At 44.4% G+C, this 126,090-nt stretch overlaps 3 protein-coding genes and 1 long non-coding RNA gene across 4 annotated transcripts; 2 read left to right on the top strand and 2 right to left on the bottom strand.

Annotated features, from left to right (window-relative positions):
- The first annotated feature begins 6,178 nt into the window (after positions 1-6,178).
- Positions 6,179-10,748, top strand: LOC142563349 (uncharacterized). The gene is made up of 4 exons (XM_075673911.1): positions 6,179-6,233; positions 6,972-7,138; positions 8,082-8,174; positions 10,617-10,748. The coding sequence occupies exons 1-4, from the start codon at positions 6,185-6,187 to the stop codon at positions 10,746-10,748; spliced, it is 441 nt and encodes a 146-aa protein (XP_075530026.1). The 5' UTR covers positions 6,179-6,184.
- Positions 10,749-16,635: 5,887 nt separating this feature from the next.
- Positions 16,636-21,563, top strand: LOC142564467 (uncharacterized). The gene is made up of 3 exons (XR_012824576.1): positions 16,636-16,700; positions 16,912-16,961; positions 21,479-21,563. It is a non-coding gene; the product is annotated as an uncharacterized LOC142564467 (long non-coding RNA).
- Positions 21,564-34,599: 13,036 nt separating this feature from the next.
- Positions 34,600-50,368, bottom strand: LOC142564593 (uncharacterized). Its single transcript, XM_075675650.1, has 3 exons — positions 50,186-50,368; positions 40,039-40,186; positions 34,600-34,975 (listed from the first exon to the last, which is right to left on the bottom strand). Exons 1-3 carry the CDS (start codon positions 50,301-50,303, stop codon positions 34,603-34,605), a joined length of 639 nt encoding a protein of 212 aa, XP_075531765.1. The 5' UTR covers positions 50,304-50,368; the 3' UTR covers positions 34,600-34,602.
- A 9,878-nt stretch (positions 50,369-60,246) lies between these two features.
- Positions 60,247-103,881, bottom strand: LOC142563348 (venom metalloproteinase antarease-like TserMP_B). The gene is made up of 10 exons (XM_075673910.1): positions 103,764-103,881; positions 101,063-101,214; positions 99,608-99,679; positions 85,369-85,496; positions 85,160-85,209; positions 66,279-66,387; positions 66,071-66,202; positions 65,771-65,921; positions 61,292-61,405; positions 60,247-60,309 (listed from the first exon to the last, which is right to left on the bottom strand). The coding sequence occupies exons 1-10, from the start codon at positions 103,816-103,818 to the stop codon at positions 60,247-60,249; spliced, it is 1,026 nt and encodes a 341-aa protein (XP_075530025.1). The 5' UTR covers positions 103,819-103,881.
- Between the last annotated feature and the right edge of the window lie 22,209 nt (positions 103,882-126,090).

Below are 126,090 nucleotides of genomic sequence, written 5' to 3'. Positions count from 1 at the left end.
ACCAATGTGGATTTGGGAGTCGAACGCACTAACCACTAAGGTATTGCGCAACTGCTCGTTTCTTTTATTTCATGAGTTTCTTTTATTTCATGGTTCGACTCCCAAATTCGAACAGCTTCGCTGATATGAGCTCAAATTCAACTAATGGCAATTGTTGATATGCTTCTAATACACAAATTAAAGGCTACTGAAACATCATCAGAACTTACGGAATCACGTGCAAGCGCCGAATAAACACACCCAACGTACACATTACGAGTGTAAGCAGCAGATACTAGGAAAAAGGAATCCAATGCAGCTTCAGCATGCCCGTCGTACATTCTACAATGCCAAAGATGCTGTGTTCTACAGTGTTAAAGAACGCAATGTAACATAAGCATGAAACAGGGAGGCTGGCAGGGATATTTAAAGAAAGTATGAAATGACTTGAATATGGAGGGATATTTCAACCTTTTTTGTCTTATTGGGAAAATGTCGCCAAATACTAATAATATTTCGGGTTTTACGTGCCAAAACCTCTTTCTGATTATGAGGCACGCCGTAGTGGAGGACTCCGGAAATTTTGACCACCTGGGGTTCTTTAACGTGCACCTAAATCTAAGCACACGGGTGTTTTCGCATTTCGCCCCCATCGAAATGCGGCCGCCGTGGCCGGGATTCGATCCCGCGACCTCGTGCTCAGCAGCCCAACACCATAGCCACTGAGAAACCTCGGCGGGTATGTCGCCAAATAACATGGTATCTTTCGAGTCTACAGAATAGTGATAATTTATCTCAATGTTTGAAGACAAACACCAATGTGTCCACCGCGGTACAAAGCAGCCTCCAATCTCGAACCACGTTTTGACAGGAAAGGTTTCCGAATGCCACCTAATGTAAATGTATTAGTTCCTGGAGGAAGGATCGGTTATGTCTCTGGTATCGCACAGCAACCGCACTAGAAAATTATTGCGATACATCGCTCTCCGCACAACAATATGCGAGCAGTAGCCTCTGTGCGTGTATCTGCGATACCAGCCCAAGCACTACTATGCAAAACGAGGCTACATTTGCATATCCTGCCGAAATTACGCTGGACATAATGGTTCTGCGTGTGCATGCTATTGTGCCTTGCCAGGCTCCTGTAAGCAGCGTCGGCGCCACAGAAGAGGCTTACGCGACAGCTATGACGGTATTCTCCGAACATGGCGCATGCTCAGGATATAGGATGCGCCAACAGTAAGGTAGTCGGCGATGAACAGCTTTGAAATCATCTACGATGTCAACGCGAAATTCAGTGACACAACGGCAACGCCAAATTGTTAAGAGAGTCGCCCACAGGGTTCCCCACCGCAATGTGTCCCATATAGTAGCCGTGCAGCTGTATACATAATGCGAAATCTCAGAAATCTCGCAGGTGGCACTGTGCCGTTTCATTCGTGACATCTGTTGTAGAGATGTTGTCCTGCGAGTGGATTATTCCCCACAGAGGTCTGTTAAAACGAGTCAATGAGCTTGAAAACCACGAATATTTTATCACGGCCACTGCCTTCTTATCTACCGCCATAAGCTTCGATAACGAAACATCGAGGTAAACCGAACAGGCTCATATGAGGTGACGTGGGCAGGTAGGTGATTGTACGTTGTCCTAATGGGCAATGAAATCAAAGAAATGTGTCTGCTTTATATAGGGAACCTATGCTAAAGATGCTGCACCAAGGTTATCGGACAGAAATCTATTTAAATGGAAAAATGTATAACCACCTCAACCAAAAACAAAAACACATAGCACAAGCCCTTGACATATCAAATGCAAATACAAGGATTCATAAAGCTGTGTATTATAACTAAATAAATCTAGCTCACATAAACAGGGGTAGTCTGAGACTAGTAAAGTATGTGCATGTCCGTAGTTCGAATTCCACAAGAAAGAAAAATTGAAAACTTACTTCTGAAGCTACTCTCATCTTCAACCAAGAGTTCCAATAACAAACAGAATTTGCGCATTATATTCTTTTGCGCTCGGATGACATGCAAACTCACGCTTTGAAGTATTTTATTAGCTAGTTTTGGATAGGAACATTCAAAACTGTTATTCATTCCTAACTGTCCATCTAGAGTACTGAAGCTTGATGGCTTCTTCCCGAACAAGGAAGCATTCCAGACGGCTTGTTGTCTGCGCAGTTGGCGTTGGTTATGCAATTCTACTCACTTGCGGTATGGTTTTATTGGTGAATGTTGCAGTAATACCAAGGCAAATAGGCCCGCACTTTCTATCAATAACAACATTTCTGCGCATTTTCCTATGAACTCTTGTTCATTCATCTGTACGCCACGTGTTTTTAAAATCCACAGCGTGTCAGTTAATTGCAGCAAATTATATCGGAATGAAGCTAAACATGTTTTTGTCAAGATTAAAACATTGAATAAGCAAGATAGTCTTACTAGTGGCACATCTGTGACTCTGTGCAGCAATAAACATAAGTGCGCCAGCATATTCATGTCTTAGAAATCTTTTTATTGTAATCGGGCCTGATTTCGGCACGAATATAAGTTCGGTAATGCGAGCACCTTTAAAAAATGTGTCAGTCGTACCGTGTTGAAAGGCGTGTGTTGCGCGCAGTCATGCCGAAGGCACACACTCTGATTCGAGTGCCCTATAGGATAATTCAGGAGATTTAATGTTGTTCGATGCCTATGTTAGACATGTACCTATAACAAGAAAGCTGTTGCACCGACAGCTGCAAGAAATCTGCACTGAGAGCTCTCGCGTCTGCCTGCCGTAATCGCCAACAATGCACATTGTCATATCGAAATGATCGAGCCTGCAGTTTCCACCAAAATTATTCATCCCATGAACGCGATCAGTACCTGTCGCAGTGCTGATATACAGGGCTATAAGGCTTCACTAACATTTGCGTCACGAACATTTGCAAAGCGTCACGAACATTTGAACGGGCGTCACGAACGTTTCCAAAGGCACGCATCTCCTGAGGTCATCTTTAACCGTGGCTGCATTATGAAAGCTCTAAAACCTGCATAAATGTCTGTTTAGAAGACATGCATTGCGGAGTGTGTGCCTGTAGGTACTGCAGTACAAGCCATGTAGCTCACTGTGCAGAATAACATACCATGCAGCAAATGCGCTAGTAATGTTTAAGAGAGACGACCCACAATTTGTACACATTGTTGGTAGTGTGCATCATAGCGGGGTTTTGTTCCTTTCTTTTTTTGAATAGATGAAACATTCTGGGTTCGCGAGAAAACGACATGTATTCAAAATATCTAAACGGAATGCAGTCTGTGCGGCAAAGCCAGGAGATGAGGTATTGTCACAATGACAAGATGTTCACCTGGCAGGGGACGTGCTCTAACAGTGTTATTTGCTGATGTCTAACTAAATTAGGGCTAAGCGGTATGCCATAATAAGTAAATAGGTAATGTACAGGCGCGGCGACTGCTAGGGGGCATACCGGAGTCGTGACAACGATCCGCGGAGAGCCCCACCACAGCTACCTCATGAACTCTTGAGGCGCAGTCCGGATAAAAGCAATTGGTGGAAAGCCCAGCGAGTCGTCGCCTATGGCGAGTCACCTGCCGAGACATCTCAACGCACCTGTCGGTGGCGCTCCGCATAGTGATGCAACGAGCTCCCGAGTTCCCGCTAGCCGTGGCCGCGCCTGTACTTCAGTTTTCGTTACGTTGACATGGCGTGTATGGGCATGTTAAATGTTCATTTTCTTTCGACTCTATGCCTGCGAAATCAATATTTAGGCATCACTCCTTTACTGCCTTCTCTGAGGCCCGTAATCTATTGTTAAAGAGAAAATAAATTCGTACAGAGTCTTCTGTGTAAATATTGTCACGTTGCAGTGACGGTCGACAGCGCAGTAACGCCGACTGAAGCAAGTGACACTCGAAGCACAACGATAGCGGTCAGCCCAGTGAGCGGTCGTCTAAATATTATCTTTGCGTTTATCTTATCGTCGGCGTTTATACGTGACTCGCAGAAGGTTCCAGCATAATCGCCAGAAAATACCATACAATTCGTGCCGTGCACACAATGCGATTACAAAGAGTTCGGCGACAACATACACTACAAATAGAATAAGCTATAACAGCGCACGTTCCCAATCAAGCAGGCGCGTCTTTGCGCTGAGGGCGTAACGTGAAGTTAGTTGTTAACGGGTGCAATGCAGTCCACGGAAAAGGGACAAATAAGTACACCTGTCAATACCAAACAGTGCGTTCAGTTTTAGTTTTAGGTGTTGTACTATCATGCTTGTAATATGCGTCAATGATCCATTAGGAATCAATTCATATTTCTTGCTAAGCTTATCCATCAGTAATGAAGCACTGCGTGAAGTAGGTTTTAGTTTTTGTGGCTGTGGGTGAAGCCCAGGCAGTTTCATATTACGTTGTTGTCCTGGTTGTAGTCAGCCACTTATTTGATTAAATTAGCAGATGAAAATCAACATTGATTGCAACCTACATCCTAATGAAGGGAGTCAATACTGGCTCCCCTTATTTAATATGTGAGCGCTGACTTTGTTTTGTGAATACCGTTGAAAAAAAACACTCAGTCGTTAGAAAAGAAAAAAGTCAAGGCTGTCTTGATTCGCTTTTGAGTATTTTTTTTTTGCAAGTGGAGATGGCGAGCGGTATGCAAATGTTTCTGATACGCAGATAATGCTGTCCTGAGTGGGCCAGGTGAAAAATTTCCTGCTACTGGCAGCAACGAAGGAATACTTTTTGTTCCTTCAATTATTGGTCAGCGATGACATTAGAGCAAGTCCGATGATCCGAGCACGCTGCTTTTGGTCAATTCGTCACAACAATGCATTACTCTCTGACCATAGTCAGCGCACACATGCTTACCCTTCCAGATTTCTGAGAAGCAGGGAAGTGGCGGTTACTGTGCGCGTCTTGCTCGGAGCATCACCGCTGCTTTGTTTTCGATGTGAAGCTTTGTAATACAACCACAAGTCCACGTCGTTCATAGACGCACCAAGAGCCACGCTTTAGCGCAACGCTAAGTGCAACTCCTATAAAACTTCCCGTCTTCTGCGCTGTGTTTTTTAACGACGTGAACACGCGCTAACGAGGCTAATGGACAAGATGCGGAAACCTCAACAGAAGGATTGGATGGTGTCAGAGATCGGCCGACTTTCAATGCGATTAGAATTACTTGGGAATTTAACCCACAACTCGTTGTATTTTACTCTATGTAGCGTCTTATACCCCGTGGCTCAAATTCTCCACTATATAATAGGTATGTGCTCGCTCCTATGTGGCGCAGCAGACAACATGGGCCGAATAGACAACTAGGCTTCTGTCTGGTCTAGTAAACAACTTGTGGCTTTGGTCGGTTCGCACTGGGCATGCACCACTTGGTATCTGCCCCAATAGACAACTACAGCATTGCGTATACATATTTGTATGTTCCTAAATTCGGCAACTGTCCCAAGATGAATGTGCCAAACTGAATCAAGCGCTATGTAACCATTTATGTAATAGCGCGATTAAAATTTTTTGGCTACTTCACGCAGTTTTCAGGAGCTGCATATCTTTTTCTCTAGCAGACGCAATGTGTTTAGCGAAATATTGTATCGTTCTTTTGACAAAGCAAGCTGAGGCGGATTATCTGGCACCAAAATATTCGTCATTTTTTATATTGCGTCAGCATGCCGTGTTCTTTGTGGAACAAACTATGCAGTTTGATGCGGCTATTCATCATAATCAGATATTATAGCAAGGTTCTGGTATGTTTTTCTTGAACACACGTGGTCTGCTTTACGAAGTGTGCGTGAAAGAGAAGGTTGTCCGTCCCTTTCTAGAGAAGGACCGAACTTCAGTGTCTTCCTTGTTGCTGACTTTTCACACAACGAGTTGTTTGAAGAATCACGCTTTGTGTTACAGCAAAATTTTCAACGATGACCACAAAAGCAGAATGTCGAAACATTCTTTGGTGCCCTTTAGCGTACTATGATTACTTGAATAAAAAAAATAATAGCAGTCAAAGTAAGCACGACGTTTTCGCCCAATGGTGGGATCGTGAACTTTTGACACCAATGACCTTATAGATGGAGGAGGCCAAAATCTTTTTCTACTGCGATCTCTTCCATACAACAGAGACGGGGATTCGCGTTTAAGCAAAAGGCGCAGTAGCAGACTGGCTTTGTTGACGGAGGCTGGCAGGTTGGAAATGCTCGCTATCATTGTATTGGCAAGACTGGCCGTCTTCTCTTCCGCAGGTAACTTTGAGAACGCATTGTTAGATTCATGTAGCATAATAATAATAATATTTGGGGTTTTACGTGCCAAAACCACTTCCTGATTATGAGGCACGCCGTAGTGGAGGACTCCGGAAATTTTGACCACCTGGGGTTCTTTAACGTGCACCTAAATCTAAGCACACGGGTGTTTTCGCATTTCGCCCCCATCGAAATGCGGCCGCCGTGGCCGGGATTCGATCCCGCGACCTCGTGCTCAGCAGCCCAACACCATAGCCACTGAGCAACCACGGCGGGTTTTCATGTAGCAAGCGCTTTAAAAAAAATACACTGATCACATTGACGGAACCAAATCTTTCAATACCTTTCAGTGTGCAAAATTGATCAGGTAATCTTTTTTATTCAATTTTTGCGCGTATTGGAGTTTTAGGTAGACTATATCTACCTGACTCCAAGAACATATCCATTGGCCACGTGACTGTACCAACAGTCGTAATCCTATTTCAGCGCAAGCTCTTGTTTACGTAAAGAATACATATTTCATGCTGTAAATTTCTCCAAACAATGTTTGTTCATTGCATTGCATTGTTATTTTAAGTTTTCAGCAGATTTTTTTGCCTAGCTTTATGGACTTTGTAGAATCATTCGCATTACATTTGCAAAGAAGTCAGTTCTAATGACCACTACTATGTATCCATGCCCTAAAGCAATGATGTTATAACGACTTCCTCTGCTTCACTAATCTATTCACTTCTGTAGAGAAAAGATTTCTTGTATACCCAACCATTCTGCAAGAGCGGACGACCGCTTCCAACTTCATTCTCCAACTCACTGACGATATTATCCTTAATTTGAAGAAAAGTGATGTATTGGCAGCCAAACTGTTGATGGCTACGAGCCGTCAAGAAGACAGCCAAATTGAAGAGGTAAGTCCGTGACATGTAAAGAAAATATTTCTCCCAGGTTACGTTGCTGTAGCAACTTTGTCGGGAATATTCTGCTTATAATTTTCAATAATTTTCTTCTTACAAACGGGCGTCTCATGGAATGAGCACTTTCAAGCTTATGCGGAACTTGTCTTCCGTATTTTTTTTAATTGCTAGTGAACATTCTTGTGTAAAGTCGAAAAAAAAGGCCAGTTAGCTTCAATATCAAAATACCCAGGCTAGATAGATGTATCTACGGACACCAAGGATATTGATGCTATTTCTGCTGTCATAGAGATAGCACTAAAATTCGACATAAAACATATTTGGAGAAAACAAATGCCGACGACTAATTAATTTTGTTTGGGGGGGGAGAGCAAGCTGTTATGTAAAAGGTGAATTTTTTATTCTCCAATGAACTGTTTCTCCGGCAAATAAAATTTGCAATGAAACTTACACGTACAGACACGAATATTTTTTTAGATCATAAAACATTTTTGAAAGATAGCACAGTTGAGTTACTGAGCTGGATTACTTAAAGAGGTGTACATCAATTGCACGAGAAAGCAAATTACGTCACGTACTAACCAATCAAAATGTTCTATGAGCATTTTATTAAATTACTTTACACCATACAGAAATTTACGGATGGTAGTCCGTGAGTTCGGATGGCATAATACTTTAATGCAATTTTCAGATAAATATGCGGCAAAATGCACGGGCGTTCCAGTTTGTGCTTCTTTGCATAAAACTGTTGTTTATAGAAGAATAGCAGCAACAATAGCACATTTTTACCGCTAATTTTGTGGCGCATATCTGGAAACTCGCGTAATCTTCCTATTTCATTACAAGTGAATGTGTCTTGAACGTTCACCGGTTACAATTTGTAAATTACATCAACCAACATAGTTGCAGTTGCCAACAGTGATATTTTTGCGTGCAGATCGACACTTCTGCTCTTCAAGAACATTTGTACCACGACGAACATCACCAGTCTTCTGTGATCGTGAACATAAGAAATCGCACAGCGCAAGTCGTAAGCTTTCTTTAGTTGAATAAGAGCTCGATTTTTTGTTGTACACATTGGATTGCATTATATGTGTATATATATTCAGCGAGAACACCGTTACGCCGCAGGTTCGTTTCTATTATTATTGCGGCCACTATTACGGCCGCTATTAAGGCCCCAAGTGTTCTGCAGATGATGAAAAAGAAATGCACTATCAGGCGCTCGCACTCATTTCGCCCGTGGACTAAAGCGGGCAGCCCGGTCGCAACTTTGGTTGGAAAGAACGACTAAACTAATGGTACGAGACGCGAAACGTGAACGATCTCAAAACCAAGGCAACGACGGTTGGAAGGAACTTCAATGAGAGTGAGACGGGCGCTCACAGGGGAGGTTTGTTCTGTAACAATGCAAGGGCCTACAAAACGCGACAGCCAGGGTAACGAAAGTGATTTCAGAGCAACACGTCACCTCCAGGGCGAAAGGAAACGTCGCGGCTAGGCCGGTCGCCCCGCTGCTTGTTGCATTTTTCTCTGGCTTCTGTATTGGACTAAGCACGTTGTCGACGTTCGTAGAGTTTTGAGACGAACTCTTCGGACACAAACGCTGGCGAGCTGGTAGGGACATTGAAGAAAGAAGCATCGAGCCTAACTGTGATCGCACGGCCGTAAACACGGCGGAAAGGGGAGTAGCCAGTAGTTCGTCGTCCAGTGGCGTTATATCAAACGTCACATGTGGAACTGTGTGCAAGTTCTTGTGATCCGTCCATTGTACATAGATATCATATCAGCCCATGTGCGATGAAATCAATCTGTCAAGACATTTGTTTGTGGGTGGTCAGCTGACGTCGACTGACGACGAGGTGGACGAGAAGTTCAGCATAGACTTTGTATAATTCGATGGCAGCACGGGTCAGCTTCTTAATAAGAGGCGAACATAGTGTATCGATTCCAAAGCAGCGTGTCGATTCTCTCTAGTGCTCAAATCATCATTGAAGATGTAGCCTTGTGCACCTTGAAGTGTTATGCAGATATATAATCGTAGCAAGGCTTCAATAGGCGCACCATCAACACACGCCGACAGTATATTAGACGGGCGCTCTGGAAGGGTTAAATGTAGTCCGAAATATGCAGCTTTCCCACCTGAATCTTTTCTGTCTGGTTTTCCGGGCGATTGTGAGGACACGAAGTGGCCAGATGAAGAGAACGGGAGGATCGTTGGAGTGGCGAAGGAGAAGGACGACGCAGGTGATAGAAATTTCTTGCTTTTTCGGAAATTTCCGGAGGTGTGGAGCCACGTTGCGGAGCGTTATTAAAAGCGGTGATGTTGTGGTTTGGTAGCAGCAAGCACATTTCACTCAAAAGCTTCATAACCACGTCCTTCGTCTCGCTGACGGTCCCGGTAGAACCTTGAATAGTGTACCGGTAGGGGTGAATTGCACTCGCTGTCACAAGGCTGAGCCGGTACTTGTCTGGGGGAGAAGTGGCGCAGAGAGAAACAGAGAGAGAGAGGGTGCATGCGCAGATGGCGGTGGTTGCTGCAAGGGTGATGCCACGTAAAGGAGCAATCTGGGCGTAAGTGGCCGTTCATAGGGGCACATGGCTTGGGCCTTTCGCGCGCGGCAGTGATGCTAATTCCTCCCTCATGGTGCTACGTAGGCCCCCACCAGACGATCCTATAGGGACGTCGAAACCGCACGTGAAATTTCTGCATGCAAGTCCTCGCGAATGCTGGTACGGATTAGTGCACGCAGCTCGCTGTCATTGGTTGCCTTTGGATCAGGCGCGTCATGCTGCAAGCGAATCTAATGAAGTTCATGGAGTTGCTCGCACGTAGCGATGATGTCATCTCAATTATTGGGGTTTATCACGACATGCGCATTAAACACAGTGTTCCCAATGCCTTTTAGTAAATGGCACACACGGTCGTCCTCCGCCATGGAGCTGTTGACACGGCCGCAAATGGTGAGGACGTCTGCTATATATGAAGTGTACGACTCACCGGAGTGCAAGACGCTCGGCAAGGTTCTTGTTGGCAACCTCTGAGCCAACAGTGAGGACGGCATAGTTCTGTCGCGGCTACTGCTTACAACAAGTAGCCTAGAGAGAAGGCTACACATGTGCTTCTCGGAATCACCTTAATGGGCGAGTGCACTCATGCGGTAGTAATCTTCCAACCAGTCCTTAATGTCGTCGACGTGGAGACCAGGGAACATCTGGGGTTGCTTCTGATGGCTAGTAATGTTCTAAGAAAATGTCCCTGCAGGAACACGCATATTTCAAGCTGCCGTGTTCCGCTGCTGCTCTTGCGACATGGCGCAGGGCAGCTAATACAAGCAGCGAAACAAGTGGATGTTCAGGGATGCGCTCGATGTAGCTTCCCCTTGCTAGCGAGTTTCATAGTGAGCTCGATAGCGAGTTCGGAGCCGACCCAGGCATTGAGTAATTTAATGGACTGTATTTTTTTTCACAGGAAGGTATAATAAACAGCAAGCTAAGGATAATGCCACTTCCGAAGGGCAATCTTTCACTTCGAGGTGAAATGCTCCATTTGCTTTACGAAGCTGAAGAAAAGAGAGAGTGCTTCATAAACTTTGGTAAATAATTTCATCACATTTATCCATTGATGTTATCGATTTATTTCACGATATAGAGATGTACGGAGTTTTTTTAAGCATTTCATCTTTGGTAACCGTATCAGTACGACTCTTTTTACTGTAAGGCTCTTGTGTGCGAACCTACTTTTTTATAAGGAACATCGTGTGCCGAATGCAGGTAATGCGAAAAAGATATTAAAAATATGAACTTTTAGTAGGGATACCTTATCGAGACATCCGTTAACTGTTGTACCATTGAAAGGCATTTAATTAAAGAACTTGTTGTTTCGATGAGAACATTGGCTGTATTCCCGTAATCGTATTAGGTTACACGCGATAAAGTCTAGAGAATAAGGGTACTACGTACCTTTATAGCTATTAAAACCCATGCAGCAACAGTAACTTTGCACATTCAAACACGTACCTGCAAATTTACTAATAGGTAGGCCGATACTATTAGTGTTATAAAGCACAGTGCATTTGGTCTGAGCATAACATTGCTTTCTAAACTTATTATGTGGCTTCTGATCTCCACTGTAATACTAGATGTACCAATTTATCCCAGCTCTACTCCACTATCATTCACACTGAACTTGTCAGTTTTAACTGTTATTGCTAATTGCGTGTGCCTTCGCTTTTGCTTATGCTACTTTGGTATACCTAAAATTCCCTACACTACGTTAGTATTGCCATATTGCAATGATCCTATTCTTTTGTATTCGAGGATAAAATCAATCGGAAGTTCCTAATGATAAAGGATCTACCACATGCCCTCCAGCATACTAAACACAACCTCCATCCAAAATACATGTGTTCTAATCTAAGCTATCGATTCATGTGTCTCTATGTCTAAATGGGTTCTGCGCCTGACGATTTGTCTAAATAAAAGTTAACCAACAATCATGAGCGATTTGTTTGTCTCGTAACATGTATTAACCAATGTATTTGTGTTATGCATAAAGTAATATGGCATGTGACAGCTAATTTTAGGCTTTAACACTGAAAAGATTCGGTCATTTCTTGTAAGCCTACAGTATTATTAAACAGGGCAGTACAATGTGGAGACCGCGCATTTTAAAGATTTTCCCTCAAGAGGAGCCCAACTAATATTTCACAGGTTAATGGTTGCAGAAGTTCCTTAAACAACGATAGCAAATGGTGTTTGGGAAATTTTGAGTGTCTCCTGAAACTACCGGTAATGTGTGGTTTTTGCAGTGTAAGCTGTTATGTGCTCATTCCATTGGCCGTTTCTCTCGGCCATATTGTCCCTCGCTGCCTTCGCCGCCGGTGCTATAGTCAAGCTTCTACCCATTAAGGGGGATTGACCAAGAAATGCTTGGGTTGTTTTGATGAGAAAAAGATGTAAGAAATGCGAAAAAACAGTATGAAAAACACGTATGACATACTTGATTAACTCAACATGGCTGGGTGATTAGTTGTCACCACCCCATTCAAAAAGGACTGCCTATAAATAATAATCATCGTCATCGCAATCATTTTTAGCATCGTCTCGTGCCACTTCTCAGGGGATGTGAGGTGCGCGTCGCCTAGCGTCAATGCGTGCGCACTTCACATTGCAGTTACATGTTATTACACAAGGATATTCACAGGTCTTGCGGCAGTTGCATACGTAGCGGTAAAACCTAGTTTGCGTTTCCTATCAAGAATGTGACTTTTACCCGATATGGGCGATTGGCCAAGAAAGGATTGGATTGTCTTGAGGAAGAGAAATAATATTAGGCAGATGTATGCAAGAGAGCTAGAACGAAAAACATCTGCATGTCATACTTGATTAGGTCATGTATGCTAGGTGAGTGTTTGTCAGCGTCCCGTTTCAAAGAGGATGTCACCAAATAATAACATCATCAGTAGCATCATCAGCAATGAATCACTACACTTGTCACTTGTGAAGAAATTTAGGAAATAGACAGAATGGCTTGGGTAGGTTGTGGGGTAGGGTTCTCTCAGAAAGAGGTCTGTATTCGGGTAGCAATTCTTCTAACCAAGGGCTATCTTGCTAGTTAATGGCGACCTACTCGCGGCTTATACTTGCAGGGAGTGTCCGGTACAGAACGACGTAGCACCTCCTCCACAGGTCGCGTTGTAGTGAGGGTGAAGAACGATACAGTGTCAATACTTCCAGTTTTCACACTGTAGGATATTTGCATTCGATAACACAGACAACAAATACGAGACAACAAGACAACAAATACAAGAATCTAGAAAATTCTGATACATGCACGGGTGTCTTTGGCCAAGCAATAACATTCAACATTTGTTAGGTGATAAATAATCATAAATGGTAAGACAACCAAGTACCCGTGTCAATATCATTGCACTTTCTCCTCTCTGTCTATTTCTCTCTCTATCTCTCTCTCATGAGGCCCGATATTGCCGAATAAAGGCTTCCATCCCGTGTCATGGACAAGTTTGTATGATAATTTGGAGAACGAAGATTGCTTAACAGGATTCACTTTTTTTTTAATTCTGCTGAAGCCTAACCGAACATTTTTGCTATAATCACCAGCAGTCACATATCTAACTCGCACAAATGTACACCTTACTTTAGTTCTTGGACAAAAGAAAGTGGTGGTCCAACAAAATAACGATATTTTGGATCATATTGCTCCACATTTTAGGTAGCGGGCGAATTCGGAGACAAATTTTTAGGGAAGAAGCCGACGTCGATATCTTCGTCGTAGAGCTTCACGTCGTCTCCGATAGAGAGCACCAAAAACATTTTAAAACGCACGAGGATCTTATTTTATACATGGCTGTCATGACGAATGCAGTGAGTATGTTTACCCACATCCACAAAATATATTTGAGCTGCTTTTCAATCTGATTGAGCTGCATAAAGCTATTCACTTTTTAATGTGTTAGCTCTTCGTTTATGCAATCTTTCGACTCACACACGAGACCTTAAACATTTCCCATCTATCCTTCTCCGAATCCGGTGTATTGTACCCAAAAACAAGCATCTTCGCCGCGGAAGCATAGGCAATACTCTCCGCCGGTAAAGAAATCAATAAAGCAAAGAATTACAAAGCCCTTACAACCAGAAACTCTCTAAGCGTCGCAAAAGTCCCAAGGTCACTGTTTAAACACCCAAACCCGGTGCTTACTGAGCTTTATTTGGTTATATGCACATGGTACATTTCTCAGCAACAAGTCATTATATGCTGGGTACCTGGACATTCAGGGTATTGAGGGTAATATGCTGGCTAACCAAACTGCCACATAAATAGCATCGCAAGTTATCGTTTATACCGGTGCTTTCCCTGCCTTATGTCTAAAGCTTTTTCTCCGAAAGAAACTAAGAAGTCACTGGCAGCGCATTGGCGTCAATGCTGTCGTTAGTGTTGCAATACGAATGTAACCGGCCTCTTTAGAACCTTCATCATGATCTTATTAGGATATTCATGTTGTATCCGCGGTTGTTATTGGAGCTGCAGAAGGAGATCCACGTGGGGTGCTTACGCAGTAGGACGGCAAAATACAACAATGCACGTCCTGTCGAACGTAGATCTCTGTTATCTGAGATTTTATTTCATACGCCTTGTAATTATTACCATGGCGTTTTCAGCACGCAATAAGAGATTATATTTTAAAGAAATTGTTCCTGCAATCTTATAATTTTTTTGAACTTTAGACGATTATGTATAGATATAGTAATGTGTTGTGGTAACAGTTGCTTTTCACAGGTAATGAATATCATCCGTATCTTTGGCTATGCTGGTAAACTCACCGTATACTTTAGGTGAACTTGAGGTATCTGGACATGACGAGACCAAGGATAAAATTCATTCTAGTTGGAGTAACAAGGAGTTTAGTAAGTACATTTCTCTATGGCACAATTTTTTTCCTTCAGTTGAATATCGTTACCTTAACCGGTACTATCATAAGTGTTTTTGCAAATGAAGTTGTAAAAAATTATTCATATATTTAAATCGAAGAGCTCACTGTGCAGCACCTGTAATCGCACGAATATCCAGGCACCGCCCCAGAGAGTGATTTCGTCTTAACGAGTGTCCAAAAAATTTTGGATATGTCGTAGCGCGAACGTTATTTAATTATGTAGCAAAATTCACTTCTCTAAAGGAAGAACTGCCTTCCAGTGTACCTAAATAAAGGCCAGCGATATTAACAGAAATTCGAAATTCTAAATCAAGATCGCCAAACGATCTCCAGTAATATTTGTATCTGCTATAGCACATAATCAACCACCTGCGCAAACGAAATTTATGTATATTTTGTGAGTGGTTCGCTGAAAATTTTCGTAGCTGAAATCTTAGGTACCTGGTTACAACGTGTTCGACATAGACGGCAGCAGCTTATCTATCCGTGTGCTTAGGAAAGCGCACATAGGCTGGATGCCAACTATTCAAAATCCGAATAAGTGAAAGCCGAATTTTACGCGCACTGCCCTGTGTCTATAGCGCAAGGTAATGCAGCACAAACGAACGAATACCAAAGTTTCTAACAGCGCAGAGCTCTTAACAAATGTGATGTTGCTGTAGGTGGTGCATAGCGAATAATTTGCAACGGTGAAGTGTGGCCACATAGCCCCACTGGTGGACAATCTTCAGGTGTCTTAGCACCGATACAGTCTAAAATTCTGCAGACCAACCATATATCCTGAGCTAGTTTAGCTGTTAATGTCCATCCAGTTGTGTTTTCATAAGGTGAAATGTGTACTTTATGAGGTTTTCATCTTTCGGCTGCAAAGGAAAAAGTGGCATGCACCTGTTACTTGGGCACAAAAAGCAGCTCACTCTTCCTACTCGATATGATCACGTTAATTTACTGCCATTTTCTTGATTTCGCACAGGCCCGGCGCACATTGACGTTCTATTAGAGAATAGAGAGAGCGAGGACAGGAAAGGTAGGGAAGTCAACCATTCCAGCACCCGGTTGGCTACCCTACACTGGGGTGATGGATAGCGGAATAGAAAGAGGAAAATGGGAGAGAGTAAGCACTGAGTGCGTGTGGTATGAAGATTAACGAATAGACATCGTTAGACATCAACACCATGTTTATCTTGGTTTGCCGTGCCTGTGCGCTTTTCGCACTACTCGTATAACACAAAATTGATCGCCAAGTTGTGAGATTTAAAACTGCGTTTGATGCAAAAGTCGATGCTCCCTCATCATGCCTCAAAATATGTCACGGTGTGTATTGATGCTGCCACTAATGCACATCAGCAGTTCACTTGATGATGATGATGATGATGATGATGATGATGATGATGATGACCTTGATGAGTTTGGCGCATACCCATTCATGGGGATTGGCCAAGAGTCGGGCAGACTTCACTTATGTGTTCAGGTGATGAATTTTCGACAGCGAAGCTAAATCGTAAAGTGATGATCGGTGATTTCCTCCTGAAATATGGGCATAATTTATCTAAGCTGCACCTGAGGAGCACGATTTTTGTGAAATGAGTATGGATTAGGTATCGTTACATTTCACTTGAGCATTTCCGAGACGTCTTCCAAACGTTATAGCCCAAACGTTAACGTGTAAGATTTGCAACATGGTTAAAGTGGACACAGTCATTTGTCGTTTGCTCCTTTTGGTAACCAACATCATCTGACGTAATGCCACTATCTCGAACAGACAATCATTATTTAGTACGTTCGCATTAAAAGAAATGCCACCTGGTAGACTTGTATAAATGTGGTAAGAACATTGGTGTGGCCCAAAGGCGTATGTGAATTGTGATTACTTGTGTGTGCTCAATGTTTGACGCAAAATATTCTAAGGGTAAACAATGCTGCTTCTATTTATTGAAGCCGTGAAAAACAGTGTTCAATTTTGGCTTTTTGTTGCAGGAAGATGAATTCGCTAAAATTATAGATGGCGCTATTATTGGTGCAGAAACACTGGAAGGCTTGATAAAATATTACACAGAGGGAAAAATCTCCGGTGCTCCTGACGTGGTGCACCTGATAACTGGGTGAGCTAGCATTGTCACGTATTTCTAAAGTGCTCGTACTAAAAAATGAGTTTCGAGTGCTCGAGTTACAAAAGTCCTGGTACCCTCTGACCGAGTGTCGTAAATTGAGCTCTACACTTCGAAAAAATATATAACCTCTGTTTAGAATTTTGTCCGCTAACATGCATTGTCTCTCGACTAAATAAACTGAAAATTTTCTACTTGCTGGTAGCCGAGACATGGCCCGGTATGAAAATGATATTCTGGATAGAAGCTACGAAGGTGAGTTCACATGTTTTATAAAGAATGTGCACGGCTGCGTTGCCATAGAACAAGGCTCTAATTTGAATGTTGGTACAATAATTCACGAATGGAAATAGGCAATCGCGTGAGCCGGAACACGTCTGAGAAAGTATCATGTGATTGGACTCGCAGACGCTGTTAAACCGCAGATCTGAGCCACATACAGCTTCACTGTAAAATCGAAAGTTTACTGGCCGCAAGGAACATGGTCACGGAGCCAAACCATTTGTGACAATATCAGAAAAGGATGGCCCCGGTCAGGTCGGCCTTACAGTCTTCCCTTTTCTGCGTCAGTTGCGCTTTCAAAGAGTTTATTTTCTATATGTTTAAGCGAAGCTTGTATTGGCTCTCGAGTGGCGTTGTAGTGATCCCGCTGAAAAACTCATTTGCTCCCACAGCAGAGCAACTGCGGGAAAAGCCGGTTTGATGATTGACAGCTATGCCGGCGCGAGAGCGTGAATCATTAGCAAGGATTCCGTAATCAATAAGAGCCGTTTCTCTTCCGCCGGGGAGAGAAATGACAGGAGAGGTTATCGCGTGCTCTGAGCCGGCTTCCTGACCATTCACTTCATTCTTGAAAAACGGATGGGACGGCCATGCATTGTGCATGGCCGTTTATGCACAGACTATGCACAGTGTTCGACAAGCGGCGGTGAGAACGCACCCGTGAAAGGGTTCGCCTTCAGCACATCGACCAGTGAGTTAAGGCCTCTAAAAACTGTATGAGCACTTTGCTCAGCTAAACTGCGGTAGGCGAAAGCCTTTCTACGACTGCCTCTGTTGCTGTTGTCTGAATTTCTGTTTTTGATTGAAATGCACTGTGATGTTGATTAAAACATTTATGCCAACCATTGTTGTCGCTTGCGTTCTGCCTCTTTAGAACTCTTTCCGGGAGACGTGTTGAGTTGCTTTAGACGCTTTCTCTCGTTGATGTTCAATACTCTGGTGTTCGGAGAATCTGGAGTAGGCATGCCCCACTTGAAGTGCTTTCTTGTTGTTGCTGCTTTTGCTGGGGCTCGTTCCGAAGGCGTCGTTCTCGCTTGCGTTCTGCCTCTTTAGCCTTCATTCCAGGAGACCGGTTGAGTTGCTTCAGTCGCATCCATTCATTGGCTTTCAACTTTCTTGTGTCAGGACACCCTGCAAGGCGCTGTTCCTTTCCACTCGAATGTCGTCGCTGAGCCTCCTGCGACTTGCGCTTTCGTCTGGCGGCGCGAGCACGATTGGCTGTTGGAGAAACGGGAGCGCGCTTCGGAGACACCCGACTGACTCGGCTAGCGAAGAGCGTCCGCCGATGCCGTTTTGGAGCGCGAGGGTGGCGTCATCTACTGGGCGCATGCGCAGTACGCGCCACTCCGATGACGCCACGAGCGCCCCCTAGCGGAGTGTGACATGTTCTGCGAACGGACGCCGCCGTGGCTGCGAGCATCAGCCATTAAAGGCTTTCTTCTTAATATAGTGCGACGTAGTGTGAACGCGCGCACACGTTACGTCACGTTTGCGAGAATAACAGCGTTTATAGTTCGACCGATGGTTCGACGCACTGACGCTGCCAACGTAACCAGACGCGGCCAACACTCCGCGCTGCTCCCGCGTCTTACGACGCTCGCCTGCGCGCCGATAATGTCAGACCACGGTGTAAGAATCATAAACCGTGCGTCATACTTTAAACACGCCTTTAGAACCGCCCGAGCCCAGCCAATCCGCCAGCCACAAGAAGAAGATACCGAGCGGAGGGAGCAGGCGGCCGAAGCCATCCTGTACTGTTTCCTGTGGGCCACTTAACCGTGACGGAGGTCGGGTGCGTGCAGGACAAGCTTCACTTACCCCCACTTCCCTGTAGGGGCAGGGTTCAAATTGGTTTCTTCGCGTAGTTGGAGAAGCATGTTTAATAAAAAGTTCGACAGCATGTTAGACTCCTCTTACGCATGAAAGCGAAAGTCTGCGGACACATGGTACCCTAGTTATACGATCGGAGACGTGAAACTTCTCGCAAGACATAATGAGTCGCAATGTGAAGTAAACGCATTCCACTGTAGGTAGACCTGCTCAACTACGCATGCGAGCGCCTAATGTACTACGTAAAGGTTCTTTCGTTCTTTCTTCATTTTTTTGTTCCTTCCTTCTTTTTTCGTTCGTTCTTCTTTTCGTTTCTTGACTCAAATACATCGATTGCACCTTCGCTTGCTTACGGCGATATGAGCGACTCCTAATGATGATTTTTTTTTTTGCTTTCTATAGTAGAAGCCACTTTTTTTCGGGTATTAGCCATTACAACGAGCCATTTAATTCTTTCGCCTTAAAGTTTCTACACAGAGGTAGATAAGCTCGAGGACTGTCTCTAAGCTCGTAAGGTTCTTTAGCCACGTGCGTGCGATTAATTATAGAAAAGTTAATTGCTGTAGCTTCGTTTATTACAGAAACAACTGCTGATCCTACCCCGCATCTAGAGGTAATCAATTCGAACACTCGAATAATAAAATGATGTCACCAAGTTTTATATGAGTTTAATATATTTTACGATATTTATTTGGTGCAGTCAAAACAGCAGACATGTTAATGAGGCTGTTGAATTGTGATATAGCAAGTCTGAATATTTGGACAGTTTATCTTGGCTCAAATCAAGTTCATGAGTTTCAACGCATGTGCCCAATCATACACTTCTGCCTTTACATTCGATTCTCCTGCATTATACAAGGAGCACCTCAGCGCTACGGTACATCACACATGGTGTGCGAGAATATTGTGCGTTCTCCTGATTAGATTTCTGACCGTTGGCGGTATCAAGCTCGGTTTCCTGGCTTCATCTTTCATGAAGAATGATGCCTGGGGAAAACATTAGATAAATATCTCAGGGCATTGCAACAGATCGGGCGACACACACATATGGGTTAGAACGAAAAGTACCGAAGTATTGTGGTGAGTTTGCAGTGGTATACCTCAAGCCCGAAGGAATGAGACTGCTGATTCGAATCAACGCAGGAATAGGACTGCGAGCTGTGGCTTCGCGTGCCCCGGCCAAACGCCGTCTTTTATTTTCCTTTCATGTAGACACGCGCTATCCGAATTTTAGGCGCCACCCAAGGAAGCGCGCTACAAGTACTTAGCGGCATATATTTTGACTGCCTAGTTTCAAGACATAAAGAAGAAAATGCAGGGATATGGGGGCACAACAGACATGAGTACAGTTCCGTTAAATACGGGTCGCGACTCGGTCTCTGTGGATGACGGCTACATTGACACACATAAGATTGTTTTATAAAGCATGAGTATCTAGGCAGTGTTCAGCCCTTCAGTTTTTGGGAAGTCAGTGCTGCAGCACACTTTGGGGACCTCCTCGACCATGTTCCAGCCAGTATTTAAGGTTACTGTGCTATAATCGTTTTCAGCCTTCTCCCTGTGACCTTTCTTCAAGTGCGGTTACAAAGTTATCGTTTCGCACTAAATGCCAATGCATTTTGTAAGAGGCGAGATAGACACAGCACTCATTAATTGGGCAAGCTGTTCTATTTTCTGCCTCATCGTCTTCTCGTCGCACTCGCTGTGCAAGTTCCCCTGGCCAAGTGCACTTCGTCTTCACACTCAGCCACTGTGCAAATTCTCGGCGCGGCTTTCAGCCACACAACTTAGCACTCTGGCTGCATGTCCAGGGACTGAAGTCGTCATTGGCGAGCCGTCCAGCAATCAACGAGCTCCTCTGCTGGGCAGTATTGACTGTTGCGGCTTGTGTAAGGTCTCGCCGACGATTGTACCGCCGCAATTTGGCACGCATGACAGCAGATTTCACCCAATGAGCAGGCGCTCTGCCGAGCCGCAGCGTGCTTCCTGGTAGCGAGCCCGGCACCACTGGAGTGTGCTGCGTGGATGCACTGCCTGCGGGGACCTATGGTCGGGGACTTGCAGAGGCGAGTCAACAATTCTGCGCTTGATCCTTGGCAAGACCCAAGGTCACAGAGCCGCCGAGTGACAATATGAAGGACATGGACACATGTTTTTTTTTTGTTTTTCTCGTCGACTTCGCATCAGCAAATTGAATAAACGAAGTCATTCAAGCAGTAACCGATCATCATAGGCAACGCCACTGCGATTTCGTTGAATTGGGTGTTAGCACCAAGCTCTCTACATGTCCGTCCTATAAAACTCACTGGCGTGATTGCTCCAGAGTAAAAGGTGACTAGGCGGCCGAACATTGAACATTAAGACACACCAAACGTGTATTCAGAAAAGTCAGATAGTCGGATACATTGCTAATCGTTATCAATATCCTAATGAATGCATTGTACATCAGTCTAAAAGCGATCCGTTTTGAAAATAATCATCAATACACAGAAGATTAATTTTCTCGAGAATTTCCTTTATTTTAAATACTGCGCTATGTGTATTTTATTTGATGTGGTTTCATTGACATTGTCCTGTACTATTTTGAGGCATGAACAGTTACTTTTTCACCCAGAATAAAGATCGAGATACTCAAGCCCCGTTCTTAATTTCCTATTCAGGGATTTCAAATCTAGGCTCTGTCTGCACCAAGAACGCAGTCGGCTTAAGCGAAGATGCTGCACCCTCATTTCTGGGAGCGGCTGTCATGGCTCATGAACTTGCGCATGTGTAAGTAAATCTGCTTTCAATCAAAAGTAACAAACACCAATTGTTAAATATTGAGTCGTATTTCCACATGGCAGGTTGGGAGCACGACACGATCATCCTCCGATGTGCCCGTGGTCAGGAGGATATCTGATGAGTTACGTGGATGGAGGAGCAAAAAAATATCGGCTTTCTTCGTGCACTGTAGAGGACATACGCAATACTGTGAAGTAAGAAGCGTCATTCCTTTTCTAGTTTTTTTTTATTCACGAATGGCTTTCCCGATAAATTCCTTAGAACGACAAACTTTAATTAATTGATGTTTTGCAGCGGTTGACAGGGCTCTTGAAAGTTGAAAATTCTCTTTTTTGCAGGAAACTGCCATGGCAGTGCATAAGAATAGTTTCGCCCACAAACTACATGTCCCGACACAAGGCACTTCCAGGCCAAATTGTTAATGAGGAGCATTACTGCAGGACATTTCTGAAGGTTGATGACAAGCGAGAGAATGTCTACTCTGTAAAGGTGAGCGCGCCATGTAGGTGTCAACCGGAGCACCGTTTGCTGAAACTTTGGCACCATTCATAGCATAAAGCATGGACTATTTAGCGCAAGACGCAAGCTTGCAAGATCCAGCTATCGGCAAGATTGATCAACTGAGGGACTGAGGGCCTCATAACTGAAGATACCAGCGTGTGCAAAATGAGTGCAGGAAATGATAAAACCAGTTCACCGTTTTCCAGTTCACCGTTCACCGTTCATCAGAAGTCACTCGTATTTTTTCGCACAATTTGGTGAGAAGCGCGAGCATCTGCAGCTTTTCTTCTCACTGAAGAACGATCGGCACGGTTGTAGTTGTTTCTTCTCACTAAAGAACGATCGACACCCTTGTGGTTCAGCAGGCTACATTATGATGTTGCGCACATTGCTTGGCGCACTCGTTTCGTTCTAGTAGAAACCATTGCTAGGCTTAGAAACAAAAGTTGCGCTTCATATGTTATTTCGACCAGCCGTTCAGTGACGCGTATACGTATACTGAAGTGGCGCGGATGGCTAGACGTATTTCCTTTAATTGCACTCCGCTGACGAACTCGAGACTAAAACGGCGGTTCTCATCGTTTTAAACCCCACTGTTCATGCGACTCGCGGTGCAGGTTAAGCTTTTATGTAGTGCGCATTGGTGCATATATTTGTATTGGCGGGGTTGGAAAATTTGGCAGTTACTGTGCCTAGGCACAGTAATGGCGGCTACATCTCGTGTGCGCCATATCTGCTTCCATAATAATTCAGAATGCAGACATCCACTAAACACAGCCGTAATTGTATTGGGTACAGAAATGTCGTGCATATCTCAGCTGGTTGAAACATTTTTAACGCGGGTGGCTTGGGTAAAAGAAACCTCTAACGAAGGGTCACAATGACCCAGACCATTTTGAACGTTCGACGTTGATAAAATTGTTATGGTCACGCACACGCCTAGCTGACATATCAAAAGTTCTTATTTGCGAAATTATTTCTGAAATGTTACGGCTTATATTTTCTTCTGTGCCGTGTATCAATTCTCAAAAGTTATTCCATACCAAATCTTAGCTTATTAATCTTAGGATCACTTCACCGACGGCCAATTTGAAAGCCAAATACTTCAAAATTACGGCATGCAGAAACGAATGCCCGATGCATCATCAAGCCTTTTTGTACTACGAGGAAACGTTCCTTTGAAAGTTTAGACAAGTAGTACACCGCCATCAATTCTTATAAATCCTAGACCCCATGTGTGTGTTTTAAAAATACTAAAAGGGGAATAACCACATACGAAGCGTATGTTTCTCCAATTTCTCTTGGCGGCGTTGAAGTTAAAATGAAGCTGATCAAAAGGCGCCGTTCGAGGAAAAAACACTCCGTTAGCTCGCTTGAGCACAGCACCTCCCCTGTTGACACCGCAATCGAAGTGATCGCAGTTCAAGGAGCTTCGATAAAGCAGTGCAACGTGCATACCGGCAGCTAATGGAATAACTCATTTATGAAACTCTCTTGTCATACACGCATCAACCAAATCCTTCAGGCACGCAGTGCGCTGCAAGCCAAAGGAGCGAACGTTGGGAGGGTCTAGTGCACTGTTAGGCAAAGTTACACCCTTTGGCTTGCCCCTTCTGCCACGCAACAATAATCGTTATCTGCCTCGATGCGCTTCCTTTCTTTAACGCTGCGAGCCTGCTACTTTCCAGTAACGAACGGCACGCGCGTTATCAGAAGGGGCACTCTCAAGGGTGTAAACTGTTCTATGCTGATAACGCGCGTCCCGTTCATTACTGGAAAGTAGCGGGATCGCAGCGTTAAAGAAAGGAAGCGCATCAAGGCAGATAACGATTATCGTTGTGTGGCAGAAGGGGCAAGCCAAAGGGTGTAACTTTGCCTAAGAGTGTGGCTTCACCCGACATAGATGCCGCCACTGTCGGCACCCGGGAGAAGCCGAGAGAAGGAGCGCCGGCATAGGAGGAGGAGAGAGAAGATGTAGTCACTTATCACGCATATCATATAGGGGTTTTACGGAAGCGCAGCGCGCGCTGCTTCCTGGTGCCGCACTTTGCGACTACAGAGAACAGAACAGAATCGGTCTCGTTTTCGCATTTGTGCTCTAGTTGCTGGAACAGCAAAATAATTGCTTGAGAAATAATTGTATTCTGAAAGAGGAGAACGTTTTCTTTCCGACGAAGTAGTGCATTTTATACAAAGAGATAAAGAATGCAAGAAGAAGAAAGGCCGGGAGGTCAACCAGGCGGTTTGCTACTGGGGATAGCATACCCCAGTGTTGCAATGCAGTGTAAAGCAGTGCACTGCGATACGCCAATAAGGTTTAGTGATAGTGCTAATTTGGGTTGAATGGTGCATGTAATGAACCGGTAAATAATGAGTAATGTCATCACATTTATTTATGGATAAAGCACATGGAAGAAATGGTGTTGCACGCTGGGTCAAAAAGAAATAAAGCACGAATAATTACGCCAACTCGGCACTGCGCGTTTTCCTCTCCTTTCTTTTTATTTCTTTTTGACAAAACCAATAGTACTAGCATGGCACTAGGTCCTTCATCTTCAGCCATCTTCCCGTAGTTTACACACATGTTGGTGCACGTCCGCGGTATTTATTCTGCCGTACAATAACGTGCGCGCTAACCGATCTTGTTTCAAGATAAAGCGCGAAATTCTTTTATTGCATCTTACCCCAAGAATTGACAACGCATGAACAGTGAAGTTTATGCGTAATCGTGTGTTTCAATTAATGGACAGTTATTGACACGGACAAGGTAGCCTGGAATTATAATGGGAATGAGTTACATCGATTACATCAAAGTTCAGCAGAGTCCTTTCACTGTTGGGTTAATTGCCGCCCGCATTCTAAGATTGATTTCATGCAGCCTTTGTACTTGGATCTATATGCCGCCAGTTTCCTTCGAGGCAATGTGATGCTAAATGTAAAGGCAGTTACGGTCATTATACCATTCCCTGCGTTTCGGTACTTACTTATAGTGAACTCAATTTATGACGTAGAGCACCAATGTCATTCCCAGTACACCATAATCTGAGTGCCGGAAGTTTGTTCGCATTGACACGAATGCGCACCGCTCTTCGTTCACCTAAACACGTATGCTGTATTATTGCCTACAAAGCGCTTATTTATAGAACATTGGAAACACAGGCATATATTTGCGCATATGATCAGAGGTTCAAGGCGCGTATGTGCGGCAAATTGTGACTGCACTATAGAGGATGCATACATATATTTATACGATCTGTTATTGCAGCTTTCGGCCGAAGCTTAGCGCTCACATTTTACATTTCGTACATATCTTCGTAGCGCATACAGTTAGCGTATTCAATAAAATTTTTTTTTAAATGAAACTTTGTGAGCAGAAATGCTTACACCCCCGCCCCACCCCCCCACCCCCAGACAGCGTGTATAGTTTCCCTCGCAAAAATACGGATTTCACATAACAAAGGTATGGAAGTCTGCCTGTTTCGTGCATAACACTGTAGTCACTGTATTATTACAGTGAAATGTCCGGTAGAAACTAAAACTGGGAGCATTTCCGCAAATTAACGGCAGCTTTTGTCGTATTTTGAAATACGACATACGTTCCATATATTTACCTGCAATTCCTCCGTAAGATTACGGAAATTTTTTACTGTGCGCGCGAGGTGCAACCGAGAAAGATGGCTGCCTCATGCACGCCTTCCCACTTGGCACATGCTGAAAGTAGGGTCAAACATGAGCTAGGGAAGAGGGGAGGCGAGCCCAAGAGCACGTGATAAGGGGCTTGCTAAAGTAGGGGAGGGAGTGCCTGTGTGCACTCGCCTCCTCGCCTATTGAGGCCATAGCTGCGCATGGCTGGCATTGCAGCTTAGCACATAAGCAGACCCTGCAACTTAGCTTGCTGACAATCTGCAGCGGGTGCAGAAGCTGCGCGAGCAGACGTGGGTGGTCACTTTCTGTGCGCTATCTTCCCGCACGCCTTGTGTCGGGAGGAGCCTGAAGTATCCGACACGCATTGACGTGACACGCTGCCCAAAGTGTTCGGTCCCCGAGGCAAGCGCTCTTCAGCACGCCTGCGTTCTGACAGCTATTTTTTGAGTAAATAGAGTGAGAAATGTTCTTGCTTGCCTCCGTGTGCGTGACATCACGATTGTAAATAATTAGTAAGTGACTGCTAACTACAAATTATACTTCCAATAAAACTGCTCAGCTTGCTTCTAGTAGTAGTCTGAATCTTTGCTATTGCTACCAATGCTTCTCCTTTCTGTCGCATTTGCCACTTGTGACCAGAACGATAGGATTATACCACAGACAACTGAGCGTTTGGCCGACGCCATCAGTGGCGAGAATCTAGTTTAGCTGTGACGGAAGAGCCTCTCGTTCCTTCACGGAAACGCGTTAAAACTTTTATCGATTTGGAAACACTTCTTGATTGGTGATAATTCGGTGCTTAGGGAGTGGTGTTTAGCTGGCGTTAGATAAAAGGGACAAGCCCGATTGAAAGTCCAGGAAAATCTCATGAATAATGGGGTCGTGGGTATCCGAAAGCTTGAAATCCACGCCGTTCTTTTTAACTAGTGCTTTCTGTAATATCCAAGGACCTGGGCGATCAATATTATTCAGCGCGTGTGAATTATATGTTTAAGGACGAGTTGAGTACAAATAAAAGTGTTCAATGCTAATTGAATCGAATGCCTATGGAATGGTGTCCAAAGACAATAGAGCCGAATAACATCTTTTTATTGATATTTCTCGAATAACTAAATCTCTTCACCATTAGCACTAAACAATTTTCACGTCATTATATTCAGATTACACAGTACTTATGATTGCACAGCATAAGTTAAACGCAGCTTTATCCCGAACAAACAGTAAGCATCAAGAAAAACTAAGAGAATTCTTGAAAACTTGGAACTCTTCCTATTATACGTGGTCATGGGGCAGCATAACGTAAAACCATTCCAATATGTTTTTATTCCAATCTTCTGACCTCAAATTTGCGTAACCGCCGACGCAAGCATCGGGTGCTCACCCGCAGGATTGTCTGAACGCACCAATCAAACGCTCTTCTCGTTCATAGCAGGTCACTTCTGCTTGCTTGAAAAACAAATAACATTGCCTACACTGAGCGGCTCGTTTTATCTGATTGGCTGACAAGAGGCGAGGAGCACGCTCAAGTGGAGAGGAATTCGATGGGGCCGAGCCACTGCACTGCAAATCGATAACCGGATGAAGAGGGTGGTGCCGGCGTGTGCGATTGGTCCGCTTTCCATTACTTAGCTTGCGGTGGCTGGTCGAAAATCGCGGCGGCGTGCAACGGAAGCTTAGCAATTACGATAAAACAGATCCTCAGCAAAGAAGAGTTGGCAGAACGAGGTCGTAAACGCGCCGAAAGTGCTCGAAATCGTTACACGGCCATAAAAAAGTTTGATTATACTCAGGCAAGTGCGAGTAGCCAGTGCACACGCGATCGGCGGCGGCCGTCTTTTATTCCTTTCGGAACGGGGCAGCCTGCGGCTATTCAGAAGGAAATTCTTTTTTTTTTCTGGCATATTAATTCATATTTAACGCGTACACATCAATTGGAGGCGGTGAGGATTCGCGGTTTTGTGACGTCGCCTGACAGGCAGGTCAAGTGAGTGCAGCCCGAAAACTTGACCAAGCGCGGAGGGATAATGGCGAAAAGGCGTCGAATAAGAAATAAATGTTTTCTTTTCTTTTGTTCGGTCTAATTATGCATAATCAGTCTGTACAGGTCATATGAAATGGGAAGCTATCGCGGTTTTCGTGACGTCACGTGACAGAAAGGGGAAGTGGGGGTGGTCCAAAGAAGTTTTTGACCAATAGCGGAGGACCGATTGCAGCATTGAAATAGAAAAGTTTGGAATAGCTTGGTTTTATATATAATATTATACTTTGTTTATGAAGACATCATTGTTGGCCTAAGTTATATCTGTGTATACCTTCGCGACCATATCTGTAAATGCGTGCCATCTACTGCATGTATAAGCAGTTAGAAACACTAGTGACTGTCGAACGCTATTTCTAAACAACGCGTCGTTGAGGTTGAATGTGTTAGGTTGAAAAGTCTGGCTGCGTAAGTGAAGCGACAACATCTAACAGGCCATGCGCTTTCTATAAAGCTCTGATCGTCCGCAGGACTAAAAAAAATTGATTCCCAAGTTTTATGCGCCAGAACCACACTAGAATCTTGAGGCATGCGTTGCGGGAAACTTGAGAATAATTTTCACAACACGGCCTTCATTGTCCTGCCTCCAATGCACGACAAGTGGGTGTCTTTGCATTCCACCTCCATGGTAATGTGGCTACCATGGCCGCAATTTGATACCCGCGACGTCATACTTAGCAGCGACGTCAAATGCACTAAGCAGCAATGGCGAGTCTATCGTAAATGAACTTTTCCAGCTCGCCCAAATCACCACTATAGCTAGCTAAGGTACGCAGTATGGTCGGAAACGAGAGTGTATTACTATTGCTGTGACAGCATATATCTAGCTTTGGACATCCCCTGACTCTGGCCATACCTGATAATTTTTCATATGTTCTGGAATTATGCTGTGCGATAGATATTATGGTTTGTTGTTATGTTGTTTTCTCCTGCTCGATTGCGCGGGAAGGTTTGCCAATTTATTATGTTCACAATTGGAAAGCTTCGCTAAGCTATCTTTTGTGCATGTCCTTGGCGCCTCTACTCGTATACCCATCCGTTTTCGAACAGTCAATATGTTCTAATTGAAACCTAGTGATGTAAGAGGTATACCACAAATTCTCCAGTACAGAGCATATGTTGCGCGCCATTTTCAATCCGACCGCGAAGAAAATTGCAAAGAACCTATAATGGTATTCCCTTTATGTGCGTGTGATAACTAAACAAGCCCGCATATGGAACAAAACGCAAATGCCAGGCTGCCGAGCAAAACATTTCAAGAATGAACTTTGCTAATTATTCGTATTATGATATATGTTGCGTGATGAAATAGTTACGATAAAGTAGAGGAGCGGTAAAGATATGCATGCTTAGCACAAATCCTCGGGATAGTCATAGTTAGGAGATATCTCGTCTTCCTTAGGAGCATTGTGTGACATTTCATATGGATGTCTATTAGCTACATTTCATATCCGTCTTTAAGAATGTTTTCAAACGGTGTTCAGCGTGCAGTTTTTGGGTTCCCATAAGGCTCTATTGCTCACTTCAGGGCGATAAAAACTGCCGCGTGAATGAATTTCGGCAGCAGATGGTGGAGACGGATACCTCAGAACTGCTACTAGCGGTTGGCTTTATACAAATCATACTTTACAAGCCCAAGAAACAACGCATACTGAAGAGAAGTCAGCAGTATAAAAACATCACAAGAACTGTGCTTTTCTTTTCAGACTGAAGATATTGCCAAGAAGTGCAAAATGGATTGCTGCCGTTCACCAAACTATCGAATAAATTTGTGCCAGGAAGCTGACATACCGGATGGAATGGAGTGTGTTAAGGGGAAGGTTCGTATGGTGTAAACACTCTTTATTTTCAGGAAAAACAACATGAAAGAAAGTAGAAATAGCGATAGCAAAAGCGAATGCTTACGATGATCAACGGATTTTCTTAGGTGGTAGATGTTGGAAACCTTACATTAACTTTACGTTTATGATATGCGCATATTATTCACAGCCTAAAATATAGCGCACCTAAGATTTCAAGTGAGCGTCGTATTGGAGAAACGAAGTTAATTTGAGCATAATTTGGCATAACTACCCGCTTCATTACAATCTCGAAATTCAAGGTATTTCTATCTTAAACTCAACAGAAATCGAATAAATATCATAAGAGTAGCATGGAGGCTTTTGCTCTGCGTACTAAAACAGATAGCATATATCACAGCGTGGCCAATGGTATAAGTTTAGTGGAACCTTCACATTTATGTAAAACGTACTTTATTGCAATATTATCGTAAATCGGCTAGGATATGCTCCAATAAATGTTAGCACGCTACGGCTGCAAGAAGCACATAGTGTTGTTTTCCTGTGTGAGTTAATAAATATATTCATTTTTGTTATCAATATACATAGGAACTAGTTACAAAAGATTGGCATAAATATGTTATGTCCTAAAGAACATCGCACCTTACCATAAGAAAATAATTTCTGAGCTGACATATTTTACCTAATTGCCAAAGGAGTGTGCAGCTCTACAGGATATGATGCTCTATTTCTTGTACTCCGATCTATTTCAACAGAGTGTAGGAAAAAAGTTTTCTGTCACTGCATCAATTTCTATTATATCTCTTGCTTGAAGTATGATTTGTTATTCTAGTGACATTATCAACTGGTCCTCCAAATGGTGCCATAATTTTTTTCAGTAACCTTATTTAAGGTTACTAAATCTTACGAAACTCAATTATCAAGCTACCAACTCTGCAGCTTAGCATTAAACAACGACATAGTAATTCTGGAAATGGTACCTCTTATTACGCCTAAACCGCAACGAATTCATGTATAATACACCTCTCTGATATATAATACTACTTTGTGAGTGCAAATTATGCACTATTCTCATAAAACTGCTTAAAATCACGTACAATGGAAATCCACATATGCATTGGCAAGAGCATCCATTTGCAAAGATGCTCTCATAGATGCCGTTTACCGAATATAGGTTTTCCGCGCAGAGTCTAGAGTTGATTCACTTTTTCTACCTACGCATCTTCTCCAAATATTGTAACAGCCTCGACATATTAAATAAGAACTCAGATCAATGCAGTTGATAGAACTTATCTCAAAACCAACAATTTTCTGTCAAATAAGCCCGCCGTTTTTGTTAAATACTTTTCCGTGTTTTACATCCATTTGAATGGGAAGATATAAGTTCTTAGAGTGGAAGCTTGGGTTCATTGGTGATTCATTGGAAAAAGGACACAGCACAAGAAAGACAAGGACGCGAGAGAGCGACACGCACACATCGATGACTTATAAGTTTGTTCAGGAGATACCTGCAAATAACTGTTTAAGCGTTTTGGACATCAGGCTGTGCATGTGCAGTAGACATTTGTACTGGTCCTTCAAACCAAGTAGCGGTAAACCGCTTCTCTCTTTTCAGTCAGCGCAATAAAAATTAGTCAAAAGAGGAATCGCTAATGTGTGTCTCGTCAGTACCATAAGAAGCCCGTCCACATTCTATGCAAAGAAGTTTGGTGCTCAGGTTGACCGCTTGTTGTCAGCCGCATACACGAAGGCTTTTCTATCAGTTATCGCGGAAGAGCTCCTTAAGCAAATCAAGCATGGCGAAACTGATCGAACACTACTTCCGCCAGTGGAAAAGAAAAAAGACTTGCGGTACTTCCGTATATGCATGATTCGTCCCACAAACTTAAGAGGGTAGAGCAACGTGCCGGTGTTGCGGTGGCTTTTTTCCGCTCCGGAAGAACTAGCAAATCTTTGCAAATTTGCTTCAGAAGCCAGGCGTGGCCATTGTACTGTGACACACAGGACGGGTTTAGGGCCCTGCATCGCTGGCGTGGTGTATGCGATTCCTCTCGCTTGTGGAGGAAAGTACGCGGGATAGACAAGAAGGTCCTTAAATGATCGTCTCAGGGAGCACCATAACAATGTGTACAACACCGTACAGGGTCATCTGGGTATTTATTGCGGAGGCCGCGGGCGCAAGTCCTAGTTGGAGATAAGCGAATTGCTGGCTAAACATAGTTCACAGCTGACACGTGAAATCATTTAAGGATATTTATTAGGAAGTTTACAGCTCGTGTGTCGGTTCTTCTTCTATTGCACTTTCATCTCGGAGAATAGCGTATCTTGATAGGGTTTGAATGGCGAGCCCTTCGTGTGCTCTGTAGGTAAGTGACTATCATTACCAGCATTGGAAATGATGTTCAAGGTTTTTTTTTTTGCGAATATGGTGCATGGCAGCGCCCTTTATATTCATTCCGACATGGCTTCATGAATAAACTGTTGTAAGTCAGTCCAATGTGCATGTCGCTCTGTCGTGTCTTTGTCTTTCTTGTGCTGTGTTCTTTTTCACAATATGAGTTGGCCTCCAACTAAAGCTTTCTCCTAATGTTCTCCCAAAATCAATCGTATAAAATATTTATAACTGTATCAAGCTTGGCACGAATTTTGTCTATTGATTGACCTTGCCCTAATACTTTATTTCCTTTTCCTTACAGACATGCAAAAGAGGAGTCTGCAAAAAGCACACATATCTTCAGGTTTGAAGGACATGCTCCTCGGCTGATGTCGAGATCCCCAAAGAAACCAACAATATCTATTTTACCTTGTTTTCTGAGTGCATAGTGTGGGTAGCAAAACCAATTGATCATCTGTGTACTTCTGGTCGTATAAGCATTATTTGGTATCTAGTTACCCTAAAGCTATTTTCGAATCCGTTACTCGATGACTGCAACAGTGATTCTTCATTACCTATACCAGCAATAATCTAGTCCTCTTATTGGTGGGGTAGTCAAGGTTCGACGATGCTCCGTATCCTGCGCGGAACCACACCTAGCGATAGGAAGTTGCTTGCACACACAGTTGCGAAGCAACGCTTCAAAAAACAATTGCCCAAAACATCTGGCAAACAATCCAAAACTCTCGATGGCCCAAACAATGTTGGTAACAACATTCAGTTTTGTGCAACTTGATAGCGGTATGGAATATATTTATTCCAAACCAAACAATCTCCTTCTTTCAAGAGAGATATGAGCAATCCTGATTAAGTGCCAGAAGTTGCAATATACTAAAATATAGAGGCTCTTTTCTGATCCCGGCAACAAAACGACTGCGAAATCAAGAAAGATGCCTTTCATGCTGCATCCATTGGGTGGAGTCCTAAAGATTGTGGATGTAGTTCGCCTTCCCCGTCGCGGCACCCACGCGCATTGTGGAAAAGAAACCTGGAAGAACTATGTAGCAGTATTAAACATTTTTCCGAAGTCACCGGCGGTTTTTCTCGGTGTATGCGAAAGTTTAAACGCTTTTAAAAATATATTTCTCCATTTGAATAAAAATATCTGCGCTTTATAGTGGTTCATGTCGATGACAGCAGTAGTGCCGGAAATTGGATTTGCTTTGTCTGTCCGCCCATTCTGCGACGCTGACGATAACCATTGTTGTGTTCGATGACCTCCTAACGATGTTTTTGGTCGTTGTCGAGACGTCTTGTTACCGACAGCATCTCTATTGACGCATCCTGAAACAGAATAAAATTTAACAACTGGTGGCCATTCTTGCTAGCTTGACGAAGTGCTAATACACAAATTTAAGGCTACGGAAAGAATCATATATCACGAGCTAACGTGCAAGTGCCCAATAAGGACATCTAGCGTACACATTACGAGTGTAAGCAGCAGATACTCGAACATGCAATTCAATGCACCAGGAAGGTTCAGCATGCGAGTCAGTATTGTACAGTGCGAAAGATGCCGTGTCCTAGAGCGCAAAAAAAGAAAACACAATGTATCATAAGCATCTAATAAGAAGGGTCACAGGGATTTCTAAAAGAAATTATGAAATGAATTGCGTATGGTGAGATATTTAAACTTTTTTGTGCTATTTGGAGAATGTTCCCAAATAACACGGTATCCTTCCAGTCTACAAAACAATGACCAATTGTCTCCTCATTTGAACACAAACGGCAGTTTGTCAACCATGGCACAAAGCAGCCTCCTTTCTTGAACAACTTTGGTCCCTGGAGGAATGATTGGTCGTGTCTAGGGTATCGCACAGCATCCGCACTGGGAAAAAATAGGAATAAATCACGCTCCGCCCCAGTTACGCGATCAGTAGCATCTGTGCGTGTATTCCTAAACGAAGTTTCTTGAAAAAAGGGCTGAACAAACCTGCGGCGTCTCACGCAAGATTGTGATCTTCGTGATATATCAACTCGGCAATAGTGAAATATAAGCTAAGTGTATGTGTATACCGTGAGAACAGGCCGGAATGGCTAATAGGATGCACTACATTTCACTTCAGTGTATTTCTGATTTCTGTCGGGGCATCTATTTGTAAAAGATCGGAGAAAGCAACACACATCTATAATATTTAGACATGTGGCGTCATCTGACCGCTCCCTTGCTCGCTAGTCTATTGAAATTAGAATAACGCTATTATAGTGTTACTTACTTGCTTTCTAGTGCTTCAAAAGTAGCCTGATTGTGAGATTAGAATAACCAAAATTCCCATAAACCTAGTCATTCCAGTGTCCGTAACCACCGCTTCCTAGCTAAACCATTCACTACGTTAGGTACACTAACTCATAGGTACAGTGGGTAGCCTCGTCCTAAACGTAATTTCACGTCGAGTCTCTATTTGATTTCGTTCTCCTATCTATATTTAACTTGCAGCATCATAGACTAAGACCAGTGCAATAAGTTTTATCTCTTGATACAGATCGTTGCCGGTGGTCTGACTCCGCCGTGAGCTGGCAGTCCTTTTTGTGGTCGCGTGTATTCACTGCAGTTTGCCGACCCGCCGAAGCCACGGTGTGGGCGGGTCACTCCACACCGTGGGAGTTCTTCTCGTGCCTCCTGGCGCTCACGCGCTGAGTGAACATGTCGCCGCAGACTCGGCACGCGTACGGCCTCTCTCCGGTGTGCGAGAGCATGTGCCGCTGCATCACGTCCTTCCTGGCGAAGCCCGCCCAGCACTCCGGACACAGGAAGTTCTCCGTCTCTCCCAAGTGCGTCCTCCGGTGGCGGGACAGGTGGGACGAGTTCGAGAAGCGGCGGCCGCAGTCTGGACACTCGTACCCCGTCCTGGCGTGGATCCTCACGTGGGAGGTGCGGGCGTTTCGCCGCGCGAAGCTCCTCTTGCAGATGTCGCACACGAAGGGTGCCTTCTCCTTGGTCTCGTCTTGGGAGGCCATCCTGCGAACGGACAAACTGATCCTCAGGAGAGACTCCAGGAGCAGGCCCCGACAAGGCATACGATATCGGAAATCATCGTGCCAGCAGAAGGAGGTTATTTGTCTTGGAAACGGGGACGAAACTTCCGAAAATTTGAACCTCACATACATATGCCGATTGGGGTGTGTTCAGCTGGAGGCAGTCGCAGGGGGCTGCGCAAAGCACGGTTTAACGCAAACCATCCTCATCTGCCTCTTCCAGCACTCTTACGTGTAAATTGGCGTGTTAGTGAGCCGACCCTGCAGTAGAACATACAGTACAGTAGAAGGTACTCAGTGAAGAATTTAGCGACGTTTACCGCACTCCCTAATAGAACTGGCTGCATAAATGATATATATATATATATATATATATATATATATATATATATATATATATAGAGAGAGAGAGAGAGAGAGAGAGAGAGAGAGAGCAGAAGCACGCAATGCACAATATCGCAAGATCAGAACACTTTTGGTGCATAACACTCATATGACGCACAAAATCCACCCACTTCCAAACTAAGCATGGTTTGCATTATGCAGATGTCAACTGCAGTACAGTCAGCTTTTCGTATATTAAGAAAGTTTATATAAGATGTAGCAAAAACTTGCTATTGATTGGAACCAAGCCCATTTCTTCCGATGTGTGGGGCGGCGGTATCGACATGTTTTGTGACAACTTCAGCTACACATATTCACTAACTAGGAACCTGAAGCAGCGCAGAACAGAAGGAGGACTGGTGTATAAAACATAGTTATTACTGTATCTAATATTCGCTTCCAAATGTTGGCTCTACATCTATGAAGAGCAGTGAAACCCAGACAGATGAGGTCCGTAAAGGTCATCACATCACCGAATCTGGTGCTAGATATAAACAAAAGACATCAGAGTAGGTTTTCTTTATTTATGTAGTGTTGTGGTGGAAAAAAAATACCAAAAATGCATACATCCCAACTTATCTTCCAGCATCAACAGAACTGACGTGGAACGAGGCCCTATGATGTTTCTCATGAGTTAGTACATGCTAGCTTGGTAATAGTAACTATAAAGTATATATTAGAACATTTCGATTTACGGGAAGACAACTTTTGTCAGTGATGGCGTTTATAGTATTTCGGCTCCACACATGCCGTTGAGCAGAGCAGCGTAATAATACCGTTCAGGCACTGCCTGCGAAGTAATTGGTCTTAGTGTGGCCCGAAGAACTTGTGAGGCGTATAAAATGCTAACTAATGGCCACGTAATCTGCTGCACAGCTCTTCCAGATAAGCACGAACACAGGGTGCGATTTACAATTGATATGGACAGAGCGGGCAACATTGATGAATTCTATCTACATCAATAATGAGAGGTTAGCAGTCGTTGTAATCTAGCTAAGTAGGAGATATAGAGAAATCGTAGGACAATCCCGCGCTCCAACTGTTAGTCATAACGATGAAGAAATAGAACAGCTTTACGAAGATGTTGAATTAGCAATCAGGAGTATGCGAAACTCAGTATGATGTAGTCAACGACGACTTCTATGGAAGAGTGGCTAAAAAGCAGAATGGGGTACAACTAAATTGCAACAAAGGCGCCGATTCTAGGAACAGTAGCAGAGATATTTTGGTCGAATTAGTGAAAAAGGATGACTGCGGATAATAATACTTTCTTCAGGAAGCTTGCTAAGAGGAAGTTCACCTGGAAAAGCCCTAATGTAAAAACGATCCTTGCAATATGCAAGATGTAGAAGCATTAGGTAGGGTATAGGGAAGGAACCATACGTTAGCTAGGTCTAGGATGTCTTTCAATTTGATAGATAAGGCATAAACTTATTCACGAAGAAACAGGCCAACCTAAACGCAGTAAGGGCGAAAGCAGACGAATTGAGGCTTGTACTTGGAAACAAATATGAAGCTTTAGAACAGGAAGATGAAGATAACATGGATGTAATGAAACCGTAACCAGGATTAATTTAGGAACAGTAATTGAAGTGGGAAGTAGGGCACCCAGGAAACAAGTAGATAAGCTCTTCCAAGTAACAAATGACCTAGCAAGGAAACAGCAATACATTGAAGTATTTCCCTCGAGGCATAAGATGGAATTCAGAGAAGGGTCCGAATTGATCAACAAGAATAAAGTAAGCGATGTTCGAAATTATAAGGTGTGGGAAATTTGAGCAGGCTGTATATAAATGCTGCAGCATGAACTCCCTCAGAAGATAACTTCTAATAGGACAAGGAAAAATGTATGCAGTGAAAGATAAGCAATATCGATGGTATAGTAAAACCAGGCGAAAACTTGTATACTGACCTGAATGCACACAGAGTTGCCACGATACCTTCATTCGAAGTAGGGATAAACAGGATACAGAGGCTCATGATACCGGGTGTTTCGGCAAACAATTTCAATTTTTTTAAAGCTTGCCTGCCGTAGATATCACAATTCTAGTTCATGAGCTAGTCTACTCCAAGAGGCGGGCATAACTTGCAAAAAAAGAACTGTATAATTGATTATTTAGGGAAAATACACTATTTATGCTTCTAACTAATTGCTGTGAAGCCCGTATTGCAATTTGCAAATTCTAGCCGTGAAATTCGCAAGGCGCATCAGCTTGGGACAAATTCTCAGGATGGCACCAGTTTCGAGATGTTATTTGCCACATTTTACGGATGGATACGTTGGGCGTTCCAGTTATTTTCTTAACAAAACGTCGATTCGTGCATTCAAGCTGAAAAGCAACTGGAACGCCAACCTATTTCTCTGCAAAGTTCGGGAATATCTCGAAACTGGGGGCATCCCCAGACTTTGTTCCAACTGAATCCCCCTTGCGAACTCCACCGATATTATTCGTGAATTGCAATATGGACCATAATGTAACTATTAAAAGTTAATTAGCAATATTTTTGTAGTGAAACAATTATGCTCTACAATGTTTTGTGCAAGTAGTCTCCGCGGCTTCGAGTAGACCACCTAATGAGCAGGAATTACGCTACCTGCCACAGACAACGCGTAAACATTTTTTGAAATAGTTCGCTGAAACATTTTGTATACGTAGCGAAGAAGTTGGAATGGTTTGAAAGATGACCCGGGAAATGGAGCAGGAGAAGATGGCTTAACAGTTTATTTGGTGAAGGAAGGAGGTTATATTATGTTTCAAAAGCTCGCGGCCTTTTGTACGCCATTCCCTATGAATTTCAATGTACCAGAGAGCTGGAAGAATGCCGAACTTGTAATAATGCATAACAAAGGCGACGTTAAAGAAGTGAAGCCCATTAGTTTCAGTATTGTGTAAAATGTTCATCAAGATAACTTTTTAATAGAATCATGCAAACGCTTCCCATCAATCAACCAACTGGCTCAACTGACTTCCAAAAGGGCTTATCGGCAATGAATAAAATCTGTCGTCACTCAGATAATTCAGAAATGTGCGGACTACAATCTACCTCTCTATATCGCTTTCATAGATTATAAAAAATGCCTTCGATTCAGTTGAGATAACAGTAGTCATGGCGGCATCGCGTAATGAACGAGTACGTGAGGCATACATCAATATCTTCGGAAACATATACAAAGATTTCACAGCTACCTTGGTCCACAGCAAGAAAAGCATAAAATTGCCTATCAATACATGGGCCAGGTAAAGACACGAAAATCCCTGTAATGCTAGTTACTTTATGCTTGAATAAATCATTAATGCTATGGACAGGAAAGGTTTTAGAATGAGGATCAGCGGTGAATATTACCATATTGGGTGCTCGATTTGCATAATTCTAGGTGATATTATCCTGTTATGCTGTCCTGGAGATCAATTGCAACAAATGATTGTGGTCCTTAAACAAAGAACCTATAAGAGTGGAGTTACGCAGAAAACAAAGGTAATGCTAAATATCCTGGCGATGGAACAAGAATTCATGATCGCTAGACAGCCTCTAGATTCTTTCCAGGACTGCGTTGATCTAGGTTGATTACTCACAGGAGGCCCTGATCATGCGAAGGGAATTTGGCGAAGAATAAAGCCGGGTTAGAGTGCATATGGCAGGAGTACCTAATCCTGATTGGACTGTTACCACTGTTGTTGAATATGAAACTGTACTGTCATTGGGTTCAACCGGCGCTAAAATATGCGGTAGACAGTTTGAAGCTAACAAAGAAGCTCGAGAACAAATAAGGACAACGCAAAGAGCGATGGAACGATAAATGTTATGCTTAACGTTAGAAGACAAAAGGGAGCGATGCGGATCAAAGCGTAATGTAGACAGTCGATATTCTACTAGACAAAAGAGAAAAAATGAATCTGAGCACGCCATGTAAGGCGAAGGGTAGTTTAAGTGTAATCAATAAGAGTTACAGAACGGGTGCCTAAGGAAGAAACACAGCTGATCACGGCAGAAAATGAGGTGGGTTTGAAATGAGGAAATTTGCAGGCAGAAGTTGAAATGGGCTAGCGCAAGAGAGGATTAATTCAATATCGCCGGGAGAGGCCTTGGTCCTGCAGTGGACATGAAAATAAGCTGATGATAATTATTATGATGGATGGCAGTCCGTATGCGTAAAGGCTGCATGAGATTACACGCTGCAAAACGAGAAAACTGTACACATCGCGTCTGGCTATGTAAACGCGTCACGAAAACTTTTCATCACATAGGTTTCCACATAAGTGGGTGATTTCCATAATTCTATGTACAGCTTCTTCCTTCTTGGCATATTCCCGTGTCGAACAGGTGTTGGAACAAGCACATCTGTACGTTTACTACACAGGCTACCCCTTAAGCTGATTCGTTCAACGCGTGTCATCTTGTGTGTTATCATTTCGGCTACACTGTAGCAGAGTCATAAGCTGCAGCGATGGTCAGCGAAAACCAGGTAGGTTCGAAAAGAGTCTCCGACGTCTAGACGCGTGAAATGTTTGGGTATTTTTCGACGGAATGAAGTTTGCTACACGATACCATTACTCCCACGAGTTGTTAGTGCCCACTTTCTAAGCAGAACAGTAGTATTGTAGGTGTGAATGCTCACGCTTTCCTACCGAACGATGTTGGTCCGATTGCACAACAGCTTACCCACTTTGCGATGACTGCTGCCCCTTTGGATTCCTTCGTGCATGTCCGTAGCGTCGGTGCCTGTTCAGGAAGTCTCTCGTCGAGAAAGAAGCGGGGCACATGTCGCAGTTGAAAACCGAGCTGGAAGTGCTAGGCACGATTTCTTCACCTGCAAAAGTGATGTAATTGAGGCCTGTCAGAAGGTTGCCTGTCAATCTATGCGAACAGGGTTCCTAAGGCTGCCAGTAAGAATGGCTGCTATCTTTTCAGCCAGACTTACCACGCTCCACGGATATTTCCACGGTAAACAAGAAGTAAGGCTTCATTAAGTTACGTAGGCGAACGCTACAGAGAAGATAGGCTTGTGAAATAATTTTAATGAGTGCCACTAGCCGAGTAAGCGAACGCACACCGTCATACGACTCCTGCGATTAGCGGCAGACAGCTGGATGCGCACCGTAATGGTGCAGCGAGCGTACTCCAGATGAGAGTTCAACTGATGTTGGCTGGCCACGACTAATGTACTGAGGCTTTATCACACTCAATTTGTTCGATAAGCCTGCATAAAGGTAAGGCCACTGTCCCCATTCCAGCAGATACAGCGGTTGGTTGGTTCTAATCCGGCCGCTTGGTGAAGATGATAGATGAAGTTCAATGGAAATTCGTAGGTGTGTCGGTGAGCAGAACCAAAGGCCAACTGTTGAGCAAAAGGAGCGAGTGTGGATGTTCTTGTTCTAGTATTCAGTGATAATAAGAGGAGGTAGGTTGGGGTGCAGTTCATGTCGCGATGATTATCAGGGAGCTGATACACACACTGCCCTGAGTTCATGTGAAAGACAGGCATTACACGCAGGGAACTTTGACACATATGAGGCACAGGAGCTGTGTGGTCAATATCCGTTGCTTCGCAATATTCGCTCGGTGTTTCTTTTAGCACTGCCTGACTGTATTTGCTGGGTTTATTTGTTTTTTTATAATTTTGAATTTTGTGACAAAGCATACATTAGCATACAGTTCCGAAAGATTTTGGTGCTCACTATGATTGATGGTTGATTCCCCGCTGACGCTCGAAATAGGCTCTCTTTTGGCAGAAGTATCTAAATACGATTAATGGGCCTTTGCCGGCGTCTTGCAAACTGCGTTCCTTGATAGGCACGTCGAAATTTCTTTCTTCTAACGTTCCCTGCACGGTTAGTGTAGCAAATTACTAGAAGAGGTTTGGTCTTTTTGTTGATATAAACTAAAACAATGCTCTGTGGTCTTTACAAACTGGTACTAGGATATGCGTGTGGCGCCATCATAAACTCCTCGTCATCCCATTGTCCTCGTCGTCACGCTTTCCCGTTTATGCCATCGTCCTCATTTCAGTATCGTCATCTCATTGCCGTGAGGCATGATATTATACCAGCTTCGTCATTACATCGTCGTAATTTATTCTGCATCATTCCACTGTCATACGTCAGCGTCATGCTGTCGCCATCAAGCAGCCTTGCTCAAGGGCGACTTTAGGGGACGAGTGCCACAGGTAAAGTGGGGCGATACGAGAGTAGGGCTTAAATAGCAGAAACAACTGAAGTCTCGAAATTGCCACTAGAAACTGTATATAAACGCGAATTCAGAAATATGGTGCGTCGCTGCGTTCTGCCGTATTTTTTTTCCAATGACTAGAAGTTTAGTCTCCATCGAAAATACTGTACCTGGTTCACTCAGTCTCTGTAGTGATTAAAAAAAACAAGCAGCGTATTTCATTGTTTGCTGCAAGCATTTCTATTCTCGAAGCGACTTGCTTTAGTTTGTAGCACATTCACTACTTTTTTGTCGTTTAGCTAGGCTTTCTGCGAGCACCATAGGATCAGTTGTAGCTGCAGCCAGTCTCGTGATCGCTTTGATACGCCGCTACTTTGAATCGCTATTTTGGGTGTTATATATATATATATATATATATATATATATATATATATATATATATATATATATATATATATATATATATATATATATATATATATATATATATATATATATATATACAGAAGTGGTAAAACTAATCAGAATGAAAGTGGGTGAAAAACAACTTGCCGTAGGTGGGGAACGATCTCCCGTCTTACGCATGCGAGCATCGTACGCGTAATGCGAAAACGCGGGATTTTTCCCCACATGCCACAAGTTGTTTTTTCATCCACATTCATTGCCATTAATTTATAATTTCTTTGCTTTTCTTAGTAAGTGCAAGTAATTTCCCCTATGCTGTCTACTCACGATTTATTGAAAAGTGTGTCAAATATTAACTTTACGCGCCCACGCTGAGTGCATACTTAACTGCCCTGATAGTACCTAAGGGACTTCTCGTTACACATAAATCAGCTACCCCTCAAATGTCAAACTGCAACATTGCAAAACGGAATGGCACATTAAGACGGTCATTCATGCGCATTCTTATCGATCATTATGAATTATCTGCCAAAAGGTTATTGAATAGTCGCTGAAAGTTGCACAAAGCTTATGCCTTAAGCCTTTTCGAATGCGCCTCGCTCATTGAGTACGAAAACAAAAAGAATAAAATATACAAAAGAGGTCCTGGAAGCAGCTACGTGATAATGCTAGCCTTCCACTGCTCTCGTCGCGCGAAGTTTCTGTTGATGCCGAGCCCTCTTGTAGTTAACATTTCGAATGTGCTCCAATTTGATTAGTAAAGGAAAAACTAAACTCCCACCTTTCGGGTGGATGTCTGATATTCCCTTTATTAATTACTTCTCTCCACCTTGCGAGTTTCCGCAGAACTCATACCTCAAACTCATGCCTTTGCTTCGAGTGGTCGACAAATTTGACTTCGCCCTGCCATCTGCTAGCCACCTGGTTAACTCAGATGGTAGAGCGGCGGCCCGGAAACGCAGTGGTCCCGCGTTCGAGTCCCGGACGAGGTCAAATTTTTCTTCAACTGCGAGGCTTTCCTTTCGAAGAACCCGTATGGGTTTCCTTTGTAGCAATTGCTACGAACGGGTGGATGTCTTATGTTTCACTTATTACTTCTTTCCACCTTGCTGGTTCCCGCTTAACTATTACCTCTAACTGGCCCAATTTGAGATGGACATGGCTGTGGTTTTTCAAGGTTTAACTTATTGCTCGACTGCAGGCGGTTATGAAGAATTGCAGTCAGCTAAATACTTTGATTACTTCGCGCGATAAATGAGGCTGAGGAAGTGGATCCGCGTAAAATAATACTTCGTCCAACCAGCACTGGATCCCGTCCACTCAACAGGACCAATTTCTTGATTTGCATATTTCAGCTATGCAGTGTGACACTCTGCAGGCCTATAGAACACGCATATTTTTCAAAAAAAGGCATGTCTCTTCACGAACGAAATGCAATCGAAGGATTGTAGAAACGCTGGGATATTGTTATAAAGGCCGCAAATAAACGAGGAGCTATAATAATTATGAACATGACTCAATACGCCAAGGAGAGGCAGTTACCTAATTACAGATTCCACAAGTGGTTTAACGACAATCCAGCTAACATTTTTAAAACAATTGTTTCTTACTCCATCGCTTGTCTCATAGAGATGACAAACTCACCAACAAAGCAATACACTCGCTAGTCCTTCTCAGTGCGATCCCAGGAAGGTTTTATTTACCAGCCAAAACACAAAAAAAACCTCGGTCACCCTATTGTGCGCGGCGTTCGAACTGTCACCGAGCCACTTTCAAGCTATGTAGGCACGCTTATTAATAGGATCCACCCGCTGTGGTTCCTTAGTGGCTATGGTCTTGGGGTGCTAAGCATGGGGTAGCGGTATCCAATCCCAGCCACGGAGGCCGCATTTCAATGTGGACGAACTGCGAAAACGCCCGTGTACTTCGATGTAACTGCACGTTAAAGAACCCCAGGTGGTCGAAATTTCCGGGGTTCCCCCCTACGAGGTGCCCCATAATCAAATCGTGGTTTTGGAACGTAAAAGCCTATCGTATAATTTTAATGTTTGGGATCCCTTCTACTTTTCTTAAGGGCATCTCCTATACTTAGCCGATATTAGTAACACTGACGTCCGCTTTGGCTCATTCCTTGTTACGCTAGATGTTGCCTCCCTTTATACTAACATTTATCACAGCGACGGCATACGATAACTCATTAACACGTATAATAACTCATCTTTCAGAAATCTGTTAATAGCTCGATCTACATTAGCCATGCCGTTCAAACTCAAGCTGCACCTCAAAAATTTTAAATTTGACGACGTACACTTTGTACAGGTGAGTCAGATGAGTGGTCCTTCAATAGGGACAACAACAAGTACCAGTTATGCTAATATATTTATACAACTAGAAAGTGAATTTATTTCAACGCGCGAACTAAGCCGTACTGCTACAAAAGCTATCTCATCAGCTATCTATATGAAGCTACAAAAGTTTTCTCACCTGGCACAGCTGGCAGGCGAAAATCATGGCTTTCATTGCGCATTTCACTGCGTTTCAACCATCCATTTCCTTATTGCAATCTATTTGTTTTCAGCTCATCACCGTGTCCTTGTGCGGCAAGAAACTAAGCGTTACAGTTTATAAAAAACCTGCTGATATTCACCTTGCATAGGCGCCAACAACGAGGGGGATCGGGGGCGGGGAGGCTCCTGGGCCCGAGCCCCCTCCGGAGTGTTTTGGAGGAGAGGGCCCTCAGGCCCCCCCTCCCCCCACCATGCGACGCCAAAGCCCCTCCCCCTCCCCACACACGTAAAGTGTCATTACCAGAGCTTGGTCACCCACATCATTTGAGGATTCTTTTCATTTCCTCGACCTTTTCACTTTCAATGATACTGCGACGAATAGCTTACTGCACATTGTTGGCGCGGACGTACACGGATTTCAATCCATATTGTCTCTTTATTTCTGCAAATCCTGACTATAGGCGGGAAGGCGCATGGGAAGCACTAGCGCGGGCTCCCTCATTCGTATTTTCTTACACCATCATTGTTTAAGTTTACACTGTAAATACACACCATATATTTAAATATCACAAAGGCCAAATTTTAGTATATTTGTGAAAGAGATGAAGGTGGCCAGGTAAAAATTATTTCTAAAGGTATGGATAGCCTATGCCTAGAGAAAGAATATGTTTCGGTATGTCCACCACGCTTCAAATTCTTTCCGCGCTTTCTTGACCATGAGAAACCTACAGAGTTCAGTGACCCCTTCAGCAGTCTTTTATGAATATTTTACGCCACGTCGCCAGATGAGTTGTTCGCACACGCGACACAGGTGCGCACGTTTCACCCCAAGCGGTTTTCTGGTTGCTGATGTGTCATTGTATTTAATCTAAGACGAGTGATGTTCACGAATTAATGCTGTCGCATTGCTGGTGAAACACATGTGAATAGCTTTATTATTGCGCGTTCTTGTAAACCCTGATTTGTAGTATATTTTTGCTCTGTTACATTTGTTGTTCTGCGAACCTTTTGTTACAAACATCCCAGGGTGCACTTATGCATATTTTGCCGCGTTTTATCGTTTTATCGCTAACCTGCTCAATAACGCTGGAAGTTACTTCACCCCACGCTTCTATCATGTAAGCAACGATGGAAGTTGAATGAAAAAGTGGATAACGCATTTTTTCGTTAGACAAAAGTCTTCATGGTGGCCCTTTTCGTGAACTCACTTTTAACCTGCATCGCGTCAACATAGTACCGATTGGCATGACCTTTCATGCGTGCCCCATCACGAAGCCTTGCTTCCAACGCCGTGAAATGTAATGACTTGCACTTGCGCAAGCAAGTGTGAGACTTTGCCTGGTTTTTAAAGTTCTGCCCCTAGCACACTTTTCTTCTTATGGTGCATAATGGAGCCATTCTCGATGAAGCAGATATGTACATTGTTGTACGCCAGTGCAGCTAATTTCACTGTAACACTTAGATCCAAATCCTTAATCTGTTAGCAAGACGAGCGTTGCTACCTCGTTAGGAGCGATGCAATGGCTTCGTTTCTTGCGTACGTAATTTATCTTAAAGCGATCACCTTCGCGACTGAGGAAGAAGAGAACGCTCATTTTAATACACATACATGAAACTAGAAAAAGGTTTCGTCCCATTTGAATAATTAAAATAACGACCACAAATTTATCTATCTTGGTTCTACGAGTGCTTCGCTATGGATCCTTCAAATAAAAAGCGCATGCACGCATACCAGATTGCTTATACCTAAATCTATAATGTCTCTACACAACGAAAACGCAAAAGAGGGAAATAACGTGGTTCAGTAAATAGTTACAACACTCCTAACTACTCAGGGAAATATAAAGCCGTTCCATACGTTGTAGTTAACATGGCCTCCTTTTCCACCAAAACACAAGCATACTGGAATGCATAGTCACCTCGAGTCATAGGGAAGCATAGATGGTAACGGCTGTGTCACACGCTTAAACTCATCAAGAATTATTTCGTGGATGCTCTATTTAATGCACATGCACTTCCCTTTCCATAGAAATTTCTAACAGCGTTTTCCGTATCGTGGCTAATCTAAGATCGGTGGTAATTGTAGTTGTGCCCGGCCAGCGAGCTTAAATTCTTTGCAGCGCTCGTAAAACAGTTATAACTCTTAGGAGCACTTGTAAACGAAATTTATTTTACAGGCTTCAATTACCAGAATTCTCGTCAGTGCATGACGACGATGCAATGACGACAATGGCATAACTGCAATGTGAGGGCAGCGGCGTGCGACAATTGTATCACAAAATCAGTATGACAGTAGTGCGATGTCGGCGATGGCGTAACAACGACGCATGACGAAAGTCGGGGGATGAAGCTGGAGTGACGTTCACACAAACACGACAGCATGGCGACGGCGGCATGGCAACGGGTTCACGATCGCGACTGTCTGTCGACGAACAAGAGCAACGGTGGCATGACAACGACGCCATAATTACGGGTGAATGACGACAGACAGCGCAATTACGATAGAATTTTGACGACAACGTAGTCGCCTCGATAAAATTATGAAGGAATTACCCTTTGCCTACGCATCAAGAACAACGTGTCAGTTATTTTTCGCTTTATATAAGTTTTCTCTGACGCAGACCTCCTCATGAAATTAAATTAGAAAGAATATTTGTAAACTCGCGAAAAAGGCAGTTCACTGCCATTTGAGGCTCCAACGGGTTGCCTAAGGACAAGAAAGTTACACCAGAATTCCACTCACGATGAGTGTCGATCGCAATGCCATTAGCATACGATCAACGTATCGAAACACCCTATTTCCGAAGTCACATTTATGTGCCACGTGCAGTGGGAATTCTGAGACATCCGTTGCTTCGACTGTATGGGACACTCGAGTATCTTCCCGCTTTGCCTATGACACTCGATTGCCAAGATCGCCCATGAGCATGGCGGCATGGTGGCGAGTGGATAAATCACGTCGATGTAAGGGTGAAGCGGTATGACGACGATTGCCTAACGACAATCAGACGATGATTCCGAAATGATCACGATGGCATAACCACCCCAGCGTGACGACGAGCACGTAAGAACAATGCGAAGACAGCAAGTTCTGGAAAAGGAAGAGGGTATGAAGATAACGAGTAAAAAAGCTGGAATGAAGACGATGGCACGACTATGCGGCATGGCAAGGATGCTATGACAACAGATGCGAGATAGCGGCTGTCTGGCGACTAGGCAACTAGGACGATGACATGACAAAGACAGCATAATCAGCATTGAATGATGACAGCCTGAATCCAATAGAATTCCGCAACGACGACAATGAGATGACTTACATAGGCGGTGACGGTGCTAAAGCGAGAGCGCCTTCACGGTATGTCGACAATGATACGACGACGACTGTGTGATAACGGCGATGTGGCGACGACAGTATGATGTTTGTTTAATACAGAAGTTAGAATGACGACAATGTGAGGAGCATCGAACTCTGGTATCGCCATTAGTGCATGACGACGATGCAATGACGACAATGGCATAACTGCAATGTGAGGGCAGCGGCGTGCGACAATTGTATCACAAAATCAGTATGACAGTAGTGCGATGTCGGCGATGGCGTAACAACGACGCATGACGAAAGTCGGGGGATGAAGCTGGAGTGACGTTCACACAAACACGACAGCATGGCGACGGCGGCATGGCAACGGGTTCACGATCGCGACTGTCTGTCGACGAACAAGAGCAACGGTGGCATGACAACGACGCCATAATTACGGGTGAATGACGACAGACAGCGCAATTACGATAGAATTTTGACGACAACGTAGTCGCCTCGATAAAATTATGAAGGAGGTATGGATATTACGGCATGATGACCATGAGATGAAGATACAGAAGTGATGACTACAGACAAACGACATGTCATGATGGCGGCATGACAATAGCAATACGATGATTGTGTGAGGACTATGGCGTGATGAGACTCGAATGAGGAAGTTAGGACGACGACGATGGGATTACCGCGACAGCAAAACGAACAATGGTAAGACAACGAATCCATGACGACGACTCTATAACGATGACATAATGACGACGATGACATGACAATGGTATAAGGACCAAGGCATGGCGACGGCTGTACTACCGCAATGACTTGAGGACTGTAGCAAGAAACCTGTACGACCACGATGGCACGACGAGAGTCGGATGACGAAGCTTGAGTGACGACCATGAAAAGATCACGACGGCATCACGACCGTCGTGTGACAACAAATGCAAAATGGCTGTACGACGACGATCGCGTGGCAACGACGGCTTCAAAGGAGTTGGATGGCAAAGCCGGAGTGATGATGATGAAATTATCAACGTTATCACGGTCGCGAGCACATACCTAGCGGCCTAAGCTATTATACACCTTGGTCCGCTAATTCGGTTTATAAGGCGTGCCGACAATGGCATGAGCATAGTGAAATGCAGAAGCTGGAATTACGATTATTCTTTAACCGCTGTTGTTTAACGTTTTCTGTACACTTGCCCTCGCACCATTTTCTACTATTGTGGACAGTTAAAACGCAAGCACGGGCACGGGAACGCTTTGCCGACCGTGCACCCGCTGGGCACAGCGAGATCGAGCAATGCAGCCACGTGTTGCACAGCAATCTGCTGATCTGCAAGCTTTTGTAAACTTGTACGCCGACACTACTACTGGCACGCCACGTGCCTCGGTGCCTTTTCAGTTGTGGCTGTGAAGGCAGCCATACGACTTGTCACGACTTTATGCTACGGTCGCCTTGCCATTCCTGCTCACATAATGTAGTCGCCTGAACCATGCAGACTAACCGCGAACCCTAAGAGCGCGTTATTCGCTTGCTTAGCATGAGGAAAATATAGAAGAAAAAGAAGTAGTGCACGCAAGTAGTCGTGCAAATTATTCACGCAAATTTCACAATGGTTGGCTTTATTGTGTACAACCAATGTGGTTTTCGAACATGTGTCGCGGTAGAAAAATTTATGGAGGGAGGAGTCGGTATATTCGGTAGTTTCAAAAGATAACGCGATACACATTTTTGGAAATAAGAGTGCTACAAAAGCCAGTGGAAGGCATCGCTGGAAAGTCGGGACTCTAGTGTTCTTGCACGTGGGCACCGGCGACACCGTAAGACAGCGCTTCAGAATGTATTTAACACTACGGATCTTGAATGTGCACACATCTTTAAGAATACGCTAATCAAGATTGAATAATGTATGGTAGCAAAGTGCATACTTATGTAATTATTCGTGGACATTGTTTGCTTGATAAAGTGTAGTCTTTCTATATTTGATTACTTCAGATTATGTGCTTTTTCCGGTTCTACGTAAATATTACTGCTTTTCTTCAATATCTTATTTTATTCCCTGCACTGCAAATTCCAAGAAATATTCCCGTGTTTTTTTACGCTTGCAATGTGTTCTCTCCCCTACCCTCTGCAATGTAGAGCTGTGTGCGTTGAGAGTCTCACAAATAAAAATAAAAAGAACGACAATAAGCGCGCACAACCACGTACTTCTTTCCCCTTTCTTTGCGTCTTGGCTGACGCGCAGTGACACCGCCGCAGCCAAGACAAGAAATGTTATCTACTCGCGCTCATCGTTACATTATCCACAGGGTTGTCGCTATGCAGACGGTATTGGTGATATGCGAAAACATAAGAGACGCGTCCATGAAACGCTTCCGGTAGGGGCTAAGGCGAAAAAAACCAGCACACACTTACTTGTTTCGATGGTCACGCTGCATGTGTCCGTCACAGCGATGCAAGAGATGTCGGAGTGGCTGGTCTCCTTGTCCGATAGACGTCGGCGCAGCTCGTGCGAACCTTGAACGGATGACATGCTGACATGCGTGAGATTGCGGATCTGCTGCCTCCTCCTGTTCCAGCGCCCAGCTGATGGATATCTTCTTCTTCCTCACCGATCGTGGAATCCGGCCTCGGTAAGGCATCTCTCATAGCTGTGCTTTTTCTTCTTTTGCGTACATTTTCCTGGTTCTTTTGCATGTTCCCATTTGTTGGTACGTGTCACCATTGAGGGGCATTATCATCATTATCATGGATGCTGTGCAATATAATCAATGTGCTGCTGCCTGTATTGCCCGCGGGAAAATTACTCTTGGGTGCAATGTAGAGTCGCGACCGGTCTGATCAGGGTTTGTGTTGCCTAATTAAAATATTCTAAATTGTACAGTTTTGTGTAATCGTCCTTTTGGACCAGTACTAACATTTGTGCTTTTGCTACGTCTAACGCAGCTGAAATCAGAAAAATTTATGCGGTATTATTTATAATTCGAACGTAAGTTGCCATAATTTCCAACTTTTACAGTCCTTCATCGTTATTGCAATTAAAATGGGACAGGCTAAACTTCAACTATCTTAAAAGGCAATAACTACTATTGCGGAAATATTATACTAACTACAGTGACCCACGTACCTTTTTCTGAGCAGCAATATTGTATGGATTACTTGCGATTTATTCTTTGTCATTTTTATCAACTGCTGTTCACAATCGGCTCATCTTATCGATAACGGAAGCTGGGGTCAGTCTGATCACTGAAGAAGCTCAAGAAGCGTAAATTGCAGCGGGAACACTCACGCTACAAGATGGTGGCCCTGGCGCATTTTGAGGTTTTCTTAAATACTCGAGCCTCTAAAGCGTATCTATCCTTCAAAGAGAAGCTTTTTATGTCGCACTGATTTGTTCGTCAGAGCCGAAGACGCACTGCAGGAAAACAAAATTACACCATCTGCGTAGAACACTACAGTTAACATTCGCAGTACTGCGCCAGCCTTGACTGGTCGGCCGCTCAGTACCTCATAACGGCGCGAAGCGACGAGCTTAGCAGGAGTAGAGCACGCGTACAAACTTCTCTGGAACCGCAAGTTACGCCGGCTAGGCATGACACCACCCCTGACCCAATTACCTGAACTTCCCTGCTTATCGGAGACCGGAAGTGATGGTTAACACGGGTTCGTCTTAGGATCTGAAAAAAAAATCAATGCGGCTTTCTTCAAGAGAGATGGTTGAACGCCACGCTACCCAGATGAACTGTACACATGTGCACTGCATTACGCGCGTCAGACAATGCATTCCCGGCCGTGGGTAGGCCGAGGGTGCAGTGCACGGCAGAAGAGACTGCCATACGCGAACGCAAGCGCGAGCGCCAGGGTTCACGTAAGGTTGATCCAGTGTATTGGCAACGGCTTGTGCAGTCGAGATGCAATCCGGTCTTGTGATTGTCAGTGTGTACATCAGACCGAGCACGTCTCCTTATGCCGCGGAAGCGATCCTGGTTGAAACGATGAAGACCTCAAAGCCACATAGTACGCAGATTTTGGTAGTCGGTGACTGCAACACTGACGTGGCGAAAGAGCATGGCGGATGGATCGAAAGTTTCATGCTAGACCGCTACTCATTAGAATCGAACACGCTACTGAGACCCAGGACGCAACACCGTTCCTGCATTGATCTCACGTTTGCAAGCATGCTTGTGTCACGTTAGGTTGGCAGAGCCTCTGACCGTCTACCATAGCGATCACATGGCAATACTGTGCAAGTGTAGAGTCGTCCGGGAAAGTTTGAGCGCGTGCGTGCAATCAACGGCTACATGATCTAAAATAAAGGCTATGCAACTTAACGAAATGTATTCAGCGTTGCATTCAAATTCAAATTGATGATTCAAATTCAAATTGATATTCAATGCATTCAAATTCGGCGTTGATGAAATACAATCCTAATCAAGCAAATTAAATCACATATGCAAAGCATCGGGTCGCTGAGCATATCTTGGGTTCGTTGCCTGGTCGCTGTTTTTGAACTTTGATTGAGTTTGCATTGGGGGCAAGCTTCACGTTGAAGCTTGTTTCTTTAACAAAGGAGCTTTTCAATTTTTTTTTTTGTTCGCGCCGACGTGATATACATTGGAACTGTTTGCATTAGAGAAAATTGAGGTTGCGCAGTCAGCCAGCTGACCGCATTATACAGAATCAGATGCTCCAGAAAAAAAAACTGATTTTCCAAGATATACGGCAAAGCGCTCAGGGTCATATATATCGTCTTTCTATTGCACTGCGTGAAGATTTTCCCACGCTATTGTACTCCATTTCAACGTTTCTACGAGCACATAGTGTGTGCCCCTTCGGGACGCCATCACTGCAGAGATCCCCACCTGCCTTGCTACGTAGTCTAAAAATTTTCTGACGCACAACGTAATTTTAGTCCACGTATCAATATGCCACTCGCTCAGGGACCGCGGTCACACATATTTTTTTCTCCAGTCAACAAAGCCACCTTGAGTTCTTTAACGGAACACAAAATGACCACCTGATGTCACCCTCGAAAAACAAAATCAGTGTCATTCAGCGGCTAAACTGCATCTCCACAGACATGTCCTCGTTGTCTACCTGCTACTACTCTCCGTAGATGGCGATGTAGACAGGCTGGTGGACAGCACTCATCCTAAGCATCAGTCCACTTCTGACGAAGGCGTCAAGAAAATCACCTTCATCATGACACGAAGTTAGGAACGATGCAATCTACGCTGCTGTCGAAATGAATTGGTGGCTGTGGAGGAAGCTTGGTAACTCAAAAAGGTATTAATTCCTATGTGCCTAACGTAAGTAAATTTTCTTTTTTTTCATAAGCTTGCAGGCTGAAAAGAAGTCAAAATTGCTAAATTAATGTGCTTTTCTAAGGGTTTGCTCGTAACCGTGAGGTGAGAAAGGTCGCAGAGCCACCTTTCCATCATTCTTTTTCTAAAGAAATAAAGAACGACTGATTTTGTTCTGTATATTTACAAAAATGATGAAGACAGCAATAGGTATCGAGGCCTGACAAATGCTCCTGCTTCATTAAAAAAATTTACGAGAATAGCTCACAATAGTACGAAAATCAATACAAATACGTTTACAAATACAAATACAAATACAAGTAGATATTTTACAAAGGAAACAGCAATGTCAATTAGCAGCTTACAATGAAAAATAAATACTAGAATTGAAATTAGAAATTATTGATTGTTTTCTGACAAGTGAAGTACAGTTACTATAGCACACACACTATATAGAAACATAAAAATGAATTGCAAATTGTCAAAATGCTATCCCTGGCCAAATCAATACCAAGTGGGATTGCACCGATTTCTGGTCCTTAAACAGCGTAAAGAATATATATAAAACACTATAAGTAGCAACCAACACAAATCAACAACGTATGTTTTACAACACACTTTTAATTTATAATGGGAAATGAAATCAGTCGGTTGTATTAGATTTCACTTTCAATTACGAAGATTTAAAAAATATTTTAGTAAGCCTATTGTACTCTAGTTTTGTAGGTGATTCAGCAAGGCCGATATTCTTTTGGCTCCCAGAATTGGTTCTAGTGCGAATAACTCGGCTAGCGCTCCTGGGTAGCGAATGCTGATTTTGCCATTGTTACCCGTGCACAGCAAAAAGTTTATTAGTTTCTATATGTTGTAATAACTTTTAATCATACATCTGTAAGTCTTTTGGTACTTCACGGTTCACAAAGATTCTGTACTCTACTGTTGCGGAGTTCCTCGATTATTTGCGAAAAATTTCAACCCCCTCTTTCGTAATATAACGAGTTTCTTGCAATTCTGGTAGGCCGAACTTAACCGCCGCCTTGTGGGCTCTCTGGACAGCCCAGGTTTGCCGTGAAAGTTTAGAGCTATGAATGGCACAGCTCCATTCTTGTTCCGTGATGCGATTGGGTCCCTGCAACGAGGGGTATCGTCAGAGCATGTGTTCGAGATTGCTAACAGCCCTGCAGTCGGGGTAAGTAGAGCTAAGAGCCTCTGCAGTGATCCCATGGCAAAGGGCGAGGTTTGGATAGCACTTAGTCAGAAGCATGCGTAAAGCGCACGGCAGAGATCTAGCCGGTTCGCTATGAGGGGGAGGATAAGTCCTCCGGCCCAGGCGATAGTGCTTAGTGATTTCGCTGAAGTTAGTGAGAGTGTCCCGAAACTCGGGAACCCCGGAGTCTGAGCTCGACCCTACTCCCGCGCAGTGGGTTAGTGCACGCGCTTGGGAGTGGGCGATGTCATTGAGATTGGGAAAGGAGTCAAGCTTGGGGTCAGAGTCGCCACGTGGGAGCGGCCCGCAGCTCTGCCCTAGGGCAAAGCTTCTGAGGACCTCGGAAGAAAAGTTCTTCGTCTGTCTGTCTGTCTGTCTGTCTGTCTGTCCGTCCGTCCGTCCGTCCGTCCGTCCGTCCGTCCGTCAGTCCGGCCGTCCGTCCGTCCGTCCGTCCGTCCATCCGTCCGTATGTTTGTCTGTAATTCTCCGTGATGTGATGCCCCATACTAATATACAATACGAAAGCCAAGAGTAAAATAACGAATTATATAGCACAATTTTCGGCACAACAGGTTTCATGTCTTTCAATTTAAAGAAACAACGCGTAATTTCGCTAAGCTCAGCTGCAAAGTTAATAACATGTGTTATCCATGATATGTCCTCTCTAAAACACATAAAGAAGCTTGTGAGCTTGTACCCGTTCTAATTCATCTCCACTCAACTGCACTCTAATTTTATAATGATGTGGTTCCTTAATTGTCGCGAATAATATGTACTTATATTTGTTAACATTTAACTATAGCTTATTGTTACGTAACAGAGTTGATTGTCGATCTAAATATGTATTATGGGAACATTGCAACTCTCCCATCGATCGAACTGCGATAGACATTACTATTATTGGTGCACATTATTATTCCTTTGTAAATAAAAATTGGAGCAAAATTATTACTGTAAACCCTAAGCAATTGTGGACCTAATTGAAACCTTGGGAAGCATCATTCTGATTAGGTTTTTAATTTGGGCGACTTTACATTATTGCGTGAAGCATATTGGTTTCTATTTCTAAGCCAGTTTTGCAATAATTTTAGCGCAGCACCGCAGATTCCGTAATCATTTGGCATGTCATCAGTCATCAAAAACCGAAAAGCTTTCCTTAAATGTATGAATAACTGAGTTCCTTTCTGAAATCCGTACTTCGTGTCACACATGATATTGTATTTTACCATGAAGCCTTCGATGCGGCTATTTATGGCTGTAAAATGAATATTTATGACCTTAATAATGTAGAATTTTCAGTTTCCCTTTCAAATAAATATACAAGGCGATAAACGTTCGTCGTACTCTTTGCGCCCTAATTGACGTACGAGGGTAAATAAAACTATTTCAACGTACTCTTTCCGCTTTTTCGCAGCACTAATAACTGAATCGTGTTTTTAAAGGTAGCTAGAAATCTACCAAAAATTTTGTGTCCATGCGAAAAGCATCCACATAGAAAGGGATATGAAAAGCCACAAGCCGTCAGAAGCATCCATTTTGGCGTAACATAGCCAACAAAGGCAACCCTGCCTGCCGGGCCAGCCGAGAAATGGCGGCTTCCTTCTGCGCACATAATTAAACTGCGCAATGTCAATTTAGGCGGCGCTGCGACGCAAACAGCAGCGTGGAGCGTTCGCTGCGCGCTGCCGGAAATTCAGATGGCGCCAGCGTTGTTTAAGAGATTGTTCATTGTCACCGAGTAAGACCTGCTGATATTTATTGGTGCACACGGGACTCCTTGACTGCCCAGTTAGGAAGCGACTGGTGACTACAGGATTATGGCTAGTTAAACTACGAGCCTTTCTTCTACATGTACGCTATGATTTCGTATTGCTATAGATGTTTAGCTTTCCCGACGGTGCTGTCACCTTTCCTTCGCTTGTGCATCCCGTGAAAGTTTTTCATGGACCAGTTGTCGTGAGGAAAGGGTGAGATATCTCTGAGTCATACTTTGCACATTTCACAGCCCCATTAGCAAAATGTCAAGACCATTCGTTTAGCAGGTTCGAGAACTTAAACTTCAGTGGCTTGTCTTTCTATTTGGGCCATTCACCTTCAAGTTAGCGTCGTCGGCTCGTATAGCCGGTCGCAAGCAGTCGTTTGTTTTTCCATATCCCAAAGCATTTTAGCCTGTTCCCGTTTTTGTCGAGTTCAACTGAATGGATATTGCGTGGAACTTTCGAGCCTGCGTTTGTTGGTAGTGTTCGCATGGTTTTCTGAGTGATCTCAGAATTTGAAACAAGGGACAAGCACAACAAAAAAACAATATGCAAACGAAATAAAGGCGGTCCTCTCTATTCTACAGATCATGTATGCATCCCTTTATTTCTAAACTCAATTAGAAAAATTTTCGTCTATATTTTAATCTCAGCAATTCTATGTCTCTAGAGCTTAATATATTTTGTCAGCCATTCTCTGATTATGCGCCTTAGCATGGAGAGCAACGACCGCAAACAGCTCCTGAGTAGCATGATAGAAGTAAAAATCGAAGAATTGCCCATAATGTTTTTAGCACGAAGCAATGTAGGTGATGCGCAGTGCATATACGATCCTGCATTGGAGTTCCATGCGGTTCTTGAACCCCTGAATAAACTTTTGAGGCCAGGTTATTAGCAGCATCTAAGCCACACAATACAAGCATCCTTGATTGTCTTTACGTAGCCAGCGAATGTAAATGATGTTCAGGTTTACCGGCAAATTCTCTGGAGCAAGTATACCGTTATGGTTGCCGACGAGGCGGTAATAAACATTGACTTCTATAGGAGAAGCGCACAGCAACAAGACATTGCTTTGCCAGAGCGACAGAAAGAAACACCTTTAATTGTCAATTCTTAACCATGGCCGCACACCTCGGCACGCGCTAATTCCAGATGGCCCTGGTACTTGACGTCTCATTCCTCAACGTGACTGGGGCTGTAATATGTTACAGCATTCTGCTAAAGATACATTAAAGATTATCAGGTAAATGCATCGCCTTCGAATTTGCTGATCCATTTCGGCAACCGGCATACCTGTACTCCTGGTATAATTCTGTGTTTGTGTAAGCCAGTTGTACCTCGTTATTACTCGTTTTTATTTCCCGTGATTCAAAACTGTGAATAAGAAAAAAAATTGGTTCAATAGAAGCTCGGGTGATGTGGAAAGGAAAGGATATATTTATTTGCAACCGAGAAAAACGTTTTCGTGGAAGTCATAAGAAAGAGGTGAACCAAGTATAGCGCCACATCAAGGAAAGAAGACAAAAGCACTATAATGCTTTCTTTGAAAAACCTCACATAAGCTGTACAGCTATATGGGCTTTCAGAGCTGAGGCCACTTGTGCTGTCCACACACGCCTCTTCTACACGTCTGAAATAAAAGGTAAAATAAAAAGCTCTTGCAATTCACAGCGTACATTACCAATTGGGAACGTATGAGAAAGTATGAGTACATCAGCTGCAGCTACATAACAATATATGCAGTTTAACGCAGCTGTAAAGAATACGACACTTTCTTCTAGGTATTTTTTTCTGTAAACCACATTCAAAGTACTGCTTATGAAAATGGCAGCAAAGAACAATCACATAGGTTACATTTAACAACCTAACACTGGTAAGCGCAATTCGAAGACGATACAGAAGTTGGACGCAGAAGCACAGGACGAGCGTAACTTCGCAATTAAATTTTATTCTGAGGCTTCGCCGACTTAAGTACACAGCGGATCAGGATCGCGCAAGTGCACTGCACAACATGCCAAGCACTGAATAATGTCCAGAAGCGTATAGATTACGGCATCACTTCTAAAGAATAATTTCTTTTTTACGCAAAACAACCAAAGGGTCGCTAATACAGGCATTTTTTTCTTTCTAGTATGACATGCTTCCATGGTTTCTCTGGCCAAAGTATTGCCACTCCCGCCTAGAATTCGAATAGAGAAAAGAATTGGCTCGCAGGGACAGGACCTACAATGCGTACGCAATGAAAAGAGGCTTTGTTAGCTACAAAGAGCTCATGTTCCTGCGCCCAATCGTTGACGCATCTCGTGGTTTCTCCGATATAAACCTCTCCGCACGAAAGCGGGACCTCGCACACAACGTCAAGGGTGCATGTGACGTATGTCATGGTACGCTTTGTTCAACGGGCAGGTTTTCTCATAGGTCCCGAAATGCGTGGCCACAGCTCAGCATGTTTTCGTGCCGTGATAACACAATAGGCACGTTGTACCTTTTTACTACATTCTTCAGATTATTGCGCAACCCTGTGAGGGTCGTTCACCACTTCCGGCTTTCTTGTTCTCATAACCTGCCGAGGCATTTTTCTAACCTCCAGTTTCTGAAGGAGGGTAGCGCAAACAACTCTCAAAATCGAATGAGAGAAGCCAGCCACCAGTAGGTGCTGAATCTGGCAGTTGAAGCTATCATGTCCCAAGTGAACACAAGACTTCGCCACCACCGACTCAAGGCATCTTATTGCGATCGCTCGTTTTATCACCTTACTATGTGCTGAATCAAACGGCAACACTTCTTTACGAGCTTACGGAGAGCATTTCCAACAAATGTGCACCACGTTAAAAACATAATAATATCTCCGAACTGCAAAGCGTCTAGGCCGGAGTGGCAATATTTTGGCTAGAGGAATCATGGAGGCATATCATATTAGAAAGAAAAAAAATGCCTGTATTAGAGATACGATGGTTTGATTCTTGACAACTTTAAATGCGGTTCAATTTGGTTTGTCCACCTCCAGGGCAAAATTTTGTCTTGTCGCACCAACAAACGAAGGATTGTGATGGAGAAAGTGTAGCATGTAAATGTTACCGTCACCTGTTGTTTAGATGAATAAACCTGCACAGAAAGATAACAAGATGCAGGAAATGCCGACAAGAAGAAGTGGATGCAATTTCGTCGCAGCACCAGATGCAGAAGACCTAGATGAAATACACAGGAGAAGCGGTGTTTAGGAGGTTCAGATTCGTGGAAAGAAAGAGGTCGGAGAGAGAAATGAGGAACACGTTGTGTTTGGCTGCAAAACAACACAGCCAAATGGACGCATCCTCACAGTCATATGGACCAGCTGCCCTAGGGTTTCTTCTGCACAGCTACGCGCGTTCTGTGGTCAGAGCGCAAGACCCAGTCGACTTCCCTCCGAGGAGTTTCAGCGCTATGGTAAACCGCGATATTGGTTTCGATTCTGAAGTGCCTTTACAGCGACACTGTCGAGAATCCTGCCAGGGACATTTTCTTGTGGTGGTGATGGCTAGCATGCGATGACCTAGGCTGCGTCAAATGGTAATCTAGTAACAGCCAAAGTCGCCAATTATTGATTTGAAACGTGTTTGTCAATGAAATGAGTATAAAATAACTTGTGTTTGCGTATATAAACGACTTATAGGCGGGGAATCATTTAAAGGGACACTAAAGCGAAACAATAAATCAGTTTAGACTAATGAAGCATTGTTTCAGAACCCTCAAGGCAGTCATTTCAAAAAAATGGTTTGATGATTAGTTGAGAAAATTAAGGTCCAATTATCGGTGTTTGAATTTCGCGCCCGAAACCCCAGCGCCGGTACGTCAGCGTGACGTCAGGGATTCCAAAATAAGTTTTCGCATTTGGGCCGCGTTGGCTGAGTAAAGGTTCCCGAAACTGGCCATGTTTATTATTTGGTTCCTTTTGAACACAATGTAGTCAATCTGTACCACTATATATAATTAGTAGACCCTTGAAGATGCCATTAAAATCCATGAGGTCGCAGCCACCAGGTGAGGGAACTTAAGTAGGCGTCGCCACCCGTATTTCGTTCTTGCGCTTTTTCTGGCTTACCAAACGTCTTATCGTTGTAAGAGTGGTGTTTTTGGTGTTGTAGAAAGGTAATTTACTGATGCAGAAGAAATCATTTTTCACTTCAGTGTCCCTTTAAGCCTCTAATCTGAAATTTATGTTTCCTCATGTCACCTTTCACCGCTGCCCGGTTGAAGGTCAACCAGGGCGGTGTAGCGCTCTGGCGGCGAAACCTGAAACGCAGCGTCTATGCTGCATTCGTGGCTGCTTATCACTGAAAATTCCCACGCAGGCTGCCTTACATGCTGCTGCTGCCTCCGAGCACTGCCATGGCACGCTGTTTATGATTTCCTCAAACGCAAACTAAAAGCTAATGCCGTGATCGTGCAATGGAGCCTTCGGTAATTGTGAATTCCACTGCTTGAACAGAAGCGGAGGCAAGGAACAGCGAAGATCAGAGCAATACAGCAGCGAGATGGCGATGGCGTGCTCCTCCGGTGAAACGTTTCGTGTACTCCAAGAGCAAGTGTGAGGGGAAAGTGCATCAACTGACCAGATTGCTTAGCTTCCCAAGTCTGAACTTCACTGCTCAGCCGCATTGCTGCCGCTAACAGAAATCAACCAACCGAAACATAAGCAACCTTAAAGGATAAGTAGCGTTTGCGTCACGCAACTTCACAGTCTGTTCAACTTCAACTTCACAGTCCTGTTCTCGCGCGGGAGCACATTGAACTGCTCTCGACTGCTCTCAGCTTAGCGAAATTGCTCCTCTACTGTCACTTGATCACAACGCTCTTAATCCTGTTCAACAATTGTGGCGCAGCTACTCTTAAGAGAACACTTTGGTAGCGCTTTTGTCTAGTATTTTCGGAGAGCTTGAGAATTCGTATGGTAGATCAATTGTTAGTTCGACGTACACCTGGAAAGGATTTGCTTATAATGATGAGAGCACTGCGTGCAACTAAGTGGGCGTCTTCCCAAGTTTTGTTTTGTTTTTCTTTCGTTAATGACATCATTTAAAGAAAAAGCTCCAATTACACATTGAACAATGTTTCTGCTGGACTTGTCCTGGGGTGCATATATTAAACACGTTTTGTTCTGGTAATCCTTCACAATACTAAAAGACAATACACCGCTGAACTTTCTAAGCAATGGTTTCAGATCCAACTTTCTCCAGCCTTCAAAGGAAGCCTCCAGAAAAAATAAGATACAAACCTTTCCTTTTCCACAAGCCATTCCATCCAATATGAGAGCAACCAGGCAATCTTCTATGTTAGGTTCTGTTAAAAAGCAGCACTTCATTTTGCACTTGTTCTTGAGGTCTTCAGGCTTAAAAAAGAAGGATAGCTTATACACCATAAAATGTTCGTGGCCGCACGCAGAAAAGCAATAATCATCAATAGATCGCGTAAGCACTAATACACGCGTAAGAACTACTAATACCCCCGCAAGCAAGGAAAAGATGCAATGGTATATATTCCCGTAAGGCAGATGATACAGGCTCTTAGCAAAGTGAAAGGAACAGTGCTCACATTCTTTGAAATCGCGCGTAAAACATACAGAACAGCATGTCGAAAACTGTCATCGGCTACCTCAGAGAAACCTTGTTCGGTGGTGCTGAGCATGAGTTGCGATGGGGAGGCTACGCGTGGTTAGGAGTCCCGAACAGCCGCTCGCTTACGAAGAGCAATGGCGCCAGCTTAGACGCGAGTACGACAGCGGTGCGCGGCCAACACCACCGGAGGTCACGGCCGAGAGGCCAACCGGGACGACGCGGGTCGAGAATCACTGAATGGGGCAGAGAGACACCAAAGTGTCTTCGATGAGAAAAGGTCCACGGCTGCTCATTACGCGTGGATTAGTTGCGATGACACTACCCGTGGTCGTGAAACATTGTCGCGGTCTCCCTTCACGTCCAAAGGAGCGCCACTGGCGATCGCTTCCGAGATTTTTCCCTGATCTAGCGATGATACGGGATCAATGGCGTTGTCGATCGATGAACGGCCTCATCAAAATCTCGTAAAGGAATCAGGGTATATTATATTGTTCAAGGTGCCATTTGGGATGCACGAGGATCATTAGTTTTACGAGCTTCAAGACGTACCTGGCGAGGGCTACAGGCCGATATGATGCCAGTTCCAACGGTGACTTTCCTGATTTTAGCAGTGTGTACCACACCACAGCTGGTCTGGGGCAAAGGTAGAACACAGCAGATCTAGTATGAAGGTCGTGATTTCGAATCTTCCGCCTGAGCAATAGGTTTTCAGGTTTGGAATAGCGCCTATTACGGGAAATAACTTACCGAGAGCCAACGGGGCTAGAATAATCAAGACGCCGGCAAATTGGGAAGGCCCACTAAACATAAACAAAGACACGGGAATTGGCATCCCTTGTGCAGTATTCGGCCTCTACCTTCCTCATGACTCCTGCAATTAACCAATGGCATTCGTCCCCAGTGGCTGCGCAGCATCTGCCCAAGGTGGCTGTCAGACCAGGGACGCGACAGACGGTGCTAAGATTGTCTGGATACTGAGAGGCTGCCTGAGAAACTGAACCTGGCCAAGTTTTTTTGAGGCATGTTTAGGTAGTGCCTGGAATATGTTGTGTGGCTTATTGGGGTTTGAAGAACGGCTGAGACTCATACAGTGTTGTCTAATGGCCACGTATTCTGCTACAGAGAGAATATGGAGTATGATTCTAATCCATAATGACAGGGCGTGCAATAGCGATGAATTTTACAGCATTGATGAGACGGTACCAGTCATAACAACACTGAATAGAAAGTATAAAGGTAGTGCAAGTCAACGCGCGAACCTCGTGTTACGATGTTGAAGAAACAGAACAGTTATATGAAGATTTTGATGTAGCGATGATGAAGGAGCAAACTCAATATACTGTTGTCCTGGGGACTACAATGGAAAGTTGGGGAAAGGTAGGTTGGGGAACAATAATTGTCATCTATACCATCGATTCTGGGAACACAAGATGACAGATGTTGGTCGAATTCGCGCAATGGAATAAGCTCCGAATAATGAATACCTTCTTCAGGAAGCACAGTAAAAGGAAGTGGACCTGCAAAGCTCTAATGATGAAGCAAAAATGAAATAGATTTTGTACTCTCTGCGGATCGCATCATAGTGACGAGTTGTGGAAGTGTTAGGAGTTTGAAGTGCAGAAACCATAGGTTAAGGAAATCTGGGGTTCCTTCCAACTTGGAGAGGAAGAGTAAAATTAGTCACGAAGAAAGATGCACACCTAGACGCAGTAAGGGTTTCGTGAATCACTTCCACGAATATCAATATTAGTTAACTACTTTACGCCCGAAGTCGGACATTGTGACATCAGTGTAAAGCGAAGACAGCCGCTGTTCTTTGCTATCGTAGCAATCTCTGGCTTCCATCATTTAGGAGACCCAACTTGTGGTCTGATATGAAGAATATGTGAGCAATCTTGCCCTTTAATTTATCGTCGAGCTTCTCCATATCTTGTGGTGAGCGTTGATGTCCGCTATTTTTCTTCAAAGATCTGGTGCCGCATGCAAAATACAGTTTAGTGTTTTGCAATCGAACTCACTTGTTGAGGAAAGGAAGATACCAATAAGAATAAAAAACAGCCGAGGAAACCGGGTCGATCAGTTGCCCCTCTTCTCGCTTTACAGTGACAGCTGCATGTAACTAACCTGCAGTAGTGTTTTTTGGCGTCCGGCAACAGAACCGGATTCAACGAATTCTAACAAACCCATACGGGTGCAGTGCGGTGGCGCATATGTCAAAATGTGGAACACATTAGAAAACAAGCCATGAACAAAGCGTGACATCAAGGTTATCGCCATATATAAGTAGGATATGTATCGGCGCTAAAAACAGCTGCGTTATCGATGGTGCGGACAAGGCCAGTTCTTACACCCGAAGAACAACATGTATACAAGGAGTGCCGAAAAGAACAGCAGAGAGAATGTAAACGCCGCTGGCGCGAAACGACCAACGACGAAGAACGTTCTCGCGATGCTAGACAAAAATGACAATCAGGAGCTCGGGCACATATGAAAGAGACACGACGGCAGACTCGCAACGCAAAAAATGACAACCATTGCACTCGGTGAAGATTTTGAGGCAGCAAAAGCACTTTGCTTTTCGTTTTAGAGTTTTGACTGTCCTCAGATTTCGCGGCCATTCCATTGTCACAGCGGGGAGTGGCTGTCATTTTTTTTTCACAGTAAACATACATATTGGTTATGTTCGTGGGGCCGTATGGGCTGAACAAAATTAGTAAGGTTCTTGCGAATATAAACCGAAACCTCGCCACTCCAGTGACATATGTCCAAGGTAAAAGGTCCGCGCACTGACTGTTTTATGCTAGGCGATAAGTTCGGTTGACCTTTGAAGGCATCCGAGAACGGTAATTATGGCATGTAACTCTAGCAAAGCTCTCCAAGCTGTTGGTATCTGCAGCTTGTCCAGAAGAACACGAATAACACTGACCAGTGAGCTGAGCATGACAATTGGTTGATGTCGATCCCTCAAAATGTCGGGAGCACACTAAATGTGCTTTGATATCGAAGTCACAAGTCGCTCAGTGGCGGCATGTAGCCTCGACAGTTCGGGCGAAGCGTCAGCTGTCGTCCTTTTCAAAACCGTGTTCTCCTTAAAGCCGCCTGCGTGGGATCTGGACGGCAGACTGGCCAATTATTCAGTCTATGCACCGGCTGGCTACATGTTGCTTGAGTAATACGTAAACTAAATGGCATGGAGGAGACATTTCACATAACAAAACAAAGCAAAACCTGAATAAACCGCGTGGACGTGAGTGCGAATGGGGTCAAGAATCGTGTACAGTGGTTAGTGTTCACTAGCACGAAGCCTACTCCCAATAACGTAATCGTACTGGGTGACTCAGCTAAAACTTCTGAATGGAAGTCAGCGCAAGTAAACAGTGAATAACATGACTGTTATTGGAAATAAACTTCGTTTCCAAGATGCAGAGCGGCCGTGAGGTGAAATGTAAAATAAAGATTACATTTTTAAATCCGTTCATTATGCACAAAATGACTCTATGCATTGTCATGTTCGTGTAAAAATATCTGATTATTGTTGACATGCCCCGCTTTTCTCTCAATTATAAATTATGGCATAATATTATAGTCGTGGAGTTTTTTTAGTTCTTTTGGCACGCCCAACCGTTAAAAAAGTTCACCTTTGAGAGGCAAGTATTTTCTATCCTTAATTTTTTTCTGGTCTCGCTTCCTTATGACGTTTCCTTTTCAAATTGTTTTTTTCTTTTCAGCCCTCTGATATGATCGGCGAAATTGTTGGTAAGTGCTGCCATCCTCGGCATAGACAAACCATTGGACATCTTTAGAAATAGAAAGTGTGATAAAGTTCGCATCATGTTACGTTAACCTTGGTTCCTTAGTTTGTTCTTTGGCTTCGTTACTCTCATATAATAAATGTATAATAAATAAAGGAATAAATAAATAATGAATAAATTTCTGAAGAATAAATCAGCCCACTTGTATTTTCCCCCTGACATCACTTGGAGATTGCCTCATATGTTCATTGGAACTGATTCCTCTGTTTATATCAGGTACCCTTTGAGTTATCGGAATAATTTGCTTTGTGATGCTAATTCTGGTCAAAAAGTGCGTTGTAAATTTTTTGTGAGATTGGATGCACGCAAATTAAAGCTTACGCTTACCTTTGTGTAGAAAATGTCGGTTCGTGATGTATGTTTCTTCAATAGTTTCCTGCAGTAGTCTAGCTCACTCACTTTTTGGCCAGGAACATACTTATACCGGGACATGTAGTCTGTGTGGGCCAATATTTTTGGGCATCGATGTGGCATGTACCTACAAGAAAATGAATCGCTCGTTATTCCACGCCAGAACTTCAGTTGATGACAAAAAAAATGGTATTGCTTTCTCAAGACTCCTGCAGCCCCTACATCCAGTCACTGGACATTTCGAGAGAAAAAGTTAACTGCAGAGCCATGTCTCACTTTAGAGATGCTCGTATCTTTTCTTCACTACATTCGGAAAGCCGAAACTTTTTAGTTCCTCCATCCTCGTAACTCATGAGAAATCCTTCTGACCAGGGGCATCTCGATGTTTTGTCGTGTGGGGACCCAAGCCTGCAAGATGTAAATGCGATTTAGTATTCAGTTAGCAGCTTTTGCCTTCTTTGATGTTTCAGAGCTGTGTACGTACACATGTCCGAGTTCGTGAGCCATCATATTAACTCCCCGGTAAGCTGTGGGAACATCTTCGCTTAATGCGACTGCCTTTTTAGTGCAGGGAGGGCCAGTCATGGCAAGTCCTAAACGGGATTTAAAAAGTGGGTTCTGGAAATTCGCTCTCAAATTTAGCATAGACAAAAACAGATCGCGTCTAAAAAATGTGAATTATCACAAAAGAACAGGCAGACGAGAATGCAAGTGCTTAAACGTTTTATCAAAAAGAAATGTACCAAGCGAACAATTATTTTTCGCAGAATTTTCTAAATGCTCACCTTCAAATCTCTTACATTATGCTTACATTAGAATTCTTGCGTTGATAATAATGAGTTATTTTTCCGAGTATCGGTTGAACTAAAAATATTTCTGTCATAACAGATCAGCACTCTAGCTCTCGACGCCCACTGATTGTTGCCTCGTTTGCAGAGGAATGGAGAGACCAGAAAAGCATCTTGGATTTTACCTTCTTTAGCCCAGAGTTGCCTTCTGTCTGAAGTCGCTAAAGAAATAAAGTTAGCTAAACCGAACCTGCCGTTACTAAAAAATGAAATGTTAACAGCGGCCCTCGTGCCATTTGGTACATGGCTCACTATTTAACCATGGCCACGATAAACTCTCAACAAGAACAGATAACTCGTGGCGTTCGCGACTTCGGTAAGAACTGTCTACTTAGGACATCAGATGCTCTGAGTACATGTTCCATGGAGCATTTTTCGGCTTTCTGTGCGTTTAGCTGTCATTTATGGGGCTGTGCATATCAGTTAGGTTACGACTTGCATACGAAGTCATTTAGGCAAGAATTATTTGGTTAGCCGCGAAAACGTGATCAAAGATGTATCGAAATACTCGGTGGAGCACTTGTAGACGTTATGTATTTGGAGAGTTATACCGCTGATCATCATATTTCTGACGCACTTGCCAGGTTAATGGCATCTAAATGTAATTGCTTTACAGCTAAATGGTATGAAAGAATGCTTGAGATGGTAATTGGCTCGCATGATCTTACCCCTGCGCTGATGTACTACATTCCTCTCACGAGGCTATTTTTCTTCATTGAATCGGTATATATATATATATATATATATATATATATATATATATATATATATATATTTGTGTGTGTGTGTGTGTGTGTGTATATATATATATATATATATATATATATATATATAAACTAGAAGTAAGGGGAACATGGAAAGGAGAACAAACACTGACACCAAGGACAACGTAGGCGAAATTACTTGGGCTTAATAATGAACTAAAGAACATAACATAATATCAACATAATTGAACATGCTCTCAGGAACTGAGGAAGCCTAAAAGCAACAAAGAAGAAACTAGGAATAGGCAAGAATCAGATGTATGCGTTAAGAGACAAAGCTGGCAACATCATTACTATTACAGAAAAAATAGTTCAAGTAGCTGAGGAGTTCTATGAAGATTTGTACTGTCACAGGGGCACCCACGACAATAATGGAAAAGGGAATAGTCTAGAGGAATATTTGTGTGTGTGTGTGTGTGTGTGTGTGTGTGTGTGTATATATATATATAAACTAGAAGTAAGGGGAACATGGAAAGGAGAACAAACACTGACACCAAGGACAACGTAGGGGAAATTACTTGGGCTTAATAATGAACTAAAGAAACGATAAGTTAACGGGAATGAAAGTGGATGAAAAAAAAATTTGCCGCAGGTGGGTGGGCATGGCACCAAGGCAACCAATAGGCAAGCTCTTCGAAGTAACAAAGGACCTAATACAGAAACGACAAAAAATGAGCTATCACGCACTCACTACCGTTCTGTTGTTGGGCGAGAACAGTACGAATGCGATGGCCGCTTGCATCAGTGGGGACTTCGGTCGGTGCAGATGGATCAAAGTGGGCAAGCATGGGAGGGGTAGTCAGAAACCTGACGAGAGCGGCGAACACCTGAGTCTGCTCCGGGACCCATGAGAATGGCGTGTCCTTCTTTAGAAGATCTGTCAAAGGCCGAACAATGTCAGCGATGTTTTTGACAAAACGGCGAAAGTAAAAACACCGACCGACGCAGCGCACGTCAGAAGCAGGACATGGCACCGGGAAGCTGCGTACGGCACGAACATTCATCCGAATTGACACTTGGTGGAGTTCAGTTGAAGGCCGGCTTTCCGGAAGACCACAAGAATTTCATCGAGCAGGGCAAGGTGGCTGCCGAACGTGGGAGAAAAAAAATAATTTCGTCAAGGTAACAACGACACGTGGTCCATTCGTAGCCTCACAGAACAGAGTCCATCATACGTTCGAATGTCGCAGGGGCATTACATAGGCCAAAGGCCATGACTTTGAACTGATATAAGCCATCCGGTGTGATGAAGACCGTCTTCTCGCGATCTATTTCATCAACTGAAGCATGCCAGCAGCCGGAGCGGAGATCACAGCAGTCCAAGGAGTCATAGACGCGTGGTAGTGGGTAGATGTCGTTTGGCGGGATCTTGTTTATGTGGTGATATTCGACGCAAAAACGCCAGGTACCATCTTTCTTTTTTACAAGGACGACAGGGGAAGCCCAAGGGCTGGTTAATGGCTCGATGAGCCCTTTGAGGAGCATATTGTCCACTTCTAATTGAATGAGAGATGGCAGAACTTCCCAAGTTAATAAACAAGCGAAAGACAGCGTGACTTAAAAAAGTATATTATCGAAATAAGTGAACTTGCTCTCAGGAACTGAGGAAGCCTAAAAGGAACAAAGAAGAAACTAGGAATAGGCAAGAATCAGATGTATGCGTTAAGAGACAAAGCTGGCAACATCATTACTAATGCAGAAAAAATAGTTCAAGTAGCTGAGGAGTTCTATGAAGATTTGTACTGTCACAGGGGCACCCACGACAATAATGGAAAAGGGAATAGTCCAGAGGAATTAGACATCCCAGGAGTAACGCCAGAAGTAGAAAAGAAGGCCTTGGGAGTTATGCAAAGGGGGAAGGCAGCTGGGGAGGATGAGGTAACAGCATATTTGTTGAAAAATGGTGAGCAGATTGTTCTAGAAAACTGGACACCCTGTATACGCAATACCTCATGACCTCGAGCGCACGGGAATCTTAGAAGAGCGCCAACATAGTCTTAATTCATAAGAAAGGGGACGCCAAAGACATGAAAAGTTATAGACCGATCAGCTTACTGTCCCTTGCCTATAAAGTATTTGCTAAGGTAATCGCAAACAGAATCAGGAACACCATACACTTCTTTAAATCAAAGGACCAGGCAAAATTTCCCAAAGGCTACTCAACATTAGACCATATTCACACTATCAGGTGATATAAAAATGTGCGGCATATAAATAACCCTCCTATATAGCTTTCATTGATTACGAGAAAGCGTTTGATTTAGTCGACACCTCAGCAGTCATGCAGGCATTACGCAATCGGGATGTACGCGAGCCGTATGTAAAACTACTGAAAGATATCTATAGCAGCTCCACAGCCACCGTAGTCCTCCATAAAGTAAGCAACAAAATCTTACAAAAAGAAGGGAGTCAGACAGGGAGATAAGATCTCTCTAATGATATTCACAGCGTGTTTACAGGAGGTATTCAGAGACTTGGGTTGGGAAGAATTGTGGATAAAAAATGAAGGAGAATACTTTAGTAACTTGCGATTTGTTGATAATAGTGCCTGGCTTAGTAACTCAGGGACCAATTGCAATGCATGCTCACTGATCTGGAGAGGCAAATCAGAAGGGTGGGTCTAAAAATTATTCTGCAGAAAACTAAAGTTTAACAGTCTCGAAAGAGAACAGCAGTTTGCAATTGGTAGTGAGGCACTGGAAGTGGTAAAAGAATACATGTACCTACGGCGGGTAGTCACCGCGAATCCGGATCATGATACTGAAGTATTCAAAAGAATTAGAATGGGCTGGAGTGCATTTGGTAGGCATTCTCAGATAATGAACAGCAGGTTGCCATTATCCCTAAAAGAAAAGTGTATAACAGCTCTGTCTTATTTTTACTCACCTACGGGGCAAAAACCTGGAGGCTTACAAAAAGGGTTCTACTTAAATTGAGGACGATGCAACCAGCTATGGAAAGAAGAATGTTGGGTGTAACGTTAAACGATAAGAAAAGAGGAGATTGGGTGAGAGAACAAACACGAGAAAATGGCAACTTAGTTGAAATCAAGAAACAGAAATAGGCACGGGCAGGGCATGTAAAGAGGAGGGAAGATAACAGATGGTCATTTAGGGTTATGGACTGAATTCCAAGAGATGGGAAGCGTAGCAGGGGGCGGCAGAAGATTAGGTGGGTGGATGAGATTAAGAAGTCTGCAGGGACAACATGGCCACAATTAGCACATGAATGGGGTAGTTGGAGACGTATGGAAAATGCCTTTGGCCTGTCGGGGGCGTAACCAGGCTGATGGGGCTGATTATGTTTAGAACTCAACGTTCAGCATGCGATATCCGATAGGGACGCCGACAAACAGGATTCGTGTCTCCAGTGTTCATAAGGTGGTGAACAACAGATGTTTGGCCTAAAGGCCTGTCGCCGAAATACAAGAAGTCACTGTACGATTCAAGCAGGATACGTATGTCCTTGGTCTGGGCAGAGGTGAGGTCAGGTGCAATCATTTTCGAAGTCATTCATTAAGGAATCAGAGCTGTGAGCTGCAATTGGAAATAATATTCTACTCTCAGCATTTGGACTCTGAATTTCAAATTTGGAACCACTAGGAACACTGGCCAAGAACGGGCCGGCCGAAATCACTTGAGGGCACAGGCTGAAATTCAGAAGCGTGAGAACGGCGTCGTAATAAGTAATCGCTACGAAAGTATGCGGAACAGCAACGTTCCGGTTCAAAAGCACATCGATAATGGGGTGATGCACATATTCACCGTCAGGAACATGTGGCTGGGCAGTCAGAGCGACGTAAGTAGCTGCCTGCTGTGGCAGACGCACATCGTGAGTCAAGCAAAAGTGCGGTGGGGCGGTGTTCGGAGCATCGGCGAGTTGAGGCAGTTGCAACTGAAGAACGCCGGTCCCGCAGTCGATGACAGCACAATGAGTGGATAAAATGTCCAATCCAAGGATAACGTCGTGAGGCCAGTTGTCAATCACAGCAAAGAGAACATAAGTAGGCCGGCTGGCAATAATTAAACGCGCAGTACACGTTCCAAGAACAACCAGCACGCTGCCGTTCGCTACACGAATCACTCGGCCACATGTTGCGGTGAGGACCTTCTTTAAACATCTACGTAGGCTAGCACTCATCAAATATACGTGGGCTGCAGTGTCGACGAGTGCTTGGACAGGTACGCCGTCTATTTTAACGTCTGTTACGCTTCTCCTTGTGGGCACAGACAGAGGATTCGCTGTGGCAGTAGGCAATTTAGCACCACCTTCGAGGGCTGTATTTTTCAGTTTTCTGAAATGGTGCGGCGAAACGCCACAAGGGACAAAAGGAGCCGGCGCTGTGGCAAACGGGAAGATGGACGACGTGTTTGTGGTGAACGAAACTGGTGTCGGCGCGGCGATGGTGAGCGAGTGTACCATGTTGCCTTAGTAGAGTTGTCAGCGCTATTAGTCTCGGCGGTGGGCGAAAGACTGAGGGCATTTGCATCAAAATGGCTCAGGTCGATCGGCGTGCCAGATGTTAAGAGTCACTAGCTGCGACTGTATCTGACGACATGACCAGTGCGGTGAAAGGTGAAACATATCGGCTGGTCATCCGCAGTTCTCCACTCAGTCTGGTTGCGATAACGCCGAGAGAAGCTCCGGGGTGAAGCGAAAATAGTAGAAGGGCGTTCATTAGCTCTGGTATTGGCTGTTTTCCATGTTTTCAAGTTTAGGGCGAACGATGGCTCATACGAGGGGAACTGAAAGTGTGGTAGCATCAGAGCTACCCGAACAGAAAGCTGCGGGCGCCATCGCATCCAGTTCCCGTCTAACGATCCGCACCACGTCCTCTGATGGCGATGCATGCTGCTGTGCGGGTTGAGCTTCACAGGTGGACGCTGCGGCAGTAATGGGAAGTCTGCCGAATGAGTGCAAGATGCGTCGGCTTTCAGCCTTCTCGAATTGTCGGCACTCCTTATTGATAGCGTCAACTGTAGAGCAGCTTTTGCAGATGAGCAGGCTAATGGCGTCATCAGCAATGCCATTAAGCACGTGCCCGACCTTCTCAGCTTTTGCCATGTCATGATCGGCTTTACGACAATGTGCCAGCAGGTACTGGATGTACGAGACATAGGACAACGTGGCGCATTGGGCACGGGAGGCCAGTTCCTACTATGCGGCCATTTTACGGCCGCCTGGTTTGCAAACGACCGTGTCAGCTTCTCTTTGCATTTTTCCCAGCCGGTTAGCTCCTCTTCTTGCCATGGTTTTCTTACCACCCCTTTGCCGTGCCTCATAGGTAAAACAACCGGTGAGCTAGCATACGGTTGGGTTCCGTCTGTTGATTCCACTCACGCGCTTGTGCAAAGCCACCTACGCTTCGACATCGGCACGTTCGGTCCCGCAGAAAGTTGCAGGATCCTTGGGTTGCACAACCACAACCGAAGGTTAAAGCAATGTAGTTGGCGACGGTGACGTTGGAGACGGCAACTACGTGGATCCCACATGATGACCATCATTTATGGTGCGAACGGTGATGCGACATCTACTGTGGACCTCCGTTACCAGACATGGTACCCCTGGCCTGCCACCAATATGTTACGGGGATGTTGCGGCTATAGAAAGACTATATTTACTCTATATATACAGGATGAGTCAGAGTAGTTAATATGGCTGTTCACCAACAACACACAGCAGCCAGCATTTCCGATCTTCTCCTTGCTCTCTTTTCTTCCATGCTTCCATAACAATATCATCAGCAATCGCGAATATATAGTAAAAGTACCGGAACAATTCTGTACTGACCTGTAAAATGCCCAGAGGAGTCAGGTTACCTTCATTAGAAGCAGTAATGAAGAGTATACCGAAATTCCTCCTACAACTAGCGATGAGGTCAGAAGGGCCTTGCAAGACATGAAACGAGAAAGGACGGCAGGATAAGATGGAATAACAGTGAATTTAACCCATTATGGAGGAGAAATAATGCTTGGAAAAATGGCGACCCTTTATACGAAGTGTCTATCGACTGCAAGGGTGCCTGAAAACTGGAAGAATGCAAACGATACACCAATCCAAACAAGAGAGATGTTAAAAAATAGAAAATAACCTGCCCACTAGCTTACTCCCACTATTATATGAAACATTTACTAAAATATTCTCCAATAGAATAAGCGCAACACTGGACTTTTGTCAACCAAGTGAACAGCCTGGCTTCAGGAAGGGGTACTCTGCAGTGTATCACGTCTATATCATTTATCAGGTTATCGAGAAGTCCCCAGATTACAATAAGCCTGCCTATATGGCTTTTATAGATTACGAAAAGGCATTTGATTCAGTAGAGATACCAGAATTCATGGAGGCATTACGTAATCAAGGAGTACAGAACGCTTACGTAAACACCTTGGAAAATATCTACGCAGGTTCCACAGCTAGCTTAATACTACTCAAGAAAAGCAGGAATACACCTATAAAAAAGGGGCCAGACAGGGTGACACAATCTTTCCAATGCTATTCAATGCGTTCTTGAAAGACGTATTCAATCTATTATACTGGGAAGGCTTAGGAGTAAGGATCGACGCGAATGTCTCAGCAACCTTCGGTTTGTCGAGGACATTATTTTATTCAGCAACACTGAAGACGAGTTCCAGCAAATGATTAAATAACTTAACACAGAGAGCGTTAGAGGGGGCTAGAACACTAATATGCGGAAGACAAAGATGATGAGTAGCGGGGCAAAGTCACAAGAGTTCGGGATCACCAGTCAGCCTCTAGAGTCTGTGAAAGAGTACGTTTACCTAGGTTAACTAACCACAGGGAACCCTGATCATGAGAAGGAAATTCATACAAGGAGAAAAATTGGTTGGATCGCATACGGCCTACATTGTCAGCTCCGGACTGGAAGCTTACCATTAACATTTAAAAGGAAGGTGTAGTATAGTGCATCCTACCAATGCTCACATATGGGGCAGAGACTTGGAGACTTGGAAGAAGCTTGAGAAGAAAGTTAAGGACCGCGCAAAGAGCGATGGACCGAAGATTGCTGGGCATAACGTTAAGAGACAGAAACAGAGCGGTTTGGATCAGAGAGAAAGCTGGGTATAGAAGATATTCTGACATCACGTGAAAAAAATGGAGCTGGGCAGGACATGTAACTCGCCGCTTAGATAAACGTTCGAACATGAGGGTTAGAGAATGGGTACTGAGATAAGAAAAACGCAGTGAAGGACGGCAAAAGACGAAGACCGCCGCCGCCGGTGGTGGTGGTAGTGGTGTATATGCATTCACTTCCCGGTCGCTGTACCAACTTTATGCCCATTTAAACATCAATGAGATTGCCAGTGAAACAAGTCGGTTCTGGGTGATACTTCCAATCTTATATGTCTTCAGTCCGTTCTACACCATCTTCGCTCTATGAATATGGCAGGTGTTTAACCAAAGTGGTTAAGTAATATGTTCATATAGTGTTCTTTTCGAAGTACGGTTTCTTAGGCGTCGCGGTATAATTTGTAGCCAAGGTTCGACGCATACTTCATGTGGTAATTATTAAGCAAATTAAGCAAAGTTTTGTTTTTCAATTCTAACCAATATATTTAGCGGCATATTGCACAGGAGAAATCGAAGCACTGGGGTGGCGTGAGGCGTGTTGAACTGAAACTCATAGACTAATGAGCCCGCGTAGCCGCACCTTCCAGCAACCATCACTCAGAGATGTCACCTAGCCGGGGAATGCCTTGTCGCCATGACAAGCGTCTGCATCGCACAGGTCTACTGAGTAATCTTCAGGCCATACACCTTGGCTGGATTAAACAAACGGTTTCCCATGGCTCAAAGGGTGCGGCACGTCTTCTAATAAACCTACTTCCACTCAAAAACCTTCTCCTGTAATTTTACTGGTAAGATTCATTTAAACACTGGCAAAATTTGTGAGGAAAAAAGTAATTGTCTTTGAACGGGAGACATGATACATGTGCGAAGGCATCACTGAGAATCCTAACGCGGTAACACTCGGTAAATGAATGTGCAGTGCGGAGAACCATCGCTTAATCCACGGCATGAATATTTAGCACTAGGCATTGTGGTCACGACGCTGATGTGAAGAACAGTCATGGAGCTCATGCGCGCGTACTGTATAAAATAATAAAATAAGTTGAAAGGTGATTCAAACTCTAGTCTGAGCAGATAAAAGACAGTCTTCATCGGCTAGCTGGGGTTGGAATGGCGTCCATAAAACACGTAATAATGTCTTGTGAGAATCGCACTCGATTGACTATTTACGCTGGATGTAAACCTGAGGTAAACTTGATTTTCACATTTTAAACCGAATACCTTTCTCTAGCCCTTTAACCTGCCTTCTCTATTGGCTGTTGCTTCATAATCGTTGGTGGGTGTTCGCACTTCGCAAGAAAAACATTCGTCCGTTCGTTCGTTCCTTCGTTTTTTCAGGCTATGTATTACATTGATAATCATCGTAGATTGTTGGTGGACATTTTTGTCGTCAGTTATTGTCATCATCGTCATCCTTATTACATCATCACCAATTATGATTATTGGCGCCATCATTATCATTCTAAAGTCATTATTGCGTCTTTAGGAAAAAAGTATATGGTCCGTCATTATCACCATCAGACACAATCAATGCTTTTGCGAAATTTTGCATTTTACTAACTCCTGCATTGACGATCAAGGAAAGGTAAGAAACCGAGGTTAGAAACATAAATGACCGGTATCGAAAGATGGCGGTAACTTACCTTATCTTAAAGACCTTATCTTCGAAATTTATCAGAGGATTAGCTGTCGCTACGTGAATCTTGACTGTTCGTGCTGGTTTGGTGTAAGAAATATATTTCCTTGTACCGGCAGTGTGTATGATGAAGACGCGATTTATGTACCACTGGCCTGTAGCTGCACGTTCCCGTACGCAATTACCTTAGTTCATAAGTACTGAATGATAAAAAGTAAGCATTGTCTTCTTTATGGAAGCCTAGGTGGTGTTGTACAAAAGAGGGTAAATTATATTTTAAATGCAGGAAGTGAGGGCAAACGATGACTAGTATTTCTGTCCTACTGACACATGCGGTTTGATGAAGCCCCCTTTGAGTTCGCAGCCATGCAAACAATGACCATATAACCGTTTTCAGCACTGGCACACTTGCCTTTGGTTAACCTCAGTATATTTCCCTTATCATTTCTGTCCCTCTCTCTAGTACATATATATATATATATATATATATATATATATATATATATATATATATATATATATATATATATAAACAACGCTATTATTTAACTACTTATTGTGGACATCCGGAGTATTTCTTAAACCTTTTCTTGTGCCTAGCGCTCCCCGTCACTTTAGTCTCCAGGAAACTCAATTATGAATAGACTAAATGACCCTCGCATTCTGAAAAGTTTCTCCATTCCGCACTGCACCTCTGCTCAAAAGAGCAGGTATTAGCGACTGCCTTCGACAGAAGGTTGTAGTAAGCTTCATCACTAAGCACGGCGACTCTTTGAGATGCGTAGCGTCTTCATTAGTCGAGTGGCGGCTGTGTACTAACACGGTGGAGTGGAGGTAGAGCTTGGAGTAGAGCATTTCATGAAAATATGGGCTCAGATTGACGTTAGTGTCTGAGTGTGTCAGGCGGGCAGAGTAGAATTTCAACTGAGCCACCAGAAAAATATATGTGAAGGAAGTAAACAGGCAGTAGAATCGTCCGAGGTGGGCGGTGTGCCTAGTCCAGGACGCAATGGGCCAGAGCCCAAACCTTAGACCTGTTCAGCAGGCAATGGCGGCCCTCAGTTCTTGGGCTTGTTAGCTAGTCCTTCCGCTGCTCGACGTTGGACCTGTGATCGGTGGTATCGATGGGCTGCGCTGACACTCCCATACCAAGCGGTAGAGGGTATTGGGCACGGAGCAGAAGGTGCAGTTGTAATTGTAGCTCGTAAAATACAGGGCGTGCCACAGCGTGTCGTGCAGAAATGTGCTGGTCTGGATTTTCCGGAATGTCACCGCATCTTCGCTGGCCAGCTTCGATGGACAGACTGGGTAGGTTATCCTACCCTGTAGTGGCTCAAGATGTCTGCATATCTTTTCGGGACGCCCTCATGTATGTCCACAGGGCATCATGAACCAAGCGGAATAACCTGGTAAATGTGACCTCGAGCAGCGGCGGGAGCCACTAAGTTACCTACCAGAGACTCGTGCCTCCATAATCAGAAAATGCACATTTCATGGAAATTCTATGAGTTTTTTTTTTCAGGATTGTCAGGGCTTGTGTAGAAATCCGACTTCTCTGCGAGTTCCTGCATGCCGTATGCGAGTCTCTGCTCACTGTGGTATGTTTCCTTTCCTCGCCTCTGTGACCGCGAGGGTTGTCACTGTTTCATCCGCGGAGTGGATGACACCAGTGTACAACGAGGCCACAGCTACCTCATCTCCCTGGCCGTTGATTACGCTGAAAGCGTGTGCCACCCTGTTGAAATTTTCTGCGTCGGGACGTACGACTTGGTCCTTCGTAGGACTTGCGTGGAGGCTGTACCCTCTGTTGCCTTTTAATGCGTTAGCATTCTTAGGGTACTTCTGGCGCTTTCTGGGGCTGTCTGTTGGTCTATGTTTGAATGCTTGTCTCTGTTTCTGCATGTAATTATACTCGTATACCAAAGTTCTTCTGCTTACTCGGGTCACTCGGTAGTCCGTGGTAGAATGGTACGGAGCATCGGGCTACCCTGTTGAGATAACAGGGTTGGAGACCAACAGCTGGACTTACTTGGACACTACGTACACGCCAATGTGTACATACGTGCATTCAGCGTACCTCTTTCCGTGAACGTGGGTTACTGTTCGTGCGGAACTGGTTTGCACCACGCTTCAGAAAAAATGTTTAACACACACATGCAGCACTGGGTATGTGCCACTTGGCTGTGCTGATCTTCAAAGATCCCTTTGATGCCGTTGGTAGTTTTGCGCCTGCCCGTCGCACATGTTCTTGTTTTCCTCTTCGCCTTTTCAGCACTGTTTTTCTTCAAGCTCTTTGATGCCAACTTTGGTCACGTGCTGTGTGGCAGTGGGTGCGTACCGCTCTTCCATAAGTGCCGACTTCGCGGGGTTTCCTGGGCCCGAGCACCTCCCCGATGATGATGATGATGATGATCATGATGATGATTATGGGGATGATCCTCCCACCCTGTCAAAAGGAACGTACAGCAAAGCATTTGTCGACGTTAGACTACGTTATACCAGAAACACCACACAAGCTGCGTACGTCACGCAAACACGCTCGTGTGCGGGAGAGTAGCATTCCGCCTCATGCTTCAGGGCCCTCCGCCAAGCGTAACTGAATCACTGAACAAAATGAAAGGTTAAAACTAAATTGCATCAGAAAAATACGTAAGGTACGACTTAAACGCAAGCTCCAGAGATGATTCCTTGGGATCCTCATTCAAATATATGAGACAACATAAACATGATGCGCGGAAACACAAAGACAAAGCTTGTTTTAGCTGTAGTTTGAGCTGCCGTTTCCGGTCTGTCTCAGTAGGCGCGGCCACTAGATAGCGGTACCGTTAGCACAGCATGCCTTCTCATTCCTGTAGGCCCTGCGCCTAGCGCAATTGCATGTTGGAACTAACTGAACTTTAAAAAGAAGAAATTCCCGCATAAAATTTGTAAAGTATTACTTACACTCAACCTGCAGACATGATATGTTCGGATTGCAGTTCGAACATACATAATTATGTTACGCGGAGACTCGAACACGAAGCTTTACGGCTACAATTTGTTTAAGTAATGGGACCACGCATTAGGACGCAGTAAACCCGGCGAATAAGAGGCTAACAGCTTCGCTATAATATTGCGCTAAGTAACCTAAATTAGGCATGCCGGATTAACTCGAAATCAGTATCAAAAGCTGTGATGCGCACTAGCACTTATACTCGCACTCACACCAAAAAAAAAGAAAGAGAAAGAGAGAGAGAGACTGCCGTTTTTCCGCAAAGGTGACGACGCAATATATGTCTAAGACAACTACACGAAGGATGACTACAACAGCGAGAGAGTCGAAATTCTCGCAGGGGAGAGTTGGCTCAGGCTGTGAAACGGAACTGTCGCGCACTATCAGGTTTTATAAAGACTAATATAAGGCATCACTTCATTAACACTCCTCCGAGGTCACATAATGTTATAAAGTTTCAAGTGCATCTGATATTATATATATATATATATATATATATATATATATATATATATATGTGTGTGTGTGTGTGTGTGTGTGTGTGTGTATATATATATGTAGATACACACACAAAGACGCACACACAAACACAAATATATATATATATATATATATATATATATATATATATATATATATATATATATATATATATATATATATATATATATATATATATGTATATCACGTGGCAATGATTACATACATGCCGCTCTTGAACCTTAGACCGACAGAAAGCTGAGCTAGTTGGTAATGATTCATTATGCAAAAAAGGCGAGGCGTGCGGACAGGACACAAGAGAAGTGGACAACATGAACGCAGTGTTGAACGCTTCTTGAACCTCTTTGACGTGGACATGGGTAACAGTAAAAACGGGACTAGGTGGGTTTCATTGTTCGAAGGTGCTGTTTCAGGCAGGCATGGAGTACTCAATATGTGCCACTCAGTCTGTGCTATCGCCCAATGAACCTCTTAGATGCGAATTTAGGTCACTGGGTTTGTGTCATATAGTGTGTGCCGCTCTTCAATAAACGCGTTCGCCGTCCACTAGGGATAACTAGGTATGTGCCACTGGCAGTTTGCCGCTCTACAATGATGAAAAAGCGCCCTTAAGCTTCTCCGGTACAAAGCGCGGTTAAAACCACGTCAGAAGCGTTACTCAAGGACAGCAACCCGACGCTTTAGCCGGCGACCCCCCGAATACGCACGGTGTTGCTGAGTTTGAATGAGCGCGCTTCATGCCAACGCTCTAACGAGCTACGCCATGACCACGCAGAGTATGTGCCCGTGTGAATGATTCTATCGCCAGCACGGAACCCTTAATTTGTACCACTGAGTGTGCCGCAAGCGAGGGATCAATTCCCGGCGTTCGCAGGCCCCGCTGCACCAGGCGTCTGCTTTCAATGCCAGGTGCGGAATTTTACGTTGTGCCACTAGACGCCGCAGCGAGTCCGAGAAGGAGCACTATACAGATGAGGATGGTTGCGGCACGACGCGTTTCTCATCCTTCGCTCGCACCGGGGCACCATGCATTCCGGACGCCACGCGCACTCCTCACGTTGGCGGCGACGCTTCAGGGCACCGAGTAGAGTTACTGTACATGGATACAGTAACTCTAGCCCCGAGTGTTCCTAGGGAAGCACGAAATAGGAATTGCGTTTCAATAAACGCTACATCGATTCAACGCAAACGCATCGTCATCTGCACTCATCGGAAGATCGGATCTATCTCAATCCTTTCTTCGGTGTATTGAGGGTGCATGTATCTGTGGACATTCACCACCGTGATGCTATTTCTCACGGCTAGAGGGATCCGCTGTTTCGTGCTGGATTGGTCTGCGACTGCATGGCCCAGACTCTTTAGCATGTCTGTGCCCTTCCGGGTCAAACTGGCTCACTCCATCTGATTCGTGTTCTCGGCCACGGCTAGGCACTATCAAGTAATGTGAAGGCCTAGACTGAGTAGCTTGTTGCCGATGTTGTCTGGGGAATCCCCAATGTCAGCTTGTAGGTCTTTCTTATGAGAATGTTAAGTTCTTCCCTAGCGCTGTTGTTGAGACTTTGGTAGGGGGCGCCAAATTACAATCGGCCTGTGGTCAGGGCTTCTATTAGATTTAGTGTGTCCTGTTGCTGCCGGCCGTGTTTTCTCTTTGTCACCTTTCGCACCAGGCGCGCGACTTGGGTAACTGCCTCTCGGAGCATTTGAGCAGTGGTGATACCGGCACAGCCCTTGCGGAAAGCGAGGTCAAGGACAAGATGTACGTCCATATTGAATGTGGTAATTCCGCGCAGGGTCAATGTTGGGTGTGGTTTCTCCTGGGGAGGCCGCCCTCTTGTCCTCTTTTCCAAGAATATAATCTCCTACTCTTCCGAAGCACATGAGAGGCCGCAACGGTGAAGGTAACACTCGGTACTGTCGATGGCACCTTCTAGGGTGTAGTGTTTGGTGGCCTATCCCATGGTTGTCTACACATACTCTCTCTTCGCGCAGGTCGCCCGCGCATAATGTATGGCAAATACTCGTGAAATTCTGCGAGACGTTCGGCACTCCCGTCAAAGTTATACTAAACCGTAGCGGCGATATGACTGAAACATAGGGTTTCTTTTTGTGGTATTTGAGTCTTTTGAGGGCTGAGGTTTCCGAGGCCTATCGTCGGCGTTCGCCTTGGAGAAGTAATAAAATACACAACTGGCAGTCACGCAGGTTCTATATAACTTAGTAAAGAAAGACTATAAGCGATGTAGAATGCCATGTTTCACTTTTTCAAAATCACATAGAAGTAACCTTCAAGATGCCGCATATTCCAAACACTTATGCAACTGTAATTTCTGCCTATAAGCTACTCAAGGCTCTTCCATAGAATTCGGACCTAAGGTACTGGCAGATGGGTGTTCTCTACCTATCCCTATATGCTCAAAACCATGCTAAAGGATATGACGTGAACTTCAGAAGCTACGCCCAGACCTGTAGAAACAATTTCGTTCTTAATTAGCCCCTTTAACTCCACAGCCAAAGTTGGAAACTTTCTAGGGGGCTTTGGTGAGTAGGGTATGCAGAAAGAGCCATTTAAAGCCCAGCCTTAATATTGAAGTTCCAGAAACAACAATTTATAAACTATTTTTCCAGGTTATACTGTTTCCTGGGAGCACTTTCAAGAAGGCAATGCTTCAGAACTCAACACGAGGATCTGCAGCAGCCCAGCTAATTACCTCCTACCACAACAAAAGCAAAACCTCGACAGTTAAGTCATTTTTAGGGGGGAACTGGAACGTGCGCTTAAATTTTGTTTTAACAAGGCTGCCGCAGCGCCTGAATACCTAACCTAGGGCGCTTTTATTATTCATGGTCCCGCAGAAGCGTGTATTATATTGGAAGTGGTTATTGGCATTTGGATTTCAGAACGCCTCACGGCTTCCTGGAAAACTAGAAGAGTAGTTCTAACCTTGAAGCCTTTTCAAGACACCTTTGTCTACGAATTCGTTTCATCGAGCGCGCCTTACAAGATGCATCTAGAGAGCAACAGAGAAAATGATTCAGGCCAGGCTTCCGTTGTGGGTCGAAAGTAGCCAGACCTTGTCTAGTAACATAAGGGGGTTCCACAGACCACCTTGCATTATGGACGCGTTTGGGTATCTGGTCACACATATAAAGCAAATAGGGCAACGTGAAAAATTACTGTTGCTGAGTTTCTTGATACTAAGTCGTCTTTTCATGCAGCAAGGCGCATTCATATTTTGCACGGCAAGTGAAATACATAGGGCGGAACAGTAAAACGGCAAGCCTCACAGGCATGTACAATTACTTGGCCTCGCTTTCCAGAAGGGCTGTGCCGGTATCACCACCGCTGAAAAGCTCCGAGAGACACTTACTGAAGTCTTCTGCCTAGGAAACGGTTGTCTGAAACGTAATGAAGTAATTTAACTCGGCATCGCTGGAGTTCCTGCGGCCTCCAGGCGAATGCAGCACCCACCGCGCGATGTGTGCGCGAGTATTTGAGCATTTGAGTTCTTCCGCCTAGAACCAGCGTTGGTGATCAGTTACGTATTTCTGAAAATTCGCTTGACTAATGTGACCTTACTTCGGCATTCTCACTGCTCTTTTAAGGCGTTCTTTAGTAGCAATGAATATTTGCAACACACAGGACGATACTAACAGTATGGTTAGTGTTCTGCTACAGAATAACTTGTGTTCACACGGACAAGCGATCCAAATGTTAGCTTTCGACACCTTTCACGGCTACATAGTTTGTTGGACGATGTTTCCGCCCCTCAATGAAATAGTTTTATTAGCAATGAAGGAAACCGTGTCGTGTGAATCACGCCTGTCGAGGGATCGACCCAGCGTATGCGGACTGTGCGAGTATCCGAAACATTGGCAGATCCTGGGTTATACGTGTATTTCTTCTCCGTAGCGCCTATCTTATTTTTCTGCTTTCTTTCATTACTCTCAATTGGTGTGAGAGAATATTGTTTTTTCGCATTGTTCGTGCGATTCCATGCGGGACTCACTCACTCGCCTTGCGGCAATATAGCCTTCGCAAAAAGCCGGCTGATCATTTTAATGCAATCCAGTTCTGATATAATTGCTTCACAGAGAGAAAAAAAGGCAATGCTGAAGTACGAGGCTCACATGTATCTTGCTGTCTTGGCTACCGCATTCATGGCTGTGTTGAACAACGTCGCGGGCCTCAAACAAGTCGCTAACGTGGAAATACTATAGTGAGTTCAAGTATATTAGGCTTGGAATGCATGTGAACGATGTCGGTGGCGAACGCAAATGCTGTATAACGACTGGCGCTCAGATATTTCGGGGTTGCGTTGGGTTGACCTTATGGGAGCACCCTTAGGTTTTAACTCCCATGCGAAGCGTTCAGACAGCGAGAAGATATTCCAATTCACGTTGGCAATTCACAGACAGCAGTTCTCCTCGTTGGTTTAAAAATGGTGCAGGCAAAGTAGTCCAGAATACGGGCACACACCATGGCTGTCGACGCACGTCACATGTTTCAGACACCCGCCGTGGTTGCTCAGTGGGTATGGTGTTAGGCTGCTGAGCACGAGGTCGCGGGATCGAATCCTGGCCACGGCGGCCGCATTTCGATGGGGGCGAAATGCGAAAACACCCGTGTACTTAGATTTAGGTGCACGTTAAAGAACCCCAGGTGGTCAAAATTTCCGGAGTCCCCCACTACGGCGTGCCTCATAATCAGAAAGTGGTTTTGGCACGTAAAACCCCATATATTATATATTATTATTATATTACATGTTTCAGACAGCGAAGAAAAACTACGGGATACTGTAGCTATGACTGCATCGACTGGATACGCAATGGCTCTTCGACGACCTTCTATGAACTGACATCTTTTCTGCTTTCTTTTTCTGCTTTCTTTCATTACTCTGTATAAGTGAACGAGAATATGTTTTTTGTTTCGCTTGTTCGTCCGATTCCCTGCAGGACTCACTCACTCGCGTTGGGGTAATATAGTCTTCGCAAAAAGCCGGCTGATCCTTTTAATGCAATCCAGTTCTGATTTAACTGCGTCACAGAGAGAGAAAAAGGCAATGCTGAAGCACGAGGCTTACAGATATCTTGCTGGCTCGGGCACCTGCATTCATGGCTGTGTTGAATAACGCCGCGGGCATCAAACAAGAGAATTGACGTTGCGTAATTTTCCGGGATAAAGTATTTAGGCATATGCAAATCGTTTCGCAGCACGCAATGGCTACAGATTGAAGCTAACTCCACGGTAGTTCGCACAAGCCAGAGTGGAGGAAACACTGGCTATGCGCTTCTTCTTCCTCTCCCAATGAAAACGATAGTAAAACAATATTTCCTTTGTTCGCCCTGCCAAGTGGCAGGTTGTTCTGTGGCCATCACTTTAAAATTCCTTTTCCCTGCGAAGTAATTAGCTGTGTCTTTAGTGCTATAAATAGGTTGCCCGATTTTAGCTGTCAATGATCCTATTTATATGTTAAATAAAGCATCGTATGGTAGGAACGTAAAAGTACCTTACATTCAAGAAGAAAATGCACACACCTGCGAAGTCCTTATCCACAGTACCCTTGTCATAGAGGGCGAGGTCTTGGCTGTAAGTAAATGTATTTTTAACTGCTCAATTCAAAGTAGTGACAATTGCAATGCTGTGTGCTTTGACATAAGCAAAGCTTAAAGAAGGCTCAATGTCGCACGCACTTCTCGACAGAGCTCACGTAGCAGTGTAGTAGTAGGATCTTTTGTAAGCTCACCCTGTTATGAGGTGCACTATGTCAGGCTTCCCGGGAACTCTTCCTTGCACGTAATATTTGTACAGCCCATCCAATGTTTTCTGCATTTCAAGGACAGCTGGTTCCATATGTACAGAAAATACGTCGTCCTGCGAAAAGAACTTCCAGTTTTAGCAGGAAAGCGCTTATGCCGAGCTCCGCCAGGAAGTCTTTTCCATGTGCGTACGTTCCACTATCATCATACTAGTCCAACATCACGCCAGATGGTTACAATTTACCATTTTGTACCTACCTTATGGCGATCAACGTAACCATAGAAAGGCTTGTTTTCATAAATAAAGTGTGCTCATAATGGACATGTACTTGTTGCAATGACAACATTCATCGAGGCATCATTTGTTTTACATCTGAGTAATTTTGTAGACAACGTGGCCATAGCGTGCACTTAAATAAGGGCAGTGCAGATGGTAGTGCTTAGATATCTGTTTTCGGGTGAACACCTACGGGCGGCGGCGTTCTTAGCACATTCTTCGCGCTTTGCAAAGGTGATCGCTGAAAATTGTCAGCGCCCAATGGCACCATGCCGCTTACCATTTAACATGTGTATATGGAATAGCGCGCTATCTGGTCGGTGCTCCAATGACCTAATTTCGCCTCATACGTATTCACCATTGCCTCCGACACACCCGTTGCGCCCGCTAGCCTACAGAGTGTTGTGTGCGATACTTAGAAGAGCAAGCGTCGCGTACTTTCTCTCGTTCTTATTACGTAGCGCTTTAAGTGACACTGCACTTCTTAAAGGTGGACACGTAATTATGACCTTGTATTAGTGAATGTGTAACCAAGTTGTCACTTCTTCTTAGCATACTCCTATCACGTTGGTCCTATGACCATTGCATCCAAAAGAGTGATGCTCTTTTTGTTGATGCTTGAGGTAAAACCGCAATGGGTAAAATGTTGTGTTTCATGAACCCTTTATTACCAGTACTTTTTGTACGGTACGTGATGTTTTTCGGTGAAGACTCAATTGACTAATACGTCACTCAGTCAAACAAAGTCGGTCACGTGAAGGAACTTAACTTGTTGGTGCAAGTGACAGTAGTATATTGCCTCAAGAAGCGAATTACATAAGTTAACATAGAACATTAATAATGCTCGTGCATTGCGTATCCCACGAGGCAGAAAGCAGGCGTTGTCTGCAAGGAGTGGTACTAAAAATCAAGGGAACCACATCAACGCCTTGTATGTTCACAGTAGTAATACGGATGACAGTAAATCGCAGTGATGCTAATGAGAAGTAATTGTGGGCAATTCTGGTGAAAAAAACTAAATTATAACGGAATAATTGTGGTCAATTAAAGCAAAGTAAATTCAAATAAGTTTATAGCATGTTAGAGTAAGTTGACTTAAGGTAAAGTGAATTCACCGTAATTATCATCAGGCTATCTTATGTCCTTTGGAGGACCAAGGCCTCTCTCCTGCTCTCTTCAATTACCCCTTTACCGCAACAAGTGATTCCAACTGGCACCCCTGAATTTCGTAATTTCATCACCACATCTATTTTTTTGCCGTCGTCGGCTGCGCTTCCCTCCTCTTCTCACCCATTCTATATCTCTAATTCTGAGTCGGCTACCTATCTATGACCTGCTCAACACCATTTTTTCTCTTAATGTCCATTAGAATATCGGCTATACCCGTTTGCTCTCTGATCCAAACCACTCTCTTTCTGTCCCTTAACGTTCTGCCTAGCATTCTTTGTTCGATCGCTCTTTGTGCAGTCCTAAATTTGTTTTCAAGTTTCTTTGTCACTCTCCAAGCCTGTGCCTCATATGTCATCACCGATAAAATGCACTGATTGTACAACTCCCTTTTCAATGACAGTGGTGAGCTTCGAGTCAGGAGCTGACAATGCCTGCCATGTGCGATCCAACCCTTTTTTTCCTCTTCTATGAATTTCCATCTCATGATCAGGGTTCCATGTGATTAGTTAACCTAGGTAACCGTAGTCCTTCACAGACTCTAAAGGCTGACTGGCGATCCTGAACTCTTGTTTCTATAGCCGGCTATTTATCCTTATCTTTGTCTTCTGCGTTTCATTCTTCAAACCCACTCTTACACTCTCTCTGTTAGGGTCCTCAATCATTTGTTGTAACTCGTCTGTAGTGTTGATGAATAGAATAATGTCATCGGGAAACCGAAGGTTGCTGAGATATTCGCGTTGGTTTTTACTCTTAAGCCTTCCCAGTTTAATAGCTTGAATACTTCTTCCAAGCACGTAGTGAATAGCAATGGAGAGATTGTGTTTCCCTGTCTGACCCCTTTCTTTATCGGTCGTCATCATCATCAGCCTGTTGCACGTCCACTGCAAGAGGAAGGGCTCTCCCTGGAATATGAAATTACCCCTGTCCTGCGCCAACTGATTGCAACTAGCGCCAGCGAATTTTCATATCTCATTGCTCCACCTAGACTTCTCTCGTCCACGAGTGCGTGTTCCTTCTCTTGGTACCCACTCTATGATCCTAATGGTCGAACGGTTATCTAACTTGCGTATTACATGACCTGCCCAGCTACCTTTCTTTTTCTCTTGAGTTCAATTAGAATATCGTGTATACACGTTTGCTCTATGATCCAAACCGCTCTTTCTGTCTTTTAACGTTATGCCTAGCAATCTTCGTTCCATCGCTTTTTGCGCGGTCCTTAACTTGATCTCAAGCTTTAATGTCAGTCTCTAAGTCTCTGCCTTATATGTCATCACTGGTAAAATGCACTTATTCTACACCTTTCTTTTCAATGATAATGGTAAGCTTCCAGTCAGGAGCTGACAATGTCGGCCGTATACGATCGAACCCATTTTTATTCTTGTGTGAAATTCCTTTTCATGATCAGGGTTCCCTGTGAATAATTGACCAAGGTAAACGCACTCATTCAGTGCTGAATAGAACAATGTCATCGGGAAACCGAAGCTTGCTGAGGTATTCGCTGTCGTTTCTATCTCCTAAGCATTCCCAGTTTAATAGCTTGAATAATTCTTCCAAGCATGCAGTGAAAAGCACTGGAGGGATTCTGTCTGCCTGTCTGGCCCCTTTTTATAAGTATCTTCCTGCTTTTCTTGTGTAGAATTAAGGTAACTGTAGAACCTCCCTAGATATTTTCCAAGGTATTTACGCAAGCATTCTATACTCCTTAATTACGTAATGCCGCTATGACTGTTGGTATTCCTATTCAGTCAAATGCCTGTTCGTAATTTATGAAAGCCATATAGAGTCGCTTATTATACTCTGCGGATTTCTTGATAATCTGGTTAATGACATGGATGACATGACATTGAGACATGACATAGAGTATCCCTTCCTGAAGCCAGCCTGTTCCCTTGGTTGACTAAATTGCAGTGTTGCCCTTATTCTATTGAAGATTGTTTTGGTAAACATTTCATATAATACTGGGAGTAAGCTAATGGGGCTATTTTTTTCAATCTTTTAATGTCTCCCTTTTCGTGCATTAATATAATGTAGGCATTCTTCCAGTTTTCTGGGACCCTTGTAGTCGATAGACACTTCGTATAAGGAGTCGCCAGTTTTTCAATCATAATCTCTCCTCCATTTTTGAATAAATCAACTGTTATTACATATTCTCCTGACGCTCTATCTGGTTTCATGTCTTGCAAGGCCCTTCTGACCATATCGCTAGTAATAGGAGGCACTTGTGTATCCTGTTCATTGCTGTTTCTAATTGAGGTATCATGATTCTTCTGCGTGCTGTACAGGTCAGTATAGAATTTTTCCGCTGCTTTTACTATATCTTCGAGATTGCTGATGTTATTACCCTGCTATCATTCAGTGCATGCACCTTGGTTCGTCCTATGCCCAGTCAGTTTCTTTCTCATTGATTTCAGGCTGCGTTTATATTTTGCGGCTTCTTGGGTCTTTAGAATATCGGTTACTTTTCTTAAGTATCGAATACCAGTTATTTTCGCGTTGTTGATAAATTTTGACAGTTCCGCGAATTCTACCTTATCACTAGAGTTGGATACCTTAATTTTTGTCGTTTTCTGTATTAGTCCTTTGTTACTTGGGAGAGCTTGCCTACTGGTTGCCTTGGTGCCTTGCCTGCCACCTCAATTGTTGCCTCTGAAGCCGACCGAGATACCGTTTCATTCATTACCTCCATGTCATCATCATCTGTTTGTTCTAAGGCTGCATATTTGTTTGCAAGTACCAGCCTGAATTCGTCTGCTATTATTCTTACTGCCTTTAGGTGTGCCTGTTTCTTCTCAACTAATTTATTTCTTTCCCTCTTCATCTTTAGGTGAATCCCAGCCCGAACCTGTGATCGCTGCACTTTACCCTATATATGAATTCTACATCCTGCACTATGCTGATTGCAACAGAAAGTATAAAGTGAATTTCATTTCTTGTTTCACAATTCGGGCTTTTCCAGGTCCAGATTCTGTTGCTAAGCTTCCTGAAAAAGGTGTTCATTATTCGATGCTTATTCCTTTCTGCGGATTCTACCAGCATCACTCCTCCAGCGTTCCTAGAATGGACGCCTGCTGCCAATTGCTTGTTCACCAGCCAGCTTATTCCGCAATTTTGCATTGAAGTCGCCCATTACTACAGTGCAATGAATTTGCGCCTTTGTCATCGCTAATTCAACATCTTCAAAAAACTGATCCACTTCCTAATCATCGTGACTGGATGTTGAAGCATAGGTTTGCACTGCCTTTAATCCATAACTCTTAAATTTCATTACAACTACACCTACCCTCTCATTAATGCTGTACAATTAGTCAGTGTTGCCCGCTATGTGCATATGGATCAAGAACCCTACCCCGTATTGCTTCTTATCTAGGAGACCTCTATAGCAGAGGACATGTCTGTTATTCAGAAATGTATAAGCCTCACCAGTTCTTGTGAACTGATTAAGGCCGATGATATCCCAAAAGATGTCTTATAGTTCTTTAAAGAGCCCTGCTTAGCTAACCTCACTCGAGAGAATCCGGGTGTTAAACGTTGCATGGGTCAGTTTCCATTGGCGGCCTGTCCGGACCCAAAGATTCTTAGCACGCTCTACTGCATTACAGGTCTGACCGGCGCTTTGGTCAGGTGTTCCACAGCTGCTTTGGACTGAAGGCCATTGAGTAATTGAGTGAGCCCTCTTGGAGGGGGTGGCACAATACTGCAACCGTTAGGCCAATTCCTGTTCTGGTGAGGTAGCGTCTTGCCGAAGCTTAGTAGGCCTTCCTAATTTGGTTGTGCCTGGATTAATGTAGCCCCACTCGCTCTCGGCATATTTCGCCGGTGACAGGCGTCACTCCAACAGTGCAGATGTTGTGCAGACTTAGAGTGATCTTTCTACTTTTCTTGTGGACAATATATGTAGCTGTAGAATCTTTCTAGACATTTGGGCAACATATTCATATATGTCTCCTCTACTCTTTGATGGAATAACGCCTTTATGACTGCTGGTATCTCTGCTGAATGAAATGCCTTTTCATAATCTATGAAAGCCATATGTAAGTTTAATTCTACTATCCAGATTTCTCGATTACCTGACTGACGAAATAAACGTGATCCATTGTAGAGTATACCTTCCTGAAGCCACCCTGTTCTATAGGTTGACTGAAGTCAAATGTTGTCCTTATTGTATTGGAAATTATTTCGGTGACATGTTGTAGAATACTAAATTTGAGCTAATGGGCCTATAATTTCTCATTTATATAACGTCTCCGTATTCGTGTATTCGTATAATGTTCCCATTATTCCTGTTTTTTACAACTCTCGAAGTCATGAGACATTCTGCATAAAGGGCCAAAAACTTTCACCATGAACTAAAGCAAATTAAGGCGAATTAAAGTGAACGAAGCTAGATTAAAGTTGATTAAGGCAGGCTAAGGCGTTTCATTCTTGTACAACTTACCGCAAGGTGGATTAGGCTGTATTTAGTTTGATCAAAATTAAAGTGAGCCAGATTAACGCACCTCTGTGAAGGACATGTGAGACGTGGTGAAATGTATTTGTAATGTAATTTATTTATAAAAGCGATAGTCCATAGGGAGCAGTCTAGTCGCAGCACAGCACCAGTGAGTAGTACAACCTCTAATAATGTTAATGATGAAACACTCAGTTTCAGAAGGCGCTTTCGCAAGCATCGAACGGGTCGTCTTCGTCGTCTTCTAGCTGCTACCATAAGCAAAAGGGGCATCGCCTTCATTAAGCTGAGTCGGCCACGTGTGTGAAACGGACCCATAAAATAATGTAAGGAGCGTGCTAGAGGAGGCGGTCCTAATATGCCTTTAGTTGGCTAACATGCAATGTCTCTCAACCAGACAACGAAGCTCCGGCGATGGTGTGACAGACTCAGTAACAGGACCAACGCAAGTTTGAAGAAGCAATCCGGAGCGAAGAACTAGCTCCCATACTCTGGGCCATCCAGCAGGTGCACGACGGAGCCAGGAAACTCAACCTCCCGGTTCCGTCGTGGGAGACACCCACTCCATGACAGCCCAAAGCTCTCGTGGCCTGCAGGACCTCGAATAAAGTTGATTTCCTTCCTTCCTTCGCAGGAGAGGTGGCGCGTACAGAACGGCACGCAGCGTGCTACTGTGCCAGTCTTCATCATCACCATCAGCATCATCATCATCGTCATCCTCATTAGGCCCACTGCAGGGCAAAGCCCTCTCCCATACTTCTCCAACTGCCTCGGTCATGTACTAAATGTGGCCATGTTATCCGCGCAAACTTAATCTCATCCGCTCACCTAACTGTCTGCCAGCCCCTGCTACGCTTCCCTACCCTTGCAATCCAGTCCGTAATCCTTAATGGCCATCGGTTGTCTTCCCTCCTCATTGCATGTCCTGCCCATGCCCCATTTCTTTTTCTTGATTTCAACTAAGATGTCTTTATCTCGCGTTTGTTCCCTCACCCAATCTGCTCTTTTCTTATCCCTTAACGTTACACCCATCAGTCTTCTTTCCATAGCTCGTTGCGTCGCCCTCAATTGAAGCAGAACCCTTTTTGTAAGCCTCCAGGTTTCTGCCCCGTACGTGAGTACTGGTAAGACACAGCTGTTATGCACTTTCCGCTTGAGGGATACTGGCATCCTGCTGTTCAGGATCCGAGAATGCCTGCCAAACGCACTCCTGCTCATTCTTATTCTTCTGATTATTTCACTCTCATGATCCGCACCCGCGGTCACTACATGCCCTAAGTAAACGTATTCCTTTACGACTTCCAGTGCCTTGCTACCTATCGTAAACAGCTGTTCTCTTCGGAGACTGTTAAACATTACTTTATTTTTCTGCAGATTAATTTTTATACCCACCCTTCTGCTTTGCCTCTCCAGGACCGTGAGCATGCTTTGCATTTGGTCCCGTGAGTTACGAAGCAAAGTAATATCATCAGCGAATCCAAAATTACTAAGGTAATCTCCATTAACTCTTATGCCCAATTCTTCCCAATCCAGATCTCTGAATACCTCCTGTAAACAGGTTGTGAATAGCATTGGAGAGATCGTATCTTCCTGCCAGACGCATTTCTTTATTTGAATTTTGTTGCTTTCTTTATGGAGGATTACGGTGCCTGTGGAGCCGCTATAGATATACTCAGTATTTTTACGTACGGCTCGTCTATACCCTGGCTCCGTAATGCCTCAATGACTGCTGAGGTTTCCACTTAATCAAACGCTCTCTCGTAATCAAAGAAAGCTACATGTAAGGGTTGGTTATATACCGCACAATTCTCTGTCACCTGATTGATAGTGTGAATATGGTCTATTGTTGAGTAGCCTTTACGCAATCGTGTCTGGTACTTTGTTTGACAGAAGTCTAAGGTGTTCATGATTCTATTTGCGATTACATTAGTAAATACTTTGTAGGCGACGGACAGTAAGCTGATCTGTCTACAAGTTTTCAAGTCTTTGGCGTCCCCTTTCTTATGGATTAGGATTATGTTAGCGTTCTTCCAAGATTCCCGTACGCTCGAAGTCATGAGGCATTGAGCATACAGGGTGTCCAGTTTTTCTAAAACAACCTGCCCACCATCCTTCAACAAAGCTGCTGTTACTTGATCCTCCCCAGCTGCCTTCCCCGTTTGCATAGCTCCCAAGGCTTTCTTTACTTCTCCCGGCGTTACTTGTGGGATTTCAAATTCCTCTAGATTATTCTCCCTTCCATAATAGTCGTGGGTGCCACTGGTACTGTATAAATCTCTATAGAACTCCTCAGCCACTTGTACTTTCTCATCCATATTAGTAATGACATTGACGGCTTTGTCTCTTAATACATACATCTGGTTCTTGCTTATACCTAGTTTCTTTATGCAAAAAAGACGTGCAAAAAGGACACAAGAGTAGAGAAGTGGACAACACGTCTTCTCGTCTACTCTTGTGTCCTGTCTGCACGCCTCACGTCTTTTTTGCATAATGAATCCTTACCAACTAGCTCAGCTTTCTGTCGTCCTAGTTCCTTCTTCACTGATTTTAGGCTTCTTCCGTTCTTGAGAGCATGTTCAACTCTATCCATATTGTACTTTCTTATGTCAGCTGTCTTACGCTTGTTGATCAACTTCGAAAGTTCTGCCAGTTCTATTCTATTTGTAGGGTTGGAGGCATTCATACATTGACGTTTCTTGATCAGATCTTTTGTCTCTTGCGATAGCTTACTGGCATCCTTTCTAACGGAGTTACTACAGACTTCTATTGCACACTCATAATGCCCATAAGATTGTCGTTCATTGCTTCAACACGAAGTTCGTCTTCCTGGGTTAAAGCCGAATACCGGTTATATAGCTTGATCCGGAATTCTTCTATTTTCCCTCTTACCTCGAACTCATTGATCGGCTTCTTATGTGCCAGCTTCTTCCGTTCCTTGCTCAAGTCGATGCTAATTCGAGTTCTTACCATCCTATGGTCACTGCATCACACCTTGCCGAGCACGCCCACATCTTGTATGACGCCACCATTAGCGCAGAGTATGTGGTTTATTTCATTTCTAGTCTCCCCATTCGGGCTCCTCAACGTCCACTTTCGGCTATCCCGCTTGCGGCAGAAGGTATTCATTATCCGCATAATATTTTCCAAACATTACTAATAACTCTCCCCTGATATTCCTAGAACCTATCCATATTCCCCCACTGATTTGTCTCCAGCCTGCTTCTCGGCTCCATGCCCTTCAAGTCGCCCATCAGTATACAGTATTTTGACTTTACCCATCGCTGATTCCGAATCATCATAGAAGCTTTCGACTTCCTGGTCATCATGACTGGATCATGACTGTACGAGCTTCAATTTGTACCTCTTATTAAGTTTCGCAAGACCTGCCCCCCTCTCATTAACGCTATAGGGTTCTTGTATGTTACCAGCTATATCCTTATTAATTAGGAATTCGGCTTCTCTTCACTCCGCTAAGCCACGGTAGCACAGGACATGCACGCTTTTTACCACTGTATGTGCTTCTTTTGTCCTCCTAACCTCACTGAGCCCTATTATATCCCATTTGCTGTCCTCTAATTTCTCCAATAGCACTGCTAGATTTGCCTCATTAGAAAACATTCGAGTGTTAAACGTTGCCAGGTTCAGATTTCAATGGCGGCCTCTTCGGAACCAAGGATTCTTAGCACCTTCTGCTGCGTCACAGGTCTTACCGTCGGCGCGGTCAGTTGCTTCGCAGCTGCTGGGGACTGAGGGCTGGGGTTTGATTCCTTTGTTCATTAGGAGGTTGTGGCCAAGTAGTGCACCAAGGTGGTCAATCCTTCTCTGGTGAGGGAGTGCGTTTCCGGTCACCGGGATCAGGCCGCAATCCAGGCCGGTTTATGCAATTTCATCAGTACGTTTATTTCTTTAGTGCGTTGGAAAATTGCACGGCACCGGGATTCGAACCATGGTCCTCTTGCACGCGAGGCAAGTGTTCTACTTCTACGCCACCACTGCACTGTGCAAGTAGTTCAGAATAAACGCCAGGAGTGTGAGGCGGTATACAGAGCCAAAACAGAGAACCGGCATTGAAGGTGGGTGTGGCCAGATTTCTGTCACATCGTGTCTTCTGACGCGCATGGATCGTCGCTAATCAGCGACTGAACTAGCTGGCAGAAATCATCAGTGCTGGGGCAATTCTGAAATTGTATAGCAATCAGAGGCGTCAGGTCGGTAAGGCAGGACAGTATACAGTTGGCACGAAGGCTCACGTCCATACAAGATAAAAAAAGAGTAAGAACTGGTGGTCGTTTGCGTCGCGGTGTTCTTCGCGGAGGGCATTCGTCAACGTGGGATTGTATTGGTTGTGAAAAGCATACACGACCCCTATGACTTAGTAGTTTTCAAGGTTAAGAAGTATGATCACAAAATCACATGCCGTCGCTAGGGGAAGGGCCGCGGCCTCAGCATAGTGCGTCAGGTGATCGACGTCAACAATAATACGTGGTTTTCAAATCCGCTATATGAATTTAGGCCATAAAGGTTGAGGCCGACTAGGTCGAGCGGTCGAGCAGGACACGATATCAGCTGTAGTGCGCCAAGTGGTAGCTGTAGCGGTGTGTTGCTTTCTGATAAGGGTGTTAAATAGAACGTACCGCTGAACAGACTGGTACATTTCATGCCAGTAATATTGCTCACGCAGGCTTGTGAAAGTTTTCTGGACACCAGCGTATCGGTTCGCACTTGACGAGGGATAGCCAGGCGCCATTTTTTGCCGTCCGGCATAGAATTGCGGGAGTAGGGGGTGTTATCCTACACGGCAAAGTCGGCTGCTTGACGGCATAGCGATGTATCATTGCGTTGCTCGGAAGGCATATCTATGGCTGTCCTTATTAAGGGGCTGGTGTCGTAGAGCGAACGGATAGAAGCCATATCAGGTATCATCGGCGAGCATAAAAGCGCGTCAGCACCGGAGTCCCTTGAATGGAAGCAGTGTTTGACACTAACGTCACACTCCTGCAGGCGAAGCGCCCCACTGCACAGGCGGCCCAATGGGCTTTTTCAAGGAGGAGAGCCAAGAAAGAGCATGATCTTCAGACATGAGGGTCAAAGGACTACTGTACATGTAAGGCTGAACTTGCCTAATGTCCACATGATCGATACGTATTCATTCTCCATGACGCAGTAGTTCAACTATTCTTTCTGAAGGGTGCGGATTGTATAAGCCACGTTTTATTCGTGGACTTCTGGTGGGGCACGGCCGCACCAAGGCCAACACCACTGGCGTCTGTGTGAACCTCTGTCGGCGCAGTTGGATCGTAATTGCGACGAATTGGTGGTGAAGGAAACAACACAAGAAAATTTTGAAAGGCTTTGTTGTACGCTAATGATCAAGCACGAGTGCATTTTTTGCGGTAAGGACATTAGTCAAAGGTGCGATGATAGAGGTGAAGTTCCGGATAAAGCGCAGAAACTAGGAGCACAACCTAATGAATCTTTGCTGGGCCTTGATAGACGAGGGCTTCGGAAACATAGCGATCGCGTAAAGCTTATCGAGTTCGGTAAGGATGGTATCTTACGAGAGTATGGGGCCAAATATACTTAATTTATTGGCTGCGAAACGACACTTCTTTAGGTTGAGCTGTAGGCCTGCTGAAGTCAGACAAGTTGGACTATCATGCAGATGGAGGTGATTTGTCCCGGTGACAAAACGAAGTGTTCCACTTGTGATCTCGAAAGATGGTATCAATCTCACAGTCGAAGTAGTGGGCGCATTGCAAAGCCTAAGCGTAACTTAATGTTAAACTCACACAGGCCATGGTTAATGAATAAAGCTGTCTTTAGGCGGTCAGCCTCCGCCATGGGAACCTGCCATGACCCAGAACAGAAATTTAAGGTTGAAACTTATTCTGCATATTGAAGGCAATAAAGAGGCGTCGTTCATTCGAGGTCGTTTTTTCTTGTAATCCTGTGAAGGTGCCGTTGTTCGATACAAACTCGAATTGAACTCTTTTCTGCACTATAACGACTGTTCACGACCAAGAATTTTAAGAAGACTGAATGGTGTCTCGCTAAAGCGTGTCGTTAATTTGTTCCGTGATAACTCGGCGCTCTTCTGCGGAAATGCGATACGCACGCTTGTGCAAGAGGGCATGTAAACCGGTGTGAGTCGTATTAGAGGCACTTGCCATGCTACCCAAGGATACTTGGCTGCAGTCAAACAAAGAAACAAACTCTGTAGCAGGACAAGAACTTAGATGCGATGAGACACTGAAAGATCTGCGGGGATGGCGCAGTCTCAAACAGCTCAACAAGGTGTTGATGATACAGTAGTTATGGCATGAAGATGTGAACAGATGGCAGCACCGTGAACATCAAGATCTTCAGTACACGTGACAGCGTGCACAAATCGTAAGGCTTCACCAAGCAGTACGGTGAGTGGGTAGCGGTTCGAATTAAATTTTTTCGATTTGTCAAAGCGGATTCAGGCGTAACAGTGCAGACGGTGAACGGGAGAAACATGTCCTTGCGGTGAGCAAGCGTGTCAGCGGTTGTAAATGCTACAATGGAGTCTGGCAATGCAGCACATGGCAGGTTAAATAACAGCGAGGTCTCAGTAGTAGAATCAGTAACAGCGTCGACGTAGACTTCGTGAATACCCAGGCCTATGCTGACCAATGGTGAGTCCCATCAGGGAGAAAGGGCCACTTGCACGCTACAACAATCGATGATTGCAGTATGACATGACAGGAAGTCCATTCTCGGATGAGATCACTAGAACAGGAAGGCAGCACAAAACGCTTGATGATGCGCGAAACTCTTTGGAGGACTACAGGGATGGTCCATATACCTGCAGGTTAGATGCACTTGGTACTGGCAGTAAAAAGCACAATGCCGCAAGGAGAAGTAGAAACGCTTTTTTAGCTTACGACGAAGATTTTATGGATGACGCAAAGTTCGGCCCGGTATGCACGAGCGCTTGTACGGCTGCTCCCTCAACATCGACGTCAATGATAATCTCCGTTGAAAATTGGGGTATTGAAAGGTTCGACGAGCGTCTACTTCTTGCCTCCAGAAGTGTGATAACCAGTTTCCCTGCAGTTGGCGGTGGATAACTCATGGGTGACATAGACCGTGGACATGGAAAAGGAGAACGGCGAATCTCTGAGCGGAGGTCAAAATCAAAGGTTTCTGGCTGCCTGACAGCAACGAGTCAGTGCCACGTCGACAACGAAACTCGGCACCACGTTGTGGTGCGCAGCATGGCTGGTCGAAGGCGCAAAGGTTTGAGCACGTGGTTGGATGACAGAAGCACACGACATAACCAACAATTATCCAGGCGAAGCAAGTTTGGCTCTTTTGAATGCGCCTCGTGTCGGTTCGACGAACAACCTGGGATGACTGTCGTGTAACATGAGCAAGGGGAAGCGAATGCATTCTTGGTGGCACACAATATGATGGTATGGGTGGCCTTGCAATCGCGGCAGCGTAGTTTAGCGTCGGAGCGGTGACCCGGGACGCGTAGTCGGCGTATTAGGGGGGGGGGGGGGGGCGGCGTAATGACCATCGGTTATCTTCTCTGCTCATTACATGTCCTGCCTATGCACCATTTCTTTGTCTTGATTTCAACTAAGCTATCGTTAACTCGCGTTTCTTCCATCACCCAATGTGCTCTTTTCTTATTCCTTAACATTACACCTATCATTCTTCTTTCCATAGCTGGTTGCGTCGTCCTCAATTTAAGTAGAACCCTTTTCGTCAGCCTCCAGGATTCTACCCCGTACGTGAGTAATGCTAAGGCACAGCTGTTATACACTTTTCTCTTGAGGGATAATAGCAACCTGCTGTTCATGATCTGGAAATGCCTACCAAACGCACCCCAGCCCATTCTTATTCTTCGGATTATTTCAATCTGATGTTCTTTATCCGCGGTCACTAGCTGCCCTAAGTAGATGTATTTCCTTACCACTTCCAGTGTCACACTACCTATCGTAAACCGCTGTTTTCTTCCGCGACTGTTGAACGTTACTTTAGTTTTCTGCAGAATAATTTTTAGACGCACCCTTCTGCTTTGCCTCTCCAGGTCAGTGAGCATGCATTGCAGGTGGTCCCCTGCGTTACTAAGCAAAAGTTAGTTACCTTTCTACAAAAAAAGCAGATTTCAACTGCGATATTTTCTTTTCCCTAAGGCTATCGCACTACTGATAATGGTGCCTCTTTTTGATATATTGTATTATAAACTAATTACCTACCAGATAATGTTAAAAAATTCCTCATTATTATTATTATTAGGTAACTTAGAGACTGTAAACTCTACTGCAATTCTTTGCAAGAAATAAAAGAAGATACTTACTAAACTCCTCGTTATTCCAACCAGCATAAATTTTATCCTTGGTCTTGTCATATCTAAATAGCTTAGGTTCACCTAAGGTACACAATAATTTTGTCAGTTGTGCCATAAACGCAGAGAGTGGTATTTGTTAGTTGCTGGAGTCTATCATTAGAATAACAATAAGATACATTTTTATTAAAAGTGCAGTAATCGATCTGCACAAGATTTGCAGATTTGCAATAGCACACTTCTTGTCCATTTGCGCGAACAAATTTGAAAGAGTTGGCGAGATGTTTAAAATAAGGTCTGCAAGAACACAGATATGTGGTCTACAAGATAAACAAAATGATAGCTTCCGATAAATCTGCTACAGTGCTACAGTGACAGTCCTTATGCTGTTTAATTAGTTATCTATGATACATAAATGTGCTAGTGAGGCTTTTGCGATTTGAATATTTTTTTCCATGTAAGCAGTATCGGAAATGCAATAACAAAAGGTATAGGAAATCGACTCTTGAATCCGTGCCTAGTCTTGATTTTTAGTTTGGCTGTTCGCACACCTTTTTACGTTTGTTTCTAAAAGAGTGCTACCAATTCTCAACGGACCATATTAACTTTTGAAACTTTGCGACAATTCGTTGTGTGTGAAATTACTTATGTCAGGCGCCCATGGGTTGTTGTCCGACCCCAGGTTGCGGTTTTGTTAACCACTGTGGCTTCTACATTTCATGCTAGAATTATTTTTTATAGTGGGTGAGCAATGCCAATGAACGTTGCTACGTTGTTCTCTATCTACAGCATTACATGTATTGCCACGACATTTAACTTCACCAGTGTGGTGTTCGGTGGCATATGCATTGTTTTTTTCCTATGAAGCTGCCGTAACCTTCAAGCTGACTCTTAAGGCTCGCGATTACTAAAGATAAACAAATCTTCGAGTATCAGAGCTACTGGATAATGAGTTACTGCTTTTAGGGATCAGACGTGCTAATCATGGACGTAAGGCGCAACAATAAGAATGGGAAATCGTGCGGACATATTGGGCAAGCCATTGTCTGACAGTGACAAAATACAGGCATTCATTTTGAAATAGAATAAAAGTAGTATTGTAGCCAGAGGCTCTGCCGTTGTTTCTCTCACAAACAGCTTGTTATTGATAAATAGTGAAGTGCTTGTATGCAGATGTCGGGGCCTAGATTCTGCTGCTGTCCCAGTAAATGATTTTAAAGCCTAACGCTCCAACAAGCTTGCTGATGTATTGCGCTAAAGTTCTGCAGTGCTCTGGTTATGAACTACCAGAATCTATAATTAAACATTTTAACGTCATTCCGCTTTGCGAAATCTTGTAAGCCGTTACCAACGACCAAGAACGTTAAATGCACTGGGAAACAAAGACTGCCGCATTTCTTTTATGTAGCTCAGCCCACATGGGAATAATCGTTTTACATGTATTCTCCAGTAAGCAAAAATACTCACTCCATTTATCAGGACTGCGAAGTATGCAATTAAATCCTCAGTTGTTTTGAACTCTTTCTGGTGCACACTGTCGGATATCACGTGAACTTCTGCGACAAAGTTTGCCATGTTTGATATTTTTCTCGACGTTATCTGGCCTGATCGGCCGTTGCCTGCGAATACCGTGTGAGGAGGTCAGTTGTGCGTTTATTCATCGTCTTCACTGTGTTACCGCTTTTTAGCTGGTAAATGGTCACTAGAACTTGCAACTAAGTTAATTACAGTTATAATCACAACATCGGTTTATGAGAGTGTATCGGACGGTTGAGGTAACGTTATGTAAACATTTATATGTAAAGCATGTAAAACCGGGCAAACACTTATTTTTGTTTTTTTTCTCCCACGCCCTCACGTCGCAAGTAATGTTCTCTTCCCGTACTCTGTCACGTCACGTTGAAAAATTTAACCGCCCTCTCTCACCATCTTTCTCCCCAATAAAATATTAACCGCCCTCCTTTACCGTCAACCTCAACAGACGAAGTTTTACGCGCCCTCCCTTAGCCTCACCCTTACGCAAAAAAGGCTATCCTTCCTCCGTTACCTTTTGTTTTAGGCAATTTCAAAGAACGCATTTGTTCAACTGGCAAGCTTAGTTTACAAAACTACCCGCCGTGGTTGCTTAGGGGCTATAGTGTTGGGCTGCTAAGCACCAGGTCCCGGGATCGAATCCCGGCAACGGCGGCCGCATTTCGATGGGGGCGAAAAGCGAAAACACCCGTGTGCATAGATTCAGGTGCCCGTTAGAGAACCACATGTGGTCGAAATTTCTGGAGTCCCCCACTACGGCGTGCCTCATAATCAGAAAGTGGTTTTGGCACGTAAAACCCAATAATTTTGCTTTACAAAACTCATTGCGTGTTGTATTTCCTGTTATCAAAGCTTGCCATGTTACTTTGTATTGAGTTGCTTGACAATAGGTCGGCGCAAGAAACGATGCTCACTTGCACTACCTAACCAATTGCATTTTTTGCTTAGAGCTCAATCTGAATCCGACTCGCCGAAATTTTACGCAACTGGCATCAGTCTCACTCAGACCCATCATAAGTATTCTCAGTCAGGTTCATTGAGACTGACATTTAGGAAATATTTACTCAGCCGGGTTCACTCTGACTCAATCAATCAGACCTCTTGAACTGAACACATCAATAACAGAAATACCTTCCCAGCAGGCCTATATGCAATTCAGAGGGAATAAATAGGCGAAAAATTTAGAAAACCGTGTGCACGAGAGTGAGTAATGCATATGAAATCTTCCGTCTTCCTTGTTGATTATGATCTCTTGTAAGAACAAGATAATTATTACTCTCGACCTTAACAGCGCTGGAATAATTTGGCCTAAAGAGAAAAGGTGAAAAGGGTCTCTTTAGGATATCCAAACTCCTACTTGTTTTTGCGTGCGTGCGTGCGTGCGTGCGTGCATGGGGTGCGCCCACGCTTTTGTTTGCCCGGCGCAGTCACGTTTCGGACAGTGCGGTATAGATCTGTCCTTTCGTTCCATTTAGCAGTGTGCTAAATGACGGCTTCATAGTGAGGAAATTTTTCCCCGCTAGAACTGTGCTCAAAGAAGCTTGACTATACGTAATGCCACCTGTCCACCATTAAGTATAGAGCCCAACCCCTCACCGCGAACTTGATGGGCCTCAGGCTCTTACGCTGAGGTTACTGCAGACGGGGACGTGCCGTTATCTCGGCACCCTACGCGCAATTTATCCCGAGTTATGCACTAACCGCGCTTGCCCCACGTGCGGGGAATTAGCTTGCACAAGTGCACATGCTTTGCGAGTGCACATGCCTTGGGAGCGCAAGGCAACGAACATTAGCCCCGACGCTGCCTCGGCCAGGCGGAAGGAGGCCCTTCACAACCCGCTCCTTCCCGGCCAACTCAGTGCCTCCCAGAAGGCCCCCGGAGCGGCCGACAGGCTTGGCCTGGCGGTCCCGACGTGTCAGTCGCCGGCAGCGCGCGGACGCACGCCGTAATATACGAGCCGTAGCACAGTTCCATGGCAATCAGTGTTAGCAGGGTGCAGGGTTTGCTGTCGTAACGAAAGGAGTGTTCGGAAGCGGCGCTTGGCGTTGAATACTTGATGATACAATTCGCTAAAGCAGAATTTGCGTAAAGTGCACCAAGATCTATCGTAACAATGCCGGAATTAAAATAACATGTAGGCAAGATAACAGGCGGAGAAACAAAAATTTGGAGGACGCTTTAGCTTCGCCTTTAATTAGGAGTGTAACGCAATAGAATTCAAACATTCCTGACTGCTTCTCACGCTTCCCCGCAACTGCAGCGTATGTAACCGTAATGTTTACGGGGCATCGCTCGCGGCGAACGCTATGCCTCCGTGCGCTATGCACGAAGGCGGGCTTCCTGGTCGAAGCGCCGCCTCTTGCGCGGGCCGCGATGTGGCTCAGGCGAGCGCCATCTGGAAGTGTTTCACGAAAGCAGGCGCGCCGCTACATGGTTTCTGACATATTACGTAATAACATATTCCAACGACGTTTGACTGCCCGCAACACATGGCTGCCAATAGAATTTACATCAAGCTATATATAATGGACAATGCATTACGCCGACATGTTTAGTTGTAATAATGAAGCAAAGGTAGGTATAAAAGAAAGAGACTTCGTAATGAACATCAACGAATTTTCTGAAAAGGTTTACCGAAATTGTGGAAGTTCTCTTTAATTTCTTCAACTTGATATATCATATGAAGCATTTCACCTTCGAGTGAACGCCTGCCTTCTGGAACAGGCTTTATTCTTAGGTCGCTGTTTATTATACCTACCTGCAAGAGAAGTAATAATACAGTTTATTTGTCTGGATCTCTAGCGTAAACCATTGTGGAAAAAAAGCAGAAAATTTTTTTCGGCAACTCTTCAATTTTCCTGTGGGTGGCGCCATGCAAAGCGGGCCTCTGAGGGATGAACCTTCTCACATTGTGGGTACATCATCCAACAGCGCGTCACCTAACAACGGAGTTTAACGCGCAACATTTTGCAAAATCAGGAAGTAAAGTACATAATACCAAAGCTACAATGCATATGTGGTGTTATCGCACCCCGTTGCTTTTCCGAGAATACAAGCGCCCATGCAGAAAACTGAATTTATGAAGCTTCTCATTCGTCTCTGGTTTTAATCAATCCCGCATTTTCACTTTTTTTCCCATACATCTTCACCACTGATTTGTAGATAACGCGCACTTAAAATCCTGAAGGTATCAATGGTCTAACGAGATTTTTGTGCACGATAGTATTCATGGCGACAGCTGCAATATTTTTTCTAAATTGGAACAGCACACAGACATTGTTTTTTACGTCATCTTACTGTCAGACAAGTGGCAGCTTATGTGGAACAAGCGTGAACTAAGTACATGACAAACAGATTGCCTCCTAGAACCCTGTCGGCGTGAGGGTGCAATGAGCTGTAAAGTACTTCATATATGTGTATACAGTATGCATGTACAATACCGAAAGTTCCCACATAAAGAGGAAAACAAAGAACTCATTTCACGATGACTGTCCATCGTATTGCGATTCGCATTCAAGCAATGTAGCCACACGCCGCAATACGAAGTCAAGTTAACACTTGTATTGCTGAGACTTCCATTGCTTCGGCTACATGTGACATAATCTGGTGTAGTCTCAAGTTGAAATGACAATCGATTACGATGGTCACTCACGAGCAGGGCGGCAGGACGACGGCTGTATTACGCCGTCACACTAACTATAAGGGAATGTCGAAGAATGAACGACGTCAATGGAATCACAAAGGTGGTAGGATGACAAGGGCATGGTAAAAAGGAGATTAGGATTCCTAAATGATTGCGATGGTATAACGTCGACTAGATGACGAAGATGGAATGACGACGATGGCGTGTCCTCAACTCCATGACGGCGTCGGTAGACAGCAAATACATGATAATTATTGTCTGAGGTAGATGCAATAGCGACGATGGCATAAAATCAGTACAATACCAATTGAATGACGAAAGAATCATTATAATAAAGTGACGCAGAAGCAATGGCGCGGATACGTCGACGAAAGCATTAAGACGAAAATAAAATGATGACAATGACGTCACGGTGCTGAAAAGATGACGATGGTAATCACCCACCATTTCATGATAGCGACAGTCTGCCCACGATGGAATAACCAAGATTGAACTGCGCAGAACCATTGACGTCGATAGAACGACGAAGGAAGTGATTACAACGAAAAAACAACATCGTGATGACGACGGAATCACGGCAATGGTATGCCGACAACTGCGTGACAATCATGGCTACACAATTGAACAAACAAGTCAGAACGACGGCGATGGTATGACTGCGACGCTATCATCACGACGGCACGACGCTGAACGCATAAAAACTGTGTGATGACGACATAATGACAATGAGGGAATGACGACAATGAAGTAATGATTACTTCATCACAAGTATACTATAACGACAATCGTATGATGACGTTGGGATGACAACTATGGCTCACTGAGAATGATTGACATTGAATAACGACGATGCAACGAGCACGACGGCATCACTGCGCCACTGGGATGTCGCAAGAGGTTAGAGAAAGAAAATTTCTTGGAAAGACCGAGAGGTTGACCTGTGATGGAATGCTCTGGCATGCTACTCGATGGATAGATAGATAGATAGATAGATAGATAGATAGATAGATAGATAGATAGATAGATAGATAGATAGATAGATAGATAGATAGATAGATAGATAGATAGATAAACAGACAGACAGACAGACAGACAGACAGACAGACAGACAGACAGACAGACAGACAGATAGATAGATAGATAGATAGATAGATAGATAGATAGATAGATAGATAGATAGATAGATAGATAGATAGATAGATAGATAGATAGATAGATAGATAGATAGATAGATAGGCTGGCAGGCTGAAAATGCCGGAAGTATGCAACGAATGCTGATTGCAATAAAATGTGCCCTTCTAAAAATAGAAATAGCTTACTATTTGCGTCGCGCCATCTCTAACACGTACGATAAGAGAAGACTGGTGGTACGTATCGTGGTACAAACACTTTTGCAGAGCGGATGTCTCAACCTGCAATCAGAATACATGCGCATGTGAAAGGCAAGTAACACGAATGACGAGCGAAAAGAGACGTTTGTTTTATTGGACATTCTAAAGCATCATTACACAAAAAGACGACTACGGTGAGAGATATTACGCAGCGTAGTGACACATTAAAAAATATTAGCCAAAACTTTTTCTTCTTAGCAAGCACTTTCTAATATGTTTTGCTTTGTGGCTACAATACAAACGCACTAAATTTATGTTAGCGTGCCTATATCATATAGAAGGCTCCCCACGTAAGCTGAGCCAAACATTAGTTATGTCCAAATGATACGTAGACGGGCAGAACTAAAGATGATGTTTGCCATCGCTTGGAGATACTAGGATTCTTTTGATGCCGCCTAGTGAGCTAATTACTCTTAATTATTCAATCAACCTTTCAAGTTCTACCTCTAGATGAAAACTGTGAATGGAAAAAACTGTACATCAACATAAAAAATTCTCGATGCACCTGAATACGGAAAGTGCCTCAACCGCCAGTAGCGCCTCGATTTCTCGAGTATTTGCGGACTTCTTTCACGCTCGGAAAAACACTTTTGTGTAGCATGTTCTGAGCACTATAAAGCTGTATGAGGAGTTTTAGATGTTGCTCGACAACTTTCGCATTGGCACTTTTCATCTAAATATATTATTTGAGAAGTTCATTAATTAAGACTAATTATCTACCTAGGCGAAATCAACAATAGACTCTGAGTATCTCCAAACAACGGCAAATAATGTAACCTTAGTACTGTCCTATTACATGGCATTTGCACACTTCCAATGTTTGGCTCGAATTATGTAGGACGTACATATCTATATGCAAACGAGAAGAAATGGATCCGAGGGGCCAGCTTTGATTCGTCAAATCATAAAGAAGCCAAGACACAATGACATCAAGGGCAGCACAGGGGAAATTACCGGCAGTTCTTACTTGAAAAATAAAGAAATCATAAATAAATGGGAAATAAAGCGGACCAAACAACAACTGCCCGCAGGTTCGATGCGAACGTGCATGTCCGTGCTGCACGCGCGATACGTTTAGAAACTGAGCTGCCGCAGCACCGTTGTCATATATATATATATATATATATATATATATATATATATATATATATATATATATATATATATATATATATATATATATATAATAGATATATACATATATATATATATGTATATATATGAATGGGAAGAGAAAGGGCTAAGCGAAGGGCTCGACTTTTATTATTCTTATCATGAGAACGTGACAGACACACGCCAATAAAGCCATGGGAAATTACTTGACTTGCTAATTGAATTAAAGAAATTATACATTATTGGCAATGAAAGTTGATGAACAAACAACTTGTCGCAGGTGGGGAATGAGCCCACGTCGTTACACTACGCGTGCGATGCTTTAGCCAATTGAGCTACCGCGACGCGCTTACCCTGTCCACTTTCTTCGCTATTTATGTGTTACTACTATAACTAACCTTGAGAGTGTGGGTTCTCATGATATATATATATATATATATATATATATATATATATATATATATATATATATATATATATATATATATATATATATATATATATATATATATATATATATATATATATATACAGACAAGTGTGCACGCAGGTAGCATATCTGGATTTCCAAAAAAGGCTGCCGTGTTGTCTAGCGAGACTAAACCTACCACCAATGGGTGAACGAAATATACCTTGCCGCCTGGAATTTTTATATCAGTTAAATAACCAATGTTACCATACACTTCAACAATTTATGGTCTTTCTCTTCAGGTTGCGCCCCAAGGCATTGCGACGATATCAATATTCCGCCCATCACGGACTAGAACGGTATGACTCACGATGTTGTTCTGCAGCTATCTCTTGAAATGATTCTACTTCTTAAAGCTCACTGAGCTTTTGGTTTTGCCTTTGTTCACTCTTAACATTGTTCTGAATTTGACAGTGTCCTCCGATTATCGTTTCGAAAATATTTGCGTTGTATTCCTAACGACCCACTGAATTATTTTCTAGTTTTCTTGCTTCTTATTCTTCAAGCGTTGGATATTGTATAGCTGTAACGCTCAAGCATATGCAATTCTCTGTTCCTACTTTTGTGTTCCGTCCACATTTGACTATGTGTATTTGCTATATATTGTATATCTGCCAAACTTTTTCATTTGTACTACTACGGATTGTAGTTGCCACCCTGCTAAAATCGCTTGATGGAGTTGCAGGTTCCATTATAAATATTGTTATGACGATCACCTAGACGTAGGCAGCCGGATTGCCAACAAAATCGCGTCCCCAGATACTCGAGCTTAGAGACTGCGCTCGGCGCACCACTCTGCCTATCAACGCCTCGTATCCTTTGTAATTCGTCGATGTACTGGGTATCAGTCCCAGTACCTGGGATGGCCACCTACTCGGTGGGCCCTGCGAATCCAGCAGTACAACACACGCGTGCTGTATCGTTACTGGGCAGAAGCATTGCGACGCTGATGCTCTTTCCCGCTCACCACTCTCGCTAGAGGCCACTCGGGAGTCCCTTTGTGAGCGAACGAGGTCGTGTTTTGACTTCGACAATAATGCTGCGGAACAACACAATGACCCCTGGATTGCGTCTCTTTTCGACCTTCTCTCGGATACATCCACAGTTCCGGCCTCTCGAACACTGTGACGCCAAGCTCCCCCTTGACGGCAGCGACGCAACTGTGCAGCAGGGGTTGCCCAGTTGTACATGGGCACGTGGTTGCTCGACATCCCGAGAGCATTGAGATCAGAGATCTGTTTCTCTTACCACTCGCACCCCCTAGTGTGCCCACGCCGGCATTTTCAAAATGTATAAGCGACTTCGGCACCGCTATTTCTAGCGGGGATGTACATCTTCGTTTGGAATTTTGACCGATCTTGCCGCTAATGTCAGCAACGAAAATCTCCGCCGCAAGTATCGGCCGGTGCACTACAACTCCTTCCATGCCCATCTCAACCTCTTAATCGCGTTGGTGTCGATCTATGTGGTCCACTGCCCTTGCCTACGTCCTGCAACCGCTGGATTATAGTTGCCGTCAACCACTTAGCACGCTATGTAGAGACTTGTAGAGAATGCAGACTTGTAGAGACATGTAGAGAATTGCAGAGAAGGATTGGAACAATATGGTGGGTCGTCATCTTCAGTGCTTTTGCTCGTGAATACCGCTCGTGCTGGGAGTCAATGCCCCGACGGTCCCAAACGCCGGTGACTAATACTGTTTTACAAGTGCTGGAGAGCGCTTCAGCCTACAAAGTCAACCCTAGAACTTCGATCCCGCTCATTACGCTCAACCACGCCAGAAGACGCAACTTAGCAAACACCTCCTACTCCATCCTAGGAAGCGCCTCCTCAGTCGGTCCTGTGTTCTGGTGTGCCACGCCACAGGAACCTTGCCATTTTTAGCGGCACGGACGACACCGACGTCGGGGACTGGCTTAAAAAATTTGAAAGGTTAAGCGCCCACAAGAAATGGGACGATCCTGCCTAACTGAGGAACGCGCTCTTCTATCTCGCGGTCGTCGCCAGTCTCTGGTACAACAACCATGAGACCGACTTTCCGACGTGATCCTCGTTCAAGACCTATTTAGTGGCTGTGTTAGGTTGCCCTTCTCTACTCAAGCTTCGAGAGGAATCCCGTTTGCGAGAACGTGCACCGCAGCCGTGTGAATCATTTATCAGCTACACTGAAGATGTGCTCGAGTTGTGTAAGAAAGTCAATGCGATGACGTGGGAGACGGACTAAATCAGAAATGTCTTAAGAGACATAGAGGAGGATGGTTTCAACGTGCTACTTGTCAAGAATCCTCAGTCCATGACAGGCAACAATCCATCGTAGAGCTGCGATAAGCTACGCAGGCAGCGCTCATTGACACGTAGCCCTTCCTCAGGCTACGACCTCATTGCTTGTTTGGCTGTCATCGAAGACCAGTCAGCGTTGCTTGCTGAAATGAACGCGTTCTTTCGCGACGAACTTGTATGCCAGCTCTGCTTGATACCCTGCGCTCAGCCACCGCATCTCCAGCAGCATGCATCGCATTTTATGGTTGCGCTCCGTCACACGATCGAGCAAGAAATCGCCGAGGTATTGTCAGGCCAGAGGCAACTTTTTCGTGCGGTTGCACCACTAAGCTGCACTGACGTCGTTACACCGCCCTAACAGGTTCCGGCGCCTGCACCACTCAGCTACGCTGAAGTCGTCGCGAGGACCCAGACACTCTCTTCAAGTATGGTTCTCCGTTCTGCCACCTTTGTGCCTAGACCCCAACTGCCATCCGCCGTGCAGTCAGGTTAGCAGCCGCCCGGTACAGCGCGTCCTGTGACATGCATGGGAGCTGGCCAGACTAGCCAGTGGCGCACTCCCGACTACCGCCGAATATGGTTCGCGTGCGGCTACGCCGGTCACCGGTGGTCATTAAGGGTTACGCACTGGATTTCAAGTGAAGGGAAGTGCAGAAGGGGGCGGCAGAAAGTTAGGTGGGCGGATGAGATTAAGAAGTTTGCAGGGACAACATAGCCACAATTAGTACATGACCGGGGTTATTCGAGAAGTATGGGAGAGGCTTTTGCCCTGCAGTGGACGTAACCATGATGATGATGATGATGATGATGATGATGACGCTGGTGACGTCCCACATTTTGTAATCATGTGCAGCCGCCTAGCGCCCACCGCCGCTTGACAAGCTGGTCAAACAGTCCATATTACGGACCCCGGCTCCCCGTCGGCTATGTCGCCAACGTTGTACCCGATCGCAACTACCCGCCGTTCACTTTCTCCACGTGGTCACACACTGTCACCGATGCAACCTCACCCCGTAACTCCGGACGAGGAAAACTAATCGTCACAGTCCAAGAGGCAAGGGTTGCGACACCGTCGAATTCTGAAAGTCCTCACTGCTGTTCTTCGAATGTAATCGAAGTGTTTGTTGGCGATGTTCGCGTATCTACTCTCGTGGACCGTGAAGCCGCCATGTGTATTATGAACGCTTAGCTTTGCCGCTTACTTCGGAAAGTCACGACGCCCCTTTCTGGCCTGTGCCTCCGCACAGCCAGTGCTCAGCATGTTCACCCCTCGGCGGCTTACGCTGATCGTGTTGTCGTTTCCAACGTTCTATACGCCATAGCACTTATCATGCTTTTCTCGTGGTCTCATGACTTCATCCTCGGCTGGGATTGTCTCACGTGGAACAATGCGGTTACTTATTGAGCACCGACCAAAATAGAACTCTCGCCGCTACTGGATTTGCCGCTCACCAAGAATTCTTCGTTTTCGAGGAAACGATTTGTCCAAGCCTACACCCTCATTCCTTCGAAGGCCTCAACCGTGTTGCCCAGGTCCTGCAGCGGAATCTCAGACGCGTTGCACTTCTGTCTCCATCTGACCACTTTCTCATTCAGAAAGGTCTTCTGCTGCCTTTTGCAACAGTGGACGTCACACAGCGCTACAGCACCATTTTCGTTTCCACCTGTTTCCATGTTGCTGCCCCGAGGGGAAAGTCTTCGCAATGTAGAAGCGATCGAACACGTGCAAGTTAGGGGTGTGCCCAATGACAATTACCGTTATAGTTCCAGTGCGCTCAGTGCTGTTTCGACGCCTGGCTTATCGCCCAGTGATCTCTTTGGTTCTTCTGTTGCCGATGCCCTTACACTGGTCCAGTGGTCTCAGCTGTCATGCCTTCTGAAAGAATTTTGTTCTTCTTTTGATGGAAGGCAATCTATCCAGGTCCGGACGCCAACTATTACGCACCGAGTCGATACTAGCACGCAACCGCCATTATGGCAATGTCCGCAGCTTCTCTCTCCTGCAGAACGTCGTGTAATCAACGAACTAGCCGATGACATGTTTCGCCTCGAGGTGATACGACTCTGCATCAGTCCATGGGCATCCTCTGTCGTCCTAGTTACGAAGAAAGATCGTTCTGTGCTGCTTTGTGTGGACCACCGCCGCCTGAACAAAATCACTCACAAGGATGTCTATCCTCCCCCGCACATAGACGACACGATTGAGTCAACAAGGCGCAGAATTCTTTTCATCTCTCGACTAACGTTCAGGGTATCTGCAAGTACCCATGGCAGATGTCGATCAGCCAAAGACAGCTTCTGATACAATCGACGGCACATACGAATTGAACGTAATGTCTTTTGGACATTGCAACGCACCCGCAACGTTGGAGCACATGATGGACACAGTTTTGCGCACCTTCAAGTGGCACACGTACTTGTGCTATCTTGACGACGTTCTTGTTTTTTCTGTTGACTTCACCACGAACCTTCATCGGCTCCGGCCTGTTTTAACCTGTTTAACAGGCGCAGGGCTACAACTAAACCTCAAAAAGTACCCATTTGCTGCTCGGTCACTGACTATTTTAGGTGACGCCGTATCCAAAGACGACATTCTCCGCAATCCTGCGAAATTTCACGCCGTCGCCAAACTCCCTAAGCCAACGTCCGTCTAAGAATTGCGCTGTTTCATTGGTCCGTGTTCCTACTTCAGACGCTTCATTCGCAATTTTGCTGCCATCATATCGCCCCTGACGAAGCTACGTAGAAGCGACGGACCTCTCAATTCGGGTTCGTCCGAGTGCTACGAGGCCTTCACAAACATGCGTCGTTTGCTAACGTCTCTACCAATTTCGCACCATTACGGCCAGACTGCTCCTACCGAGGTGCATACAGATGCTAGTGGTGTCGGCCTAGGCGCTGTTTTCCTGAATATGTCGTGGCTTGTAGGGGCTTTTCCTGAATATGTCATGGCTTATGCAAGTCGTACACTTACGAAAGCTGGGACCAATGACAATGTGACTGTAAAAGAATACATGGCCACCATCTGGGTTCTCACCAACTTCAGCACTTATTTGTCCATCCGTCCATTTGATGTAGTCACGGATCACCATGCACTATGTTGGCCGTCATCCGTGAAAGATTCATCAGGCCTTCTTGCCCGATGGGTGCTTCGCCTGCAGGACTAGGATATCCGCGTGCTCTACCACAGCGACCACCAGCACTCTGAAGCCGATGCCCTCTCGCGCTCTCCCTTGCCCGATGACAATGCCTGGTGCTCCGAATCCAAGCTTGCTGTTTCTTCCATCGACCTTCGTACCATCGCTTCCGAAGGACGCAAAAACCACTGGATCGTCTTGCTTATATACTTGCTCTCTCTTCCATGGGCACAACAAACCACTCGCGCGTTACGTCGTGAAGCCAAACAGTTTGCCATAACAGACGTCCTACTCCACCGACACGATTACACCACCGATGGCTGCCATTGGTTGGTAGTAGCACCGCGCAGTCTGCGTTCTGAAAGACACGCGTCATTGCACTCTGACACCGGGTGTGCACACTCGGGACTATTCAAAACTTACAAGCGCTTTCGACAGCGGTGCTACTAGCGCGGTCCGCACCGCTGCGTTCAGAAGTTCGTTCACTCGTGCCCCGAATGTCAGCGCCGCAAATACTCAACACGCCTCTCACCAGCCGGCCTGCAACCATTGCCTTGCCACACGTGGCCATTCGGGGGCGCTGGCATCGACTTGTATGGTCCATTTCCCCTGAAATCTCCTAGTATGCGCTGGGGGTCTTCACCGCCTCCGCTCTCCTGGCAGCTGCAGCGGACGATGTAGACTACTTCTTGCTTCGCTGATTGATACTGCGTCATGATCCACCATAAGAGTTGCTCAGCGATCGCGGACATGTCTTATTGTCGGAAGTCTTCGAAGCCATCCTTCCAGAGTGCCACGTTGTGCACTGTACAGATCCTGCCTACCATCTGCTTTACCAATGGCCTCAGAGAATGCTTTAACCGCACGCTTGCCAACATGCTCGCAATGTGCGTAGCCTCCGACCACACAAATTAAGATGACATTGTGCCCTTCGCAACCTATGTGCAGAATACCGCCGGTCAGAGAACCACAGGCTTTTCCCCCTTTTTCCCATTGTACGCCCGGCACCCGTCGCACAAAATCGACACAATCCTTCCGTACAAGCCGGATGCATCGAAGTGTGCGCCTATTTCTGCCCCAGCCAGACATGCCAAAGGGTGTCCCGATCTCGTGTGGGCCTTTACTTCAAATGACCAAGAGTGCCAGAACGTTCGCGGTGACACCACTTCGGCACCCTCGTTCCTCGCGGAGAGCTTGTGTGGCTCTCCGTCCTTTCCACTGCACCTGGGCTCTTGTTGAAACTACAGCGCAAGTATGAAGGCCTCTACCGTGTCGCCTAACGCACATATATCGTCAACTAAGTGAGAGCACCGGTTGAACTGTCTCTGGACATGCACTGCCGTGGACGAGGCATTCTCAACGTCGACCGCCTCAAGACTTAATACGACCCACTATTAGTGACAAGCTATCAGGTCACCGGGTGGCTCCCTTTACGTTCCCAGGAGTAATTGTAGATAACTATTGGAACGATATAGTGGGTCGTTCTCTCCAGTGCTTTTTAGTGGGGTGTCCTCTTGAGCACTTTTTCTCGTCAATGCCGTTCGTGCTGGGAGTCCAAGGCAACGGTGACTTATAAACGCATTTACACTATCTATATATATATATATATATATATATATATATATATATATATATATACGGCGTGCATTCCACACACCCAATTGCAAGAAACTTGGCGATCCAATCTCTCGTTGGCATTGCTGGCAAATACCTTGCTTGCAAAGTGCGGTGGCGTCAATGCGCACAACACTATCACGCCGCTCCTGGCGTGATGGGAAGCAGGAGGAGAGTAGCATATTTGACTTCAGGATTGGCCCACATTTGTTGACAGCGCATGCCAACAAGCACGGTCCATATATCCGACTGCACGTACTGGCAACAACGATCCACATGTTGAATCGTCGTTTTGTGGGCTCATTGCTAAGTATTAATCTGTTCGCGCAATCGGCAGGTGCTGGACCGATGCGAGACATAATGTATTCTTCAGTTCGGCATGCGCAGCTTGACATGTTCTACTGACTGTGTCATTTGTACACGTACCATCGTCGTGACGCTGTTGTCTCTAGCCAGTCATTACACCATCGTTGCAATAGAACTGCTTGTTGGCCTAGTTGGTGTTTGCTAAAAAGACATGTTTTTTTTTGCCGCAATTGAACAGTCACTGAGTGTTCGATTGCGGCAAAAACATGTCTTTTACACCATCGTTCTCAGGACAGTGCAATTACATAGTCGTCGTCAGGCTGTCTCACGACATTGCCGTCATACAATGTCTCTCTAGAGAGTCGTCGTCACGCCATTACCCTCGTGCCATCATCGCCATGTCACCTTCCTAGTTCCGTCGACCTCATTCCTTTTTCGTCATTCCTTCGTCATTATGCCGTCACTATGCAATCCTAATTAAACCGGCATTGTCATATCGCCGTTGCATCTCGCCATACAGCCACTGTCCTACCGGCCTCTCGATACTGTCGATGTCGTTCCATCGTCGTCGTTCCACCTTCGTTACTACAGTATCGTCACGTCATCAACGTCCTACTGTTGTCGTTACGCCATCGGCGTCTTTGTCACACAGTTATCGTTATACCGTCGTCATCATCGCGCTCTCGTCGTTTCACTGTCTTCATCGTTTCCGAATCGTCATTCAATTGCCACGCCATCATCGTCATAGTAATCTTCGCTGCGCCATATTATTAAAAACAGAATGACACTCGAGCACTGGAGAAGAGAGCTCTCTTTAAAATAAAGCGCTATAAATCATTACTTAGATTGAAATGTTATGAAATAAGCAGGTCAATCAAGCAGTCTGTTCAATGGGGCTGGTTGGTTCATCTTTAGAATAAAAACAGGAACAGCGCCAAGGTTTTTAGACATTGAGATTGTTTTTAAACCGCATCATGTGTGCTGGAGCTACTCGCCTCGCTCAAAGAAAGGGCTTCTCCCGTTTTCGTCTGCTCACTCTAAACTCGTAAAACGAGGCATCGCTAAGGCATGTTTGCAAGCTGCTTTGAATCGCTCGTGCGAGCACTCTGTTGAACAGAGCTTTTCAGCGCAAGTCAACAGACTTACATCAGCTGGCTGCGCGACCAGCGTTTTGTGCGGTGTAGCTGGTAACCTTGTAAAATAGTTAAAAAATGCCGGAAAACAAACTTTGCAGACACCGCCTTCCAGATCCAGGCTTGCCGTCATTCCTTATGTACACGTGTTTCCCATACCATTATGAAAATTGCGGCCAAGGCAGGAGTGAGGGTGGTGTGCAATGCCTCTAATAAACTAAGCGAGCTGTGCAAAAGAGTCAATAGGGTGGATACTGTCGCGCGAAAAAGCTGCTAGAAGAATCATGTTCAGGACTTTGTTAACTGTACAACGCAGGTCGTCTATAAAATCTCGCTTGATTGTAAACGTTGCTATATCGGGCAAACGGGGAGGTGCATTAATGATCGCCTGCGCGAGCATGCCGCTTCACCAAAGGGAAATCTGTACAGTCATCTAGCTGCGCACTATAACACGTTTCGTTGCACCCCAACCTTTAACAGATGCGAGATAATGGGCAGATATAGTGAAAAGCGTGCGCGGGAAATCTTTGAAGCATATTTTATATATAGAAGTGGCGACGCGTGCGTCAGCTCTGCGTCCCTCTCGCTCTCAATAAAAGAAATTAATTATCTTCGTGGCTGACACTTATCCTTCTTATCCTCCTTTTTCTATTCTTTACGTCACCTTCATGATGTATTTATATGCTGCTTCTGCAAAAAAAGCATTTGGTTGCTAGTCAGCGCTCTTTCCTGTCTACTCGTTCGTCCTGTGTTGGCGCTGTTCCTGTTTTTGTTCTACAGGTCAATCAAACCGAAAAGCAATAGGGCAAGTTCGAGATCTGAAGCGAGAACACTTTGCCCACACAGCAGCTAAAGTTAACAACAGAGTGTAATTTGAATGGTAGACGTGGCTGGCTTCTCCTACCCTCCACACCACTCGTAACTGATGGCTTTTGATGCGGCACAGAGGTTTTGGGACGCTCTCGTACGGTCGGCGCGCTTGAATGAGGAGATCAAAGAATCTTTTTGCCTTGCTGTATGATCTATTAAAAAATTTTAATTACGCAGTTTTACGTGCCAAAACCATTTTCTGATTATGAGGCACGCCGTAGTGGAGGACTCCGGAAATTTCAACCACCTGGGATTTTTTTAACGCGCACCTATATCTAAGTACACGGGCGTTTTCGCTTTTCGCCCCATCTACATGCGGCCGCCGTGGCTGGGATTCGATCCCGCGACCTTGTGCTCAGCAGCCCAACACCATAGCCATTGAGCAACCACGACGGGTTATAGGATGTATTGCTGATTTATAAATGACGACTCAAGGTGTATGAGGGGCAAACTGCATGCTTGAGCCTATTTTCTCAAATGTGTCAAATACTTGTTTTCTGCGGAAACGCACTCGCTAGATTTAAGTAAGTACTTAGATGTGAAAAGTTTGAGCAAAAGATAAGTTTCTCTTTTCGTGAACCAGTTTCCAAGCTGGCTCGCCAAATCCCTCGGCAGTTTCCAAGCTGGCTCGCCAAATCCTCCAAGGCAGTTAATATCAGCGCTTGCTTTTGTCTGTGAAGTTGGCCCACTTTCTGTGGCGTGAAGCAGAAGTAGCATGACCCACCCTCAGAAACCCGACGCGATCGCCCCTGTATATATACTTAGGTGGACGGTATAGAACACTTGGTTGCTAAAATTATTTCTGGTGCTTACTGCTACGGCGTTCCTCATAATCATAACGTACACCCAGAAATTTGTATTACGATAGTGATTATACCGACTCAGAGTGGTGACATCGGCATTTTCTCTTGGTAGCGCTAAACCCCAGCACCACATCCTAACAAGGCAACAGAGCAAACCCTCAGCTAAAGCAGCATGCGCCCCATACAGAGAAAGAAAGGCGAGCGCACGAATACGCTAGCAGAACCGACCAACCTCGACACTCGACATCAAACACGCTCGTTTCCGCGATGTCGCCGGTTCCGCCGGGTAAGACATCGCCAGAGCCTGCAGCGCCGGCGTTGAAAGCGGAAACTATGCTCGCATTGCCCACAACGTTTTAAACTCACCTGCGAGGTTTCCCACGTTTCCCTTCCCAACTTCCCTCCGTCGCGCCACGGATGCGCGAAATGTGAAGTCACACTTTTAGAAGCAAGACAAGAGGCTCTGGGCAATGAGGGTGTTGGAAGTGACCGCCGCCGCGACGGTTCCACATTGGAGCCGCAGGCCCGTATTTAGACGTGTCTAGGTGCGCGTGCGAGTGTTTGAAGGAATGGGGAAGCAGAGCGTGCGCGCGCGATCATTTGACTTGGCTAGACTTTTAATTCTGAGTGGTCGTTCCACCAGAGAAGTAAATTTGAAACGTGCGCACGAATGATATGTAATGGCAACACGTACCTTCTCGATCAGATTCTCTGCCCTAGTGCTTGTAGACACCAAGAGTTCGTCGGCCAGTACAGAGCTCTTCGTGAGATTCAGCGTGATAGCGTCAGTGAGGCGAAGAATGACATTTGTACCTGTTGCCCGCTCTTGCAAAATTCTTGGGTACACAAAAAATCTGTCTTCCGCTGATTTATTTTCGAAGATGAGAGGCAAAGAAGGTACTGTTAAGTCAGTGGCATATTTAAGAGGAAGCTTTAGCTCGGGCCGAACATCGACGCGGCATATTCACATACATGTAAAACGCAAAAACATTTTTCTGAGATAACCCCGGGACCGACCAAATAAAATTTGCTGCATTTGAGAGAGAAATTTAAATTCTAGTGCCTGTTGGAAGCGGAATTTAGATTTAGTGCTTGAATTTTGTTATAAAGATTTTAAATATTCGACTGTTTGAAAAATACAAGCACGAATTTGACAAATTCATAGCTCTACATCAAGATACCATATCGCAGTCCTGTAACGGCATCCATTAGATCATTCAAAGCGAACAAATTCGATATGTCATTTTACATCTTAAACACGTGTATTTGTTACGTCGTGTACAACGGTTCTGCAAAATCTGTACTTCCATATTATTAAATTTTTTTATATTCTTGTGTAACATATCAATTTGGTCCGTTTTAGATATACTATCAGATGTACTACACAGAATTGTATTATCATTCTCGTTGTTGAGTCATAGAGTTGTAAATTTCAGGGTTTTGTTTTTTGAAAATTTTCGATTTTTGCAAATTTTTAATAAAAATTGGTGATCTAACTCAATAATTCGAAACAAACAGTCACTAGATTGCAAGTTTTTCTTTTATAAGCAACAAATCGCGTGAAACTTGGTGCAGTGGTTGCCGAGAAAAAAAAAATTCTCCTTTTACGTGAATTTAGATAGGATCACCCGAGCTAAAGCTTTCTCTTAAGGCATATATATTGAGGCACATACAGAAAGGAATATACTTCATTCATATATTTACTGCTTAATGCTAACGATTCTGCAACATTTATATATTCCACGTTGTGGGCAGGTAATAAACAGCTTCCATGGCAATGTCTAGGAAAAATAGCATATAACGCAAGTCAAACCAAATACTACAAAAGTATAACGTAAGAATGGAAATGTATTCACAATTAACTTGCAGCACTTTGTTTAAAATTACGTGATCAAATATAACGTCGCCGATCGCCATTCTATTCGGCCACAGAGTTTATTACGTATAAAAAAAGAAAGGGATAGAAATACTTGACTAGTCAGCAATACCACGCGATAAATTTTAATTATACCCTGTGATAAGTCTGTTTGAAATTCAAATTTTGTGCATGCAATTGCTTTGAGACGTTACCTGCACAGGAAAAGACGGCGAATCTCGCGAATAAAATGAAAGCCGGTATTGTCAAACTGTTCGCATTCATCCAGCAAACTCCCATGATTCCGCCCTTGGTTGAAAAGCAGTAAACTCTGTTAACGCTTTATATATCTGCGCTTGGCGCAAACGAACTGTTGAACTTCATGTTCAACGCGTGTAAGGTGGCTCCTTTGTTTGTTGCCTCAGCAAGGCAAAATGCGCTCAAGGGTTGCCCCTATTGTGGTTTGTTGTAACATTTAATTCCAAGAGCCGCTGTCTGAAAATACTCCGAATCAAGAGCCGTGAGGTTACTGAAAGGTTGCTCTCTGTCATGTTTATCTCAGGAATACGCTATTCTGCAGTTCCAAAACATGGCGACTGCTGTGTTTCTTGTACATTCGCACGGTAGACTGCATCGGTTAAAATGAATGTTTAGAATACCCAAACCACCAGCATACAGGGTCTAATATGGCGCGTTTTGATCAAACTGTTCTGTCCGTTCATGAAGCATGTTACGCATGCGAATAGTATGATTTTGAACTTGTAGGGTGCAGCAACCCCTCACTTTATTCGTAACGTTTGGGTGTTCCTATGTTTAAGGCACACAAGTCATTAAGCAGCTTTTTCGTTTCTTTTTCCGCAGCTTTTTACGGCTTATGTTCAATTTAATGTTTTTTTTTAAAGCAAGTCATTCACTCATAGCAATTTTTTGAAACTAGCCTCTAAATATGTTGAGAGGCTGTTGGTGCAGTTTTTAAACAATTACTAGTGTGGTGTATAAAACTTAATCTTTGTTCCTCATAGTTAGCAGCCTTTGTTGCGCAAGTCAGCCCACGTGGTGTACTTTATCACGCATAAATAAATATTCATGCGGTACATAAATGCGTTTGCGTTTCACTATTTGACTTTAGATATGATATTTGATACTCAATTTTTTTTATTCCATTGGTATCCCAAAGAAATCTGTGTTTGCGCACCTAAATTTAAACGCTAATTTTGCAATATAATTCATATATTTTCTTCAGTAGGCACATTTACAGAAATGTCTATATTATTGACACTGTTTTATGGTGCACATTCCCCAAGTCCACCAGAGAACGCTCTTCCGAAGGGAGCGGTCATCAAAATGCTCATGAACGGCGTTGTTACTCAGAACATTGTTCATTACCTTTGTGATAAAGGCTTGTGAGTTTTTGCTACTACTCTCCTGTTTCATTTATTCAAGGCGCTTCAAATATATTTAATTATCTAAAAGCGAAGCCTTTTCTTGCGAACGTCACCGAGTCTCTGTGAGCGTGGAAGCTTCGTGGCAGTTCTGTCACCGAATAGGCCAACCAGCGACAGCGGAGGAGGCACGTGTCACCGGCGCTGGCTAGACGAACCAGCGCCGCGTTTGCACACGGCACTCCAACGCCGACATGCTATTGCTGCTCGTGCTAGCCTTGGCCGCCATGTTTGCTTCGCAAACAGGCTGGTCTGTCACGCGCTCTCTGCTGCGGAGGGGACGCCAGGGAGCGAGCGGCCCTCTTCGTGAACACGCTCATCGTCCCTGCGTACCCGCACCGGAGCATCGACGTCTCCGCTCGTCTACTCGGACCCATGGCCTGTAATTTCGCTCGGCAACAATTCTTCGTAAATGTATTTTTTTTTTGCATTCGCAACTCAAGAGTGGTGCCTCTGTGTCCTCAGTTTATTTTATTGCTTCCTTTGGGCGCTCACAAAGGTTGGCGATTTTCCGTCAGTTTCATGTCGTTCTTTAAAACTTCTTTCTGGGCGAGTTGGTGCATACTTGACATAAAGATTGTTACAGCGCAAACACATGCAACCACAAAGTATGAAGGACATAACACAGGGGAGTAAAAGAAGTGTAACCGTCCTTGAAAATGTTTCCCTGCCTGAGAACCTGACACGTCTCCTGCAGAAGGGCCCAAAATACGGATTCGAGCCTGGTGTCTCATCCCATGAGCTGATTGCAACGCACAGGAAATTGGCCATGAAAGCAAGAAATGAAGAGGACCGGGAAGGCTGCCTTCTTGAGGGTGTAGACTGTCTGCGAAAATGCTCACCAAACGTTATTGACGCGCAGAATCATAGAAATGTGTTAAATGGTGTGGTTCCTTTGTTTAAAAGAAATAACCTTATGCTTGTTCAAGCAGACAAAGAGACTGGGTTTGTTGTTCTACCAAAGGGAATGTACAAAGAAAAAGCGCGAGTGGCCATCAATAATAATTTTGAGCCTGTTAAGAAGAGTGCCGTTAGGGTCAAGACCAAGTTTATTAACTTCTGTAGGGAATTAAATCTTGAGAAACTTGCGAGGGATATTGCTAATAGCAGAGGTAGTAGCCTAAACGCATTTTTTACAGCTAAGACCCACAAACCAGACATTCCATTCCGAAGTAAAGAAGGTTCGTGGCAAATAAACGTTAGTCGATTTCTGCAAAAGCAACTCAAAACGCTTGCTTTGGATGATCCGTTCCTAACAAAGAAATCTACGGATGTCGCGCTGTTTCTGGAGAGCACAGATAACATTGGCTTTGGTTTTTCCGTAGATGTACAAGACTTGTTTTATTCTGTGCCTCAAGTTTGCCAACGGCCAAATCTCCCCGGAGGCACTACGAATTCTTCTTGCAGGAGGCCAAAATTACAAAAGAAAGATATACGTCACCTGGACACCCACTCACACCCTCGCGGAGGACGGCAACAACGAGGCGGCACACGACGCGGCTCGAGGGCTTACGGACCGAGCCGCAGTCGCAAGTGACGCCCCGACACCCTCCGGACGTGACGGTGCAGTAAATGAGTGGGAGTGGGACGACAGAATGACCACATATAATGACATCACGAAACATTATAGGTTAGAGAGGCGCGTGTTCCCGCGACCTCAAGCAAAATTGACAAAAAAGCAGTCTTTCGATGGCGGCAGTTACAAACTAGGACGTATCCGAATCCTGCGCTCTCGCACATCATATATCCGGATGTATATCCTACGGACAAATGCAAAACATGTGTATCCAGAGCCACTCTGGAGCATATATTATGGGAATGCCGAGGGATAAATAACAATAAAGAAAACGAGGCCTCTAGCAGCAGCCTTCGTACGCGCTGGGAAGCCGCGCTGCTCAGCCCCGCCCTCGAAGATCAACTATGGGCCATCCAGCGGGCCGAGGATGCCGCCAGGACCCAAGAACTCCTGGCCGTCACCTAGGCGGGGTCTTTGGCCCTCCCCACCAACTCGCAGGGCACACCATAAAGTTCTTTCCTCCTCCTCAAGATGATCTTTTGTTGGCTGTTAGAGAATGCGTAGAAGCGAACGGCGAAGTGTCATTTAGGAATTCAACAGGCTTGCCAGTAGATAATTTTATATTGTTATTGCAGTTTTACCTGAAATCTACTTTTATTGTTTATGACAACCTGCCATTTAAAAAAAAACAGCCCTTGTGTTCCGTCCGTCCTTCATACTTTGTGGTTGCATGTGTTTGCACTGTAACAATTTTTATGCCAAATTTCATGTCGTTCCCCATAGATGACGATGACGATGATGCTGATGATTTAACGGCGTCCACCTTGAAACGTGGCAGTGACAAATAATCACCTAGCCTGCTTGACAAAATCAGGTGCGCCATATATTATTGTGTCTACAATTTTTGTATACATCTCCACATTCTTTTTTCCTTCATGATATGGCTTATACGCCTAGATATAACTGTAAGAGATCTGGTCGCATCAATTTCCTCACTGCAATTTCTTCCACCAATACCATAAACATCTGTTGTTTATCTCGAATGCTGACCGGTTGACGCTTCCGTTCAGTCAACACCCAAACGCTTCTTCAAGGCGTACGTTTTCTACGATTCTCACTGGGTGAACCGTTCGCACTCAATTAGGATGCGCTGAGAGGCCTTCGGATTTTTACGGCAGCCTAGGCCTACCTGATCTAGTTTCCAATATTTGCTCCGGTATGTTTATGTCCTTAGGCAAACGGCTCACGCCTCAAATAGCAACGTTGGTGTTATCGCACCAATTTTCCCTGCGAATTTCTTTCTCCTCATTTTTTTTAATTTCAGTGGTCCTTTCGGTTTCCATTCTTTGCATCCAATTAACAGTCTCTGTTCCTGTCACTTTCTTTGTGATGACTCCTGGTTTTCCTTTTACAGTTTCAGTCATCCTGTACTTGGCCGCCAACTTTTTCGGACTCTTCCTCCAGTCTGTGTCCACGCTTTCCAAGTGCAGATGTCAATTTCCTCCCTTTCAAGCAAAGATTCTTCTGCACCTTAACGGCGCATTTATTTCTTCCATGTTACCGAGTCGTTCTTCAAAACTATTTTTGCCCTATGCTTCTTTAACTTCAAAAGACACCCAACCTACACCAGCCTGTACTGCCTGATTTGTCGCTTTACCGTGGACTCCCAAAGCCTATCAGCCAAATGTTTTTTTGTTTAACTTCAAACCCGACAAGACATACGATTTTAAGAATTACATGTGCGAGCGTTTGCGCTAGAACCATTATTTCTTTGCAGCTTCCACTCACTACCTCATACTTATTGTGGCTCCACGGAGCTCTGTGTTTCATTATTGAAGCATTGCACCTCCCCTCAATTTTCAGATTCTCTTGATCGGAGCTTGAATAAGACTTTTCTTCGTTTATACATGCGTAGAGGTACATATATATTGAATGACTATGGACATAACTTACTGCTCAATTGATACAAACTAATTACTCGCATTTTCATTAAAGATAATAATTCCCGATTTCTCTATGCTAAACTTGAGGCGTACATTTGCGCTTCGTTGCCACATATATTCGCAGTTATCTTTAAATATATTTTACTGTCCACTATTAGCGCTATGTCGTCCGCATACATGAGTCCAGGAAACGTGTGAAATCTGTTCATTATGCGTGTCGCATAAATAAATCCCGAATTCGCTATGTTTCCGTCCTCTCTCTGTGTCCTTAAAGTAAAGTGTGAACGTCAATAGAAACAAACCCAGTTGAAAAACACAACAGGAAATTTTTGCAGTCTGTCGTATTTTGGGACGTTGGTTCTGTAGTTCTGTTGCCTGTAGTTCTGTTGCCTGTAGTTCTGTTGTCTGTAGTGTGACGTCCTGTAGTAGAAAGTTCTGTAGTTCTTGATCAATATTTAATTAAAAATTGACAGAGACGTCCGTAAGGTTACGTAAATTTGTTAGTACATAAAAGAAAAACATAAAAGTAAAAAAAAATTTAGAAAAAAAAAAACGTCTTCGCCTAGGATTCGAACATGCGACCTCACGATTCCGAGCCCGGCATCTTACCACTGCACCACCCCTGCCATGCTTTTCGAGTGTACGTTTTGGCCATGTGAATAGTACGACGTGCTGATGCGCTGATGTTTACATTTGCATTTTGAGAGCCAAGATCCGCTATCACTCCACCGCGTCAAGTGCCGCATCTCTAGAAGAGCAAGAGTGTTCATACCATCGACAGGTACATCGTGCAGTGCTAGAACATCGATTTTGATGTACGATATCCATATTAAATAAGAAATTCAGAAATAGACAACGTTGACATTTAGGGTTCTTACTGCTAGTTTCGACAGTTGTCTCTCGTTCTTTACACTTTTGAGCGCGCATATAATTCGTGTGTTCAATGCAAAATAGCTACATAAACATTCGTGGATGAGAGTTCTTTCTGACAGCATACTGGCTTCTCACGGCAGCACTGTACCAGATTAATGAGACCCGAGCGAGACAGCTTTTCAAGCAACTTTGTGGAACAACCCAAATCTTCTTTTCCGCTTCGCATAAGCTTGTGAAATATTCCTGGGTAATTAACTAATGTGTCAGTGTAACAGCACATGTAAGTCCACAGGCCTGTGTGCCACATCTTACCCCCCAAAAAAGAACGGATACGCAGCCATTCCCGCAGATGGTATGATTTTGATCAGCCACCGATTTTGAGGAGGCCGGTAGGGCGTTGCTGGTGCCGCGTCGTCACGGCACAATTATAACTATTCGCCACGTCGACTTTAATACCGGTGTCGGTGCCATCAGCATCGCCGGCTTCAAAGAAGCGCGATTGAATACCGCGCAAGAGAAAAGTACAGTGTACACTACCGATGCGAAAACATACAATTTTAAAGGACCGCGACG

The sequence above is a fragment of the Dermacentor variabilis genome, chromosome 11, assembly GCF_050947875.1.
Source record: "Dermacentor variabilis isolate Ectoservices chromosome 11, ASM5094787v1, whole genome shotgun sequence".
NCBI lineage: Eukaryota > Metazoa > Arthropoda > Arachnida > Ixodida > Ixodidae > Dermacentor > Dermacentor variabilis.
The sequence above is the reverse complement of the archived record's forward strand: the minus strand, read 5'-3'. Positions and strand labels throughout refer to the sequence as shown.

Bases quoted from the DNA above. Each gene is read 5' to 3' on its own strand.
- LOC142563349 (XM_075673911.1), top strand. From the start codon at position 6,185: ATGCTCGCTATCATTGTATTGGCAAGACTGGCCGTCTTCTCTTCCGCA. The intron at 6,234-6,971 runs GTAACTTTGAGA...TCACTTCTGTAG, and splicing joins GGCCGTCTTCTCTTCCGCAG to AGAAAAGATTTCTTGTATAC. The intron at 7,139-8,081 runs GTAAGTCCGTGA...TTTTGCGTGCAG, and splicing joins AAGACAGCCAAATTGAAGAG to ATCGACACTTCTGCTCTTCA.
- LOC142564593 (XM_075675650.1), bottom strand. From the start codon at position 50,303: ATGTCATCCGTTCAAGGTTCGCACGAGCTGCGCCGACGTCTATCGGAC. The intron at 40,187-50,185 runs GTAAGTGTGTGC...TCACTTTTGCAG, and splicing joins CAGCGTGACCATCGAAACAA to GTGAAGAAATCGTGCCTAGC. The intron at 34,976-40,038 runs GTAAGCTGTTGT...GTCCGTTCGCAG, and splicing joins CAGCAGTCATCGCAAAGTGG to GATGGCCTCCCAAGACGAGA.
- LOC142563348 (XM_075673910.1), bottom strand. From the start codon at position 103,818: ATGCTTCATATGATATATCAAGTTGAAGAAATTAAAGAGAACTTCCAC. The intron at 101,215-103,763 runs GTAAACCTTTTC...CGGTATTCGCAG, and splicing joins AGAGAACTTCCACAATTTCG to GCAACGGCCGATCAGGCCAG. The intron at 60,310-61,291 runs GTTTGTATCTTA...GCTGCGTTTCAG, and splicing joins TGGCTTGTGGAAAAGGAAAG to GTTTCGCCGCCAGAGCGCTA.